Source organism: Argiope bruennichi, chromosome 5 (genome assembly GCF_947563725.1).
Source record: "Argiope bruennichi chromosome 5, qqArgBrue1.1, whole genome shotgun sequence".
Taxonomy (NCBI): Eukaryota; Metazoa; Arthropoda; class Arachnida; order Araneae; family Araneidae; genus Argiope; species Argiope bruennichi.
In genome coordinates this window covers 28062184-28206362 of record NC_079155.1, presented here as the reverse complement: position 1 = coordinate 28206362, position 144179 = coordinate 28062184, and positions in this window count along the sequence as shown.

Sequence of the window (144179 nt, the reverse complement as noted above, 5' to 3'; positions counted from 1 at the left end):
CAGATATCTCTCGATGGCTCTTAAAAAAAACCTACGTAATCCATCTGGGCGAGCGCCGTTAACGAACGAAGCACGTGCCACAGATATTCAATCACCGACACTTAGGGAAAGGGATAGGAATTTGGTAGTGAAAACCATGCGACTCGGGCAGACTTCGTTAAAGGAGGCATTCCCGGCCTGACCCTATTGACAGACTTATAAATAACTTGCCAGGAATTCATTTATGCATATTTCCTTTAGTTTATTTTAATGTAATGTGTAGTTTAGTCTACACCTGGATCCTTAAAGTTTGAAAATAGTGGGATGATATCTATTGTATCAAATTAACACCAATTTCCCCCCACCTCCCCTGTTTTATTAGTCGCAATCCTTCGCAAACTTAAATTGCGCCATGCATGTCCTCAACCGTCACCAAATGTCGCCAAAATTGACAGAAGCATAATCCTTCATTCTTGAATCCATTCATATCGTTCAATCCCTTTCTCTTGAATCTCTTAAGAATAAGCTCTAATAATGAAGTTGTTTTTTGCCAATGTATCCGAAGGTTGCTTTATTCCTTTTTCCGATGTATCATAATATAAAAAGTGTGAAAAGCAAAATTAATTTAATATCAAAAGTTATTTACCAGCAGAATTACTTTTCGATATAATCTAAGATAATTCTTACATTTATCATATCGGTGGGAAATTTTCATCTCCCCTTTATGGAAGACTTTGCCACCAATGATAAGAAATGGATCACAAATGGACTATCCTTTCAAACTTTCCATTTTCTGGAAGTTCTTTTAAGGAAAGAGTATGGATAAGGAAAGTCTAAACATTCATCCTGGAAAATCACAATTTTATCATGCCGGTCGGCCAGCTCGTTGTCCAGGATTTTAGCCTCCTCCTTTTCTTTCAAATCATGAGTTCAGCTTGCTGCGCAAGATATTCTGCTGTGAGAGACTTTCTTCTTTGTCCTCCTTCAATGAGAATAAGGTATAGATCTCGGTGAATTTCCTCTGTTATCTTAATTGAAGATCTGCCAAGAAGGTTAAATCTTCTTGACTAATGAGGAGTTTCGAAGGAATGTTAAAGCCCATCTCAAATCACTGCGGCAGCGTTTCTCGAAGATACAATAATCACTAATCTGAAGAAGAACCTAATCACAAATCTGAATTCTCACGATGGTTATGTCGAAAAGTAACCATGATTGTTCATAGGTTTTGATAATAGATTTTTGTTCGCTACTCTTGTCGTTTTATTTTGTTCATAGGAGCGTATCGTACATTATTCATTGGGAAAAATAACAGCTTCGTATTTTTCCCCTGGCTTACACCATTACTCTTCTTATTGCTTCAAAGTGTAAAAGAAAGCTAATATTGTAGTTTAGATTGACAAATCTGCCTAAACATTTATAAAACTTCTATTTTTTTCTAAAACATATTATAGTTTTTCAGCTTTGCCAAAAATAATGAATGGTAAAACTTCCTTTCAAATTGCATTCGAGTTCCAAAACTTCACAGCTGTCTAAAAGCCTGTAAGTAAAACAAAATGTCACCCACTTTCAGTATTTTTTTTTTGCCAATTTTTTTGAAACACAATTTCCTATCCGTCACCCTATTTTCTTTACAGTTTTCTTCGTTATTTTCTTACGCATGGAGGCACTCGTGACTATTGATTCACGATTTATAACCTCCACTTCTTTTGTTTCCGAAAACAATTTTCACCAAGTAGCTTCCAAAATGAACAGATTAAGGCGCCATTCATTTTGAAGACGCCATTTTGTAAGCAGACAGTTCTCCCCGGTCTGGTGATGGTACGTTTTCGAATCTTTGGCTGCACGCTGCTGGGAAGGTGGAAGTTATTTTGAAGTGAAAGCAATAACCATCAATGTTATGGAATCCTTTTTTTATTTTAGGGGAAGGCAGGACCGTGACCCAGGCTAAGCAATTTTCCGGAATTGCGTTTCGAGTTAATCTCACTTCTGCCGATTGTTTTGTAGAATGCTTAAATGTAGTTTATGGATGATTTTGGGGAACATTGCTATCAACAAATCACATTTTCTTCCTACTCTGAGAGCCCTATTAACTTTGATGACAAATTCCAGCGAACTGCTGTCTGCATGCGAGACTCTGCATTTTAGATTGGCATAGTTTCTACTAATAGTACTTTTGAATGCCGGAAGAGTTATCAAAACGATTTTTATTTCATTTTGAACAAGTGACTAATAACTTTGGCGATGAAATTATCTCATTTTGTCTGCAATAATTCTAAATGAATTCTCATCTATGTTTTATTTGGATATTTAGACGCATCATTTTTGAAATGGATAGAATTAAACTTTAAATTTTGAGATTATTCTGTAATTTCAAAATTCAGCTAAACTGTTTTTTTTTGTTTTTTTATTTTATGTCTGGATTATTTTCTTTTAAATTTCATTTCATGAAATGTGTATTTTACCGTTTTCTTCTTTCATTATCCAGTGAATGACCGAAAATTAGCTGTTCAATTCTAGACTTCTAGATTTTGATCATCCAATGTCTCAAGTGGTAATAAAATTTTATTTTCTGCAACAACTAGTTATAACAAACGCTTTTTTGAATCCATCAGCAAGATTTTCGTTTTTTCATGGACAACAGAAATTGGTTTCCGCATTTGCTGCCAAGATAGAAAGTCTAGTGAAGGAAAACTAAACTCAATAATATAATAGTAATGTTTCAGTTCTAGATTTTAATAGTAATAATCCAGTGCTTCAAATGACAATAAAATTTTACCTCCAACCTCTGCTGGCTATAACTAATGTTTCTTTTCTTTGAACCATCAGCAAAAGTTTCATTGAAAACAAAGATTCTTTTTCCATTTCTACAGCCAGTGAAAAAAGTCAATTAAAGGAAGCAAAGGTCTAATAATTTACCTGCAAGCTGATAATTAGATTTCACATTTCAATCAGTTTTCAATTTCTCACCTGATAAATGGCATTCTTTGAAACTCTGTGGTAGAATTTACTTTGCTATGATTGATTTTTTTTTCATTCTTATTGAATTTATAATAAACGTATGCAAACCAATGCTTATCCTGGTAGGTTTGTGAGAAACATATTTTCATTTTTTTCAAACAAAGTCCTTAATTCCTTTTGTTTGTTGCTATTAAAAATTATTTTTACAAAATGTTTCTCAACACAATAAAACAAAAATATTGGTCCATTAAGTATTCATTAAAATATGAATAAATATTCGTTGAAATATGATTAAATATTCGTTGAAATATGAATAAATATTCGTTGAAATATGAATAAATATTCGTTGAAATATGAATAAATATTCGTTGAAATATGAATAAATATTCGTTGAAATATGAATAAATATTCGTTGAAATGTAACTGAATATAAATATTATATTCGTTAAATTCTGAATAAATATTCGTTGAAATATGAGTATTTGTTTGAAATAAATAAATATATTTTAAATTATGAATAAATATTTGTTGAAATATGAATATTGGTTTGAAATAAATAAATATTTGTTGAAATAGGAATATTTTTTTGAAATAAATAAATATTTGTTGAAATAGGAATATTTCTTTGAAATAAATAAATATTTGTTGAAATAGGAATATTTCTTTGAAATAAATAAATATTTGTTGAAATAGGAATATTTCTTTGAAATAAATAAATATTTGTTAAAATAGGAATATTTCTTTGAAATAAATAAATATTCATTAACATATGAATAGCTATTTATTTAAGTATGAATTAATACTCATTAATGTATTATTAAATATTCGTTAAAATAGGAATTAATCTTTATTAAAATATTTGTTAGACATTTTTATTATGTAAATTCATTTAGTGGCTAAATTATTTGTTGTAGTTTAAATAAGAATTAAAACTTATTTAAAGTGAATGCAAAGCATTTAAAATTCGTTTTCATTATGTCATTTTTATTATTTCGCCAAAAAGGAAAATAGTTAAAAATTGAAATATTTACTTTTTTCTGGAAAAAATTATCGTCATTCATAATTGATTAGCGAAGAAAATATTTATTGGTAACTGATGAAGACCAACTTTCTCGTCACATTTCTTTTCAGTTTGCATTGAAAAATTCACGTTTTCGATGCAACTTAATGCTACATTGATACTAAAAGATAATTCACTTTTCAGTAGTTTAAACTTTCTTCCTTTCAAATGTAGTAACTTGCCTTTGAATATTATCCTACCAACTAGTCCGGTTTCCCATTAGTGACATATAACAAAAATCGATTTGTTGCAAATGTAGCAAACAGAATATCGTTTTACTGTCAGTTAATTTTATATGCATGTCAGAAAAACTAGTATAGTTAATCGATATTTTTTTTCATAAATAAATACATTTTGACAAACTATAAAAATATTCAGTCAATAAAGATGCAGATTGGAAACATTACTTTCAATACTGAAGAAAAAAATAAATATAATGGTTTTTACCTGATTGTTCTTTTTACATTTAAAGGAATTTAAATCATTATCTTTAGATGCCTGAAGTCAATAAAACTATAAGTTAATGAACATAAAAAAAAAACCTGTTCTTCAGAGATATATTGACATCATGTCAATAATCTAAAATTTGTATAGGTTTAATTAGAGAAGAAATTTTTATTTTTACCTGTCTGTCAAACCTGCCAGATACTTTCCCGTTTCCAATGTTACCACGTTACTCGTGATAAAGTGTACAAAAAAAAAAAAAAAAAAAAAAAAAAAAAAAAGATTTTTTTGAAATATTTTTGATTGTGCATATATTCATAAATAAATAAATAACAGTACATGTACATATTTGTACATAAATAAATGTACATTTCTTATTTAAGGTAACTATTAAATAATCATCTTAGACATCAGGTATGTAATGGAAATATTAATAAACTGAATAGGGAACTGAATTTAGTATAGAGAAATAGGGAATGTAAAATGTCGTAATAAATTAATAATTTTCGTAATAAATTTAATTAATTTTTAATGTCAGTTTTTTTGTGTGTCTAAAATGTATAAGCGAAGTCTTCTGAGACAATGATTAATGATTCATATCAAATTAATACTGTAGCCAAAATACATATTTTACATGAGGAATAGGAAAGTGAAATGAGTGCCGACAACGTGCAATTAGATGTTAAATAATGAAATCAGTTACTTGACTACATTAAGAATATTCATATAAACAATGAATAGAGAAGTGCAAAACTGCTATAGACACACGGGTTAAACGCCTATCACTATTGGTGTGGGGGACTCGGAATATAAAATTACTCATAAGAGATGTAACTGAAAGTCATATCACTGACTCTCTGATCCTCCCGAAGGCACACGGATAAAGAAAACTGAGTGAACGGACCGCTGCAACAGCTACACTGGCGGGAACTGTGGTAGAATCCTAAGGGCCATCACCGACCACGGTACAACCCTTCCCGAAGGAAGTATGCCCCGTCATCGATGCGAAGACCCCATCTTTTTGTGCACCCTCCAGGGTGGCGAGATCCAACCACCATACCGGAAGCATCTCATCCTCTTTTCGAGGTATCCCCCCGGGGTTTAGATGCAACTGAAATCATACAGAATTTGAATTCACTACTGAATAATTTAATCGCCGAAAGCGGCTTATATATTATTAAAAAACACATTGTTTTACCACTGCAATATACACCGTTTCAATTTCTAATAAATTTAATATAGAGAAAGTACAGTAATCGTCAAATAATCGAACTCAAAATTTTCATATATTTCCGCGTTTTAAACCTCCTTGAGTTTCAAAAACACATTTTTTTTAGAAAATATCCGTTTATCTGTGAAAAAGATATCTAAAAAATGCTTTGAGCTAGATGACTGGAATTTGGTATACGGTATTTACATCACATTTCTAGATGTTTAGCAAATTTTGAGTAAAATTTGTTCAGAGGAAGTCCGTCTGCTTGAATAAAAGTTAATACGATAATTTCAAAATGCAGAGAACTAGATAGATAAGATTCGGTACACATATTTAACATCTGTAGTGTAGATACTTATCAAAGTTTGAGACAAAAACAACAACGGGTTTACTTCTGGGGTCTATACTTTCCGAAACATGTTTCTGTCATAATTCAAAAACATTAAATATATCAATGTAAATATGGGATTTTGTGACTCCAAGTGCAGTTTTATGTCAAATATGTTTTATTCGCTTACTAGCCGCCTTTGGCGACCAGCTAGTTCGCCAATATTAATGTTCGTTTAAATTTTAATAATTAAATATTTTACGCATTTCCTACTTTAATAGATTCTTCATCAAAATATTTTAAAACTTCAAATTTTAATAGTCATATAATTCATTCACAATATTATAAAGGCCTTCAGTCATAACGTAATATGTATCTCTAATTTTCTGTTAGCTTCCGTAGAATTTATGTTTTAAACTAAAGTGGAAAGAATTAATCTGCAATTAATATAATAATATTTTTTACTGCAACAAAGCATTTTTTTTATAATATGATTACTGATAACAGTCACTGAGCCTTTGAACTTTATGGGCACTAAAGAATATATTTCTTAATTTGTGTAATATCTCAAGAATTTGTCAACACATTTTTTTTTCCGATTCATCATGAACAGATCAATTAATTAACAATGTTTAATTTTAAATGCATCAAATACTAAGAAAATAAAATGAATTGTTTAAAATAATCGGTCGAAAAAAGGTTTAAAAAAAAACTACTTAAAAAACCATGTACTTAAAATTGTAAACAAATACAAAAAAATATATAACTAACATAAATACAATTTAATTACAAAAGCATGCAACTAACCTAAAAATAATTTAAATCAAGAATCATCCGTTGATAATATTGTCAACAATCAGAACACAATGCGCATACGTGAATTTTCAACGCCAGTTACGGTAACGCAAATGCGTGAATTTTTTTACGCCAGTTGGGGTAACACTATGCAGATTGCACATTTTTAACTTCCTTTATTCTGTGTTATTTTAATTCAAAAGTACTTCAGAATGAATCTGAAAGATCCATTAATTAACAATGCATCATTATTAATTAATTATTTAATTTTAAATGCATCAAACAATAAGAAAATAAACAGAATCGTTTGAAATAATCGGCAGAAAAATGTTAACCCTAGCCTCATTACTGTTGGGGGGAAAAAACTGAAGCCTTATTCATTTGGCGGTGGGGAAAATGGAAGATTTTTTGGCGGGAAAGTTCGTTTTTAATTAATAATTAAAATTCTAATTAAAAATTCAATAAAAAGGACCTCAGGTGCACATTCCCGACCTCTAAGGTATACATGTACCAAATTTGGTAGCTGTAGGTGAAATGGCCTGGCCTGTAGAGCGCCAACACACACGCATACACACACACAAACATTGAGCTTTATATAAGTATTTATGAAATACTTGTTTAAAGCACAAATTCAATTTTTGGATATTATTAACGACATGCCAGGATAAATCGCCAAATAGCTCACCAAGGATGGCACAATAGATTCAGTAAAAATGCGAAATTCATGCCAAAAATTAATACTTGATGACTATTGTACAACATTATCATGCAAGGCGTGTTCTCTGGCATGAGAAGTTTATTAGTGAGTTTACGATAAAATTTTGGAGAAACTAATCCCTTTGGTTACCTACATGGAATCGTTGAATTAGGCTTCAATGATTCCTTACATTTCCTCGGCCAACGATATTACCTACAACTATATTATAATTAAATTGTTCTTTTGAAAAATTATTTGAATTTGTTCTGCAATATTGCATTTCAAAAAAAGAAACCATAATTTCATGGATATAAAGTAAATATGATTTTTGTTTGGGAAGTGACATAATATTAAAATTCTATTATTTTTAAATGTATTTGACATTTAGAAAACAGAAACGGTAAATACATTAAGCCTTAAAAGATTGTATCCTAACCTCATTTTGCTTAAAATTCCCCACAATATGCATATTATTTTTGTTATTAAGCCTTCCATTTCGGCCTTTCAACCGCTACTCTTCGATATAGTTTCTTCCTTTCCAGCTTTCACGTAACCCCGTATTATCTCGCATTCACCCGATGAACGGTGCTCTGAAAAATTTTTCAGAAGTTTCCGAAAGAATGCGCGTTCGGTCGGTAAACCCTGGCTTGCAATTTTTCCATCTCCTGACGCGGCAACTCTGCAGCTTTTGCTTACCTTCGCTTATTTTTAAACGCAATTTCCTATGCTGATCAAGCTGCTGGATAATATGGACTTGAAACTATTTGGAAAGTTTTGAGAACTCGGAATCAAATTCTGAACCGGAAGAAAACTCGGATATTAAATTCTACCACGCCCAAATTAAATTTTTAAAAGCTTGCCGTTTTCAGTGTTTGAAAAATAGCTTTCACGGTTGGGAGTGGACTAAAAGCATTAATTATCTTATAGTATATATCCGTTGTAAAAATTGGAAGCCTCGATTAATATTTAATTAGCTATTGTTAGTTCACCGAGAGTATTGGTCAGTACTAAATACTAGTTTAGATATAACTTCAGGTCAATCATTCCACAAAATGTCTGACAATAACCCTTAACTGGGGAGGTGCGTTGGAAGATACGTTTTTCTCTGAAATTACATGTTAAAATAAATAATATTATTGAAAAAACGTATTACTTTTTACTTTTTAAATCATATTTATTTTTACTGTATATGAAGGTATATAGAAAACAATGTAATTTAAAATTCAACAATTATATGAAAAATAAAAAAAATTGACAATGGGTAAAATTGGCCCTTTTTTTATCGGCTTGTGTGACTTTCATAGAACGGTTTTCTAGGGCATTTTAAACATACGGGTTAAGAGCAAGTATAAAAATAAACCTATAAAACTTCTGTATCTATATATCTCTTAATATATTAATATTTTTCATAAATTTTTCAAAATACATTATCACTAGAAAAATTAATTATGTTTTAACATACATATCAGAATCAGTTGGATGCGAACTTTTATCGAAAAACTCTTCTGTACAATTATCCTTATCACTAAAATCACTTTCTGTTTCATTTAAAAGTGTCTGGAACACTGCTTCATAATAGGATCAGTAAACTGGATGATATTTCGGGGCCCACGTTTTAGCGCCATCTGCTAAGCCTTGTTTATCATTGGTCCTCAACAGGGAGGTGCGGTCTTAGAGACCGCGCTTAAAGAAATAACTGAATTATTTTAAAAGGCATCCGCTGAAATCGGTTGAAAAAGTGCACGCGTATTGAAGTTCACAAAACAGGAAGCTACAGGGTCAATCCATTCAATTGAGCTAAAAATAGAATAGAGGTGACCCAAAATCCATCGCTAGCGGTCTCACAGACCGCACGTCCCCAGTTAAGGGTTAAAGCCGATTTATTTTAATTAAGTCATGTAAGTTTTGTTTAATGAATACATGAATTCATTCTAATGGAGTCCAGTTCCATGACATCATTGCGCTATTAAAAACTTAAATGTTCGGTCCATCTGGCTTCTAAATTTCGCAGTATTTTGACTTCACTTTTTTATTCATCTTATAAACTACACAGATACAACGCGCTTAATTATTAAATGAAACAAGGAAAACGATTTGAAATTCAGGACAACAATATAATATATTGTTGGAAATTAGGCAAAATAATAGTAATAATTTCAAAAATTGGCGAATATTTTATAAAAATCTGCGCAACTGTTTAGTTCTTATAATTAAGAAGACAGTTTTTTTAAATTTTGGAAACAATGTAAAACTTATTTTCGTGCAATAATATTTTTCGAATTTCAAATTTTTAATTAATTAAAATTCTAGTTATAATTTCTAAACAATATCTTCTGTGTGCGCATTTTTTCCATAGTATATATGTGCTTAAGTTGGCAGCTGTAGGCCAAATAGCCTGCTGTGTAGAAAATCAACACACACACATGCACACATCTTTATTATTAGCAGAGATTAGCCGCCTATTCCCATAGAAAATTGGTTATGCTTAGTTTCAATTAAATCTCTATTCAAAAGCTTTATATTCATTATTCCCTTCAAAGTACTCTTAAGTATCACGTTATGATTGACATTAAATCAGTCATATTTCATTAGCCTTATATCTGTTCCATTTATTGTATACATGAACTCTAATAATAGAATCTCATTCCGAGATATATAGTGCTGAAAATACATACTTAAGAATATGGATGATTCTTAATATATACTTAAAGAGTCAGAATCTCGTCATAAATTACATATTTATACCATAAAATATCAGAAAGATAATAAAAAAGATAAGTGCTAAAATTATTCTGTTAGCTGCTTATATTTCTGAAGTTTTTAGTTTCATTTAATTGTATTCACGTTTTCTTTCAAATCAACATAAGATAAATTTCAGTTATTGGTTGGAAATTTAAAAGTGCGAAAGCCAGATTTGACTGAACTGCATTTAACAAAGGGTGAAAATCATAAAATCTAATATAAAGCTCAATGTGTGTGTGTTTTTGTGTGTTGGTGCTCTACAGACCAGAGCGTTCGACCTACAGCTACCAAATTTGGCACGTGTATACCTTGGAGGCCGGGAGTATGCACCTCGGAGCGAGTTTTAATTTTTAATTAGTTTTAATCAATTAAAATTAAGCAAAATTTTGGGGGTTTTTTGTTATAACTTCTGAAAATACTACAGACAAAACTGATTTTTACATCATGTTGAAAATAAGAAAATAATCTTTCCAATGGGGCCATTGTTTTAACCGAGAAATTAAATTTCTATTTTTAATGAATTTTTAAAAAAATAATTTTAAATGTATTTTTTAACAACTTATTTCGCATAAAATAAAAATAACATTTCAATTGCACGAGCACTTTGCACGTTAATGGGGACGGGGGAGTGAATTAGCTTTTATCAAGATGTTGCCATCACATAGTTAAAAGCTCAAATTTAAAAAAAAAATCGATTAACTGCTACTGGAAATTAAATCAAGAAAGATGCAACATTCAGCATGTGTTTGTATGAAATATAATAAATATAAAATATGTTTTTCTAGAAAATAAATTCTAAAAAGATTTCTATGATCTTTTACAGTACTTACATTATTAATTCAATAAATCGGCTATATTTAAAACAAACATGGTTTAATATATGTCCTTTTGACCTTTAATAACCGAAGTATACGTGTGAAAATGGTCTGAATGAGATAAATAATTATATTTTATGTAACGTAAGTCAATAAATGCTCTAATAAATAATGGATGTTTAGCTTTTATATAGATTCTATGCTCTGGAAATCATATTAAACAAAATATTGTTGAGGCTCTAATATTTTAAATAAAAAGAATTGCCCTCCAATCAACTAAATCAGTCACTAAAAGTGACTGTTTTATGAAAATTTGAATACCACTATTCAATAAAAACTGGCGATTTATGATCACTTCATTGACCATCTCAACAATGATACTCCAATCAGGCATAAAATATATTCAACACAATAAAAAACAGTCATAATAAGTCAGATTTAACAGCAGAAGATAGAAACGTTCATTTATTTATTCAAAAGTTGAAGTGTCAAGAATATTTCGCATAATATAACTCCTTGAGATCAGAAGTCTGTATAAAATTTAGATTTCATTATTTTTAAAGTATACTTATAGACCGAAACAAAATAAAATATTGTTATTCACTTCATTCAAATCCTTTTGAAAGTAAACCTAAAAATCGAATTTTGACAAATGATTTTTTCATCACTTCATTAACAACTCGGTTTTCAAAACTCAGATTAAAAAAAAATGCTTGGCTTCAGTAAAAAAGTTTTATATTAATTGAAGTTCAATCATTTCCACTTTAATTTAAATTTGAAATTTTACGGGACTTGGCAGAAAATTAGAGATACATATTACATTATGGCTTAAGGCTTTTATTATAATATGAGTGAGTTATATGACTATCAAAATTTGAAGCTTTAAAATATTTTGATGAAGAAGCTATTAAAAGAGAAGTTACATAAACTATTTAATTGGAAATTTTAACTAGCATTAAGATTGATGAACTAGTTGGTCTCCAAAGGCGGCTAGTCGATTATAAAAAATAATTTTTTTGAAAAATAAAGTAACAATATTGCCTTAAAAAAGCAAAAATATAAAAATGAAAAAGATAAATGAGCAGCGTAAAATTTTAGCATCTTAAATTCAAAGACTGGGTGAAAGCGAAAGCTTGATGTAAAAGCGAAATAATGATGAAACACTAAAATTTAAGACACAAACAGAAGTAAAGAACTGCTAAATTCAAATATAAAAGCGAAGGATTTTAAAAACTGAAAAGCGTTGGGTAATTTTTCACCCACCAAGTTTATAAAGTTAGGGAAAACGAGGAATGGTGCTAGACCAGGCCAATTTACGTTGAACAAACCATGGTCAAAGGATAGACACGACCCCTCAGCGGGCCCCTCGAAATTTTTGCACAACACCAACAGAAAGATATTTGGTCCCGAAGAATTTAATCTGCATCGAGTCCCTTTCAGCTAAGGAATCAGGTTTCAAATCTGGAACCTTAAATTTTCATATCCGAAAACTTACCAACACATCACAGCGGCTTCTTAATTTTAATTTTATTAAAATTTATAATAATACCCTGTTTATATTAATAAAAATGTCTTCAAGTTTTATGAGATAAAAAAAATTCTTAATTAAATATGTAAGCTAACATTTTTCGGTAATCTTAAGAGTTGAATATTTTTGTTTCATAGGAAATAATTTCTAATGAAATGCAAATTGTGTAATTTAGCAGATATTCTATTTAATTTAATCAAACGTTAAGAATGCATATTCGAAAGCCCTTAAATATAGCGAAAACACATATAATTCGAAGCATGCAATTAATAGACGTATTTATTCACTATTTGTATTAGTGTCTTGCGAAACTGAAAGATATCTTAATTTAATTAATAACTCATCTTTCCAGTCTAAGAATTACTCTCGATAATCTTAGTTGTTTGAGATATATTAATTTTTTTCTTGAAAATCGCAAATGCGTAATTATGATAAATACGTACATTTAAAGCATGTAATCACTGCGTCGTATATTTATATTTTACGCATATTTAACTAATTGTATTAGATATCAGATAAGCATTCGAAATATATGCATCAATTTGTAATTAATCTGAATGGAAATATCATAATTTCAGAGGTAGTCTGCTTTTAAGTATGTTTAGGCTGAAAATTTAATTTTCTATTAATTAGCATCATTTGAATGTTTTACAGTACTGCTTTCTTAAGTACTTTATCTAATGGTCTAAGTAATGCACTTTGTAATCGTAATTGGGAAGATTATTAGGGAGATTTTAATAGTTCCTGATATTTATATATTATATTAGCTGATTTTCATGAGATTGCTTGGAATTAAAATACACTTTCATGTAGAATATTTTTAATGTAATAATCAGTTTTGTATGAAATATTATAATACAAAAAATATTCCTTTACCGTTTGAAAAGCTTTTTAATTAAAATGAGAATTGCAACTGGACCAAACGATTTTTAAAAACCGCCGATACTAATTTTTCCCATAAAAAATAGATATTTGTTCTTGATAAACATTATTCGAATGCTTTTTTGCATTTCTTGCAGTGATTTTCTTCAATTTTATTATTTTTGCAATTGCTTGGTTTGAATTCTTTTGAAGCCAATAAAGCTGATATATGTATGTATGTATATATAACAAAATAGAGATATAAAAAAGAAAACAATTGAACCAAACGATTTTTAAAATCCACCGATAGCTAATTTCATCCATAACAAATTGATATTTGTTCCAGATATACATTGTTACTAGGTGGCTTTTTAAAATTTCTTGAAGTTTTCTTCTGCAGTTGTGCTAATGTGTTTTTGCAGTTGTTCTTGGATTTGAATTCTTTTAAAACCAATAAAACTGCAAAAAATGTATAAAAATAACTGAATAGAGATATAAAAATTAGAGTTGTTGAAAATCTTATTATAACTTCCAAAAATGAAGTATTTATAAATGTCCTTATTTTAGAATTATCTGCATCTATTTAATTATTATTAAATTTTGAAAAAAATGATAAAAATTAAAGAAAATGCTATATTAAAAGAAAATTAGTATCATTGAAAAGATAATGTTTTTTTTAAATTTTAAGTTGACATAAGAATTTGGGACGATTTGCTCCCCATTTACTGGAAAAAAAATTTCAGCATTTTAGTTAATTTCTAATTAATTGATCAGTTAATTAAATTTGTTAATTAAACTTAACAGTTAATTGAAAATGATTTGAGCTGAAAGATTGATATTTGGTATGTGGTCTTTACACCGAATTTTTAGATTTCTGTCACATTTTGAACGAAATCCATTTTTAAGTAGTCTGTCTGTCCTGTCCAATATAAGTAAACATGATAATTACAAAACGAAATAGCTCGATGGATAAAATTTGGTACACAGATTTAGCATAACTTAAATATATTAATTTTGGTATGTAATTGTGTGACTACAGTTGCGTTGTGTTAAATTTTGGTTTCAATCACTTGGAAAAAATGAATCCAAAATACACATTTTAACCTTTTATTTAATAGCAAAGCCTAGAGGTTTCAATTTCATAGGTATATTGTGGTAAAACGAAAAAGAAAATTATAGTCATGTTTTCGATTTAGTATATAGAGAAACATATCTGTCAGATTTAAACTTTACTATCTCGAATTTTGAATTTCAAACAAGTACGTTTTTTGTTCTAACCGATTCAGTTGTAGTAGAAGCAAATATCCAACAAAAAAAAAAAAATTGGTTCTATTTTGGTGCCAGCGAAAAATATTTTTTCCCTATGCCTTATTTCTAAACCAATGACTTATTTATTTCAGATAGTAAACTTTCATTTTAAATTCAAAACAGCAAAAATTAGATTTTACCGCCAAAGCACTCCAAAACTCCGTTCTTCATAGAAATTCCAGACACTCTTAAAAACGCCTTACCTCCTCCACGCGGCGTTAATGGCAACTTAGGTCAATTTTGGTCCCCACAGTCTGCAAGCACTCAACACACTTCACACGACCTCCTAACGAAATGATCCTTGCCATTTTATCGAGTTTGCGTCGACTTTTAAAAGGATTTCACTATACCACGAATGAAAAAAAGAACTAAAATATAATGAAAATAAAAAGTCAGCATATATTTTGAAAAAGCGTTCGAAACCATTTTCATTAATTTTCCATCCTAGTTCAAAGTGACGTCGCAGTGAAGCCGCTCTCGCAGGCTGACAATAGGGCAGGAAAGCCATCTTCCGGGCCTTAACTAACGGATCGGAAATGACCTTCAATAACAGTCATTTCCGCCTTTTGACAATCGGCTCGTTTCGGATGGGATGAAGATTTCGACGCCTGCAATTTTAAAGGCGATTTAGAAATCCCCCGTTTAAGCTCCCTGCTTAACTTCTTATTCATAGATGCAGGCTCAGGTCCCCACGAACTCTCAATGGCTCTTTAGGTTATGTGAATTATGCATAAGACTCGAATACATCATTATACGAATAATTTTTTTTTCTTGTGCTTCAAATATTTCCTGAAACGAAATAAATATTTATATGAAGAAGCTCAATATTTATGATTGTCACATAATAGGATGAGGAAGACTGGTAGAGAAGGTTTTTAGTTTGGAGGACTGTTTATTCGAAATGTCTGGTCCTGCGGATAGTCCGCCTGGTATGTGGACTAGACCCACTTTAAATATAGCGTCCTCAACCAAAGTGGTATAAAATTCTAGGACTAAAGAATTGATTCCAAAGCAGTTTCACAAAGGATCCATCTTGTTTCTGCCCCTTGTTGCTTGTTAAATATAATGTCAAGTTTGTGAATAGTAGAAGAGTCGGTTCCATAAGACTGAAGTTTTGAAATCCTTTTCTGTAAAAGGTCCATCTCGTTTGTTATGCTGGTACAAATGCTATGTTGGATAAAAGTGGTTAACACATTCTTTTTCGCAGGATTATAGATTTAAAATCAGTTTCTTCAAAATGTTCACTTCATTTCTGGTACCTTTGCACATTAAACATTATTTCAAGGATAAATTGTTATCAGACTCTGAACCATGGGATTGGAAAATTTGAAAATTCGTTTCCAAAAGAACCGTAAGAGTGGAGATTTTCCAGTTCCATTTCCAAAAGAACCACAGGTTTAAAGATTTTACTGCTCCATTTCCAAAGGATCCATGGGATAAAAGATTTTACTGATCCATTTCCAAAAGAGCCATGGGATTAAAGATTTTCCAAATCCATTTCCAAAAGAGCCATGGGATTAAAGATTTTGCTGATCCATTTCCAAAAGAAACATGGGATTAAAGATTTTACTGATGCATTTCCAAAAGAGCCATGGGATTAAAGATTTTACTGCTCCATTTCCAAAAGAGCCATGGGATTAGAGATTTTACTGATCCATTTCCAAAAGAGCCATGGGATTAAAGATTTTACTGATCCATTTCCAAAAGAGCCACAGAATTAGAGACTTTACAGATCATGAGATATTGACTTCGTTTGACAGCCTGCTTTAAGGTAAATTTTCAACTGTTGGTCAAACTTATCGACTTTTTTTGCCTTATTAATAGACGAAATAAGAAGTGTTGGATCTGTTATAGTTCTCGTAATCCAATTGCGATTCTAAATTAGGAAGTTCCGTCTTTTTAAAAAGAAAAATTTAATGTATATTAAAAAAAAGGTGTGTAAATCTAAACAAATAAAATTACTCTAATAAAAACATTAGATTTACTACTTAAAGCAATATTAAGCAACAAAATTATCGTTAAACTAATATGCTTTAAAGATGGTGGAGGCTCTAATTTGCCCTTGGTAATACCATATCCTGTCATTAAAGTAAAGATAGTTGAAGAGCAAAAAGTAATGCATCTTCAGTGTTACCAAACATCTCGGTGTACCTGAAGTAGAAGTTTAACTTAACTCCAGTACTTAAAGTTAGATTGCCTTTCTTATGATCTCCCATTAAAAATTTGCTCACATTTGTGTTAAAATTGTTCCATCCGAGTTACAATGAACAATTCACTTACTAATAATTTTGAAAATTGCCTATGAAGAATGCAAACAGGCTTAATGTTTCGTAGATTCATATTCCTCAGCAGTATCATTCCATAACCCACTAGACCGCCAAATGGACAAATCTTGCCAGATGTGAAATCTTATATTTGGCACAATATGGCCAAGAATAGCTCCTGAGCCTGAAAATCAAATGGGCAAATCAGAAATAGCTTTCGCACATATAAAATGAAAATATCTTGCAATCTTAATAATACTCATAAATAAAAATCGCCTGTGAAAATAGAATCTTCAAAATTCAATTTAAATGCATGATTTAGTTTCCTGTCAAGTTAGTTTATCGAATAAAAAATAAACGAAACTTATACCTAAACAGTTCAAGTTTGGGAGTTTCGAATTGGAACAGAGTTCTTTTAAAAGAAATCAATCAAAAAAAAAGAAGAAGAAGAAGAAAAATGATGGAACGTTTGCTGAATTTGAAGATCAGAGTCACAATCAAAATCTTCTTCGTGCAACTGAATGAGCCGGCTTTCATTTTTGCGTCCATCAAATCTTAATCAAAGAGAAAGCTCCAGAATAGACTTGAATGGAAGAACCTTTTCATGTTTATTGCTTCTGGCCGGGGCAAAAAAGAAGGCCTTCCAGCCCAAGAGACCGATTAAATCCGGATTTGTGAAGGGCAGAATAAATCCTTGAATGGGATGGGATTTTTCAGACTTCGCTGAGATTTCTGATGGAATTTCCCTCTGGAGGATGTGAACAGCAGGCATTTGCTTTTAATTTCCAGAAGAGAAATAAATGCATTTTTATAGCTTTTTCGTCCATCAAGGCTTAACTTCCAATTATTGAGAAGACGATTTTCCAGCTTCTTTTATCGTTTCTAGAAGTGTTATCTTTCTCGCGTAGATACTTGTGGGATTTTAAAAGTTCTTTCAAATAATTCAGTTGATTTTGGGAAAGGAAAATATATGTGGTTTGAAATTTCTTGGAACCGCTATAAAATTTCGTAAAGGTGCTTATTTATTTTTTTTTCGTAAATTATGTACTCAGCAAAAAGATGTGTCCGGAATATTATTGATTTAGAAGCAAGATTAATAGAATATGATAATTGTTCCACAGAAAATAATGAATATGAAGACAACTTTAACTTTTGAGGATTGTTGTACATAAAAAAAGAACCTAGATGACTTTCTGTTTCATTATGTCTGTATGTTTAACCCTGTATTTATGGATTCGATAGCTGAAAGAAGTAAAAATGTTGAAAATTGAAAATTTATAAAGATGCGAAACTTTTAGGTTTCAATAAAAATTTGGACTAAATTCGTCTATGGAAAAACTGTTTGTTGTTCTATGCATGTTGGCAGTCACTGAAAAATTTAAAGAGCAAGGCAACTGTAAAAGACAATGCTGTTTTTTTCCCCACCAAAATTATAAATTATGCTAGATTTCAAATAGAATACGCTGGGATTTTTACACCAAAATTGCAAATCATACCAGAATTTAGATAGAATATGCTGGCTTTTTTTGCACTAAAATTATAAATCATGCCGAAATTTCGATAGAATATGCTTGTTTTTTGTAGGTTTTTTTGGCACCAAAATTGGTAAATCATGCCAGAATGTATACAGAATATCCCAGGGTTTCTTTCCACAAAATTTCTAAATCATGTCAGAATTTAAATAGAATATGTTGTCTTTTTTTTTCTTTTTGGTACTAAAATTGTAGATCATGCCAGATTTTAGATAGAATATGCTGTTCGTTTGTACCAAAATTGTAGATCATGTTAGATTTTAGATCTATGCAGTGCAGATACGCTGATTCAAAATGCTACTTGTGGATATATGCATAAAAAAAATAAACATGGGAACAATCCAGTTTAAAAATTGAAACTTTGTATTCTGTCATGTAGGTTTACTTGGAGACATTTTCATGTTATTTACTAAACAGATAAATTGTTTTATGGTCACGGCGTATTCATTCTAATCGTTCAGTAAACCATTAGTGATATCATTTCAATTATGTGAAAAAATACATTGGGGGATGCACAGATTTTTATTATGTTTTTTGAGTCAATAAAAGTATGCCTGGAAATATATAATTTTTATATATTTCTGCAGTTCTATTAGTCATGTTCAGTAGAATATTCTTGAAATAATAGCACTTTTTTAATAATAAAAAAAAGCTCTATTCTTTTGCATTCAAACCCTATCGAATTAGGAAACACAGCATTTATTACATAGAGTCAATTCAAAACAAACATTGATTATTAATGTACTCTTTGTTTAAGAGTATGAAAATCCTCCACGCTTTTACGCATGCGTTAATTTGCCTTATTTCAACAAAATGAAGATGAGATGGTTATAGAGAAGGAAATGTTTATTCCTTTCTTATCAATATAATGAATCATTCTATAGTTTTGAATTAGAGCAAGAATAGTTCAATTTAAAAATAAAATGAAACTTAACAAGGAAAAGCAGTAGCAAAATGAAAATCCAGGGATTCCAGTAAAATACTATTCTTACTCATTGTTCAAAATTGCTCAAAAACTAGTAAAATTACACAAAAGTGATAGGGACAATATTCTGAAACATACAATATCTACCTCGTACCATAAAATCGTCTAAAACAATGATTCAAGTACAAAATTTATTTTCTCAATCAGTTTTGGCCGTTGTGTAGTAATTTTATTTTGTTAAAATGTTGATATCGAGAATGTTTTATGATAATGATAAATAGAAAAGGCAGACGTGAAAAAAATTTAATTAAAAAAAATTTCAGCAATGCATCATTCTGTGCATTATTTAGGGTAATTTTTCAACTGAGAATATTTTTCGTACATGTTGAATTCAAAAATATTACGAATGGTTGTTTATATGACGATCAGTCACAATTTGAGAAGATTTCTTATTTAATATATGCCTAAAAATAATGAAATCGGTTACTTTTTATTTATAATTCATTATCCCAATAATATGAGATTTCAAACATCCTTTGCCTTTCAGCAGGCCATTCCGACTATTTCATGTTAGATGTGAGCAAAACTTGGGCATTTAAATATATGAATGTATATATGTGTTGATTTCTAATTAATATATTGTCTAAAAATAATTTCCGAGCCACTGGAACACCGACTTCACTTTACCTTTAACTTCTGCGTTGGTTATTATTTTGGCGGGCTTTTATTTTGACCATAGAACCAAAAAGCTATGTCGGCACATTCTTTTTTACAACTATATAAGTTCAGAATACTTTCTCACCATCCCGTTCCTACTTTCTACCTTCTTGCGTTGTTCTGTATTTCTCATGGCTTGGACAAAGAAATCTTGATAAAAATTGAAAATGTGTCTATTTCCTTAAACTTATGACGAATAAAAATCTTCAAAGAACTCAACGTCTGGTTCTTTAAATTGTTTTTTGTATGTATGTACCTAATAATAATGAACTCGACTACTTTGTATGTACAGTTGCATATCCTGATACGTTTCGAAATATGCAATGAAATATATCCAAGTAAAATGTATTCTTTCAGTATGTAAGTAAAAATTCATACAATTCTCCGTCTTGAATCCTACTCTTGGAACCATTGCTTACAGTCTATTTTATGACAAACGTGGACAATATTTATGTATCTAAATATGTAAACACCTCCAAATATTGTCCCGCGGAAATATACTGCGAGCGAACTCGAGATAAGTCTCTTTTTAAGTCGAACTTACGCTATGACGACTGGAGCTGTTTATCTTACTGAAAAGGGGGGTAGGGTAAGGGAGTTGAGCAGGCCGAAAACGAAGGAAATGGTTCTTTCTTCGCTGCTCTTGGAAAATGTTTGAATTTAATGAACCCAGTAAAACTCTTTTTCGCAAACTAAGTTTCGGTTGGATTTGCTTCAAATATTATTCTGCAAGTACTGAATGTTGAGAATTTTTTTTATCCTATTTACTTTTTTAACGTTCCACCTTCCATGTCTATTACAGTAAGAAAGTTTTTTCGGGAAATAAAATGAACGGAGAATTTTTTTTTTCTTTTATCTTTTTTACCCTACAACGGTGAAAGGTACCCGTTAAAACTTAGTAAAAGAATGCAACGAGGAATATTTAGTTTTTCTACATTGGTTGCACAATTATTTTGCGTATGCCCCTTGTAGAAAGAGTCGGGGAAAAAAAATTCGAATAATTCCCTTGGTACGAAATATTCTGGAAATCCCATATTTAAAAAGCTAAAAAATAAGTCTTTCCCATTTTCTTTTATTCTAAAGTTTCTTTTGCCCCTAATGGAGCTTTGAATGTATTTTTATGGCAGGTATTTTGATGCATTGGACCTTAAAAATTTTATGTGATGATTAGTTTTCAAAAAAAAAAAAAAGAAAAAGAAAGGTAGAAAATGTAAAAAGAGAGTCACCTGAGTATCTCATTCTTTTAATAAGCTGAATCCACGGTGCACAGTTAGAGATACGTTTTTATTTCAAATCATCAATCTAATTTTTTTTTTTAAGTATGGCACTAATTTTAGAATAAAAAATGAAAAAATAAAAACAGTGAATTTGAAAAAAAAGTTTTTCTATAAAATCAAACGAAGATATTCTGTAAATTCCAGAATTATAACAATTTGAGTTTCAAACTGTGATATAGTAGTTATATCAAACGTTTAGAAGTTTGAAATTCAAGAATATTTTAGTTTAAGAGATTTGATAAAGGAGATTATTATTTTGTTCTGTAGTAACTTTAAGACCACTTTGAGCCATGATTAACTGACTTAGACACCACTTGCCTCGATACCTAATTTATCAACTTATGGCAACTTGATACAAACATAAGGAAATAAGCATGAATGTAAAACATAGAGCCTCAATGCGTATTTCACAAATTTAAAAAATATATATTATTATTTCTTGTAAATAAGATATGCAGATATAGAGGAGATATACTGTAAAACTTTCAAAATTACAATTCAACACTCGAGATTCGCAAGTAGAAATTAGATACAAAATCCTATTCTACAATTGTATTTAAACTAGAGAAAAACCACGTATTTTTAGTGCTTAGCGCTTGAGGTTCGCAAGAAAAGATTACATTCACGCAATATATCTTGTTCGCTATTTGTATTTTAATCTGGAGGAAAACCATTCAGAATATTTTTAATGCTAAGTAAGATTAGATTCACATGATACAACAATGTAATCCAATTGTATTTTAAAGAAATATATCTTGTTCGCTATTTGTATCTTAATCTGGAGGAAAACCATTCAGAATATTTTTAATGCTAAGTAAGATTAGATTCACATGATACAACAATGTAATCCAATTGTATTTTAAAGATATATCCTTGTTCGCTAGTTGTATTTTAATCTAGTGGAAAACCACGCAGCATATTTCTAGTGCTCAGCACTTGAGATTCGTATGCAAGATTACATTCACGTGATTCAAAGAGTTTTCCAATTATATTTTAATCTAGGGAAAAGCTAAGCAGCATATTTCTATAATTTAAAATCACGGAACTCGTAAGAACCAGTTAAATTCATATGATACAAAGATGTTTGCCCGTTGTATTTTAATAAATTATTAAATGCTCGAAACTCTTAAGTAATGGATTCGTAAGAAATATATCTAATGCTAAAAACTTGAGATTCGTAAGCAAAATTGAGTTACGTGGTTAAACGATATTTTCCAATTATATTTTAACCTAGGAAAAAGCCAAACAGCATGTTTCTAATACTTAAATGCTCGAGATTCATAAGTAACAGCGAACTTCGTATGATAAAATGTTTGTCATTTCAATTTTAACTTATTGGGAAATCACACAACATATTTCGAGTACTTAATTGCTTGAGATTCGTAAATAACGGTTAGACTCACATAATATAACGATGTTCGCCAATTGTATTTTAAACTAGAAAAAACCCACGCAGCATATTTCTAATGATTAGTGGCTTAGTGCTTAATCTACGGTTAGTTTTCCATAATACGATCATGGTTGTATTTTAACTAGGAGAAAAAACTCAAAGCCTATTTATATTGACTTCTAATGAACTTCTGAAAGTCCGCATTATTTAGAGCTCCTCTCAAACACTTTTAGTATTTCGTGGACACTAATACTAAGCTGTTTTCGTTTAAACACTAAGTTGTTTCGTTTAAAAACACTAAGTTGTTTTCGTTTAAACGGTTTTAATAAGCTTAAAAATAACATTAAAAATTAAATTTTATTAAAGCACTTATTATGTACTCATACAAAACTTAATATTCGCTTTTCTATTATATTTATATTGTTTTCCTCTTTGGCTGTTTACAAAAAAAAATGTAAGGATCGTTTGGCAGTGTAAATGCATTAAATAATCATTTATTTATATGAAGTTAATCATTTTTGAAGCGCCTACAAGTAAGACAATTCTCTAAAAAAAGTATGCCTCAAAAACATCGTTAAATAGATTCTGTTATGAATGTTTAAAGTACCTTGCTAACAATCATAACATTTGAATTTAATTATAAATATCAATTAATCGAATTTTTCTTTAAGTTTTACGAAAATGAATTAAATATTTGATTTACAATCTGCATTGACTTTTTTTTCATTCAGTGTCAAAGAACTTCAAGATATTATTGACCATATCCTTTAAACTTCTTTTAGGGAAATTTCTCAAATATTTAAGCATTAAGTATTTAAATATTTGATTTTGAAATTGTATTGTTCCTTTTCTTGTCATCAACTTTAAATGTTAATTTCGATCACGATATTTTCAAGAAATATTGAAGCAGATTGATTTAAAAATTTGGCATTCAACTAATGATATTTTATTGAACTGTTACTGAAATTTCGTACGGAAATTGAAAAAGAAATATTATTTTTAAAAAAAGTGCAAATCAGCTCCATTATTATGGAATTAGATCCTAATGAAACATATAAGTTGTAAAAATGTTTAGCACCTTATATTTATACAAATGTATTGAAATATTTAAAAGAATTAATTAATTCATATTCTATTAGTTTATTAAAAAATTTATTTCAACAATTTAATTTCTGGTGAATGACTTGTTTATTCGACTTCAAATTCATATATAGGTATATTAAATAGATATTATTAAAATGATTTATTATAGAATTAAATAATTTAATTAGCTGTTACGTTAATTGTGTTTTGTTAGACATTTGTATGAGAAATCAAGATGTTCTTTGAAATTTAACATTTAGTTTCAACACATGTACTATTCCTATATTTCTCTGTTAAGATACTTACGATAATTCATTAACTGCAGGAATTGACAAGAAAGTTTTTTTTTATGTTCATTAAATATAACATTATATTGTAAAAATTAATTTTATGTAGCAGGAGTTGAATTCAAAGACTATCAGTTAAGTTTTTGATAAGTTAATAACCAGAAATTAATGCAGAGCAGAATTATTGCACGTTATATTTATGCAAATTTCATGAAGCTGAAAATTTAATTTATTCAAATTCTATTAGTGTGTTTCAAAATTCATTTCAACAATTTAATTTCTGGTCAATGATTTGATTATTCAGATGCAAATTAATATACAGGTATATTAATAGATATTATTATTAAATTTTTATTAGATTTTTGAACAGAGTTAATAATGGAATTTACTAATTTAACATTTAGTTTCAACATATGTACAATTCCTTTTTTTTTTGGTTAATTTTATCACGATAATTAATTTATTACAGGAATCAACAAAATAAATTTTTTATTTTCATAAAATATATCATTCTATTGCAAAAATTGATTGTTTGTAATATGACTTTAATTCAAATACTATGAGTTAAGTTTTGTTTTTGCCAAGTTAATAACCAGAAATTAAAGCAGAGCAGAGTTATTGCACGGCATATTTATGCAAATTTCATGAAGCTGAAAATTTAATTTATTCAAATTCTATTAGTGTATTTCAAAATTCATTTCAATAATTTAATTTCTGGTCAATGATTTGATTATTCAGATGCAAATTAATATACAGGTATATTAATAGATATTATTATTAAATTTTTATTAGATTTTTGAACAGAGTTTATAATGGAATTTACTAATTTAACATTTAGTTTCAACATATGTACAATTCCTTTTTTTTTTTTTGGTTAATTTTATCACGATAATTAATTTATTACAGGAATCAACAAAATAAATTTTTTATTTTCATAAAATATATCATTCTATTGCAAAAATTGATTGTTTGTAATATGACTTTAATTCAAATGCTATGAGTTAAGTTTTGTTTTTGCCAAGTTAATAACAAGAAATTAAAGCAGAGCAGAGTTATTGCACGGCATATTTATGCAAATTTCTTGAAATAGAAAATTTAATTAATTCATATTCTATTAGTGTATTACAAACTTTCATTTCAACGATTTAATTTCTGGGGAATGATTTCATTATTCAGCTTCAAATTTATATACAGGTATATTAATAGATATTATTAAATTTTTGAAAAGAGTTCATAATGAAATTTAATCATTTAATTAGCTGTTGCCTTAGTTGCTTTCTCTTAGATATTTGTATGAGAAATTATTATTCGTTGAAAGTTAACATTTAATTTCAACATATGTTGAATTCCTTTATTTTTCTGTTAATTTTATAACGATAATTAATTCAATACAGGAATTGAAAAGAGATTTTTTTTTTCATAAAAATGTTACTCTATTACAAAAATTAAATTATATAATGGGACTTGAATTCAAAAGTCTATGCATTTATTTTTATTATTTTTGCGAGGTTAATAACCAGAAATTAATTCAGAACATAGTTATTGAATATGTATGGTCTGTATAGAAAAGGAAGTATAGTAAATTATTCTAATAATTAATTATAACTGCGCAACTGGAATACATTGCTATGAAGCACGGACAGCATTGTTTGACATTCATATATCTCAGGACAATATCCTGGCATCGAAAACCGATTGCGGAATTGTATGAACATGTAATTACAGATACTAGATGCTTTGTTGTTAACTTAATGTAATTTGAATTCAATAATATTCCGATTTCAAGTGCACATAAATTTGTGGCTGTGCTTTTGGAATGAATTCTATGGTTGGATGAATGCCCAAAAAGTACGCCTGATTTTCTCGTAGCTATTTTAGCCACTGAGATCATAAGTGATTTATGGGCCATTTGTTCTAACATACAGCAATTTGGGGGTAAATGTTGCTAAAATATATAAATGTTGTATACTAATAAAGTTAACTAACACTATTATTTCAGCATATTTGAATTTGAGATATATTTTATTAATGTATTACGATAGATAGATATGTAATAGACTTTTTTACTTTTTCATACATGAATTATGCAAAGAAAAAGTAATATAATCGACAAAATATTCGAAATTTTATCGAATTTCCGTGTTTCATACCGCCTCGAATTCGAAAAGCACTTCTTGGAATTGCACTAATCCCTTTTTGAAAGCGATAATCAAAACTCCTTTGATTTAAATGAATGAAATGTGGTATTGGTTTTTTTTTTTTATTTCAATTTCTTGTAGTTTGGAAAAAAAAACTACGAAACTTTGTAGTTTTTTTAACGAAATCCATTAGAGGGAATACATGCGTTCAAATGTTCAAATACAAGTGAAAACGATAAAACTTAAACAGCTAGATGAATAAAATTTGGAATAAATGTAAAGATACGTTTGTACGTTCCGATAAATATAATTGATAGATAAACTGATACATAATTTCTAAAAATGTTATAATTTTAGTTTTAATCATTCGGAAGAAAGTCAAAAATATATACTCAGTTTTCATCACTATATTACGATGCACAAAGATCCTGCGAGACACTGAAAATAAAAATCTGTGCACTCATGGCGCTTACAGTCTTGCCTAAATTACACAATTTTATGTGGGGTAAGATGTGAGAGGGCATTACCTTTATGAGAACATTTTGGAGTTTGTTGTTCTTTTCACGCTGTTTTTTAAATTGCAATAATTCATCTTTACTTATTTTTCATAAGAAATTTTTTTTTAAATATTCACAATTGAAAATTTTTTTATGAGATATTTCTTATTTTCAACTGTCATAACATTTCAGTTTTCTTCTGATTAGATAAATATGAGTTGAATCTATAATCTAAATGGAAATTCTCTCTTGGGTTTTTATACAGCGTTTTGTGAAATGTCTGCTACATTATAGTCACTTTCTATTTATTGAAGTGAATAGGTTTCAGCCAAATATCGTATTAATGAGGTTTCAGTTTATTTAGAATTAAATGTATTTATTACAAACATCATTCGGTGGGTATGCGAAGCTAGAAATACAATAAGGGATAGTGACCTTTATTCACATTATAGTCACTTTCCATTTAGTGAAGTGAATAGGTTTCAGCCAAATATCGTATTAATGAGGTTTCAGTTTATTTAGAATTAAATGTATTTATTACAAACATCATTCGGTGGGTATGCGAAGCTAGAAATACAATAAGGGATAGTGACCTTTATTCACATTATAGTCACTTTCCATTTAGTGAAGTGAATAGGTTTCAGCCAAATATCGTATTAATGAGGTTTCAGTTTATTTAGAATTAAATGTATTTATTACAAACATCATTCGGTGGGTATGGGAAGCTAGAAATACAATAAGGGATAGTGACCTTTATTCCACAAGAAAGCACGAAACACAAGTAGTAAAACACAGTCGAAGCATACACAAAATAAAAACTGCACAAAACTCAAAATACGCAGTCAAGCAGCAAACCATTATTGATCAATCACAAAAGTAATCACGTAAGTTTTCTACAATTAATACTCCAAAGATAGAATTGATTATTCGTGTGAACTCTTACTATTTTATAGCTTAATTACTGGGTAAGTCATATTACTGACTCTCCGACCCGCCCGAAGGCACACGGATAAAGAAAACTGAATGACCGGACCGCCGCAATAGCAACACTGGCGGGAACCATGGGTGAGTCCTAAGGGCCATCACCGGTCATTTTACAACCCTTCCTGAAGGAAGTACGTCCCGTCATCGATGGGAGGAGCCAGATACCCCACCTTTTTGTGTATCCTCTAGGGTGGCTTAATTACCTGGTGCAGAGTTTTCTAGAAGAATCTGTGACTCTTTGCTCCTAAAAAGATGTAATAGCTCTAGTATTTTCTGGAACCCTCATTTCTCTTGACAAAGTAATCAATTTTCTGAAGTCGCTAAATAGGCGATTGATCTGACATTCATTTAGCATTCATTAAATATATATATACCTCTTCTCCTTGATATAGCACTTATTTCTCACAGAAATGATATTACAGATTCGCAACACTGTGTATCGCATTACAAATAAAATAATTCTATTACTAGCCTGTGTGTTTTTCAGATAATATAAACCCACATCGGATCCGATTGCAAGATTTATATGAAAGAAAACATTCATAAACAAAAGCTTTTGTTAAAAAATTTGCCTTTAATAATTGCTGCAGATAGTTAAAGTTACGAGACTGTAATGATAACTATCAGAAACAGATGCTACCATTTTGCGAAAAAAACAAAGAATGGTTTTAATAATTAAGTAGGCAAAGAACAGGAAATGTAGATGACTAGAAGCTTTATCTAGAAAGAGACTATCGTAAGTCGTTTCACCAAAAAGTCTTTTTTTTTTTTTTTTTTTTTTTTTTTGTACAAAACATCATTAATCTTTCCTTTTCTCATTTCTACAACGAAAATAAAAAAAATAATTATTAAATAATGAGGAGATAAAAAAAAAAGAAAAAAGAAGAAATGTTATCATAAGTTGTTCATCCGTCCTTACTTATTTTTATGAAAAATAAGTAATTAATCTTTTTCATCCTGCATTTGCACGGGTAGACACAAGAAAGATCGTTCTTTTAAATGTCGGTTGACGTGAGAAGTGAAATTTTTGGTTGATTCGTGCAGTTTGGGAAGAGAATAGAAGATTTTTTTTTTATCTCTAAGATATATAAATTTTTCATCAGAAGTTTTTCATATAATAGAAGTAGTAACCAATATATAACGAGTAATACCTAATAAAATACATTTTATAGCTAATTATTATAAATTAAAACTGAACGCTTAGTTAGAAAAATTATATAGCCGAACTAGTAAGAATTTTATAGACGAATGATTTAACCCTTTAAAGGGTCATTTTTTTCTAGTCATATTATGTTAAAATATTTTTAGGCTTAAAATTAGAATAAGAAAAGAGATTCATTTAGCTTATTAGATAAATTTAATTTGATGAATTAATTTGGTTAATTAATAATTAAGTAACAAATCAAGACACATCATTTTGTGTAAGATAAAGAACTGAAACATCTAAGTTTCTGACTTACCAAAAAAATTTGTCAGATCTTATGCCAACCTACATAATTTCATACAAAGATTGATAAATTTGGTAGGAAGCATATTTCCCACGGCCCTAGAAAGGGTTAGTGAAAATGAAAATATATATAATATAATATTTTTACATATTTGACTTTAATGAAATATCTTACTTATTTTATTTCATGAATTTGTATTATACTACTAGGATTAAACATTCAAATAACTTATTTTATTGTAAAAAAATTAGCACAAATAGAGCCTATATATTTGATATTTCAGTGAGCAAACTATGCACTTTCCTGCACTTTTGTGCAAATACATTCTGTATAATTATATTGTGCAACTATGCATTTTTGACATTATCCTTACCATATGAAATGCGGATTGGTAGTATCCATCTGCCGTATTCTCTAATGCCTTTTTCTCTTGTCGCTGCACTTTTTCAGAGCTTGAGAATCGTTGCCTCATAAGAAATTTTTTCATGCGATAACCAGGAGAAATATCTGGTTATAAAAAGACTTACGAAATGCAGTAATCATTCATTGATATGAATTACTTATTGATATTTCCCATTAGATAAATGATAACTTAAGGTGTATGTACACACTTCAAAATTCAAAAATTGTTCAAAATATCGAATATTTTTTTATTCCTTAATATGTTCTCTGATCCTTTAGCTTTCAAACGATACCAAGATGTTGTCAATATTCGAAATATTTCACGAGTTATAATTATTTTTCTTGAGGTGTTTTCATTAAAAACTCTAGTTACGGTGTTTTTAAAACTCATTTTATAAAGAATCATATTTTCCCACTATGTTGCTTCATTCAAACAATCATAACTCAACAAGAAATGAACCAAATACAGTTATTTATATATCAAAATAATCTGTATGAAATAGCGGATGTTTTGTGCCTCAATCAAAGTTATATTTATAGAAATAAATTTTTAATAGCTGTTTAAAAGATAAAATGACAGAAAAAATCTCGCTTTTCTATTCATCGTTGATGAAAAAATTAAAAAAACTATACATTTTTATAACTTGTTTGAGGCAGATAACGTGAAGAGTAATATTAGGCATCATTTCCATCTAGAATTGTGTGTTTGTACAAGATAGAATTTAAGATATCATGTTTCAAAAAATAGGCTAATTAGCTCATTAAATATTATTTAATTAATTAATAATTAATGTAATATGGTTTTTTCTCATTGAAATGAGTTTAAACATATATTAATAACCTACTCTGAAAAAACTGGATTTTTAAAGTTAAAATTAAAAAAATAATCTTCAAGTGTGTACGTACACCTTAAATAATGAATTTATATAAACTTAAACTGAGTTCTTTAAAATGTGGGGAATTTATACACTATAAAATGTCCTAAAATATATTTTTTTTATTAAAATATAAAAATCTGAATATTCGCATCTTATTGCGAGGTTAGATAAAAGAAAAAGACGAAAATCGTTCTCAATTTCTCAATGACATATAAAGAAAAAAAAATTGGAACACCGGTGCTTTTTTCCGTATTTGGCCATACCTATGTAGATGGCTGTTCGCATTTTTGACTGATTGCTTATTTGTTCTTCATTAAATGGCCGATCTTCATCACTTCAATTCCATTTCCTTATGAGTATTTAAACATCTGTTTAAGAAATCTCTGATCTTTCCGTGTATTTTTGTCGCCTTTGTTTTGTTGTTGTTGTAGTTGGAACTCGTATTCCTTACCACACCATTATTTAAAAGCAAGTGAGAAATCATGCGTTTTGCTGAAAGACTCCAAAACAGTTATTGCATGTGATTGAATCCAAATGTAAAGTTGGGTTGGAACGGATTCAAAACATCCTTTATGTGGCTATCTTTCATTACACGATGTCTGCTATCACACTCTCTTAGACTGCACTTTGGAGATCTGCCCAGCTGAAGGGAAGATGTTTAATATTATAAATAGGCCTAGCTTGTATGACATCATGAATGCTTATTTTGTAACTTCATGGTCACAATCATGTCTTTTAATCGTAAATGTAATCTTTCGTTTTATTGTTTCAGAATTTTGGCATTTAAACATATTTCCTCTAATTGCATTAATCAAAACTAATATGCAGAAATGGCGTAATTATAATACCATATCGTTTTTTGAATATTCTAGATATAAAATCGTGAATAATCAGTCTTGGATAATAAGTAATCATTATCCAGATTCTCAATTATTTCTGTATCTTTTAAGAAGAACAAATCCACAAGTAAAATCTTCCTAAGTAAAAGCCAAATAAAGAAATTTGGAAACTTCTTTATTTGGCTTATATGATTAAGTAACGACATTTTAATACCTTATGTAAGACATTTTAATACCTTATGTAAGACATTTTAATACCTTATGTAAGACATTTTAATACCTTATGTAAGACATTTTAATACCTTATGTAAGACATTTTAATACCTTATGTAAGACATTTTAATACCTTATGTAAGACATTTTAATACCTTATGTAAGACATTTTAATACCTTATGTAAGACATTTTAATACCTTATGTAAGACATTTTAATACCTTAAGTAATACCTTATGTAACATTTTAATACCTTATGTTATACCTTAAGTATGACATTTAATACCTTATGTTATACCTTAAGTATGACATTTAATACCTTATGTAACATTTTAATACCTTATGTCATACCTTAAGTATGACATTTAATACCTTATGTAAGTAAGTATTAAGTACCTTATGTATACATTTTAGTACCTTATGTAAGTTATTATGTAATATCTTATGCACAAAACTCAAAATAATTATGCACAAAACTCAATAATTTTAATACTTTATGTAAGTTTATGTAAAAATGTTTTTGCTATCACTTTATGTATACATTACTATTCGGTTGACGCAGTATAGCCGCACATGGCTTTTGCTCCAATAAACAACTAACAAATATAAATACATCTTTACTTATAATAAATCTGAATGTGTGTGTGTGTGTGTGTGTGTGTGTGTGTGTGTGTGTGTGTGTGTGTGTGTGTGTGTGTGTGTGTGTGTGTTGACGCTCTACAGACCTGACCGTTTGACCTAGAGCCATCAAATTTGGCACATGTATACATTGGAGATCGGAAATGTGCACTCGAAACGATTTGTTCAATTTTTAATTAGAATTTTAATTAATGAAAAATTTAGAGAAATTGCAATGTGTTTCCGATATAACTTCCGAAAGTATTTCAGCATAAAATTGATTTTTTCTTCATATTGAAGCTTTAAAAAAAAATTTATATAATGAAAAAGGTATACCTTGGAGAGATTTTTGTGAAAGTTTAATTGGAATTTTAATTAAAAGTTAAGCTGAAATTGACAATTTCCCGCGATAACTTCCGAAAGGATTACAGCACGAAACTGTTTTTTATTATTATTATCTTAAGTTCAAAAAATGATTTCATTGATGCCAATGTTTTAACCTATAAATTAAATTTCTTTTTTTAATATTTTTTTTAATTTTATAATCATATCTTCCAGCAATTTATATCTCACAAAATGAAAGTAAAATTTAACTCGCAGGGACACGTTAAGTGTGTATCAGTGCGTTACCGTCACGTTGGCAAAAACTCAGACTTAATGATTAAATTAACTCTTATTGCAATCTAAACCGAGGAAAGTGTGATGTTCAGTACTTATTTAAACAGAAGCATAATGCCATGGAATAAATACAAAATGTGATATTTTCCACATAATTCCACGGCAGCAGATTGCAAATTAGGGAAATATATTGTACAATGAACAAATTATCGTAAGACTTCTATAATAATATGAGAGTTATGCGATTATCAAAATTTGAAATTTAAATATATTTTGATGAAGACGATATTAGGAGAGAAAGGTACATAAATATTCAATTGAAAATTTTAGGAAGCGTAATTCCTGGTCTAACCAGCTGATCGCCAAAGGCGGTAAGTTATAAAGAAATTATAATTACATTCATCGAATTGAAGACTTCTTTTTATTCAATATTTTTTATGAAATTTAATTTGCCTATGAATTAATTTCGGAGCGGTTATATTTCATCTGTAAAAATCGCTTATTAAATTTAATAATAAATATTTTTTCTCAAGTCATTTTGGCTCTTGGAATCTATTTCGTAAAAGAAGTGTGGAGTTCGTCTTTAAGAAAATTCAATGCACCGTATATTAATCAGGACTCAATACAAATTCCTTTTCTAAAAAGTGGGTAGCAAAATTTTAAAATCTGGGTAGCTCTGCATTAAAGAATGTTTAACATATAAAAGGAATATTTACTTCTTTGTCTTTCTTATTTATAACGTCTTTATTTAAAGTAAATACCCAAAATAAATTGCTTTTCTTGGTATATAGTCGATATGACAATTCGACTCTGTATTCTAGGAAATGCAACAATTTCTGAAACTGGGTCATTCCAAGAACTATAAAATTGTCCAATATTCAATAATTTTATAAAAACCATTAGAAGGAGAATTTCTTGTACCTTCATTTATTTCGTTTCCCTCTTTCAAAATCTCTTTCAATTTCAGAGTTGTAGAATAAAACTTGGAAAAACAATTTCCTGATACTTTTGTCAACATTATCACGGAAGTCTGTTTCTTTTTCTATGCTTATAAACACACACATATATATTGTATCTTTAGCATTAATTCGTAGATGGTGCATTTCAAATATTTTGTGATTATGGGATTCTCATTTAAAATCTTTCTTGTTGCATTAGAAATTCACGAAATGTTTTTAATTCACTTGAATTAGCATTTCAAAATTTAGTTGCTGAAGACTCCTCCCATAAAATTTTCATAAAAATGCTACAAATCTGTAACATTGCATTTTTTTTCACTTCTTAGCTAGTCTCATAGTAAAAAAAAGAGAAAGTTACTGATATTTAAATACATGCTGCGTAGATGTGAGGTCAGTGACTTCCTGTCTTGGTGACAAAACTGAAGATTCTAGAAAATACAAGAATTATGGTAAAATATATATCAAGAGCCAAGTTCTAGAAATTCTTCTAGATTTTTCGGTACCCTGTAGAATAACTTATATAAAACGAGGAACCAAACAGGATGAGTCAATTTAATTAATTTTTTTTAGAATGATGATCGAGTTGCGAGCCCTACAATTGCAATCTGCGATACTTTGTGCTGCTATTGAAAAACGATTTTCTGTTTGAATATGTGTGGTTTCCTACAAGTGTTTTTTGTATTCAGCTGTATTGTGTACTTTCTTATGAAATAAAGTGCCATTAGTCATTATCGGATTTTTCACCACACACTGCCCGGATGAATTTTGTCTAACATTTCTAGAATGTGAGCAGCATCATATCATACAAGTATGGATGTCATTTACATGAAATGTCAGTAGATTATAAATTCCAGCGTTTCTTTTTTAATTTCTCGTATACAACGTAAAGAAAAGTGTTGTAATTTTCAAAAAAATTGAACTTCAGGTATTGGAGAATTTTCGTATTTCAGACTTCCCGCGTCAGAAAAACACTTTTTTGGTATTATATCTGTATATGAAAAAGATAACCCAAGAATGCTTTAAGCTAAACGTTTGAAATTTGGTATATAGAATTATGACCAAATTTGTAGATTTCTATTATATTTTGAATGAAATCCATTTACTTAAAGTCTGTTTCTCTGGTTAGTTGAGTACCAGTGAACTCGATAACTACAAAACACAAAGAGCTAGATAGATAAAATTTGGTAGACAGGTTTAGCATCTGAAATATAGATATCAAATTTTGAACAAAATCCATCAAATTTTTGACCAATTTTCATTCTCTACTGTAGCATGATTATAAGCGCAATTGCTTCGACACTGAAATTTTTTATGCTATGTTGTGACCACAACTGTAGTTTTATGTCAAATTTTGGTATCTTCATCAGATGAAAGAGCGTCTAAAACACATATTTTTCGCGATAGATTCAATAAAAAAAATGATAGTTTGAAGCTGAACACCTTTATTTCATAACTATCGTTCACCAATGCTATGCTTCCTTACCCAAGGTCTACAGTTTTATGCGAAATAAGAGGGGTGAGACCCTATTAGAGTGAATAAAGGGGTGAAAGTGTCATATAGAACTACTCTCGTAGGTATTCATTTCTTAACAAATAACTAAATGGTGGTTTTTATTATAGAAAATATTATTTGAAAAATATTATTTTCCACTTTTTATAACCCTATATATCTCATAACATAACCCTATTCCCTGTACTTTACGAATCAATAAAAATCTAACAATTTAAGAAATAGGACTGTGTGTTTTTATTTAATTCAAATCCTGTGTTAGCACATTGTTCTATCGTGTAACACATCATTTTTACTAATCCTAAGCTATCAACTGTCTAATTATTTTTTAATTGGGTAGCCAATATTTTACTGCATGAATGGTGCATGAAATTCAAATATTGCATTAATGTTGGAACACCCTTTATCTTAAATTATTCTCCTTTTTCTACCAAGAAAGGTTTCATTGAAAACAAATTTGCTCAAATCTGTGTGACAAAGGGAGAAATAACCATTACTCTTCAATAAAAATCTAAATCTTAGTTTTGCATAAATTATTTTCCTAATCATTCTATTCAAATTTAATACTCTACACTTTTCGCATTTAAGTTATAACTAATTTCAACATTCCTCTAACACACACAAGGGGCTGACGAGGCGAAATTATTCTTCTAAATGAGCCGAAACGGATGCCTTCCTTATATGCTGCAACTTTACAGCACCCCTCCCCCCTTTCTTCAAAGATTTCCGATACCGGAACAGCCCTCCTTTAGTTCGCAAATCCTCAGTGGTATCTGTTTCCCGTAATTATGAATTAATGAATAATATTAATTTGTACACTCGTTCAGAGGATGAAAGGACGCCTGGAATGATTAGGTCGGTAGGTTAAATTTGCCTATATTAGCATTTTCTTTTCTAATCCATCAATAAATGTGTATGAATACTTAAAAATGACTCTCGGGAGTTTAAGGTAAAGCGACAGTTCTGCATGTGGTGAACTGCTGCTTCAGGAACATGATTAGATCTCGAAAAATGTTTTATTCGAAATTTTATCAATAATCTTCATGGGAAAGAGTTAATATACGATGATTAAAATTGAAAGGGCACCTTTGTGTTACAGAATTTCTTTTTTTATCAAGAATGTAATGTTTAGTGTGATTATTAGAATTATGGAAGAATATATTAAAAGAAGGCGTTTTATTCCTTAAAGATTGAAATGGATTCGAACAGAGGAACGTCGTGTTTAGTATGATTATTTAAATTTTGAAAGAAAGCGTTTTATTTCTCGAAGACTACAGTGGATTAAATTTTCAAAGTAATTCCATTTAATATTACTGCAGCGAAATTAAAATTAATGCCAAAATTATTAACTTTTAAATGAATTGATGTTAATAGAATTTGAGTAGCTGTTCAGTAAAATATTTATCTTCGCTTTTGGTTTTAATCTTTGGTTTAATTTGGTTTGGTATCTTCGCTATTTATAAGAAAATTAATTTACTTTCAATATATATGGAAAGAAGAGTGTTAACTCTCGATGACTGAAATGCATTGGATAAATAAAATGAAGTTATTGAATATTTTGGTAGCATAATAATTAATATTATGTATATATTATTAAAATTAACTGAAGTTACCTGATTTTAATAAGGCATTAAAGAGACTTACATATCTTTTCAATTTATTCTAACTTTCTAAATGTCTATTAATAAGAAAATAAATATTTAAATTGCTCCTCAGTATGCTTTTTAAGTCTTTTTAAGTTGTATAAAGGATTTTGTGGGAAATGTTTTAATGTTTAATCTAAATTATTATATATTAACACGTACTATAAGATTTTTAAATAAAATCTTAAATTTAAATCTATTTATTTTATTGATAGTAAATCTTTCTAATCCTTTGAATAAAGGTGTTCTTTTTCCACGCTTGTATTTCAATTTTTTATATTTATAATAATGAAATTCTGTAATCGATTTTGCTTTTGTTTCTTGATGTGGTAAAATTCTAGAATTTTCTACAGCGGTGTGTTCATGATAACAAAATATTTTTTAGGAATTTTTTTTACTAATTAATACATTGATTTTGATTTAATTTTCATTCAGTACGCATCTAGTATTAAATTTGAAAAAAAATATTCAAAATTTAATAATTTAAAGTAATATAGTAACGAATAAAAAGAAGAAAATTATTCTTAATACAATGAAAATAATTTTAGGTACACTTTTATTTGCGAGATGACAAGCAGAAAATAATTTTTTCATCCGATATTAAAGGCTCAAGCAAAAATCGCAAATGTATGAAACATTTAATTAATATGATAAGGAAATAAGTAATGAAGAATGATAATGAAATATATGAAGGAATAATAAGGAATAAAGTTACAATGAGTATCAGAAAAAAATAAAGAATTAAAATATGAAATATATTTCTATCTGGACCTCCTATTTTTACCTATTAATTTTTTAATCTCCAGGTTTTTAATTTAAAAAATATTATTTTATACTTTTTCACGCTTTTATTACATTAACCCTTTCTCGGGCCATGAGAAATATGCTTCCCACCGAATTTATCAATCTTTGTATGAAATTATGTGGGTTGGCATAAGTTCTGAGAAATTTTTTTAGTAAGTCAGAAACTTAGATGCTTCAGTTCTTTATCTCAGACAAAATGATGTGTCTTGATTGGTTACTTAATTATTCATTAACCAAATTAATTAATTAATCAAATTAAATTTATCGAATAAGCTAAATGAATCGATTTTTTCATTCTAATTTCAAGCCTAAAAATATTTTAACATAATATGACTAGAAAAAAATGGCCCTTTAAAAGGGTTAATAAAAGAAAGATTTTTTTTCAAGTTTTTTATTTTATGAATTATTGATACACGAGTATTTTCAAAGAGAATATGAAATTTTAGTACAAATTTTTGAACATTTTAAAAGTACTGTGGAAAGAAAGAAAGCATAATTTTATAATTCCTTACAAACTATCAGAATGGTATGATATTGATATTCAGAAATATTATTGATTCTGAAATTATAAAGGGCTTAGGGCTAGAGTTTATATAAATGATGTTCTCCTATAATCAGCTTGAATATATATACATGTGGTGATGAGAGGTTTAAGCAATAGTTCAATAAATTTGAAACGCATTAACAATTCGTTACCTGCATAGAATATATAGATTATTTGGGTAATAACTCCTTTCCAGTACAACTAACTGTTTTGCAATGAATATTACTTCTGGTGCTTTTAATTGACATCTAAATATAGTTAACTATGCAATTTTCAAATAATTATTTGTTAGCTAAAATATAAATTTATTGTTAATTAAAAGTTTATTAAATAATTATTAGATAAATGTGCATGCTGAAGTATTTGCGGCATTTCGTTTATTGTGGTCCTGTTGCCATCTAGAGATAGTCAAGGGCAATATAAAAGCAACTGAGGCCATCTGTTAACTACTAAAAGCAATTTACGCTGGTAATACTAAATGACATTTCCGAACCTGAAGGGTGCAGCAATGGCTAACAAGAATTATTTCTCTGATCCATACAAGCAGTTCTCATTTCTATTTACCAAACTGATGTTAGCGATACTTATTTATCGTTATCTCTTTATTCATTTGCTATTTATTGCAATCGAAAACCCAATTCCGCCTTAGATTAATAGCAACAATTGCCATGCAATCGGATTTGATCTCCGAATTCTAATTAATATTGCAACTATTGCATGTATTATTACATTAACGCTACGATTCTAACTGTGTTTTCTTTTGTCTTTTTCAGGTAAGCAACACCCCAGTTCACTCTCTGCTGATTAATTCCTGTTTCATGGGATTCTCTTTCATTATCATCTTCTGGTGAGTGTCTATACTATGCATACATTCATTCACTCAGTGGGGTATATTTATTATAAAGAAGGCCAACAACTTCTATAATGCGGTGTTCCCCCTTGATCTTGATCTTTAACATAATCCATTTTCCACGTTGACCAGTCCTGGTTTGCGGGCTCTTTTCATAACAAACAATAGCAACCCTCTATCCTATTGTTTGTAGATCGCACCTGCTTCTGAATTGAATGAAGATGTGGGAAAAAAGGACAACAACAATGCACCTTGAGGTGGATATAAATACATATTGTAGTCTGGCGATTGATTCCTAAACCTAATATAACCAACTTCTCAAATTATGGGGAGCGAGTAGTTGATCTGCAGATCTCGAGGCGCGCTCTTTGTTCACCTGATTTACGTGATACTTGGTCACGCTTTGGTTCCCAAGTTAAGATGCTTGGAGGTAGCGATTAAAGTAGCAGGTGTCTTTTGTAGCAACTGATTTGGAAGTTGCTATCGTGCTCTTTTTTTTAACCGTTTTGGTGCCCATTTTTTGTTTGTTTTTACATTTTGAACTGATATGATGTAAGATGCGCTGTAATGCTCAGAAGCTATAGGAATAATCAAAATGTTTGAATATTTTTCACCTGTTTTCTCTCTGTTAATAAATGTGTTTTTCTTCAGAACACTGATTTATATCGCTTGAATATAAATAATTCGAGAAAGTTTACACTTTATAATTGAGATAAAATCTTCTTTTTTTATCGTCGGAATTTACTTGCATTCTTGGGTGCATAGGAAAGTATGTATCTGAACACCTCTTCATTGAGGTTTAACTTTTCAGTGGCAGGAATATTTCTTATAATTATGAAAATATTTAATGTATATTTTAAATTTCCTGCATAAAACAATAGAATATAATATATTGACCAACACTATTCTTGATTTAACAGTTATAAATCTTAAGTCATTAGTCAGTTATTTATTTATTTTTCAAAATTACAGAATTAAGTTGTTTTTTTTATGGTATTCATGCTTATTTGTTTTTTAAATTCAAAAAAATTATTTTTTAATTAATTGGAGAACTCTTAAAAAGTGATGAATGCAATATTAAAATTACGAAATATTTATACAGAAATTTTCAGATATAGTCATCAATTATTTTACTTTTGATATCCTTTACTCTAAAGGGAGAATCTGTTACTTATATATAAATCCTAATTGTTATCTTAAATTAGACCATATTAATTTCATTCTAAAGTGTTCTCTTATTTCCTGATTCAATTCCTGCTTTTTTATTTCATTACTTCAAACACACGCTTAATAAAATTGATGATCCAATCGTACATATGCCAGAAACATAGAGATAAAAATCCTTACCACCGGCACCTTTTTAAAAAGATACCTAAGATTCCCTTGCCTAAGCCGACACGTCCCTATTAGTCCCTATCCCGTCACGACAAAGAAATCCTGTTTAGAATCTTATAGTAAAATCACTGAAGGGAAAAAATTCTGTCACTTTGTTCTTAAATCGTGATGTAAACAGGTGTTATTTTATCATTGCTTCGCTCTTATACAAATTATGACTCCGTTGGTGAAATAAATCGATATTAACATTTCAAAAGTTTCTTCTTTTTGGCCACGCATCTGCAAAATTATGTTTACATATATATTATATAATGTTCTGTTATACAAATAAATTACAAATGCAAAAACAAAAAAATGCTTAAAACTATTAAGAAGGATGATACATTGAAAATATTTTCAATGTAAATAATTTTCCATGAATGAATTTTGAATATTCTAAATATACTCCTAATGTTTCAAAAATTAAAAACGAATTTTCTGCAATTCCGAAACTGAAATTCCATCCTACTGAAGAATTTTTATGATCTCTATTTAAACAAATTAATACTCCGGATATTTTTGAAATGACGAAAGCTTCTTTTTCTGCAAGGTTATAATGGAAATTAGATTATCTTTAAACTCTAGTTAATCGCATTGTTTGCAACCGGGTGGTTACATTGTTCATTAAATTATGTTTTCAATATTTTACAGAAGATGGGGAAAAGATTCTAATAATGTATTAGTAAATAACAATTCTATGCTACAAATATACTAATAATACATTGTGTTAATAATTTTTAAACATTCATCTTATATTTAAGGTATCCGCCTAGGTTAAAAACATGAATTTGAATGGAAATTCGCATTTTTATTTTTTTGCAATTTTAAAAAATATGTACAATTGTTTCTCATTAAGCTTTTCTTTTTTTTTCTCTATGTTAATAAGCCAAGTTATAGCAAAATATTGGCATGTAAGCATTTATTTATAAGCATGCTTATAAATAAGCTTACAATAAGCATTTAAAAATTTTAAATGTATTTTCTGAAGAACGAGTTTTTTCATAATTCTAGTGGACGAGTATCTCCTATCTCAGAAAATAATCGAGATATCTTAATGAAATTTAATATTGGTGCTTCTTATGTTATGTAGAATTTAATAAATGATGAATGATTTAGAAGTGAATTTATGATTGTTTAAAGTAAACATTGTTGGGAAAAATTTCATAGATAATTTCATATATCAAACACAAAAGTTTTCTTTTTGAATAAAATTCTCAGATAATCGTAAGTTACATTCTAAAGATATATTATATATATATATATAATGTTACAAAGGAAAAAAACTACACATCTTTCTCCAGAACAATTCTAGTTTTTGCAAACAAATGCAAAATATGCTTTTTTTTCAAAAGCCATATATATATTTAAATAAATCCAGTTTTATTCATTATTTTATCCTTATATTATTAAAAAAACAACATATAAACATTATTATTACTATTTTGAAAAATCCACTCTATAAGTAGGATACCTTAAATAATCGAATCCGAACAAACAATTTGCTACATAACTTCAAGAATATTAAATAAATAAAATTCCTGCAATTCAATCCCAAGAAAACGGTTTTCTATCACAGCAAATGCCATCACAGGATTAGACACCTTTATTGACTTTTGCCGACAGGAATGCCATTGAAGAAAAAAAAATTTCATTTGCGATATGTCTTTTGCTAATCCGTTGCGATCCGTTTAATCTAAGGCCGGAAAAAAAGGTCAATTATTTGGACACAGTCAAGTGTTTTCCTAGCGGATGAGTGGCCTGAGTTTGTAATGCATCGCAAATATAACTTCATATTTCCTCTGGTCGGTCGCTTTCGCCTTATCAATTAGTGAACTTCCTCGGGGAGGGTTGGGACGTTGATTGTCTCAAGTGGTTAAGTGGTGGCAACCACTTGAACTAAGTGACCTTTTAGATGCGAATAACGTGTTCGTTTGAAGAGGAGGGTGGATCCTCCTTTAATAGGTTCGCGGTTAGGCCTCTCATTTGTGGTTTTCGATTCAGTATTTTCAATTTGTGGAGGATGATTTTTTTTAACATTCTATGTATTGCCAATTCAAAGTGATTTAATATTGTCAGTGCAAAATGACTGTCGATCTATTATAAATATCACTATTTAACTCTCATTGGCAGTTTTCGATTGCTTTATTCTTATATAATTCTGTGAATGGTGACAATCTGTTTTAACAATCTGTGTGGGTTAGCAGATCAAAATAAAATGTTTAGTAAATATTAAATATTAGAATAAAATTTTATTAATTATCTATAATAATCCGAACTTTGAGTAAACCGCATGAATTAGTTTATAGCCTATAGAAATATTTTACATACATACATATTATATGCAAGATTATTGAATAATATTGAGTATGCATTGCATTAAAAAAAGTCAAACATCTGTCCAACTGAAGAAAGAATATATTCTCTTTAATACATTTGGTTCTAAATTTAATGCAAAACTATACACTTTTGCTTGTAAAATGACCAAATAATCACAATAAGTAATGTACTTAACTAATTTAGACAAAAGAAATTTAAAGTTTTTTTTGCCAATAATTAATTCTTTAACTTAACAAAATGCTGAAATTTACCAAAAATATCAAATGATTTTCAATAATATTCATGAATTAATATTTTAAGCATGATAAAGAATTAATTTACTTTATACAATAGTATGCAATATATTTTCGAATTTCGACAAGGACAGTTTAATTTAATGGACAAATATCCATCGCTATAGTGCTTCTCGGCAATTACCTAATGGCAAAAGCAAGCTACTCCCACCATGTTGTAGAATCTGAGGTAATTGAATGGCAGGTCAAAACACCTCTGAGGCGTATTGATCATTACTGGTCTCGATACAAGCCATCGCCATACAACCCTCGATACAACCATACCACCCGGTCCGTCATTAAAATAGGGGGGGGGGACTCAACACAACTTTCTTTACCCTTCCAGGAAAGCAGGAATCAACCACCATAACACAAGGCTCTAATCCCCATTTTTGGAATGCCTTTATGTTGGGGGGGGGGACTTAAATAGTACATAGTAGGCTAGTAATTTGATTATAAGTGTGTGAATGGTCATTTTCAGTAAAGATAGGAAACTTCCTGTTGGAGGTACGTCCCTTTACTGACACAACAGCTCAGAAGCGGGAAGTAAGACTGAACATGCCCCGGCTTAACGTCCCTTCATTGGCAAAATAGCTCGGAAGCGGGAAGTAAGACTAAACATGCCCGGGCTTAACGTCTCTTCATTGTACAACAGCTCGGAAACGGGAATAAAACTTAACATGCCGGGCTGAACGCTTCTTCATTGGCACACAACTTGGAATCGAGTGGTAAGACTTAAAACACCCGCTCCATTATTTATGCATTATTTGTTACATCAGTAGTGCCAGAACCAACTACTGAAAAGTTGTCTCATTCTCAAAGATGGAATCCTCACCCAAAGTGAAGAGGTACTATGGGAATTAAAACCCAGAACCAAAAACAAATTTTTGAACCACATAAAGTAAATAATGAAAATATTTGTCATAATATGCTATACATGCTTTACATGTTGTTACATTATTTATGCCTACGATTAGAATAATCTATCAAATTAGATTATCTCAATTTCTGCCATCTATATTGGAGAAGGGATGATTTAATTAGATTGACGGTGTGTCAATTTCAAACAGTCAAAATATTTAAGGCCATTCTCGGTCACGGTACAAAACCTCCTATAGGAGGTACATCCCTTCATTGGAGTTGAGGTAACTCGATACCACAACATTGTTACATCAGGAATGCCAGAACCAACTACTGAAAAGTTGTCTCATTCTCAAAGATGGAATCCTCACCCAAAGTGAAGAGGTACTATGGGAATTAAAACCCAGAACCAAAAACAAATTTTTGGACTACATAAAGTAAATAATGAAAATATTTGCCATAATATGCTATACATGTTTTACATGTTGCTGACTACAAATTATTGTTGCCCATTGCTAATTTATATTCCATCTCATGTGCCAGTTTCTTTTAATTCACAAGCAAGGTCCCATCTATAGTAGTTGCGTTTGTAGCGGTCCTTTGTTCTATTGCAAAAAGGGCTTGTTTCTATATGTCTGATCTAGCCTTCAAATTTGTCCTATGATTTTGAAATTTCCTTGTATAGCTTTACTAAACTTTTGGCGGATTGGGATGCGTGTTCAAATCACGTCCGGGTCCCAATTTGGCGGATTGGGATGTGCGAGGATATAACTGGGACCTTGTGGTTCACAGTCCAGTAACATGACCATGATACAAAAGCAATTGCTCGGGTAGCGTATATGTTAACTGGCTTATAAGCTATTCACCACAAACTGAATCAAATCGAGTATTTTATCTAATTTTGAGGTTTTTCCAGCATTGGAGCACGAAGTTGAATGTTTCTGTTCCCAAATTATACCTGCGCCATATTTCTACTATATGGCGACTAAAATTAATTTTCATTTAATTCTCCTCAATCGAGATGATTACTAACATATAATGAAATAAATGTCTATATGATTTGAGTCCACCAAATCAAGGATATGTCCAACCTCTGACATTTGCCAGGACAGCAAAATATTAATATGTCATAAATTTATGACAAACAAGACTAACATTATTTTCCAATGCTGTTTATCGGCCCACTCTAATATTGAGCATTAATTCCAAGTTCAGCAGAAGTCAAACAGTACCGGCAGTATGGAGCTAATACACCTCGATTTAATATGTGAATCAAGTGACAGTAAATAAACATTCAATGTCGAATGCATTCGATGAACTGAGGAATGTTCTGTATGCTTCAATTGGATTAGAATGCACATGCCAAAACACATCTGTATTTCTGGTCAATCGACTGAGATTTGTGTATTGCCTGTAATGAGTTGACACAACGACGTTATTTAAACTTCTGGATAATGGAATGGCTGCAATGAACGATTTTAATCTATTTTAAAGGTGTTTGTAGAACAGGTGAATTCCCATGTTTGATTATAGTTTATTTGTTTGAATATGAAATGTTCGTGAGTATTTGTGTATGTAAAGTAATTATTTATTAAGTCATTGCATTCGAAGGCGATGCTATTGGAAATTATTTTTTCGTTTATTACATAATTTTAAATAAAATTGTTGGGTTAGAGATCTGCATCTAAAAAGTAACTTTATTTGCTTTGACACATGGTTTTAATCGCTATCTCTTCTAATAATAAAGCTGTGTGTGTGTGTGTGTGTGTGTGTGTGTGTGTGTGTGTGTGTGTGTGTGTGTGTGTGTGTGTGTGTGTGTGTGTGTGTGTGTGTGTGTGTGTGTGTGTGTGTGTGTGTGTGTGTGTGTGTGTGTGTGTGTGTGTGTGTGTGTGTGTGTTCAAAAGAACATATCATTTGGACATACTGCAACGATGTTATTATGTTATAATTAATTAGTAAATATAATATAATGCCTTTTTAATATTTTGGAAAATTAGTGAAACATGCAAACATGCAATCTTCTGGTGTTGTGGACTGGAATGTGTGGCATAATGATTTGGTACTCTCCTGTTTGCACCCACGAGATGGTGTCTCACTCAAATAAATAATCTAGTGTTGAAACTACAAGTGATGCCTGTGCTTCTAGTTTGAGTATAGTCATCTTCCACCACCATATCTTTGTTCCATATGGCCTTTGACTGGGAGAAGATTAATTTCTTATTACCATTTGACCTATAACTACAATATTTGGCTCATATATATCTTGGAAGATGAAAATGTGCACCTCGAAGTGAATTTTTATTTGTTAAAACTTAAATTTAACATTTTCCCACGTGTTTGTGGTAAATTCTATGAGATGAAGAATAACGAGTTTGTAATCTAGAATAGACTTCCAAGATATAACATAAATTCTATCAAATAATTGCCGCCCATAAAATGTTGTATACCATCCTTAACTTGCATCCGCGTCCTTCAGATAAATACAGTTTCGTTGTCTTACCTGGTCGAAGTGGTCTAATAATAAGGTTAAGGATGGGCCGGTGTCCTGGCATAGGGGTAGCGCATCTTCCCCGTGATCTGGGCGTCCCGGGTTCGAATCCCGGTTCGGGCATGGTTTTTCTTCATCTGTATTCTATCTGTGAAGTGTGTAAAAAGGGTTGTACAAGCGAATGTGTGAGTTTCATCTTCATATGAGCTAAACGTCAGACTTCTACCCTCGGGTGCTCAGGGCTCTTTACCCTCAGAAGCTACTGCACCCCCTTTCTGTGGTAACGCGGACAAGACATCATCAAGGAGAGATCTAAGTTGAAAAACCGAATATACTTATATTCCGTTTGGATCCAAACATCCTTATGTGATATGAGAGTTAAGAGAGGGAGGTATCGTCCTCGTCATCTGACCGGTGTTCACAAATAAAGGGTCCTTCCCCAAATAATCCTACTGTGGTTTTCAGACTTGTCGTTACTATAACTAAACTAAATTCATCCGTCTTTTATCTAATTTTAGATTATTGTAATCAGCATTCTGATAAGCTTGTACTTATATGGAAATGCTTCCTATGGTAGTGAAATGCACTGTTTAGAATAGTAACTAATTGAATAGTAACTATGATGCAACTTATGACATTATTTATAGCCAAATAAACCACAAGATTCTTGCGTTCATATCTGGTGATTGGCAATCAGTCATTCTATGATAACCTATGAAGGGGGTTCGGATGGATGATTTGGTGTCCTCCTGTGAGGAATATAGGAAACAGAGTTAACGGAAGGTAACCGGTGCCACCACGTAAGGTAAAGTATGTGATCTGTCACTCTTTCCCCTTTTCTGAAAAATGGAAGAGTGAGGGACTAAAATGTGGTCAGTTGAATTTTGCATTCAATCGGGGTCATTTCGACGGCAAAAGAAATAATTTATATCGACCAATGTCGAGATCGGATGTGCAGAATAGGGTTAGGAGCTGACACCAACTAAAAATTTAGAGTAAATTCTGTAAAAGGAGAATTATACCAGCACTGGAGCTGGCATGGAAAATACAGGAAAAAAACTTTGGGCTGTGGTCACAATAAATATAAATTAATTTCACCAATAACATCAACCATCCATCTGCACCAAGTCTTGCATTTGTATATAAAACAATTTTTTATCTATATTTTAAATATACCAATCTATAGCCATTTGCAAACCGTACTATTAGTTTGATAAACTTGTGATTTCTGTTTGTATACTTAAATTATAAATTAATTATCAAATGCTTGTATCCAATATTTGTTATGCTTGTATGAGAAAGTAATTATCCGATACGTGTATCCAATATTTGTTATGCTTGTATGAGAAAGTAATTATCCATACTTGTATCCAATATTTGTTATGCTTGTATGAGAAAGTAATTATCCATACTTGTAGCCAATATTTGTGTACTTGTATGAGAAAGTAATTATCCAATACTTGTAGCCAATATCTGTGCACTTGTATGAGAAAGTAATTATCCAATATTTGTAGCCAATATCTGTGCACTTGTATGAGAAAGTAATTATCCAATACTTGTAGCCAATATCTGTGCACTTGTATGAGAAAGTAATTATCCAATACGTGTATCCAATATTTGTTATGCTTGTATGAGAAAGTAATTATCCGATACTTGTAGTCAATATTTGTTATGCGTGTATGCGAAAGTAATTATCCGATACTTGTAGTCAATATTTGTTATGCTTGTATGAGAAAGTAATTATCCGATACGTGTATCCAATATTTGTTATGCTTGTATGAGAAAGTAATTACCCGATACTTGTATCCAATATTTGTTATGCTTGTATGAGAAAGTAATTATCCGATACTTGTAGTCAATATTTGTTATGCTTGTATGAGAAAGTAATTACCCGATACTTGTATCCAATATTTGTTATGCTTGTATGAGAAAGTAATTATCCATACTTGTATCCAATATTTGTTATGCTTGTATGAGAAAGTAATTATCCATACTTGTAGCCAATATTTGTGTACTTGTATGAGAAAGTAATTATCCAATACTTGTAGCCAATATCTGTGCACTTGTATGAGAAAGTAATTATCCAATATTTGTAGCCAATATCTGTGCACTTGTATGAGAAAGTAATTATCCAATACTTGTAGCCAATATCTGTGCACTTGTATGAGAAAGTAATTATCCAATACGTGTATCCAATATTTGTTATGCTTGTATGAGAAAGTAATTATCCGATACTTGTAGTCAATATTTGTTATGCGTGTATGCGAAAGTAATTATCCGATACTTGTAGTCAATATTTGTTATGCGTGTATGAGAAAGTAATTATCCGATACGTGTATCCAATATTTGTTATGCTTGTATGAGAAAGTAATTACCCGATACTTGTATCCAATATTTCTTATGCTTGTATGAGAAAGTAATTATCCGATACTTGTAGTCAATATTTGTTATGCGTGTATGCGAAAGTAATTATCCGATACTTGTAGTCAATATTTGTTATGCTTGTATGAGAAAGTAATTATCCGATACGTGTATCCAATATTTGTTATGCTTGTATGAGAAAGTAATTACCCGATACTTGTATCCAATATTTGTTATGCTTGTATGAGAAAGTAATTATCCGATACTTGTAGTCAATATTTGTTATGCTTGTATGAGAAAGTAATTACCCGATACTTGTATCCAATATTTGTTATGCTTGTATGAGAAAGTAATTATCCGATACTTGTAGTCAATATTTGTTATGCGTGTATGCGAAAGTAATTATCCGATACTTGTAGTCAATATTTGTTATGCTTGTATGAGAAAGTAATTATCCGATACGTGTATCCAATATTTGTTATGCTTGTATGAGAAAGTAATTACCCGATACTTGTATCCAATATTTGTTATGCTTGTATGAGAAAGTAATTATCCGATACTTGTAGTCAATATTTGTTATGCTTGTATGAGAAAGTAATTATCCGATACCTGTATCCAATATTTGTTATGCTTGTATGAGAAAGTAATTACCCGATACTTGTATCCAATATTTGTTATGCTTGTATGAGAAAGTAATTATCCGATACTTGTAGTCAATATTTGTTATGCGTGTATGCGAAAGTAATTATCCGATACTTGTAGTCAATATTTGTTATGCTTGTATGAGAAAGTAATTATCCGATACGTGTATCCAATATTTGTTATGCTTGTATGAGAAAGTAATTACCCGATACTTGTATCCAATATTTGTTATGCTTGTATGAGAAAGTAATTATCCGATACTTGTAGTCAATATTTGTTATGCTTGTATGAGAAAGTAATTACCCGATACTTGTATCCAATATTTGTTATGCTTGTATGAGAAAGTAATTATCCATACTTGTATCCAATATTTGTTATGCTTGTATGAGAAAGTAATTATCCATACTTGTAGCCAATATTTGTGTACTTGTATGAGAAAGTAATTATCCAATACTTGTAGCCAATATCTGTGCACTTGTATGAGAAAGTAATTATCCAATATTTGTAGCCAATATCTGTGCACTTGTATGAGAAAGTAATTATCCAATACTTGTAGCCAATATCTGTGCACTTGTATGAGAAAGTAATTATCCAATACGTGTATCCAATATTTGTTATGCTTGTATGAGAAAGTAATTATCCGATACTTGTAGTCAATATTTGTTATGCGTGTATGCGAAAGTAATTATCCGATACTTGTAGTCAATATTTGTTATGCGTGTATGAGAAAGTAATTATCCGATACGTGTATCCAATATTTGTTATGCTTGTATGAGAAAGTAATTACCCGATACTTGTATCCAATATTTGTTATGCTTGTATGAGAAAGTAATTACCCGATACTTGTATCCAATATTTGTTATGCTTGTATGAGAAAGTAATTATCCGATACTTGTATCCAATATTTGCTATGCTTGTATGAGAAAGTAATTATCCGATACTTGTAATCTTATATTTATACATGTATGACAAATTAATTATCTGATACTTGTAATCATATATTTGTACTTGAATGAGAAAGTAATTATTCAAAACGTTAACATTATTATATCACACATTCTTGTAAAGTGCTTACTTACTAACAAATGATTTAACCGAACTGGACACATTGTCATGGGATCCACCTGCTTACCAGTTTCGCTTTCAGGGAAATATTTCTCAGGATTCCATGCGCCTTAATTGTTCTAGACTTGTTCTATACGTTAGAATGTTTTGATACCGGATATGGAAAGCTGCTAATCACTGAAACATGTCCAGCTAAAATTGGCTATCGGATTCCACGCTGGTTGCATTCCGCTTGCATTAAGAAAGTTCTTCTCTTCAGGAAGTTACTTAATGCCGTCTACTTAATCCTCTCTGGCACTGCTTAAATCGGGCGTAAATGTAATTTGTTGTGCCGTCCCGGCGCTAAGCTTTTTTCACCTGCTTTTAAACGCCCTCCTCTTCTCAGAGCCCAGCATTCCTGGGAGAATGTGACTCTTTTGATTAGATTTGTGCCCGGGTTTTGCTTGTCGTTCCATTCCGTGATTTCTTTTACTTCTTGTTTGTCTCCGCTTTCTCTCTGTCTCTCGGCAAGCAATCAACCAAAGGGAAATATTTCGACTGGAATGCTTGTTTTTGTTTGCTGGGCGGGCTTCGTAACCTTGTTTTTTGTCAAAGATTCAAAGCAAATAAACATTTGAACTATCTGGTATGAACAGTGCCTATTTGTCTTTTGATAGTCACTATTAGGGGGATATAACTCAATTGTATGCAATTTTGAATGATAAATGCATATTTGCCGATGAAATAATTTTATTTACTTACTTCCTTGTCTGAGTGATCGAAAATATAAAAGTACTTTGTTTTCAGCTAGTGTTTTCATATTTAATAATAACAGTTTAGTGAAATATTGAGTTTTCTTCCAATTTAAAAGAAGACAGGTACATATTTCCAAGACTGTATGAAGCACCAGGCGATGAATTCCTGTTTCAACAATTGTTTAATTAATACGTTGTGTAATTACTTACAATATTAATTAAAGATTTACAACTTCAAGACAAATCCTTTGTGCCAAATTTTATAGAAAAAAAGTTCTTTGAAAATCATACTACTCTATATTTGCTGGCCATGTAAAAAAAACCAGCAGTTTCTTCACCTTCTCATATTCGCAACATGCAAAGATAAAAATATTATAATTGTCGAAAATTACAATCTCAATATTTTGACGAATCTCAGTATTTTAACGAGGTTCCAGACCACCCTGAATCATAATAACACATTTTTGTAGAAATTTCTGTTTGTGAATATGGTGACACAAAAATATACTGCTGTTTCTTATGGCACTTGCCATGGACAAGCCCGCTGTTCAGACAGCCGATTTAAGCCTAAGGGGAAGTGCCTCTTGTTTTTATCGTAGAACCAAATTGGGCCAAGAGTACGTCTTGACTACTCACGCATCACTCATTCGCTTGCGCAACCCCTTTATACAGGAGGGCACACTCACACATCTCACAAATGGAACAGGAAGAACAACCATGCCCAAACCGGGACTCGAACCCGGGACGCCCAGATCACGGAGAACATGCGCTACCCCTATGCCAGGACGCCGGCCAAAAATATACTGAACTAAAGAAATGAAATTTAATACGATTTTAACAATAAATTTGCATATTTCTATAAAATTCTTGACAAAATTCGTTAAACTGATTACCCTTATGCTTGTGAACATAATGAACTGAAAAATGCCAACAGCTTTATGAATCAATATAGTTTGCTGATTTATCATCAGAATTGCATACATATATTAAATTTGAAACGAATATGTCAACACAGGAGTGGGACAATTTGTCGGTATGTATATTTGTATGCATATGCACTCGACACGACTTATGTAATTAGAATATGGTGTATAATTTTTTTGCTAAAATAATATAACTATACTAAATTTTGTATCCAATCGATGAATGAAACATGCCTATTATATACACTTAATTTTCGTCATTATATTGCAAAGCGTGCCAAGCGATGCAACTGTTTGTCAAGTCTTGCAAGGGCAACCACACATGCGGGCCATCATTACTTATGAGGGTTTGCTGCATTCTCCATATATTTTCAGTGCATACACAGAAGGATAGAGGAACAGAAAAAAAATCTTCTGGAATGTCTGAGTGAAGGCTGAAGGGATGATATTCCCTTTAATGCAAGCAAAAACAATGCTTTAGAGAACAGCCACGGGATAGAATTCATTACCTTTTCCCTTGAACTCATTAAGTCACTGATAGGTTTTTATATATTATTTAATCAAACGTAATGAAATAAAAGTAATGGAAAAAGTAAATATTAATGATGTTTGACTATTGTTATCAACTTCCAACTACGAAAATTGCATCTTATAAAAAGAGAGGAAGTGTGGACTTCCGGATGGAGGAGGTGATTTCAATTGATTGATTTCTTCATTTCTTATTTTAAAAGAATTCTGTTTGATCTATGCGATATATAACACTAAATCAAAAGTGTGTTCCTGTCCTTAATATATACTTGTAAATAGAATATATATAATATACGAAATGTCCAATGAAGTCCTTCTATCCCACTTTAACTTGGGAACGGCGATAGTTATGGTCACATACTTGATGTCTAGGTATAGTAAAGTGACCATGCGCTATGTACCGTGCAACTTGGCGTATTTTTAAACTATGATATAGCAACTCGCAGCATCAGAACCGAAGCAATTTTTGAACAACAAACGACAGATTTCATTGTAGCTGACGAAGAGCATTTCAAACACCGAAAATGAAGTATCTGCTGATAACTATTTGTTCTGTTTCATTTCTAACGCTTTTTTTAAGAGTGAGGAAAATAATGACCGAAGACCAAACGCGTTTTACGCATTTGTTCTTCGTATTAATGCAATTAAAACGTATTTATTTTTTTTCGTACTAAATGGAGGCACTATATAATTATGTAGATCTTTTCTGTATTTTGCACCGTTTTCGAGATCGAAACTCTGTTATTTGTCGCCAGATGGAGCTATAACTGATGAAGTAGTGCATGATAATTCAACAATACTTGGACACCAAGTATGTGACAACCATTGTCGCCATTCTCAAGTTAGAAGTTTAGTAAGTTGTAGTGGGCACCCAGTATTTTCCTTAAATCCGTTGTCATCAATTTAAAAAGAAAGAACTTCTCAATAATGCTATGTTTATAAGAATTATTGATAATTTAAATTCTCATCAAAAAATATAATTAAATAATCATTACTTAAATATATAAATATTATTTAATGGTCTGAAATCTTAGTGCAGATACAAAAATTAGCAAATACATAATATTTATTTTCGTATCATGCAATTATATTTTCGATTCGTAATAAATTAGTTTTCAATAAAGTATCATTTTACAGTTATAGCGGAGTTTATACATTGGAAAAACAATCCTGAAAGGAGATGCATATCGATCTAGAGTTACAAATTAATTAATTCAATTAATAATAAATCGCGAATCATTATACTACATAGCAAAATTAAAAATTGAAGGGGATCCAATGAAATTTCTCGATTCCTGTGTCGGATCAAAATTTAATACTTCGCTTACGTTGACGTATATGTATCTTGATTCCTAACCGGAATGTAGATACTTAATTATTCTAAAGTATCATTTAGCGAATGTTGCTACCTGGAATGATATGACGCGATACTTTTTATTTCGGTTATTGGATATAATGAAGGTTGCTATGGTTTCCATTAAATAATGATTTGATTAAGGACGCTATTTAATGAATAATATTCATTTAAACGCTCTTTTGAAGGTTACAAGGGCAAATTGTGCCGTTGAAATGATATTGATAATCCTGTTTAAAGATTGCTTTGTGTGATATTAAATTTTAAATATAGTAATCATTTAAGTTAGCATGTAAATTTTGATTCTTACATAAAAATAAAAGTTTATTTATTTTGGAAAAATATTAACCTTAGATATTAGTATATATTTCAATTTAATGGCAAAAGAATAAATATATTTATTCTCTTTTTATTTGATTGTGGGTTATTTATTGTAATAAAAAATGCATTAATTGTAATAATAAAATGTATTGCACTGATGAGTCAAATCATTTAAAATGTCAGGTAAAAATGAGGTGTACGGTATTGCGATTAAAATACCAAAAACGATTAGAATGGTTAGCTAGGATAAATTATATAAAATGTTTTGTCAATTATTTTTTAAAACGCCGTATTGACTTAAGTCAAGGTGAATTATTAAAATCAAAATTACTTTTATGCTGTGCTAAAATTTTGTCAAACATTTTAATGTAATTTTTATTCCTCAATTTTATTTTATTTAATCATATTATTGATACAAGAAAGTCGTAAATGCTGTCCAATATCTTTACAAGGCTTCAATTTCACAGAAATGTTCATTTAATTATGATTTCTAAGTATCTCCAGAGTCTTTCCAGAGCTTTACTCCTTCATCTAGGTTCATAGAATCACCGAAAGATCATGCATTTATTAAATCAAACTCCAAATACCGTAATTTTCCCGCCAGGTCTTTATTTTTTCCTCTTATCCCATTATATCAACGTAAAAAATACCTCGCATTTGCTCTGTTAAGTTCTAAATATCGCCTTCATCTACACTCGTAAAAACATCACATTTCTTATATTAAATTCTAAATACCGCCAATGACTCACCAAACTTTGTTTTTCAACCATCTTAATAAGATCTCAGATTTCTTACATTAAGTTTCAAATATGGCTAATGACTCATTAGAGCTTTATCCCTTCATCTGAACGGATTGAATTACCAAAAGATCGAACTGTTTTTATATTAAATTCTAAATATTGCCAGGAGTCCTCTAGAATTTTATTCCTTTGTCTGATTCTGACCGAGACCCCTCACATTTTTTACATTAGAATCCAAATACATCAAATCATATCTTTTGACAGAAGACTTAATATTCTTTACAATGAATTTCAAATACAGCCAATGACTCATTAGAGCTTCATCTGAAAGGATTGAATTAGAATTTATTATTCTATTCAAAAGGTTATAATATCTTGTATTTCTTACAATAAAATCCAAATATCCCTAATCAGAACCTTACACTTTCATTTAGCCTCAAAGTATCATCCTAAAAACTCACATTTCACTCTTTAAATTCTAAATATCGCCAATTATTCACCAGAACTTTATCCAATCGACGAAAGATCTCATATTTCTTACATCAAATTTAAAATACACTTAATCAGAACTTTATACCTTCATTTAGACTCAGAATATTACCATAAAAGCTCACATTTCTTACATTAAGTTCTAAATATTCAGAATTTTATTCCTCCATCTGACGCTATAGTATAACTGGAAAATCTCGTATTTCTTACTTTAAATTCCAAATGCCGCCTAACCAGAAATTTATATCTTTATTTAATCCAATAGTATATCGCCAAGATGCTTTATGGATTTATTTAATTTTTTTTCATTTAAATAAATGCTATTATACAGGTAACAATTCATATGCATGAAATATATCGCCAAACTGAAAAACTGAATATCCCGAGGTCAGATCTAAAACATTTCGCAAAAAATTAAGTGTGTTGAATTCTTCTAATATACATTTAATTAAATTCAAAATACCGCCAGTGACTCACCATAATCATTGAAGCTTCACAATTCAAAACCAAACATAGCTTAACATTGACAAACTAAAATTAATTTTCATGGGAAAAACGTCAAATTTTCCACTTCACTCGGATTTTATCTCAGCGTTCCATTCGACTTAATCCAACTCTCTGTATTTGATCCCCCCCCCCTCCATCTTTTTCCTAACCTAACTTTGCATAACAAACTCCGTCGATAAAACTTCGGCGTCGACCAGAGAAACAACAAAGCGAAAGTATATTGAGCTTTTCAAAGCGACCGTAACGCACGTGGGAAAAAAAAAATGCCGCATTCAAGTGTGGAAGAAGAAACTTGAAGAGGCTTTCTACTATGGCATTAAGTAGGATTTTCGTTCATTGCTTTTGCCTCAACGATTTCCGTAGAGAATAAAAATATCAAGGAAAATAAGCGAAAAAAGAAAAAAAAAAGGATTTACAAATTTCAACAAAAAAAAAAAAGCAATTTCTTTTCACATTTAGTCATTTATTTTGATCGCTAATTGTGAGTCTCTTTCTCCTGTGCCGATCAATTAGAGTAAACAATTAAGGACGATTAACGCTCGCAGTTTTACTGTAATAAACTTTTTCAGACTTGACGATACCTTGTGAAAGTGCGAGTGAATTCGCCGAAGAGGAAGTCTTAAGTGTTTAATCCCTTTGGGATTTATTCCGAATTGCAGTTACCGTTAAGTTGATTTTCGAACCCCCTTTTGCTCTTTAGTTATCGAGGTTTCAGATAGCTTGTTAAAGGAAAACTTGAGGCATGGAGTTTTTAGCTTGTTATGGGAGGTTTAAGATCATCTTCTCCAATCTTTGATACTCCAACACAGTTTTTCCTTTGAATTCTGCTCTTAAGATTTATTTCAAGATCTGGTGACGAAGGGATCTTCTAATAAAGGATTTGTAGGCATTAATGATTGATTATCCGAATTAGAGAGGTGGGATTTCGATGTGTCCCGCTTACTTTCTTCTCCTTTGAAATTTTATTCCTGGTTTCGATGATGTCATTTATTTTGTTTGAAATTAACTCAAATACTCTTTTTCTGCTGAGTATTTTACTGACACGTGTTTTAATATCGAATGCAAACACCATAATATTCTTAAAAAAAGATTTGCACCTCTTAAATATTTATTCCATGTATAGGCTGAATCAATTTATGTTATTTGGAATTAGTCGTGACATTTCTTTTATTAATGATATTTCACTGTTACTGATATATGAGTCAACTTTTAAAGTAAGTTGATTCTGTCGCTATCGTAAGAAAGAATATTTTAATATAGAATTAGGCCATAATTAAAGATGTGATTATTCAGAGACAAATTCTGGTATATTTCATTTATTCTCATGCCCTTTGAAATTTTATTCCCGGTTTTGATGATGTCAGTTATTTTGTTTTGAATTAACTCAAATACTTCTTTTTCTGCTGAGTATTTTACTGACATGTGTTTTAATATCGAATGTAAACACCATAATATTCTTGAAAAAGATTGGCAAACTTTGATTTAAACTGTCATCTTTTGAATATTTGTTTCTTGTATAGGCTGAATTAATTTGTTATTTGGAATTAGCCGTGACATTTCTTTTATTAATGATATTTCACTGTTACTGATATATGTGTCAACTTTTAAAGTAAGCTGATTCTGTCGCTATCGTAGGAAGGAATATTTTAATATAGAATTAGGCCATAGTTAAAGATTTGATTATTCAGAGACAAATTCTGGTATATTTCATTTATTTTCATGTCTTTTGAAATTTTATTCTAGGTTTTGATGATGTCAGTTATCTTGTTTGGAATTAACTCAAATACTTTTTTTTGTTAAATATTTTGCTGACTCGTGTTTTAATATCGAATGCAATCAGATCCTACTATTCATCATAATATTATTGAAAAAGATCTGCAATCTTTGATTTAAATTACCATCTTTTGTATATTTATTCCATGTATAGGCTGAGTCAATTTATATTATCTGGAAATAATCGTGGCATTTTTTTCTTTATGACATTTTACTGCCACTGATATGTGTGCCAACTTTTAAAGTAAGCTGACTCTATCGATTTCGTAAGAAGGGATATTTTTATATAGGATTAGGCCAGCATTAAATACGGTTTTATCCAAAGAGCAGACAAAGGTTTGGGTATGTTTCACTTACTTTCATGTCACTTGAAATTTTATTTCAGATTTCAATATTGTGCATTCATCTTACTTGGAATGAAGTCAAATTTTCTTTTTCTGTCAAGTATTTTGCTGGCAGTTGTTTCAATATTGAATGCAAATAGATCTTAAAGAGCGCCATAATCAACATGAAAAAGATTTGCACCCTTTGATTTAGATTATCATCCTTTTAATATTTATTCCACGTATAGCCGGAGTCAATTTAAGTTATTTGGAATTAATCGTGGCATTTTTTTTCATTATGATATTTCATTGTCACTGATATATGTGTCAACTTTTAAAGTAAGCTGACTATATCGCTTTTGTGAGATGGGATCTTTTAATGTAGCCTTAGGCCAGCATTAAAAGTGTGATTATCCAAAGACCAGAAAAGAGAATCTGGTATGTTTCCTTTATTTTCATGTCCTTGAAATTTTATTCCGGATTTCGATGATGTGAGCTATGTTATTTGGAATTAATTCAAATATTTATTTGTCTGTCGAATATTTTGCTGGCATGTGTTTCAACATCGAATGCAAACAGATCCTACTTTGTACTATAATAATCTTAAAATGGATTTGCAACCCTTTAAATATTGCCGCATTGAAAAGGAGCAGTCGACTCTCCATGGCCGAATGGTCATAGCAGTGGTCTCATAATCAAGAGATCGGAAGTTCGAATCCCGCTAGAGACAATGCGATTTACAGTTTGTGTAAATATTTAATTCCTTGATTTTATGTTTCACTTTATTTCATGTTCCAAAAGATACTGTGCATTTCTTTAGTTTACCAGACAAGTGTTCTGGACTTTTCTTACTGTCTCCAGAAAAGTATTCTGGGACTTTCTCTGCTAGTATAAAAGCAGATCTGTCAGTCACTGTGTTCTGAGTTCTGAGTTGAGTTAATAAATTGGTTTGGCTCTACTTCTTGTGTGTGTGTCATTGAGTTCCACACTAGAGTATCTACGTGACAATATTTATTCCGAGCATAGACAGAGTCGATTTATATTATTTGAAATTAATCGTGGCGTTTCTTTTTTTTTAATGATATTTCACTGTCACTGATATATGTGTCAACTTTTAGAGTCAGCTGACTCTATCGCTTTTGTAAGAACGGATCTTTTAATATAATATTAGGCCAATAACAAACAAACAACTATATATATTCAATAACAAACAAACAACTATATATATTCAATAACAAACAAACAACTATACATATTCAATAACAAACAAAATCTACATTATCCGCAAAATATTTGCAATACTTTCATTTAATCAGAATTTTTCAAAACATTATCCATAAAAATTATAATCTTTCATTTCTGATTTCATCTAAGAAATCAAAACTCATGTTCTGTAACTATGTTTGCATTCTGTGTCTTGACTCATGACTTTGATGAAGAGCGAATCAGAAAGGAAATGACTCTTTTTTAAGGCACAACTCATTTCCTCTTTATGCTTGCGTTCGCGAAAGCAATTTTTTTTCCTGTCTTATGAGCACGTCCTTAAAACATATGAACAAGGTTGTTAATCCTTTGGTTTCATGATGCTGATATCACGATGACTGTGCATCAGTGTGCTTAAAAGTCTTTTTCAATTAGAGAAATATTTTATTTTATTACATGAGAATTTGCTAATAAGTATTTTTAACTTTTGACAAAATTAATTAATTGTTGCTCTAGATATTTATATTTCAATAAAATCAGCAGTCAGTTTTGCAGTAATAATCCGAAAACACTGATTTAATTTCAGTTAACTTAAGAATTTCGAACAATTTGTTCCTACTTTTTTAGTTTTATTAAGAGTAAAGTAAACTTATAAACTTTTCAAAAAATTATGACCAGTAGCAGAAATATATTTCTGCCCTTCCTATGAGCCCTTCAGGTTATGTTACGTACCCATCAATTGGCCAGTAAATAATTACAACTATTACCAGTATTTTTTAGGTGTATTGATTGCCAATTCTTAATAATCTTCCAAAATTATCTAATAAATATTTAAAGTTTTAGTTAGAAGTTCTTTACTTTCTCAATAAATGAGTAAAGTAAATTTATAAACTGTTTCAAAATATTACGGCCAGTGTCAGAAATATATTTATGTCCTTCCTATCGTCCTTTCAGCTTATATTGTATTTCCATCAATTAGCCAGTACGTAATTACATCAAGTACCGGTATCTTTCTGCTATACTGATGCCAATACTTTATAATTTTTCAAAATTATCTAGTAAATATTGAAAGCTTTAATTAGAAGCTCTTTACTCATTTCAAAAAGTTATGGTCAGTTACAAAAATATATTTCTTTCTCATCCGGCCTTTCAGCTTATATTGCATGTCCATCAATTAGTTAGTACTTAATTGCATCAATTACCAGTATCTTTATGGTGTATTGATGACATTTCTTAATTTTTCCAAAAGTATCTAGAAATATTAAAATCGTTAATTAGAAACTTTTTACTCCTTTAATAAATGAGTAAAGTAAACTTATAAACTTTTTCAAAAAATTATGGCTAGTGTTGAAAATATATTTCTTTCCTTCCCATTGGATATTTCAATTTATATTGCATACAATTCAATTAGCCAGTATATAATTGTATCAATGACCAATATCTTTTTGGTGGATTGATGCCAATTCTTAATAATGTTTCTAAAATTATCTAGCAAATATAGAAATCTTTAATTAGAAGCTCTTTAGAACTCGCTAAATGAGTAATCAAAATTTATAAACTTTTTTAAAATGTCATGGCCTATGTCAGAACTATATTTCTGTTCTTCCAATCGGTCCATTCAGCTTACATTGCATGTCCATCAATTAGCCGGTACGTAATTATATCAAATACCAGTAGCCTTTTGTTATACTGATGTCAATTCTTAATAATTTTTTCAAAATTATCTAGAAATATTGAAAGCTTTAATGAAAAGCTCTTTACTCACTTACGAAATGATTAAAGTAAATTTATAAACATTTTCAAAAAAATTATGGCCAGTGTCTGCCCATTCGACATTTCAGTTTATATTGCATACTCATCAACTAGCCATACGAAACAATAAGCACGTAATATTTATCCTACAAAATCCATTTCAATAAATTAAATGTAACCCTGTAGTTTATCAAAAACGTTTGCATGTCCACAAATTATTTCACTTCGATTTTTATCTTTCAAAATGGTTATTTTTAATGTTTTTTTAAAATTATTTTGTAAATATTTGAAGTTTCAATTAAAAATCTTACTCATTAATCAAACGATTATTTTCTTTTTCAAAAAATTATGGATAACCTCAATAGCATATCTGTTGCCTTTCCTACATTTACAAAATTTATATATAAGAATTTTTAAAAATTATTTTGTAAATATTAGAAATGTCAATTAAAACTCTTACTTGTTTGCTAAATGTCTTATAATTTTTTTCCCAAAAGTATCTGCAGTATTAGTAGCTTATTTTCTGTCCTTCCTAAATTTATAAGATTTGTTTTTAAGAATTAAAAAAGTTATTTTGAAAATATTGGCAATTTCAATTAAAACTTTTACTTATTTACCAAGTGTTTTATAATATTTTTCCAAAAGTATGGCCGTCATCAATAGAATATCTTCTGCCTTTCCTATTGGACTTTCCAAATGATATTGCATCTCAACTAACTATCCATCTTGAAGTAACTTGGTAAAGTTTATGCCATAAAATCAAGTTAAATCAGTTCGAACTAATCCTGTAGTTTATAAAAGATGTCTGCATACCTAAATATTCTTTACCCAAGTTTTCATCTTTCGATCGTGATTATGAGCGGAAAATTCCAAACTTTCTTTCGTTCACGCAGAAAGCTCACGAAGATAAAGCGTGAATCTTTTCGATAAATTGCAAAGAAGTGCTGAAACCGCAGATTATACGAGCAACCACGTATCTCAGATACCTCGCAAGATACCATCAACTTCTAAGTACTCCAGCTAAAAACTCAAACAACCCATCCAAAACATTTTTAGCGCCCGCCTAAATTCATGGCCAACTTAAGCCTCATGTAAAACAAAGCCAAACTTGGGAGTAAACGAAAAAAATGAGTAAAGAGGGCCAAAATCATAAGAAAATAAAGACCAAAGATATAAAATATTTTTATAGTTTATAGCGCCTCGAATGAAGGGAAGGGAGAAAAGTCGGGCGCCTTCATTATCGAGAAAATGTATTCGCTATCATAAATAGTGAATTATTTAATAGTCCGGAAAATTCTGGAACTTTTTCGAGCGCTGGTAAATACCTTTATCATGCAAATACGCTAGAAAGCAGAGGGAGGCGGCGATTTAAAGAGGAAGTTTTTAAAAATTATTCTCCCAGAGTAGTTTGGACTCCTAAAATTGACGCCCTCTTATAAAATGGCAGAAGACTGGCGGAAAACCAGCACAGAACTATTAATGGAAAAAAGTGGAACAAAGGCAATGTGTTGGACCAGCGATAAATTCTTACAGATTATAGAAGGATTAAAAATTATAGACCTTCGGATAGAATTAACTGAAGGACTAAAAGTCTTCTGCTGGTTTTTTGTGAGATTAAAAATAGAAGTACTAAAAACTTAAAGCTTCATCTTAAGCGTAATTAATGATACTTGCCGAGCAATGACCGAACTCATATCATGTGGGAAAAAAAGTCCTTATGGAGTATTTGGAAGTACTTAAGTAATGAAATATGCGTATTTCTTGCTTAGTTTTAATTTTGTGTCATCATTACTTTTTTTTTCTCTGCTACGCCCCCTGGTATTTCCATTAATAGATAATAACATAGTATTTTGTGCAGTTTTAAATATGTGCTTTAAAAATTAACTTTTTAAAAAAATATTCTTTTTCAAAAAATAAAATAGTCTCATGTTTAAATGTTCTCTGATGTTTTGGAATTAAATTAAATTAGAATAGATTAAGAATTAGAATAGATTAAATTCTTAATCATAAATTAAGAATTGCCTATAGGGCATGATTTGTTCCATTTTTCAACTACTGATGTGTAAATTTACTATACATGGTTGTTAAAAATACGGTGAAAATAATTTCTATGATTAAATTTTATTTACTAAACAAATATTAAATTTTAATTTTCATTAATATTAATTAATACAATGGTATACGAAATTATTTAACTTTTTATTCAGATGTCGCTTTCTAGCTTGGTGATCTATATATTTAAAATAAATGGTAAAAGTAATGGAGCAGCTCTCCAGTCCTTACTATATTTCTGATATTACTAATTTTTATACCGTTTGAGAACTAATGGTGTCTAGATATGTCAACGATGGTCTCTTGCCGTCCAATCTCCCACCGTTGTTGAAACAAACCTCAAAACCTTCTCTGTACTTTCTGTATTAGGAAAGAAATCATGGCATATTGTTCATTAACTGTGTTGATTTCGGTCTTTTTATTTCATATGAAATTTAATGATCAATAGTTGTTTATTCTCACTAAGGCCCTTTTCTTTTTTCAAAAAATACCTATAATAATGTTTTGACAGCCTTAGGAGCTGCATCGAGTTTCCATTTTTTTAAGGAAACATCGTTTAAACTGGTGAAATCGGTTACCTGCGTTCGTTCATGGTCGTTTATTAGTACCTCCAAGAATTTCGGGAAAATAGTCTAAATGACTGTGAGAGAAAGGAAGTGCTCATATTACAGCCTTAAGAGTTCGGCCGATTTTTCATTTTATTGTGGAGACATCGGTGAAATGATTCGCCTATTTTCTTTCATAATCATTCATTAGTACTGGCAAGAATTTCAGGGAAACTATCTAAATGGCTATGAGAGTAAAGAATAGACTCCTACTACAGCCAAAGATTCTGAAGCTTTCAAGATGGCTGGTAACTAAATCAAAATGATATTCAGTCTTGTGGTTGCCAATAAAATTCTTGATAATAAGGACAAACGAAATCTGCGATTTTAATTCAGTCAGAGAATCCATGATAACGGATCGTTTATTAATTGCCTTTTTGGGTGACTATAACAAATCGTAGTTCAAAATTTTTGTGGTTGTCCACAAAGTTCATTATGGCAAAGACAAATGAGATCCAGGGTTTTAACTAATTCATAGGAAGGGCCGTTCATTAACTGTTTGATTATGAGATTTAAAAAATCCCAATTTAAATTTCTTGTAGCTGCCCGCAAAGTTCTTGATAGCAATGTCAAATGAGATCCATGGTTTTAATTCATTAAAAGAATCCATGATAATGAGTCATTTAATGAATTGATTTAGCGACCATAAAAAATCTCAATTCTAAATTCTTTTGGTTGTAAACAAAGTTCCTGTTAACAAAGAAAATAAAAACTGCGGTTTTGACTCATGCACAGAATCCAGGAAAATACGAACTCCCTGAGTGGACGACCGTAAAAAATAATTTCTAGTTTCAAGTTATTTCAATTGTCTTCTAAGCTTTTGATAGAAAATAAATAAGATCTGCTATTTTGATTCGTTCGTAGAACCCACAAAAATAGATCATTCATAATATTACTGATTTGGTAACCATAAAATTTCCCACTTTTTAGTTATTTTGGTTGTCCACATAATTCTTGATTTCAAAGATAAAGGATTTTCACGATTTTGACTCATTTCAAGAATCCATAAACATTTTAACTGTATGATATAAAGACCATAAAATATTCCAGTTGAAAGTTGTTTTTTCTACTTATAGGCGAGTTTTCTCTATGTTTGCGAAGTAAGAACTTTCATGGTCAAGAATTTTCTTGACACTTTTTAAAAAGTCGTTCTTTATATGCAACAACGGAGAGAGGATTTTAAATTGTCTGACTAAGGCTCTATCTTTCTTCTTCACAGTTTCTTTACGATCTTTCAAACTTTCTAGAAATGTAACCAAATAACATATATGTAACAGGAAGACGCTCATTAGAAAATTTTGTCCTTTTTTAATAAAATTAAAACATTCACAATAATTTATTCAATCCTTTCCCATCATCATTTACTACAACTCTAATTGTCGTTCTTATCAATGCATAAAATTAAAATTTCGACTATTTCTTTTTATGTAATTAACTTAGAAAAATTTTCGAAATGAAATTGATTTATTCAAGCATTTCCCATCATCATTTACTACAACTCTAATTCGAACAATTTCCACTCGATGTAATAACAACAATAATCCACTCCAACAAGAAAAAAAGGGGCATGACTCAGAATTATCTCTTCAAATGATTCTACATTATCTGATTTCGACGTTTTATTTTTCATCATATTCACAGTTTTTTACTATCGTTCAACATCTTTCTAAATATAACTAAGTAGTAGAATAGTACATAGTATGTTATATAACAGGAAAATGCCCATCAGAAAATTTTGTAAGTTTTCAATAAAATTAAAGATTGATATAAATTTATAATATGATATATGAAAAAAATTTCTGCATTACAATATAATAATTTAATCTTTATTTTATCGTTTTTACCAATGCATAAGATTATAACTTCGACAGTTTCTCTTTATGTAATTAACTTCGGAAAATTCACGAATTGAAATTGATTTATTCAAGCATTTCCCATCATCATTTATTACTACTCTAATTCCAACAATTTCCACTCGATTGAATAACAACAATAATATACTCAACCAAGAAAAAAAATGGCATAACTCAGAATTATGTCTTCAAATCCTCAATTAAAGTATTTTGTTCCGGCTTCATTTTTAAAACGGTACTCTAAAGAAGGAAAAAAGAAAACACAAGAACGTTACTAATTATTCCGGAATATGAAGCAATTATACTTATCCGGTATATTACTCAATTTAAATTGAAAAAAATCCAACATCCGAGTTAAAAAAAAAAAAACGGTGTTCCGAAGGCCTTTTAAGAGAGTAATTATTAGCTCAGAGACGCAGTTGTGTTGCAGAATAAGAGGTTTACCTCTTCTAGCGTCGTAAAGCGTGGGAAAAAAGTCAGCTGTACTTCATCTACCGAAGAATTTCCCTCTTTCAATCTACAAATGTATGGAGTGTTTATTTTTAGCCAAATCGATGGGGTGACGTGTCCATTTCTTTACCCTTTTCAGCCAGGAAGATTATCTCCTCCTAGATTGTCTTGATTTTTTTTTGTTTTTTTAGTTACTTTCAGCTCTGGAAATAATGAACAGTTTGATGGATTCTCACCGGATTGGTTCGATAAGTTTTCGTTAAGGGTTTAGCCGCTTCATTAAGCTCTGCTTGAATATTAGGGTGGAAAATCTTTCATTGGGTTAGAATAAGTTGGACCAAAATAATTCTGGTTAGACTTGAAGGCACTGCAAATTGAGATGAAATAAACGGGTTGAAGTTTTCCGAGTTCCGAAAAAAAGTTAACCACGCTGTCATTTTTAAATAACCAAACAATTCATAAATAAAATTACAGGTTTCAAATATTATTACAAAACTGTAATATTTTTTTTTTTTTTTTTTTTTTTGGCGGTGTTTGGTCTTATAGTTAGAAAGATAGATTGATAGATATCTGGAATGGATATCAAAATCGTCCTATCTTGGCGACGAATTTGGTGATTTGACGACGAATTTGGCCGCAATGACTAGAAATAAGCAAGTTCTCGAAAATACAAGAATTAAGGCGATATCTATGTTTAGTGGAGATCTAGGATTTTTTCTGAAATTTCTATACCCTATTATGAAATTCTGTAAAAATGTTAATATTCACAAGTTTGTAAATCGTCTCTATGAAGTTTTGAATGCGATGCGAGTTTTCGAGCATTGCTCTGAGCGCTTTTGAGCGTTCAGTTTTAATAACCATTTACTGTTTGTTTGCAATACTATTAAGTTCTGTAACTGATTATGCATTCTTTTGCTGTGTTTTTCTATTTATATTTTGAGTTTTGTTGTGAAATAAAGTGTCGTTATCCGTTATTGAGCTTGTTGGAATTCTCGCCAAATATTTGACGGAAAGATTTAATTTCCAATATTTGAAATATTTTTGGGAGATTTCTCCTATCAGTGTGCACTCTGGTCCAACCTCATAGCTAAAATGAGGCAAGAATTTTTAGTTTCACTATTTAATTCAGTACCATGTTCTGCAGAAATCTAATAAATATTTAAATCTATTGGCATTTTGAAAACTTCCTTTCTTTCAATTTTCACATTTAAAAATTGTTTATCTAAAGTTATACAGCAAAATAAATTCTCATAAATCTATTGAAACCACTAAATAAAAGAATAAAAAACTTATTACATGTAAAAAATAAACAGTGTGAAGTTGAAAACTTTTGACAAAAGTTTTATCAATAAAAGCAAAGTATAAGTAAATTTTTTTAAAAATTAGAAATGGAACCTCTAAAAATTCAAGGCATCTTCCAGCGTATATTTCAATGCACCTGCCGCACTTTACACCTGTTGCAATGTAACCGCAAACAGCATTGTGTGATTTGTTTACACGAATCTATCTGACATTATCAAGAAAATGCATTAGGTTTCAACGTCAAATGCAATTCAAATGTTTCATAATTTTATTTCCAATGCAATCAGTTGACTTGTCTTCAGAATCACGTAACAAAAGAAAATGTACGACGCGAATATCTCCCTTTTATTTGTTACACGCAATGGTGTGATATAAAATTTATTTTTCTGCTCGAAATTGCGCCAAATGATTTTAAAATTTCATTGTGTATGTCATTTGAGTCATGTTAACATGAACTGACAGCATTTCTCTACTTTTTCTTTTCAACTAGCTAATGTACCTAAATTTGTTGGTGTTTAATATACTTTTGTAGCATATTTTTAATGTAAATATTATTTTATAATTATATAATACTTATGTGGATGCAAGATCGGGCCATATAATCGTTTATAGTCGCCATTTGGAAGCAGTTCGCATGTTCAGATTGTTTATATGTTTGCCTAGAAAAAAATCTAAGCCAACTTTTTTTTTTTCTAAGTTAGATAATACAAATAAATGAGTTTAAATCAAATATTTTCAACTACAAATCAAAATCGTCGAATACGAGAACTAGGGCACACGAAAATGTTAAAGAATCATTCATAAGAAGATGCAATTAAAATGAATAAAACTAAAGGTTTAAAAGGTTTTTATGCGCTGAACGAAGTTTCCGAACTTCAAAAACATCGCCAATTTTCGACTCCAATTAATTTTCCTATTTTGAAGTACAGCCAACCACTCAAAATGCTTTATCATTATTGATAAATATAATTTAAAATAATAAGATAAAAAATAATGTGGCATTTTTTTGTTATAAGATGCGATTAATCAAAGTTGATTGGCATGACTAAATTAATTGCCAAAAACGGCGAATATTAATAAAATTATTTCAATATTTTTACTATTAAGTCGATTAATGTAAAAGAAGTAAATTTGATATTGATTTTTTAACATCTTGGATATACATATGTTTGTTCTTTAACATTTAACTCTTTGCTACCAAAAAATTCTAATTTTAGAAATTGATGATTTAGTATTTAATAATTGATGAAAACTTAATATTAGCAATTCATTCAATTTGAAATAATTTAGATTTATTTTCAATAATGGATGCATTTATATTTTCTTATTACTAGCAGAGATGCATAACTATATGAGGAGCGAACGAATCACATAGTGATCACGTAAGAATCGCAGCCTCATTGTTGGAGACTGGTGAGCGAAACGAGCTATTCATATTACAGCACAGATAAACTTTTTTTGTTAGAAGCGTTTTATAATTAAAATGAAAAAGAGAATTAAATCAGACGTTTATTTAAAATCAATCGTTTATTTAATTATCAATCAAATCAATTTTTCAACATTAATTATTAATATTTTATGAGTATTTTAAATTTTTTTCAAATGTCAAATTCAAAGAAAAATTTTAATGAATGATTTAGACAATTGAGTTGAAATATTACTTATTTATTAAATCATTAAGATAAGCAAATAAAAAAATGGCATGAGATTCTAACAACAGTGGTTTTTAAATATAATTAGATAAAATTTAGAATTCTTTTAAAAACGATAAAAAAGTTGTTAAAAATATTTTTAAAATAAAACAAGAAACGTATAAAAAAATAACGGTACAGTTGTTTAAAGTCTCATCTTTGCCTAGCAATTAAGTATCTGTAAAAAGGCTTATTTTAAAATCATCTGCATGCATTTATCCAATTATTAAATTTAGAAAAATTAATAAAAATTAAAGAGGAAAATGCCCGTAAACGAAAATAGCATCATTGAAAAGATAAAATATGGGATGTTAAAATTACATAAAATATTAATAAGACGGTAATTTGTTCGCTGAGAAATGGCAACAATTCGGTTAAGGAAAAGTAAAGTATTTTTTTTTTCCTTTAATTTCATTAATTGGCAAAATTTGCTTGCATTCTTTCCAGCTATTTTGGAGGAAATATGAAATATAAATTCATAAGCAAAATGATTTTATTTATATCAAATTGAGAACATTTCAAAAATTATTAATTCATACATGTTATTTTATAAACAAAATTGTTATTATTTAGATAATAATTCTAAGATATAATATAATTCTCTATAATTTTAAAAGTCATAAGCATTTTTGAAAAGATAACTGTTAATTTTATTAATAATAATAATTCTATTTGAGAAAAAGAGTGAAAAAAAGCAACATTTTAGCATAAATATTTCAACAATGCACAGTCAGTTGGAAATGAATATAATTCCAAATAACAGCTCTGTATTTTCATTTATTGCAACGATAAATATAAAACAGAGAAATGTTCTCTTTTAAACAAAATACACAACTCGGAAAATCAATTCACAAAACAGCAGCGAATCTTACTCAAGAATCTCGCATATTTATTCACTTAAAAATTCCCTAAATCCAATTTTTAAAGTCGACACTGAGTTGCGTTGTTTCTTCCTTCTCTCAGTTGTAATAATTAGATTTCGTCTGCGATCTCTCGCACCAAACTGAAGTGAAGACTGAAATAAAAAAAAAAATTCTAAATAAAGGTGATAAAAAAAATAGAATGTGTAGAGAATATAAAAAAAAAAATGGCGGGACTCTTCTGCCGCCAGCAAATATATGATGATACGGAAATAATCAAGTAAAATTCGGAAGTTGTTGAGGTAACTTACTTGCAGTTTTTCGTCAATGATATCGATGTTATTTTTTTCCTCCGGTATAAAATATCGTTTGCAAATAAACAGATGCTAGAATTTCAAAACGGAAAAGAATAGTAATGATTTAACGCTTTTAATGATTTGGAGATATAATGTGATATTTCCCTTTTTCGCTCCGATTTGCATTTGCCATAAAAGAAAAAAATTAATAATTGTAGTTTTTGAAATATCATTTTTATTTAGAAAAGAATCAGCAACATGGTTTAATATGTTTCTTTTGCAAGAAAGGAGGCAATTAATTATTTATCAATTGCTTTTTTTTTATTTTCTCGTATATGAAGTATGCAGAAATAAAGTATTTTAATCATCCATTTTGGTAAATCTCTTCTTTTCAGATATTTCCGAGTTCGAAAAACAAATTCTTTGAAAATATATTTGACTGTGGACACGACAATTTAAAAACACTTTGATCTATAATAATGACATTTTATATGTGGTTTTTATTCCAAATTTGTATAGTTCTATAAAATTTTGAACGAGCTCTATTCACAGGAAAACTGTCTGGCCGACTGTTAGTTTTAAACAAGATGACTACACAATGTAAAAAATCAAAGGAATAAAATGTATTACACAATTTAAATCTAAAATTTAAATGCGCAACATATTTTGATCCAAATCCGTCAAAAAATTAACTATCTGTCGATCTGTTCTTTTGTAAGCGAGAATACTCAAAAATACAACATACTAAATAAATGAAATTTGGTATATGATCTTGTTACTATAATTGTAATTCTGTCCAAAATTTCAATTTCTATTGATCGTAATATGAATGTTCAAAATGCATATTCGATTCTCTTTATTATACTATGAAACTCGTAACACATATGTTTGAAACTCTGAAAATAAAAATCTGAAAACTCATGGTGTTCAATGTATCAGCCAAGTTCGATAATTTTATACTAGAGAAAGGAGGGTATATCCTTTTTAGAGGAAAAGTTCTAAGGAGACTAATCCAGATAATTAATATTGCTTCTAGTTTTAGTTAACTTTCATTTTGCTTCTATCTTGTTTCTACTGGTGGAATTTTGTAACCGATTTTTTACTTGCCTTTTATTGTTTTAGATTTCTGAAATTCTTTATAATTGTATACGTTGAACGACAACACAATATTGTATTTCTTTCAGAATTGAATGCCAATAGAGCGGTCGATTTTCATTAAACATTTTATTTAATTTCTAACAGCTTTTCATCGTTAGATATTAAAGGAGACATCTAGAAGCGAGTTTTAGAAAAATTGACTAAAAAATTTCATTACAATTATGTTAATGAATTATAAAGCATATTAAAACTAAAAAAAAGTAAAGAATAAGTATTAAAATGCTTTTAAATCAACTTTTATGAATGTGCTGAAAGGTCTAAAAAAATTATGTCAAAAATATAAAGGTAAAAAAAAAAAATTCGTAAAGATATAAAATGCTGAAAACAGTACAATACAGAAATTAAATTACTGTGAACATCATAAAACGAAAATTTCAAAACCTTCATTAAAAAGTAAAATTTATTAAGAATTTAATTAAAAATCCAATTTCCATACAATACGTAGTGAATGTCTACCATAAATTATATATACCTCTTATAAATTATATATATCTATCATAAATCATAAAAATCATATCAGATATCTGTAAACTACAGGCTCCGTCGAGGTTGTGTGTGACGTAATTGCCGCACCGCTCATCATCCGGGTATGCTTCTAAAAAAAGCTATTATCTCTCCTTCTCTTCGGAACTCTCTCACGCACTGACTCGGTGAAGCCGTAGTAAAATTCAGACGTTTAATTTCTTTAGTTAAAATGTAAATAAAATTATTTTTCTAAAACGTCCAAATAATAAGAGTCGCAACAAAATACACACAACCCTAATTACGACACATATTTCTCCCACCACCACAACCTTTACGATGTTTATTTTGCCCGCCAAATTATCATTAAAATTATTTCCCACTATTTGGTAAATATGTATCCTAAAACATATATGTTTATTTTATGCATAGTTATTTAATAAAATAACTTTCTTTCACTATATTACTTTTTGCTTACTTACTTCGTTATATTAGAGATATGGTATTTAAAGATTATAAATAATTAATAATGTATAATTTTAGAAGAGTTTTCAAGAAGAAATTTTTGAATGAATTTATATTTAAATAAATCGAGATATTAATTTGTTTTAAAAACGCTTGATTCTGATCAATTCAGTTGTCCAAGAATACTATAACTCGAATATTTTTATACATTTGCAGAAGAAAATATTCTTATTACTGTTTATATTCATGAAATGAAAATATCGAGTGCAGAAATAATTACAAAAGTGAGTCTTCATTTTCCCCAAGCATCAGCTGGCTTAAAGCTGTTAAGTAACTATTAGGTTCATTTTTTTTGGTTTCATAGTATTATAGATGTCATCTATTGTCTAAAACAGCTGCGGTTAGTCCAATATCCAAGATAAGCCTTCTTGTATTTTTTCTGAAAATAATATGTTAGTAATATAAAATAATTTAACCTATTAATATATTCATTAATAAAATCATTCAAACACAAGCAATCAATTTCTTGCAACACCAACAGTCTCATTATACAATTTATATCTATAAATCAATTAATCATTATATTGTCAATTTAATAGATAATTGAAATGTGCAGTTATTTATGATTATATCTTACCTACTTGGTTATATTCCCATCTTTCAGACAGTTATAGTTGCAATATGTATATTAGTGATAACTATCAGTTTTCTCTTATCCAAACACTTACTACTGTCCATTCACCTTGGAGGGGCATGTTTTTTATATAATATAATTTCTTTGGATGGACTAATATTCTATTATATTCGATTTTATTACAATAATACTATTTTCTATTTACAGAATTATTTTTTTACTTTTTTACTTTCTCATGCGAAATATAGAAGAACTAATGATTATCTTCAAAAAATACGAACTCAAGAATTCGACGCATCTCCACGTTTGAGACCTCCTTGAGTTAAAAAAAACACACATTTTTGGCATTATGTCCGTGAGTACGATAATTGATGATCGTTTTGAGAACGATGGCTGAAGTTTGGTGTAAAAAAACGGCCATATTTAAATTTTTATATTAAAATTTGAACGAAATAATTTGAACAAGAAATCTATGGATTTCTGGCTAGATTTTCGAGTACAAGTGAACTCGAATAGCCAGCCAGACAATTTGAACAAGAAATCTATGGATTTCTGGCTAGATTTTCGAGTACAAGTGAACTCGAATAGCCAGCCAGACAATTTGAACAAGAAATCTATGTATTTCTGGCTAGATTTTCGAGTACAAGTGAACTCGAATAGCCAGCCAGACAATTTGAACAAGAAATCTATGGATTTCTGGCTAGATTTTCGAGTACAAGTGAACTCGAATAGCCAGCCAGACAATTTGAACAAGAAATCTATGGATTTCTGGCTAGATTTTCGAGTACAAGTGAACTCGAATAGCCAGCCAGACAATTTGAACAAGAAATCTATGGATTTCTGGCTAGATTTTCGAGTACAAGTGAACTCGAATAGCCAGCCAGACAATTTGAACAAGAAATCTATGGATTTCTGGCTAGATTTTTTCGAGTACAAGTGAACTCGAATAGCCAGCCAGACAATTTGAACAAGAAATCTATGGATTTCTGGCTAGATTTTCGAGTACAAGTGAACTCGAATAGCCAGCCAGACAATTTGAACAAGAAATCTATGTATTTCTGGCTAGATTTTCGTGTACAAGTGAACTCGAAAAGCCAGCCAGACAATTAACTACAAAACATATTGATAAGATAGTCAGATAAAATTTGGTACACTGGTTTAGCGTCTAAAATATAGATACTTATCAAATTTTGAAGTTAATTCGTGAAACGATTGACTATTTGTCAATCGTTTCACTAATTTCCTGCATGTGAATGCAATAACTCGAAAATACAATGAAATGCAATGTGATCTTGTGACTACAATTACAGTTTTGTTTCAAATTTTGGTATCAATCAGCCATCAAAAAAATGTCCAAAATATATATTTTCGAGATAGATTTTGTAAAAGTACTAGATTGAAGCAAAAGATCAATATTTCGTATCTATCTTTCACCAATATCCTGTAAGTAATACGCGGCCTTATCCAAGATCCACAATTTTATGCGACAGAAGGGAGAGAATGTTTCAGGGAGACCATCCAGCTGGTTTTCATACGATTTACGAGCCAAATTTCTATAATGATTATTTTTATCTGCATTTCTTATTTACATTTGTTTATTTGTGTTTTTTTCGGAAGATTGTGTTTGTTGACGTTTGTTTTAACCAGCATCTTATAAATACCATCTTCCACATACACAGTTTCATATTATTTGCAAATAGTGACAAGGCTACTTGAAAAGAAAACATATTGATTCCCTATTATCCTGAAAGAAAGAAATACAATAACTATTTCTTCATTTTATTCTTCAATTAAACTCAAATATATCAAATCCTAATAAAAAATATTTTAATTTCTGAGAATATTTCGAGAAAATATCAGATACTTAAAGCAATAATACGCTATAGCTAAGTCGATTCCAGCCTTACTGTTGTTATCGAATGAAAAAGCCTTTGAAAACATTAAAAAAAAATAATGACAGTATTCCAAATATTACCGTTGCCATTCTGGAAATAAAAAAGGAAACTTCAATCGCTTTTACTACCTGAAATATCCAATGAAAATTCCCATAAAACAAACGCGTTAACAAGATTTTGAAACAAACGCACAGAGATATATCCACATACAACGATTTTCTTTCCCCTTTTTACGGTACAATAACCCCCCTCCCCCTTCTTTCGCAAAGAACCAATGGTAACAACGGACCGTAAAACAGGATAGATTCTGAGACAATACTTTTTCAAATTTTATTTGTAAGTTTTTATTTGTTTATTGTGTGTGGGCGAAGGCCAAAAAGAGAGAGAGAAAAAAAATCCTGTCGATAAAAAAAAAAGTCTAATAAAACGACGCTCTACTGTCGACTGTAGTTATTGAAGCGCACAACCGTGCGGTTATTGAGAGCAAAGACAATAGTGTGTCGTCTTCGATGAGGCGCAGGTGAACAATTTATGGCTTATTGACATCGTGTGCGCAAACGCATTCGTCAGGCATCGGTGATCGTGAATTTGTTGCACGCGCTGCAATGAGAATTGATTATTGTGTTTTTGAAAAACAATAAATTGATTATAAAATTCGCAACAAAGTTATTTCCGGGTTGTTTTAACACTTAATTATTAGCAAAAAACATGGAACAATGTACAAGAAGTGTCAATGGATGGATTTGAAAAGAAAGTGATGCAGAGGCAGATTTAAGCTTTGTGCGCCTTTGGAACTTGCATATTATGAAAACCACCCCTTTTTTGATCAAATTTAATTTCAACATTTTAACACATTTTTAATTTAATTAACGTTTTTAATTCGTTATAAGTTGATTATTATTTCATTAATTTACTTAAAACGAATATTTTATTATTTACTAGCCGCCTTTGGCGACCAGCCGGTTCGCCAATCTTAATGTTCGTTTAAATTTTAATAATTAAATAGGTTGAACCGGAGTTTAACCCCCTTCTTCGCCAAGTTGAGATAACGCGGCAAAGCTGGCAATCTTTACTATGCACTATAATTGAACATCTGCTCCTTTGCTTTTGAACATTTCGCAAGGCCCTTGTTGGTGATTTTTAAAAATTGCACCAAGCAGGGGGTTAAAATCCAGTAGTACCATTAAATATTTTACGCAATTCCAAATTTAATAGATTCTTCAGCAAAATATTTTAAAACTTATAAAGGCGTGGTATGTATCGTGGTATGTATCTCTCTAATTTTCTGTTACCCCTCGTAGAAATTATGCTTTAAATTAAAGTGTAAATGATTAATCTGCAATTAATATAATAATATTTTTTACTGAAACAAAGCATTTTTTTTTAATAATATGATTACTGATAATAGAGTCACTGAGCGTTTGAACTTTATGGTCACTAAAGAATATCTTTCTTAACCTATGTAATATCTCAAGAATTTGTCAACAAAAATTTCTCAGATTCATCATGAAAAGATCGATTCATTAACAATGTTTCATTTTAAATGCATCAAACACTAAGAAAATAAAATGAATCGTTTAAAATAATCGGTCGGAAACAGGTTTAAAAAAACTACCTAAAAAATGATGTACTTAAAATTATAAGCATATACAAAAAAAATATATAATTAGCATAAATACAATTTAATTACAAAAGCATGCAATTAACCTAAAAATAATTTAAATCATTGAAAACAAGTTAAAAATACTACTTAAAAAACGATGCACTTAAAACTGTAAGCATATACAAAAAATATATAACTAACATAAATACAATTTACTTACAAAAGCATGCAACTAACCTAAAAATAATTTAAATCATCCGTTGGTTGTCATGGCAACAATCAGAACATAATGCGCATGCGTGAATTTTCTTCGCCGCTTACGGTAACGCAAATGCGTGAATTTTTCTACGCCAGTTGGGGTAACGCTATGCAGATTATACATTTTTAATTTCCTTTATTCTGTGTTATTTTAATTCAAAAGTACTTCAGAATGAATCTGAAACATGGATTAATTAACAATGTTTCATTTTAAATGCATAAAACATTAAGAAAATAAACAGAATCGTTTGAAATAATCCCCCGAAAAATGTTAACCCTAGCCTCATTACTGTTGGGAGAAAAAAAAACTAAAGCCTTACTCATTTGGCGGTGGGGAAAATGGAAGATTTTTTTTGGCGGGAAAGTTAGTTTTTAATTAATAATTAAAATTCTAATTAAAATTTCAAAAAGGGTCCTCAGGTGCACATTCCCGACTTCTAAGGTATACATGTACCAAATTTGATAGCTGTAATGTCAAATGACCTGGCTTGTAGAGCGCCAACACACACACACACACATTGAGCTTTATTATAAGTATAGATTATGATTACGTGGTATCCATATTTATTCTCTGTCATTTTTTACCATATGACACTATATATTAAATAATGCATTAAAATAAAGGAATGAAATGAACTGTTACCTGATTAATTACAATTGGCAATGTCCTGATTCTAATCTCGTGTTTTTTAACTCGTAAGATATGTTTTTTCGATTCAGGATTCATACATTCTTATATTTTCCGACTCTAATTTTTAGAATTTTTTATTTGTATTTTTTACGACTTTATTTAATTACTATGTTAATAACAATTTTTGAATTCTGGAAATACCGAACATGCCTAGTTTGAAATCCGCCATTCGTCTAATGCATTCTTCAAGATAATGTTATTACGAATTTGTAATAATGCTTACATGTACAGTTACTTCCACGGTAACGAAGATAATTCTACAGATAACTCTAATGCATTCTGAATAGATAATAGATCAAAGACTCTCCGCCATGACTACAAAATTTGACGACTTTTCTAGTCGCAATTTGACGATTAGGGGATAAATTTGGTGACAAAAATGTTCTAGAAACTGTGGGAATTATTGCGATATAATGATTAGAAGTGAAGATGCGATATCTTTCTAGAAGCTTCTGCTCTCTGTTACAGATAAACAATATTAGTTACATAGGTGGATTTAGTCATTTGAGAGTTACAGACAAATCGAGAGAAATTGTGCGAAGTCTCTCCTACGACTCATCTCTGAGTGCTTTGTGCTGCGATTGTTGTTTACTACCGATTTAGTGCTTATGTGCTGCTATTTACAGAAAGTGCCGTTTTTGTGTGCTTCTTGTGTTCTGGTATACGCTGTACTTTGTTTTCTATGTGCACGTGCAGAATAGAACGTCAATATTTAGTAAGAGCCGATTGGATTTATTACAGTATAATCCAAAGACGGAATTTGGATAACTTTTTCGTAATTCATGTGATGTCATAAAATCTTTAATGATTATATCTATTTTCTGAATTAGCACATTTTCAAAAATATCCAAATTTAAATACAATATGTCCACACTAATCGTCACGTTGCGTCTAATTTATATTGTGTTTGAGATACAATTTTTTTTTCAATTTAATTCAAGAAATATGTTTGATATCGTTTGAACCATTAAATGAACCACTGAAAAAAATTTCAAAATCTGTTTTTTTTTCGTGTTTTCTAAACTAGTCATTACTAAATCTATCATATTTGTTTACTAGTCTTATTTGTCATATTTACTAAAATATTCTTGATATATTGACAATTTAAACAAAACAAAATTCACTTTTCTGCGGATAAAATTTAATTATTTTAGGAGAAACAACAGCCACCACTTTCTTAAGGGGCCTTTTATCAGTGGATATTCGATAACGAAATTATTAAAATTATCTTAAATTAATTTAAATAAGGAAAACGAAAGCTATTTTTACTTTTTTTTCTACAATACATTTATTGATTTTTAAAATATAATTCTTCAAGTTATTTGTGCATGTTTTTCTGCTTGGAAGCTTATATTATTTCTAACAGCTTAGAAAGTAGATATTATACAATAACTAAAGTGAATTTCAATCATATGTTGATTTTCACCGTATTTCTTTTCTTGTCTTTATTGTTATTTATTGTCTGATTAATCTCCATCATTTTGTAACTCAAGAGAAAAAAAACAGTTAATTATTTGAACTGCCCTTTTTAACGATATTCTATACTTCAGTGTATTAATAATTCTCGAAAATTTAAATAACATAACGAATCAAAAACGATATTCTACATAACATAACGATATAACATATTCTACATAACATAACGATATTCTAAATTACATAACGATATATAACATAACGAATCTTTTTAACGATATTCTATAAAACGATCAAAACGAATCAAAAACGATATTCTATAAAACGATCAAAACGAATCAAAAACGATATTCTATAAAACGATCAAAACGAATCAAAAACGATATTCTATAAAACGATCAAAACGAATCAAAAACGATATTCTACATAACATAACGATATAACATATTCTACATAACATAATGATATTCTACTTTACATAACGATATATAACATTACGAATCTTTTTAACGATATTCTATACTTCAGTGTATTAATAATTATCGAAAATTTAAATAACACAACGAATCAAAAATACATAAAATAAATAAGAGACGTTCAACTTATCCTGATTAGTTTTTATAAAAAAATTTAAAAACATATTCAATGTTAAGTAAAGAAAAGAAATATTTAAATGTGAAAAAAAAGATAATGCCTCTTATCACAAATCGTTAATGACCGAAGTGAAGTGTTATAATTATCTTAAGCATTGCGATATATCGATAAATATTAAATAGAGCGTTTCAGCTTCCAAGAGTTTTATATAAAAAAAAATCCCATTACTAAGAGTTTTAAAAATTGATACTTTTTTTTTTTTTTTTGAGAAAACGATAAGTTTTTTTCTGATACAAAAATAATTCTTTTCGTAAAAGAACTTATTTATAATTACTTCACTCAATGAGTCATTATTAATTTAAATATTATGTTTCATTAATATTAAGACCTCTTTAACTTCATATTATATTGAAAAGAGAATTTATGAATTAATTAGTATTCACTTTTAAATTCTGTAGAAAAAATATTAAACGGACTTCCTCTTAACTTATTCCTTTTTGCGAATTTAAAAACTTCTGAGAAAATGCTTTTTGAATAACCACTCATATTGTGAAAAAGAGCATTTGCTTTTTCTTGGAATGAAGATATAATTCTTGGAAAGAATATGTGAAACGCGGAGGAATAATTTACTTCGGTCACTTTTAAATGCATTCTCGGAAGCCTTTCTCTGTATTCATATCAAAGAGAAATGCTTGATTTAAAATTTTTTGTAGATGCTAAATGATATTGATAGCGTATATTAATATATCTGTAGAATTTTTAATACAAGAAAAAGAATAGTTGCCTTTAACATTTTTTTAATTAATTTTATATATTTCATTATTAAATATTAAACTAAATTAGGTCCTTAATATTCATATTATTTACTTTTTGAATAGATATTTTGTTTTGAGTAATTATATTTTTTGGCTTTCGGCGATAAATATGCAAAATATTAAAATAAATTAGCGGAAGTGGTCACCCCAAAACTTTCTCGCATATTCTCTTATAAATATGCTATTTCATAGAACGCCTTTCATGGTATTCGCGTTGAATAGATAATAAATATTCACCTTTGGCTTGAATTTAGCATTTTTACTGAAACTATCGCATGATCCTTGGCAAATTTTTTTGGCGATTAATCCCTAACATGTAAAAAGTATCCAAAAACAAAATTTGGATTTCAGACGTGTTCTTCCCAATGGATTGAATAAAAAATTTGACATGAAACTATACTCATGGTCAAAAAATCATGCACAAAATTTGTTATATTTAAATTATTGGCTTTTGAGTTTATCTGTTTCTGAAAGTACAATCCGACAGACGGTCAACCCTTTGTTGTATTTCTCTCACCATTTGGCAGGTGTTAACACTATGTACCGAATTTTACTTATTTAACTCTCTTCGTTTTGTAGTTGTAGCGCTAACTTATATTCGAACAGCCGGACAGACAGATTTTCTCTGACGGAGTATACTCAATATTTGTTAGAAATCTAGAAATTTAGTTTGGCATCTGTATACCAAATTTCATTCATGTAGCCCAAAACTTTTTTCAGTTATCTTTATCATAGATAGACGGGCATTTCCCAAAAATGAGTTTTTCGAACCCAGGAAGGTCTAAAACGTAAAGATTCATCAAAATCTCGAATTGGAATTTTTTGCGATTATTAAACTTTCTCTATACTTCATATACGAGAAAGTAAAAAATCTTTCATTATTAAAAAAAATGCCATATTTCTTTTATGAATTGTAAAAAATATTAGCCAAATAAACATATAAACATTAGCACGGTATTAGGATTAGGACTAATTCTACGACTTTAGGACTAATCTTAATACGATAGGGCACATAGGGCTTCATTTAATAAAAGGAGCAAAATTCAATCTAAGAATTCAAGGTGAGTTAGTTTTACTTTTCTATTTATGAAATATACAATAAAATATTGCAATTGGTGAAGAATTCTACCAGTTCGAGTCGCTTAGGAAATATATATACAATTATGAATTCTTCAATGTAATGAAATCTTTGACTAAAAATAATGATAAAATCTTAGACATTAAAATAAGTAATATTCAACAATCAAAAAATAAAATTACAATTTAACGAATTAAAAATTTACATTTTAAATTGGCTTGAGTAAATGTCAGTTTGGCATATGTAAATATATATTCAAATGCTACGCACTTTGTTTATGAAATTGTTTATCTATTGTATGTACGCATGCCTTATCATTTCAAATTTTTCTTTTATTGTTGAAAGTTTAAGTAGAAGTATTCTGTTTATCTACGTAATTTACAAAACGAATATAAATGTGAAGTTACAATACTGTGAAGTTTAGAAGATGGATAAACTAACCAGTTACATTTTTAATAACACTTTTATGTCATAAGATTGGCCTCCATTAGAAAACTTCAAGAACTCAATGAATACAACACATGTAAGAATGAATACATGTGTTAACGAACAGTATATATTCATTAAGACGACTTTAATGTCTGGCAATTTAACGGAATAAAGATTATGAAATTATAAATAAACGATTTAACTGAAATTCAATCTAAGTAATATTCCCAGCGAAACAGCTGATCCCCAAAGGCGAATAGCTATTAATATCAATCGAAGTGTAAAATTTCATCAATATGAAATCAAAGCTGGTTTCCATTTTTCCGTAAACATCCGGTAGGCAGCTGTTTTGATAAGCCGCTGGCTTGTAAAAATATTTCATTATTTGAGGTTCTTCGCATATTTCTAGAACGCCTACTACCAATCAATTTTATTTTGTTATTATGATAAGAGATAAAAAAAAAAGAGAAGCTACGGTTGTTATTTATCACAGACATTTTTAGCTGAATATGTATTTCAGTTTATATAGGTTTAAAATGAATTGTTTTCTAATTTTTGTGTCTCACAATTTTTATTTTTACTAATTTTTTTTCCAAAATTTTTTTCACTTTCGTAATTAATCCATTTTATTTCTTCTAATTTTTATAATTTTATAATAGAAATATGTGTAAAGGATATGTTGATTGAAATAAAAAAACTTCGGGTTTAAATTCACTTTATTTTATTCTGCAAAAAAAAAATTCAGTTTTTTAAAAAATAAATGCGTTTTTTATTTTGCTTTTATGCTTTTCAAAGGTCAGCAAAATTAATAGTGCACATGGTTTCAAACCATTTACACAACAAACTAAACTCGTATATTTTCAAATAAAGAAATGTACCTGTGTATTATTAGTCGCATACCATTGGCGAACGATAATTACGAAAGGGCATATAAGTTTGCATTTTTTGGCGGATTTTCTTCATTTTCTGGCGATTAATTGCTGGAAATGCAGTTATTACATAAGCACCAGAAAACAGAATACATATTTGGATTTTTTTTCGCCAAATTGAAACCACGGTTTGCCACAAAATTGCGATTGTAGTTCTTGTACCAGATTTCATATTTTTAAGTCATTGCGTTTTTGAATTAACAAGGTAACATATTTCGGAGAGTATAGATCGATTGACAGTCACCGAATTTTATCCATCTAGCTCTCTTCGTTTTGTAATTATCGCGCTAACTTATATTCGAACATTCGGTTTTCCTCTGAATAGAAATTTACTCAAAATTCTACAAAAATCTGTAAATTTGGTTCAAAAAGAGTAAACCAAATTTCAACCATCTTGCACAAAGCGTTTTTGGGTTATCTTTGTCACAAAAGACAGATAGACATGTTTCAAAAATGTGCTTTTTGAACACAGGGAGGTCTAAAACGTGGAGGTTCGTTAGAAACTCGAATTCGAATTTTTTGACGATTACTATACTTTTTCTATATTATGTAGAAGACGAAAACGTCAAGGAGTGTAATACAGTTTTTAATAACTCCAGAAAAGAGAAACCATCATCGTATAATTTTGCTAGAAAACAGGTTATATCTATAAAATGCTTCATACATATAAGTTTTTGTTACTACAACATAATGCATTTTTAATATTTCATATCGATCTCTTTTTCTTCTCTTTTTTTTTTTTTTTTCGATTATGTAATTTGAGACAAAGAAGTATGTAATTTGATAGGATTATTGTTTCGGAGATAAAGATGAGCAATTGTCCTTTCTTTATCGCTGGGCATTTCAAGGTCGATGATCTCTCAGACGAAAGGAGCATTAAATCAATTTTTTTGATTTTTCTATTGAAATAAGCATTCGATTGTGAGATTTGAAGTTCCGTCTACATCTCCTTATCTAAGCTTTGGAATTGGTTACCTAGTTTATGCTGCAATCGAATTTAAAAATAAAAACTTCAAACAATGGTTCATCTTTTTTTTTTTTTTTTTTTTTTTTTTTACAAAACTTTTTTTTAAACTTTTAAAGGAATGAAAAGAGCATTATGAACATTCTTTGTTATAAATTCTTTTTTAAATATCACTTCTTATATCTAAAATCATAATTCGTTTTTTATAATGATGGGTTTACATTCAACCAGTTATAAGATTCCAGTAAGTCACGCATGCGCCGAGACAACAGATAATAGCAAGTTCTGGTTTCGACGAGACAAATACTTATTATTGTACAGTTTCTGCGCATGCGTGGTCTTACTGGATGGTTTGTAACTGCCTGAGTGTAAACCTACTTAATAAACTGTTGTTCTTTAAAGCGATAGTTTACCATCTGCTTTCTATGTAATTATGAAAACACGTTGGGACACTTTGACTTTTTTTTCAACTCTAGCAGGTGTATGGTTTTGGTTATTTAAAGTTTTTGCAGCTTTCATTTCCGATATCACTTATGATTTAGCATGTGCGCAGAGCAGGAGCATTTAAAAACTGTACAGGATGAAAAATTATCTTGCTATTATGGTGAAGATAATTGTCTTACAATGCTTAAAATCAATAGAAAATTAAATTAAGAAATCACGTCCGATGATTCATATCTTTAAAAAAAAACCAAGACTTTTTTTTTTATCAAGGATTAAATAAATCTGTTAGATAAACAAATGAAAAACTTTCATTACGTTTAGCGGATCTAATGATAATTCAGAAGAAGAAATACAATTTTAAAAGATCAATTTAAAGAACTGTCACTGTTACGATAACAATATCATCAGATATCTTATGTACACCGAGGAACATTTGAATCCTGTAGATTGATTTCCTCGGACTTTCGTTTATTATATAGTGTGATTTTGTTTTGACACAAGCTAAAATTAGAACGCCTTTCATGATATTTGTGTACAATAGTTACGAAATATTAACTTTTGGCCTGAATTTGGCATCTTAGTGAATCCATCGTGTCATCCTTGGCGAGGTTTTTGGCGACTAATCCCAGGCATGCAATTAATAATATCCAAAAATTGAATTTGTATTTTAGACGTGTTTTTCCTAACAGATTGAAGTAAAAATTTGGAACAAAACTACACTTATAGTCACAAAATCCTATACCAAATTTGATATATTTAAATCATTGAGGTTTTGAGTTATAGCGTTTTCATGTTTTTGAAAGTACAGAATGACAAGCGGTCAACCCCTTATTGAATTTGGCTCAAAATTTGATAGATTTTTACACTACTAATGTTTAATCCGTTTAACGATTTTTTTTTTCTATCTAGCTCTCTTCGTTTTGTAGTTGTAGTATCAATATATAATCGAACTGGCGGGCGGATAGAAGGACTCTGAATTGATTTTGCTGGAAATTTGACAGAAATCTATGAATTTGTTGTAAAGACCATATACGGAATTTTACCCGTCTGTTTCAAAGCGGTTTTGAATAATATTTGTTACAGACAGACAGATGGACATTTTCCCCAAAATATGTTTTTCAAACTCGAGAAAGTCTCTCGCCAAAATCTCGAGTTCAAATTTTTTTGGCAATTACTATCCTATTTCTATACTACACATACGAGAAGGTAACAATGTTAGAAAAGTTTGAACTTGGCTAATTTAGTAATTTTTCAAAAGTCGCCAAGTTCGCCAGTTTCATGGTTGTTCTTTGTTTAGGCAATCGTTCTGTTTGTTACCATCACATATATTCACGACCTAACTAATTATAATTCGCTCGAAATATTGGGTTTATATACACATCCAATATTCCATGGTACTCTCCTGTAATATTAGGTATATTCTAAGACCCAATAGGAGGGACAAATGAAAAATATGATTAAACAAATTCTTTCGCGAGTTCTTCTGAAACCCAATATGTGGTTCGACGGAATTTCACATTTATATCAATATTTAACCACGCTGAATTAGGCTTCTTGTTGGGCCGAAATATACCCCAAAATAATGATATTCGTAGTTATCGATGTCGACATGTTAAATATCACAATCCATAGACACTAGAAGCCAGGACTTTATTCCTGTCGTGCACCACACCCCTCTGGACACTAAGGAACCTTATCTTAAAGGCTCTTAAATAACAGTAATTATGCACGCTACGCCAACACGAGAAACTCGTTAAGAATTCCTGAATAAATGCACCAAGAACAGCCGAAGCAGTACTTACCGAGAAATCCCATCCCAGTTTATAGGCTAATGAATGGATGGGCATTCGTACAATTGAACACTGAGTGCAATTTCACAACATTTACGCAGAACAAATGCGCCATTATGGGTTGAGAGGGATTGAGAATCCACTGGAAAATCATTAATTTATTTACTGATTTCAGTTAGATGAAGCTTTCTGATAATATCAAATATGATAGTGACGTTTTCAGTTTCTTTCTTATTATCAATGGTTTATGGAGGATTTTAATATGATAATGTTTTTAGAATAGCAAATGCATGAAGCAAAAACCATCTTATTTAGAAAGAAATGTGGTAGTGTGAAAGAAATGAAAAATAAGATAGACTGTAATCCTAGACCTACCAAATCTGGTAGCTATAGCATTACATTCTATCTTATTTCTTGTGTAATAATGGTTTAATTAGAAATGTTTCTTCAAAATTATAATTAGATTCTTATTAAATTATTAATTAATCAAAATTTAATTTTTTTATCATGTGAGAGCATGTTGTTTTGGTTTGGCATTTTTGAAGTCTCAAAAAGCACGGGAAGAAAACTGGCGATTTATCGCTTTAAAGGCATCCATTCTTCGCCTTTAGGATTATTAGAAAATGATAAAAAACATCTGATGACTTATCGCCAACAAAAAAAGTTACAGCTTGGCACTAATTTCCGCCATGTACCCTATTCTCCTGTCTGGCCAATAAAGGGTAGGATCGTATGAAGTTATCGCCCGCCGAAGCTCAGAGAAGAAAATGGGAATGCGAAAGAGTAAGAAAATATATCGAAAGTTATATATATAAACTTTCAATTTTTCTAGCTGGCAAAGAAAGTTTTGGAAAAAGAACGATATTAGAAAAAAAAAAGCCATTGCTTTCTAAATATCGACGCATGCGTAATCGGATAACCACGTGAATTTTTAAAACCGGTTGAAATGGGATTTTCATGAGAAAAAAAAATTTAGAACTCGATTGTTTTTGAGATGGTCAAAAACCATCGCTTTTTTAAATGTTGGTGATTGTGTCGTGTGAGAAAATACTGTTGTTCTGTCGGATTGATACCACGTGACTTTAAAAAAATTATGTTCTCGCATGATAACTTGAAATCTTCGATAGCATATTTCAATTTTTTTTCGATGACTTTGAAGCAAAATATTCCCCTGAATATCCATCGTGTACGCAATATTGATTTGCAAAAAATTATCTTGTCACAAAATATCTTCTTGCTGATGCTGTGTGGAAATTCTGAGAGATAATGCTGACTCAGATTTCGGACTCGTTAACTACCCACATATAAAATTGACTCGGTCTGTCCGGAAACAACCTTCCCGCTGTATCGAGAGACATAAATTTAACTTAACTACACCAAGAATCTAACGTATGGGTTGAGAATGATGTAATGCTGTTGGAATACTAATGGATTTCAAACTTTGAAGATTGGACAGTCAACTCCAGAATCCTCTTCACTATCAAGCGAGTATTCAAAATTATCGGATTAGTTTCGAAGTAGTTCTCGCATACTATAAAAAGGATCGCTAATCAGGCTGAATTAAACTAAGCACTCTGTCAACACCTATATGTTTGCATAATTTCAGCCTGAGGACTGAATCATCCTCTGAAGACCGGCCATGTATGAATTGTACGATTAATATGTCATTAGTAGAAAATCAAAGCACTGGTGTGGTATGGAAATCATGAATTTACTTCCGTAAGCCGTGAATCCATGACCATTCCAAAGCGGATGAATAAACTCGCCTCTAAAGTGCCAACAATCTTTTGCCCTCCATTAATCGTTAAGCTTATTTACAGTACGGCTTTTTTCGTTGAACTCGGGACATTTCGCCAACCATTAAATTGCTTGGCATATAAATGCCATCCTGGGTAATGACAAAAGACAAATTTTCCAATCAGGAGTATTCAGTTTCTGCATAGTAAGGTTACAATTGAAATTTTGGCGATTGGCATATTTGACGACTTATCGCTTAGTAAAAAGTTTGCCATACAATGAATGCTTTGGCGGTTTCAGACAATCTGATGCTTATCATTTATTGACAAAGAAAAGCGTTTAATTGTTAAAAGATTAAACCTCACCACAGAGATACTAGATATTACTATTATGATATATACAATGCGTCGAACCTTGATTTAAAAGTTGGATCCAAATCATTGAAGCAAATGGTTCCCCAGTTAAATTGCCATTTGTTTCTGCTACAGGTATGATGAATGTTTGATTCAATTTGACTTAAGCAAACATTTGACACTTTGATTGGACCAGTTGATGGAGGGAAGGAATTGTAGTTCTTGTTGCCTCAAAGGGTTTTGCAATGTTCTAATCTCTTAATTCATAATGATGAGACAAAAAAACTTTATTAATCTGCGTCAGAATGACTCGAGATGTGTAGCCGAACATCAATACAAAATAATGGCTTGAAAACTTCTTTTGAATTGGATAAAAAAGACGGGCAACTGACTGAAAATCTTCTAAAATGAATGTTCGAAGCTTTACTTTGGAAGTTCGTGGATAAATGTGCTGTCATAGGATGCTACTATCTCGTGACTTTTAACAATGGGAGACCCACGAAGCATCGTATAGAACTGGCTTAGTGGGAAGTTAACAAATTGAAGCCTAACCAAGTTACACGTTAGGCCATGAGTGTCTTACCATTCCCCTCCCTCCTCCCCAAACCTTCACGATGAAAGGTTGATATATAAAATCCCGTTCCCAGGGCTCGTTGCCTTTACGGATATGATCGTAAATCTGCCTTCTATCTCATTGTAGAACCACTCTGGTCTGTCAGGAGCTTTCCGCAAACTGTCGATAAAATGAACAAACATCAAAGCGCCCCGGTAAACCATAAATGAAGGGAAAAAGGACAAAATGCGCCGGACTCAAAGTGCTCGCGGGCCACGGGAACGGGATTTTATTGAGGAGAATTTCACTTCCTTGACTGGAAAAGTAGTGATGTGGGATTCAGTTGCTTCCAATCTAATGATGGAATATATATTCTATAGAAAAGATTGGACAGTGAGCAATGAACATGGTTGATGTTTCAAGCATATTTTCACTCTCAATTTTTGCATGTGTTGTCGCGATGATGATCATTCAATTAAACCTGAAAGCCTAAGCAGATTGATGGTATCTCCTCCTTGGTTACATAGTTTGTTCCATTACAACCATCATGTACTTAAAAATAGAATATTTTTATAACTAGCATAATGGAATAATCTGCTCATAACGTCCTTAACACCAACATAGGTTTAAAATTCTGGGACCTGTACCAAAATGGACCTTCTACAGCTTGAAGGCGGAAAAATAATTTAACTAAAATAAATAATTAACACATTATATAACTGTTTAGTGTCTTTAATAATATAACACTTTGCAAGAACTCATACATCAAAAGAAAGAAACCTGTAATCCACAAGGTTTCCCGTCAGCATTAAACTGTCTATTTCGTGACTTCTATAATACAGACGTCTGAAGAAACTAATGAATACCGAAACCAGAAAAATCCTATGTTCGTAATGTTACCCTTAATACACTTGTGTTTTTTTCATCATATCCCATACAAATAAACAGTCCTATTGTATCACTGAATTGAATAGAAGGCTAGTGTTTCTCTGTATGGTATTGAGGCTGAAACAAAATATATTATTCTTCACGTTAATATTGGTTTGTTAGAATATGAAATCCTCCCCAGGGAAACGCAGAGAGTGGATTTATTGATATAATATTTGTATGCTATTTGCATTGAAATGGAATTTTATTTGTTTTAGAATCATAGAAAAATCTAAACGATATTACTTTGTTTCTTATTCCGGAATCGCATGGACTTTTCAGACTGCTTTATTGTTCGGAAGTTTTAAATATCAGATGTTTACTTTCCTCTTGTCTTTAGAAGAAATAAGATTCAGTGGAGAAAAGGATGTTGAATATAGATTAAAATATTTCATGTATCTTTAATTGTTTTTGAATTTTTTGTTCAGAAATATTTTCGAATATTTTTATTCTGAAAAGATATGTCTGTTCTATTTCTTACTGGCGATTATTCAATCAAATAAAATTATTTAACTTATTTATATAATTTATGTATCTAATATATTTATATTACAAATATATAAATTCATTCAAATTGTATTCGACTAATTAATATCTAAACAAAAAAAAAATTCTGATTTTTCATCTAGCTCTAATTCTAGTTTTTCGACTATTATTCATGGTAAATAAAAGATTTTCAACACGCTAATATTTTAAACAAAACTTAACTCTTTGATGACAAAAACAGGCCGAGTTATATAGTTTTTAGCATCACTACTTTAGACGATTATAATGGATTCTTCAAAAAGGATTCGTCAGCCATGTTGGAGACTTTCTCGGAACAACTACTGATTGGCCTAAAATGCTAAAATTGAATGCTTCATGACACGACTAATTTTAGTCTCAAAAAAATGGAGTCTTTTTCGTTAAAAAAACTTATGGGACAAGAATATTGTGCTAAATATGACTCATAAAATCTGGGTAAAGCTTAAAAATTTAGAATTTGTAATTTTTTATTATATACTAGCCGCCTTTGGCGACCAGCCGGTGCGCCAATCTTAATGTTCGTTTAAATTTTAATAATTAAATATTTTACGCAATTCCTACTTTAATACATTTTTCATCAAAATATTTTAAAACTTCAAATATTGATAGTCATATAATTCACTCATAATATTATAAAGGCCTTTAGTCATAACGTAATATATATCTTTCTAATTTTCTGTTAGCTCCCGTAGAATTTATGCTTTAAATTAAAGTGGAAAGAATTAATCTGCAATTAATATAATAATATTTTTTACTGAAACAAAACATTTTTTTTATAATATAATTACTGATAACAGAGTCACTGAGAGTTTAAACTTTATGGGTCCTAAAGAATATATTTCTTAATTTATAAAATATCTCAAGAATTTGTCAACAAAATTTGCTCAGATTCATCATGAACAGATCGATTCATTAACAATGTTTCATTTTAAATGCATTAAACACTAAGAAAATAAAATGAATCGTTTAAAATAATCGGTCGAAAACCGGTTTAAAAAAACCACTTAAAAAACGGTGTACTTAAAATTATAAGCATGTACAAAAAAATATATAACTAACATAAATACAATTTAATTACAAAAGCATGCAATTAACCTAAAAATAATTTAAATCATCCGTTGGTTGTCATGGCAACAATCAGAACATAATGCGCATGCGTGAATTTTCTTCGCCACTTACGGTAACGCAAATGCGTGAATTTTTCTACGCCAGTTGGGGTAACGCTATGCAGATTATACATTTTTAATTTCCTTTATTCTGTGTTATTTTAACTCAAAAGTACTTCAGAATGAATCTGAAAGACCGATTCATTAGCAATGTTTAATTTTAAATGCATAAAACATTAAGAAAATAAACAGAATGGTTTGAAATAATCGGCCGAAAAATGTTAACCCTAGCCTCATTAGATTGGGGGAAAAAACTGAAGCCTTACTCATTTGGCGGTGGGGAAAATGGAAGATTTTTTTGGCGGGAAAGTTAGTTTTTTATTAATAATTAAAATTCTGATTAATAATTCAAAAAAAGGGGCCCCAGGTGCACATTCCCGACCTCCAAGGTATACATGTACCAAATTTGGTAGCTGTAGGCCAAACGGTCTGGCATGTAGAGAGCCAACACACACACACACACCCATTGAGCTTTGTATAAGTATAGATTTATTGATTAAAGTAATAAAATTATACTTTTATCATTTAAACATTTTAATTATACCTGAATCTTTAACGCCTTACTGGAACGCGATTGAAGAAGACTGGCTATACAAAGAAGCATTACCAAATTAATCTTAAGATTAATTTGGTAATGCTTCTCTTCTTTCTTTCGTAATTTTCTAATACATATGTTCTTAACAATACTTTGACGGATCTTTTAAGTAGAATATGATTACTAAAATCGTAAATAGAATTTATTTTACTTTGCCAGTACATCGAAGATTATTATATAACCATCACAAAATAGTCAAAAATTATATTTGTTTAAATTTGATGAAATATTTTTGACTAAATTAGATATTTGATATTTTGCTGTCAAAAATACTTATTATTGTATCAAAACCAGCAATTCTGTCCTCATATTTCTTGTTTACTTAAACATTAAAGTCGTTCTGTGTTTAACTGTATCATATAGTATAGTATGTCGTGTAAAAACCAGCTATGCATTTCATATTTCTATGAATTGACCTATTGCATCTAAGATTTAAGGTCTTCTATTGTCCTTATAGATTTATGGTCTTTTAAGTGACACATAGCGTCACAAATTTCACATAAATCTGTAAACTTCTAGTTAATCTCTTAGGCCAATCGTTTTGTATAAGACTGTAGATTTTTTTTCCATTTAACTTGTTGTACCACACTTCTTGTATAGATTTATGGGCTTCTCCATAGTGCCACAACTTTCGTATAGATCAATGAACTATCACAAATTCCGCATAGATCTATTAATTTCGATTGATTTACTATGCCATATATTTCTTATAGATTTATAGACTTCTTCCATTTGATCTACCGCGTCACAAATTTCATGTAGATATGAGGACACCTTCCATTTAACTTATTCCTTTACAAATTTCACATAGATCTACGGACTTCTTCTAATTATGTATTGTTTTAAAAATTTCATATAGATCAGTAGATTTCTTCCATATGATTTATTGCTTCTTGAATTTCGTATAGATCTATGAACTTTTCCCAATTGATCTTTTGAGCCAGAAATTTTCTATACGTCTATGGATTCATTCCATTTTATCTATAGTATCACAAATTTAGTACAAATCTAGAGTTTTAGCAATAAATCAATTAGCAAATAAGTTTAGCAATAATAGAGTTTAGCAAATCAGATAACTAATTTCTTTCCAATTCAGGTAATACATCCGTTTAAAAAATTAAGTCCAATGTAAATTTTTCGTAATGAAGTTATTCTAAATTGATATACCTTTCATTTACTCATTCTAATTTGATATACCTTTCATTTACTCATTCTAATTTGATATACCTTTCGTTTACTCATTCTAATTTGATATACCTTTCGTTTACTCATTCTAATTTGATATACCTTTCGTTTACTCATTCTAATTTGATATACCTTTCGTTTACTCATTCTAATTTGATATACCTTTCATTTACTCATTCTAATTTGATATACCTTTCGTTTACTCATTCTAATTTGATATACCTTTCGTTTACTCATTCTAAATTGATATACCTTTCGTTTACTCATTCTAAATTGATATACCTTTCATTTACTCATTCTAATTTGATATACCTTTCGTTTACTCATTCTAATTTGATATACCTTTCGTTTACTCATTCTAATTTGATATACCTTTCATTTACTCATTCTAATTTGATATACCTACCTGCTTATATGTATTCAGATGGCCTATCAGACAGACTTCCAATTGATGAATTTTGTGAAAATTTTGATGCTAATTCTATTCTATGCTAGATTAATAGATCTATACTAAATTCTTGATATCAAGGTCAAAAACAAAACGAAATTTTTCTGTCTCATTTCGTTTTTGAGATATCGTATCCATTTGGACCGTTAGTTTCAACGGAGAGAAATAAAATAAAACTAAAATTTTTTCCGAACTTAAGCTTTAAAAAAAAGAGTATTCATCAAACCTTCGTCGAGATCAGTCTTGTTTTTGGAACTCCTATATTAATTTTTTTTAAAAAGAAGAAAGAAATGAAGTTTTAATCTGAATCTCATATGAATAATTTTCATATTTCTTGTCAACTAATTAGCATACTAAGGAATAAGCAGAATATTCGTCTAATTGTATCTTTTGGAACAGTATAAACCAGATCGTTCGGCTTACAACTACCATATTTGGCATAAATATACTTTGAAGGATGGGAATGTGCGCAGTGAAATATTTTTTTATCATTTAGAATTTTAATAATTAAAAATCATGCAAAATTTCGTACTATAAATTCAATAAATATTATGGTAAAAATATTTGTTCTTTAACACTGTTTGATTTCTTATTAAAATACCAAAAATTATCCTTCTAATGATACGAATTTAATTTGTTTACAATTTTTTTTTATTATAATGTCGTTATCGTAAATAATGTTTAAATGCATAATTGTCATTACTTTTCTTCCAGTTTCGAAATTTGTTATACATTTAAATAAATTAATGGAAATTAATGAATTTTAAAACATTTAGGCAACCATAAACACACTCAAAATTTATGTAAATGTAAAAGAAAAAATGCATAGCGTATTGTCTAAAGATATACTGAGAAAATATTTAATTTTAACGAAAATAACAAAAAATTACAAAATATTTTTTAAGTGTTAAAGCAATTATTCCTCATAAATTAATATTAATGTGCTTTCTTATTTTTTAAACTGAAATTTGATTGGTTATTTGTTTGTTTATAAATAATATATTAAAATATTGTTTGAATTAATATGCATGAAAATATTTTTTCTACATTTTATTATTATACTTTCTTTATATTTCAAAATTAATTTGACTATATTATTTGTTATATTATAAATATTGTATTAAAATATAGTTTGTATACATTAATAATAATTGTTTCGGTTTTTTTCCACTAGATTTTATGAAAAATAAATCTTTAACTGATGCAAACGATAAACACATTCATTTTAATCATTAATTTGAAACAATTTCGGATAAAAGAACCTGATATTGATTATTTTTCAAGGAAATCATTAATTTTCAAACTTTGAAAATCTGTTGTTTCTTTTGCAGTAGAATACCTTTTACAAATACCGTTTTTTTTATAACTAATTTTGTTTCTTAAAAAGTGACAAATTAAGTTTCAAGGCTAGTTTTTTTTTTTTTTCCTTCATAAATTTTAAATATGTACTTATTGGAAGAGTTTTCGTTTTTATTTCTGAAGGAATGATAAGAATAAAAAAAGCAGTTAAAAAGTTTAAAATAAAAAAAGCAGTTTTCATAAATTAATATCTAATACTATTTATCATTTTCCATCGTCAAATTTTCATGAAAATTTAAAGAAAGTATTTTTTTAGATTAGTATATCTAGAAGAGTTTTCTAATTAGCAATAATTTTATAATTCATATTGAATGATATTTATTTTTCTAGAATTACGTATTGTTATCGAAATCACTCTGGTAGTATGCAATGCAAGAAGTCCAGCAATCATGAAAACGGATTTATTCCACAAGATAAACTTAAATTCTGATATCAAAACGCAGCAAGAAGTTAACAACAATCGTTATATAAATAATTTCAACGGCACAACAGCGATCAGCATATTCCAAATAGAAAATCAATACTTATACAAGCTTCTTCGCTTATACTGCTTGCGGACAGAGTGTAGAATTTTCTAGAAGAATCTCCGAATCTCTTACAAATCTTATATTTTTCTAGAATTGTCATTTTTGTCGCTTAATAGGATCTTTGAAGTGACATCCATTTAAAATATATGCAAATTTCATTCCCTTACTACGAGACTAACTAACAACACAAGGAAACAACAGTAGAGATTTATAAAAGTATATATATGGTTTGAGTGGGATTGTGATTCTAGCGGCGTTATTCAACGCATTGGAACTTATAAATTTCTACGGTAAATGATTGAATGTATCATATTGAAAAGTGGGTGGCGGAGAGTCTTCGAGGGAAACAGAAAGCATAAATCAAATAACGTTTCGCTTTGGATTACTGTGGTCAAAATAAGCGCAAAGTAATTAAATTTTTATCTGCAAAAAGTGTTCCTGGGACTGACTTTTGCAGTCATAGGCATATGGGATTGAGTATTTATGATTTAGTGTGGTTTTACCATGCTGAAATGTTACTGAAATTGAATTTACAATTGATTGTGTATGGATTTGAATATTTGTGATGCAATGTAATTTTCTAATGACGTAGTGTTACTAAAACTCCACAGAATTAGTAATGTGTACGGAATTTACCATCGAATTTGTATGGGATTCAGTGTATATGACGTAGTGCCGTTTTCCGATGATGCTGTGTTGTTAAAACTCAGCGGAACTGACATTTGAATGTGTGTTGGTTTGAGTTTTTATAATATAATGCAATTTTACGATGGTCTGATTGTATGGTTACTGAAACTGACAATCATTATTGAGTGTGTATGGGATTAAGTGTATATAGCGTGGTGTAATTTTCCTTTGGGGTAATGTTGCTGAAACTCCATAGAAGTGACATTTATAGTTGAATATGTATGATATTGAGTGTATATGACATAGATATGCTTTCCGATGTTGTAATGTTACTGGAACTAACACTTACAATTAAATGTACATGGAGCTGAATGTACCTGACGTAATATAGTTTTCCTATGGTATAATATTACTGAAACTCGGTGAAACTGACATTAATATTCGAGTGCGTATGGAATTGAGAATTCATGACATAGTGTAAATTTTCAATGGTGCAATATTGTCACGTAGATACTTTAGTATAGAACTCAAAGACACACACAAGTAGAGCTAAACCAATTTATTAACTCAACTCTGAACTGAGAACCAAGTGACTGACAAATCTTCTGTTTTTATATAAGCAGGGAAAGTTCCAGAATACTTTTCTGGAGACAGTAAGAAAAGTCCAGAACACTTGTCTGGTAAACTAAAGAAATGTCCAGAATTTTCTGGAATAAGAAATAAAGGGAAACATAAAATCAAAGAATTAGATATTTACACAAACTCTACATCGCATTGTTGCTAGCGAGATTCGTACTCGCGATCTCTTGATTATAAGTCCAGAGCTATGAAAATTTTGTCATGGAGAGTCGACTTCTTACTTTTCAATGAGGCATTATTATGAGTTGGTTTTTACATTTTAATTTATATGGTATTGAGTATATATGGCCTAATGCAGTTTATGAAGTGTAGTGATTTTAAGCAGAGACATATGAGTCTAACTAATATGTCATATAAATAATAATCGCAATTAGTCAGCATAAAGCTGAGACTTTACCATTAAGCTATGCGATCCTCAAGGCACCATAGATTTTTGGCTTGCAAATTTCTCATCGAATTTCGTCATTCTAATTTGTAATATTTATTGATTATCGTGGTTACAGACAGACATGATCCTCAAGGCACCATAGACTTTCGGCTTGTAAATTTCTTATCGAATTTCATCATTCTAATTTGTAATATTTATTGATTATCATGGTTACAGACAGACATGATCCTCAAGGCACCATAGACTTTCGGCTTGTAAATTTCTTATCGAATTTCATCATTCTAATTTGTAATATTTATTGATTATCATGGTTACAGACAGACATGATCCTCAAGGCACCATAGACTTTCGGCTTGTAAATTTCTTATCGAATTTCATCATTCTAATTTGTAATATTTATTGATTATCATGGTTACAGACAGACATGATCCTCAAGGCACCATAGACTTTCGGCTTGCAAATTTCTTATCGAATTTCATCATTCTTATTTGTAATATTTATTGATTATCATGGTTACAGACAGACATGATCCTCAAGGCACCATAGACTTTCGGCTTGTAAATTTCTTATCGAATTTCATCATTCTAATTTGTAATATTTATTGATTATCATGGTTACAGACAGACATGATCCTCAAGGCACCATAGACTTTCGGCTTGCAAATTTCTTATCGAATTTCATCATTCTAGTTTGTAATATTTATTGATTATCGTGGTTACAGACAGACATGATCCTCAAGGCACCATAGACTTTCGGCTTGTAAATTTCTTATCGAATTTCATCATTCTAATTTGTAATATTTATTGATTATCATGGTTACAGACAGACATGATCCTCAAGGCACCATAGACTTTCGGCTTGTAAATTTCTTATCGAATTTCATCATTCTTATTTGTAATATTTATTGATTATCATGGTTACAGACAGACATGATCCTCAAGGCACCATAGACTTTCGGCTTGCAAATTTCTTATCGAATTTCATCATTCTAATTTGTAATATTTATTGATTATCGTGGTTACAGACAGACATGATCCTCAAGGCACCATAGACTTTCGGCTTGCAAATTTCTTATCGAATTTCATCATTCTTATTTGTAATATTTATTGATTATCATGGTTACAGACAGACATGATCCTCAAGGCACCATAGACTTTCGGCTTGTAAATTTCTTATCGAATTTCATCATTCTAATTTGTAATATTTATTGATTATCATGGTTACAGACAGACATGATCCTCAAGGCACCCTAGACTTTCGGCTTGTAAATTTCTTATCGAATTTCATCATTCTAATTTGTAATATTTATTGATTATCATGGTTACAGACAGACATGATCCTCAAGGCACCATAGACTTTCGGCTTGCAAATTTCTTATCGAATTTCATCATTTTTATTTGAAATATTTATTGATTATCATGGTTACAGACAGACATGATCCTCAAGGCACCATAGACTTTCGGCTTGTAAATTTCTTATCGAATTTCATCATTCTAATTTGTAATATTTATTGATTATCATGGTTACAGACAGACATGATCCTCAAGGCACCATAGACTTTCGGCTTGCAAATTTCTTATCGAATTTCATCATTCTAGTTTGTAATATTTATTGATTATCGTGGTTACAGACAGACATGATCCTCAAGGCACCATAGACTTTCGGCTTGTAAATTTCTTATCAAATTTCATCATTCTAATTTGTAATATTTATTGATTATCATGGTTACAGACAGACATGATCCTCAAGGCACCATAGACTTTCGGCTTGTAAATTTCTTATCGAATTTCATCATTCTTATTTGTAATATTTATTGATTATCATGGTTACAGACAGACATGATCCTCAAGGCACCATAGACTTTCGGCTTGCAAATTTCTTATCGAATTTCATCATTCTAATTTGTAATATTTATTGATTATCGTGGTTACAGACAGACATGATCCTCAAGGCACCATAGACTTTCGGCTTGCAAATTTCTTATCGAATTTCATCATTCTTATTTGTAATATTTATTGATTATCATGGTTACAGACAGACATGATCCTCAAGGCACCATAGACTTTCGGCTTGTAAATTTCTTATCGAATTTCATCATTCTAATTTGTAATATTTATTGATTATCATGGTTACAGACAGACATGATCCTCAAGGCACCATAGACTTTCGGCTTGCAAATTTCTTATCGAATTTCATCATTCTAATTTGTAATATTTATTGATTATCGTGGTTACAGTCAGACATGATCCTCAAGGCACCATAGACTTTCGGCTTGTAAATTTCTTATCGAATTTCATCATTCTAATTTGTAATATTTATTGATTATCATGGTTACAGACAGACATGATCCTCAAGGCACCATAGACTTTCGGCTTGCAAATTTCTTATCGAATTTCATCATTCTAATTTGTAATATTTATTGATTATCGTGGTTACAGTCAGACATGATCCTCAAGGCACCATAGACTTTCGGCTTGTAAATTTCTTATCGAATTTCATCATTCTAATTTGTAATATTTATTGATTATCATGGTTACAGACAGACATGATCCTCAAGGCACCATAGACTTTCGGCTTGCAAATTTCTTATCGAATTTCATCATTCTAATTTGTAATATTTATTGATTATCATGGTTACAGACAGACATGATCCTCAAGGCACCATAGACTTTCGGCTTGTAAATTTCTTATCGAATTTCATCATTCTTATTTGTAATATTTATTGATTATCATGGTTACAGACAGACATGATCCTCAAGGCACCATAGACTTTCGGCTTGCAAATTTCTTATCGAATTTCATCATTCTAATTTGTAATATTTATTGATTATCGTGGTTACAGACAGACATGATCCTCAAGGCACCATAGACTTTCGGCTTGCAAATTTCTTATCGAATTTCATCATTCTTATTTGTAATATTTATTGATTATCATGGTTACAGACAGACATGATCCTCAAGGCACCATAGACTTTCGGCTTGTAAATTTCTTATCGAATTTCATCATTCTAATTTGTAATATTTATTGATTATCATGGTTACAGACAGACATGATCCTCAAGGCACCATAGACTTTCGGCTTGCAAATTTCTTATCGAATTTCATCATTCTAATTTGTAATATTTATTGATTATCGTGGTTACAGACAGACATGATCCTCAAGGCACCATAGACTTTCGGCTTGTAAATTTCTTATCGAATTTCATCATTCTAATTTGTAATATTTATTGATTATCATGGTTACAGACAGACATGATCCTCAAGGCACCATAGACTTTCGGCTTGTAAATTTCTTATCGAATTTCATCATTCTTATTTGTAATATTTATTGATTATCATGGTTACAGACAGACATGATCCTCAAGGCACCATAGACTTTCGGCTTGTAAATTTCTTATCGAATTTCATCATTCTAATTTGTAATATTTATTGATTATCATGGTTACAGACAGACATGATCCTCAAGGCACCATAGACTTTCGGCTTGTAAATTTCTTATCGAATTTCATCATTCTAATTTGTAATATTTATTGATTATCATGGTTACAGACAGACATGATCCTCAAGGCACCATAGACTTTCGGCTTGCAAATTTCTTACCGAATTTCATCATTCTAATTTGTAATATTTATTGATTATCATGGTTACAGACAGACATGATCCTCAAGGCACCATAGACTTTCGGCTTGTAAATTTCTTATCGAATTTCATCATTCTAATTTGTAATATTTATTGATTATCGTGGTTACAGACAGACATGATCCTCAAGGCACCATAGACTTTTGGCTTGTAAATTTCTTATCGAATTTCGTCATTCTAATTTGCAATATTTATTGATTATCGTGTTCCCAGACAGACATGATCCTCAAGGCACCATAGATTTTTGACTTGCAAATTTCTTATCGAATTTCGTCATTCTAATTTGTAATATTTATTGATTATCGTGGTCACACACAGACATAAATAGTTGCGAAAATATTTTTGGATTCATTGAAATATGTAACATAAAGATTCAGCAAAATCTCACCAAAAATGTTTTAAGGGTATTTTTTTGTCCTTGCACAAGAAAAAAGAAACGAGCTTAATTCGAAACTAAATCACGTTTAGATGCCAACTTTCCCGAATTCTAACTCTACTCTGCATTCAAAACTCTTTTAATTATTGCTCTTTGTTTCAAAATATATCTCTTTTAAGTTCAACTCTTCATTCTCCCAACCACTTTTTGACTCCGCGCGGTTTCCTGCAAAACTCCATCTATCATAAATAAAATAATAACATCTCTTATCCAACTTGGAAGCGATGACAAGCTCGAATTCACCAAACTGCGCTGTATACTACCGCAGGGGCGAGAAAAATAAATAACAGCCTCTGCAATTTCCACTAAACCCAGGCAAAATGCCAGGTCGATAGGGCTTCAAAGTAGTCCCGCTCTTTGCTTAAACGCTTCAGTTAACCCTTAGAGTTGTTTCTATTGCGATGAAAAGTGTGGAAGCTTGTTGTCTAACGATTTATAGCGCCAAGATCACCAGACCGCAACTCGGACGGACTTGGCTGAAAGGCGACTTATTGGCGGATTAGGTGTTAGTTTTTAATTATCGACTGTCTGTTGTGTGACACGCTTTGGGATTCGTGTATGTTATACTTTGTTGGTTGAATTCTTTTAAGAAAAAAAAATCTTTGTTATACAGTGCGGGGATTATTGGTTTAATGAGAGTATCAAAATCCGGACAAATATTTCTAGTACATCTGATCCAAATTATGGATTCATTATGATTTTATAATCCAAATTAGACAAGTAATTATTTCCTAAGTAACTTCTAAAAATAAATCACTAAATTAATGAAAAAAATAGATTTTCTTTTATGTCACCCTATTAGAACAAATGACTCACACATAGTCGCATCATCTTCGCGGTATTATTCGCATTCGGAATATCGAACAGCATCGTAGAGATAATGCTCATTATCGTGTGTTAATAGAGACATCTATAGTCACAGAAGATGATGACGAAAGCTGATCATTTTCTCATAAAAGACAGACTTATTCCGGCATATTGATTTGGTTTTTTTTTATATTAAAGTTCCTTTTTCATCATTTTGGGTCGGATTTCATCATTTTGAACCACAGTCTGATAACGAGGGCGACATTCGAGTCAGCATCTCCCTATCAAACTTCCGAACCATATCAAATGGGGGAATTTTAACCGCGACGTTTGACCATCAGATCCGTTTATTTAGCGTTTCTTTGATGGAAAATTTGAAATTTGACCACTAGGCCATTGCTGTCCTGGTTTATTAATTCAAACTGAAAGAAAGGAATTTCTACTTAAGATTCATCAGTCGCTAAAATTTTGCTACAAAAGAGACATCGCGACAACTATGAAATGCAAGTTCTCGAAGAGCTTTAACACCCGGTGACCCAGTGGCTTCGAGATTGAAAGGCTCTTATTCGAAACCTGATTCTATTCAATATTCATCGAACATGCGAGTCTAGTGCATGCGAAATCTGATGTCATCAACCAAACATCCCCCCGCTAGAGTTTTATTTAAATTAAAATGAAAATAATTAAATTTCGTCTTAAAGCAAAAATACGCAATTAAAAAGGGACACAATTTAAAAATTTATCATCTTTGCTTACTTTTGATATTAACTATGATTTTTAGCATAACATTTTCAAAAAAAATTTATTGGCAGCTTTACCTACTTGTTAAAAACTTAATCCATAGTTTTTACAATCTATAATGTTAGTTCCAATGATGGAATCTTTTATAAGAAAAAATAGCAAAATTATTCAAATATGATATCAGACACACAATAGTTTATTGTATGATTATGAAAATTATTTGTGAAAAATGTTTATGCTTGGATTTTTTTAATAAAAATTTGAAAAGAAATATATAAATTTGTTGGCATTTGTTATGCAGAGATACATATCACTTGAAATTACTTTTAAAACATTATTTTCTAAAATTCTATATCATATTTCGTTCGAAAAATTCCACGAAATAATGATTCTTACCATATGAAAAGAAACATATTCGTCTTGGAATTTATAGAAGCAAATCGGGAGAGATGGAGCATTAAAATCCAGTTTACTCTGTTCATTTTATTCCGTATAACTAATATATTAGAAAAGGGGTAATGTTTGTAATTAAGCTTCACAAACAATCTTGTTAAATGGAATGGAATATTCCACCTAGAGCACTGATGCAAGGATATTCGTTAATTGGAATGAAATTTTATCAAGCGTAAGTTTTTAATTCAATTCGCGAAAATCAAATCGTTCAATTAATGACTTTAACTGGATTAAAATCTACCGTGTTCTTGTGTTAACACGAGTTTTAATGATCGTATAAGCTAATGTTTATAGGTTATTTAAAATTGGGCAGGCGTTTATAGAACTGACTAATTCATCTGCATTGATTACAAAACAGATAATATAGTTAAACAGAAAATATACTACCCTAATAAACTAATTATTAACAAATCATAATAGTTATTATTTAATGGTAAACAATGCTAATTTGTGCTAACTCAGTGTATTGAAATTACATGTCATTTCTCTGCGTAAAACGCTTGATATCTAAATTTGTATGTAAGTTAAAATTGCAATTGATTTAAAAGAAAAATCACTTGGTACTCGGATCCTCTTTCCATTTTTGTATAAATTGAAGTTATTAGAATTAACCCCTTACCTGCCAAGGATAACTTGCGAGATTCGGTCCCCAGTGCCAAGTATATATACGTATATAGTTGCAAGCGAGACGTATATATACGCCAGGGGCAGTTAACACATTGATTTAGGGAGATGTATATATATGCCCGCGGCAGGCAAGGGGTTCAAGTCCAAAGCATTTACTGTTCTTTCCGATAATCCCAGATTGTTACTTTTAGATTATTTACTCCACAGATAGATAACATGGAACAAGATGAGTGTATTTTATTAGGTCGCCACTTATGTTCCATTAGATATGTTTCAATTCATTTTTATGCTTATAATTATTATTTTTAATTGTATCTTTGTTGTTTTTATAACTACTTCAATTTTGCAGCCTATTCGTTGATGTTACATCGACTAAATCTTTTTATATAGGTTTACTGCATTTTTGATTGAAATGCTATCTTTTCTTTTATCTTTCATCTAATTCCTATTTTGATGAAATCAATATTCCTTGGCGCATGCGCAAAAGCTAAAAGGGTTTCCATAGCTGAAAATAGACAGTAATTAAGAATTTAAATAAATTCAGTCGTCAAGGGATAGATATTTGATGAATATTTATTATTAATAATACTTAGGTATTTAATTTTTTAAAACGCAAATATTTTTTCGAGTTACAAATTTAAAATAATTATTATGATTTAGAATAAAATGAGCATTGAATGCAGTAAAGAATATAATAAAATGAAATTTCACTAAACAAATCATCTTCCATTTTCTATTACTTAAAAATTCAAAGAGTTAAGAAACAATCTAGCAGAAATACTGTTGACCAATATATTATATATGCTTTAATCCTTTACATAATTATATATTTTATATTCGTTCGAAAACATTATGGCTTTAATTCATTATAATAGCCTACATAATTCAAAAACTCTTTTCAATAAAACTATAAAAGTTAATATTTAAACCACTTTAATATAAAGATTCTTTATATAATATTCGAACCATTTTTCAGTAAAAGCATTTTCAATATAAAATAAATCATTTCTTGTTAGTTCTGGAAAAGTGAAATGCTTTCGCCTTTCCATTACATAAAAAGCTTAAACACTTTGAGTTTTTTTTTTTAACTTTCTCAATAAAAATAGACGAATTTGGGAAGGGTTAAGGAATTAAATACAGCTTCAGACTTTGAAAAAAAATGTATAAAAAATGGCAGACGATAAATGCTTTCAGTTCGTTATAAACGGCTCCAAAACGTACTAACAGAGCCATAACAATAAATCCTGAAACACCTGGACACTATCAGAATGTATCAATACTTCTAACTTTTTTTCGGCAGATGTAGGAGGTGGAATGCTTCGGGCAAGGGAAAAAAGGACAATAAAAATAAGAATGTAAAAAAATAGGGACTCTCGACAGCATTTTTCTATTCTATGCTTTCTCTCTACCCTATCACGTAACCTATGTGGGGTGAAAATGAAAAAGAAAGTACGGTCAGGTGGTAATAAAACCGAAAGAAGACGTATTTGTGAAAGAATAATAATAAAAAAAAGTGAGAAATGTCACCCGTTCAACCCCAGGGAGTGAAAAGTGAGTGATAGGGTGGTCTTTTTATTTTTATTAGTTGAACGGCCTGTTGATCAAACGATATTTCAAAAAACTTCGAAAACACTATATTTCTGTCTAGAAAGAGACAGAAATGGTTACTAAAGGTAGTAATAGATTATTTCATATTCATTTATTTGAATTTTTTTTTCTTGTAAATTTATTATACTTTTTCATTTTATATAAAAGTAAAACGAACTTGTGAAAAAACCAAATTATTAAAAAGCGATGTGTATTGCATGAAATGATGATAAGCACTTTGAAATAAATTTTTCGTATAATTACTTTTTGTGCTTCTGGCAACAACAAAAAATTTAGCAGCATTTTTAGAAACAATTATTGTAATAAATTTGCGTCATCTGGCAATCTTTTGAATTAAATTTTGAATTTACGCTTTATTTTTGACAACAGTAAAAAGAATTAGTAATCTTTTTAGAGTAATCTTTTTTTTGTACCAACAAAAAATTTTCTCTTGCCTAAACGTTTACAGAATTTAGCTTATCTGAGTAATCAAAGAACATTTTCAGGAAAAAGAAATTGCAGTAAAAATATTTTGGTAAACTGTAGAAATCTTTACAGTGCTCAAATGTGAATTTTTCTTAGATTTTTTAAATTTATTACACATTTACATGTAATTATCCTTTTAATACAGTTAACTATGCTGCACAACTTTTTTTTGTTTCCGATTTGATTTTCTTCTTTAAAGTTTTTCGTCACATATTTTATTGCAGTAAGCGATAAATTAAGTAATTTAAGTATTTTTCGAATGTATATACCTCTCCTATAATTTAAAAAAAAAACACTTTTAAAATACAGTTTCTCACGACTACAAATCATTTTAAAATAATAAATGGAGCACAGAACAGTAAACAAACAAAGGTTAAAACCAAATGATTGTAAAAATGTCACTAAATAAAAAAATTAAAAAACTGATAGACAATAACTTTAGTTATGAATTTATCCGAACTTCTTTCAATGTACGCGCGCCTTTAGTGACACTTTTTATTGCTGCCTTCTTGTAGTTTCGTTCTTATAAAATAAAATGGAATCTCCCCCAGAAATATGGAAACACTCACGTGGAGATTATATGAAATAATTATGAACTTCATATTCAAAGTCGATTCCAGGCTACAGCACCTTTTAGCGGTAGTATTATAATACACATTTGAGATAAATTTCCATGTAATAAGAGGCTGAAAACTGACAGTTCAACAAATGAATTTGGAAATTTATGTAAATTTGCATCTTAACACTTTGTTTAAACTGAGTTGAGTAAATATTTTTGGAGAAAATTATTTTATTTCTACAATATGAATAATTTTATGTTCCATATTTATTTTTTTCACTATTTAAAAATATAAGAGTTGATTTATTCCGTTGTTTTAGGTTTTTCCATTTCTTTACTCGGTTTTTTTCCACAAATTGTGGTTTTTCTAATTATATGAATGGCTAAAAAAAGTTATGAATATTTACTTTCATTATCCAAACACGGAGCTTTGCACATTCTAATACATTGTTCGAGAATCATTTCATGCTTTAATTAGATTATTTTGCTTATAAAAGAGTTTGGAGGTTAAAAGAAATTCTTCTTGAGTCAAGTGAATGATGTTGATTGCTTCTTCTAAAATTATGCGTTAGAATTTCTCCATCTGTTTTATGAGCAGCAAAAAAAATTATATCAAAACCCCCAAGGAATTAAAAAAAAGTCTAGAGAGAGAGAGGGAGAGAAAGACAAATTTCAGTCTTCTCATATTTGTTCTCAAGAGATTAATAGAAAGGGGTCAAAACAAAGCAATGAAAAAGGTTTTTGCTTAATTAAAAATTTTAATTTTTTATGTCGGTGTCCGGAGCTACTTTAGAGATTAAAAGATGCAGTAGGCAGTTTTCTCTGAAAGGCAGAAAATGGGATTTTTTTTTAAATTATTATTATTTTTACTTTTCGAAAATTTATTCGTCTCTCTTAATATCGAAAGAACAGGGCTTTTTCCAATTAGTACGCTTTCTGTGATGTAAGTCAACTTACCAATTAACGCAGACGATAAAAATAAAGCTTTTGTTTTTGCAACTGTAATTACTGTTTACAGCTAAAGTTGAAGTAAAACTTAAACTTTCATTAAGAATCAAGCAAAATAAAAAAATAAAGAAACAATGCTTATTGAAACTGTGTTTATTCTTTAGAATAAATAAATAAATATTGAAAAGAATATTTTAAAAGGAAAATATTTTATTAGTGATATGTGCGTATTATGGAAATAATTAGATTTCTCTACAAACTTAATTGTGCGGAATATTTTAAATTGAGAATAAAATTAAACAAGCATTTGCTCGCAGAGGACATAAATATTTTCTAATGACGTAATAAATAATTAAAATCTAATTTTCTTCCAAATGTTTAGATATTAGTTGTATTTTATCAGAACTAATGCTTATTAGGTAATTGGAATTTAAACGGAAAACATTTATTTCTAATTGCTTTCATAAATTATAAATATAGTAAGAATTTTGCCAAAATAACAACAAAAATTGTTTTTCCTTATCTATAATAAAGATAACAAATGATTCTTTGAAGTAATTCATTTACTCAAATTGTGAAGATTTAATATTCTTTAATGGGAAAAATGATTTATTGTTTACTAGCGGATTTAAGTCGATTCAATTAATAAAAAGCTAAGTATTGTATGCTATAAATAAATATTCTGATTTCAAAAAGAAAAATCATGTAAAAGCAAACAAACCGTACTGAAATGTATCCTTCATAATTAAATGGCAGCTTAAAAAAATAAATATTCTTTCATAATGAAGAATATTTCTACGGAAATGAAATAAATATTCCATGTTAGAAATATGAAAGTATAAATCTTTAACACCGATTATTCTGTGAAATCAAAGATTTCACATTTAATAAATTGATAAACTTTGAAAAGATGTTTTGAATTGAATTTCCATAATATAGAAAGACAAAGTTTCATTTTCCACTTTGTAAATGATCACAATGTTTCACATTACATGGTTAAAGATATTAAAACATGTTTTTAAAGAAAAAAAAATTAAATCAAACATGAAAATAATTGTGAAGCTATTTAAATGTATTAAATTTAAGTATTTCGCATCAAAGAATTAGAAATTTATAATGAAATACTTTCTAAACATGCAATTATCGTATATTATTAAAACGTTTCACATATCGATACTAGAATAAATCTACTTATCACTTTTTTTCTCGCTTAAAACAATTGCTGGAGGTTGTATATCAGATTTTAAATTTCCATTTGGAGAAAGTGAATGTTTTGAATTGTAAATATTAATGCGTCTCTGGAATAACAAAAGTCTTCTCAACAAGGTTGAATTCCTGCAAGATATTTCTTTCAGAAGAAATGAATTTCTTGCTAGGAAAATAATAAACGCAATTCCATTCCATTATCCGCAGCTTCGAAAATAATTTGCATCTTACCCAAAGGGAATTACTATTGTTAGAATATTTGAACTTTCGTGTTTCCTTAAATATATTAATTGGACTTGCTTTTAGAAATGGTTCTGTAATGACATAAATAATAATGTATTTCAATAAAATGTTCCAGTAGTCTGATACTTAAACTTGATTTTAGACAAAAGTATATGAATATTTTAGAAGGTTTGTTTTATTAGCTAATGCTGTGATAAATAGCATAAAGTGACCAATATATTAGGTATACCCTACAATAAGCGGAATTTCCTCTAGCTTCCTTGACCACCAGCATGGATTCTACGTATCGCTGAAACCGTTAAAACGGAATACTAGACGTGACACTCTTATTTCCTCAAACTGGCATTTTATCCTTCACATTTGTTATCATTTCTATATTATAGAAAAGAAACATCTATTGTCAAACCGTTTAAAATTTTCACCTCATCGATTATCTAATACCAATATGATTTAAATAAACAAAAACTAGAGATTTTATTCTGTTTTTCAATTAAATCTAATGAGTTTTTGTAGATTGTTGAAAAAGTTTGTTGTAAAATTTATTTTATAAAGCGTAGATATGCTTTGTTATCATCCTTAGTTGTATCCTGTAGTTATTTGTCACATTGTACTTCTTCTGTTACAGTACTCAATGCTTGTCAAGCATCCCAGATATTCTGACATTCAAAAGGAATTTCCACTGTTTATTTCAGTTTTTGTTATTTTTTTTCAGCGAGAGGGATTTATTACCATTCATTAAAGATTTGAGGCACAGTTTTGCAAATTCCAGTGAAAAATAGAACCCTCCTTTCCAGTCCGTTTTGCTGAATTCTAAGCAACTCCAATGTATGTTTTCTTCTGACAATGGCAAAGCATTTTAAGAGTGAAACTACTCTAAAATGTCAACAAGACAAAGTTTGGGATAGTGGTGTTCTTAATATTGTTACGGTCAAATTTCAGAATCCAAAAATCAAGATTCTGGTGAAGTGGGTATACGTTGTAATAGGTCAACAAGATACTATAACAAATAATGACGCTTTATTCAACACGAACACGTAGATGATAAAATATAGCCGAAGCATTCACAAAAACAGCACTTACACTAAACAAAAGTACACAAGCAATAAATCAATGGTAAACAACCGTAGCAGTTCAAATTCTCAGGGAGAATCCCGTAGAAGACAGACTTCACTCAACTATTCACACCTCTCAAACGTCTGCTACTCGCCACTGATTATATAGTTGAGCTGAATTCGACTTCTAACACAATACGGAACTACATGCTGATTGGCTATTCAGTACACGACTGATTGCATCAAAAAAATGTGTTTTAATAAATATCTCAAGTAGAAATATTAATCACTAGTTGTTTCATGTGACGACAATTGGAACATTTTCCCATCCTGATTTTATTTATTTTATAAAATAAATTGAAGTATTTTGTTTTCGATATTTCTAAGACATCTATACGTATCTTGCTGCCCGTGATCACGCCAGTATCTGTTCTCGCTCGCCCATTATTCTATCAAAAATTATTTTAAAGAAATCTAAATTGATATAATAACCATTCGGTAGTTTAGTAATTACTTTACGAAATTTTAAGAAACTTTCATGATAGCAATGGATAAATAGAATCATTTTTTGAGCAATTTTTCAGCATGTTCCCATGGCAACCCTATTTACATTGTAATACTTCATGCATCGTTTTACCATTTTAAAGCAAGTGAAACATAACAATATAAGTAATATTGTTTGAGTTGCTTACTCATTTTAATGATCATGTAGTATTTGACATAGCTGGTTTCATTATCATAGCTATAAAAGTAACACTTGTTTGTAACTTTCCCCGAAATAAATTTCGCTCCGTGAAGTATAATTCTTCCTTCCAATCTGCAATTTAATCCACGATACTTAAAAGTACCTTCGAAACTGTTGTTGTTCGAACATGCTCTTAAACGACAGCAGTTAAATGAAACACCCTCAATTTAAAATGCTAATTTGAGGTTTCGTGTTTCGTCCAAGTGGGGTGTCTGTCAAGCAATGCTAAAAAGCGAAAACCCACTGCACTGAATTTATATCCGAAGAGTCCTGTTGTTCGAAGCAACGCCCACACCCCTGTGCAATTAAAATGATTCAGGATTCCCTAATTAGTTCACTTGCTAAGAAAACGATGCCAAATTGAGGAGTACCAAGAAATATTCCTGGGAGTAAATTAAAAGGTGAATTGCTCGATCTTTTAAAAGCAGACGACTTCTGTTAAGAGACATGAATTGAATTTTAACTCTCACGTGTGATGTGTTCTTTTAACTCAAGAAGAGATTTAGAAAAGTTGTTCTAATTTAGTCAGTTCTCCCCCACCCCATGCACTTGTCAATAGGCCTAGAAGTAATAAAATTTCGATTTTTCAAAATCTACCTTTCATTTTGTGCCACTTCTTTATTAAAGAAACCCACACACACATTTAACACCTTCGCCTGTATGTGGCGTGCAACACGCACGTCGAATTTATGAATTTTCGGCTTTAAATCTGCAATTAAATGAAATTCAGTAATTTAAAATGTAAGAATCCCTTAAAAACACTTCAATGTTTTTAAAGTCCTTTATATTATTATTATCAGAGGGCCGCGGTGGCCTGGTGGTAAGGTCTCGACTTCGGAACCGGAGGGTTTTAGTTTCGAGACCCGATTCCACCGAAGAACCGTCGTGTAAGGGGGTCTGTTGCACGTTAAATCCGTCCTGACCAAACGTCCTCCCGTTAGTGTGGTGTGGTGTAGAGAGGAGGGTGCCAGCTCAGGTGTCGTCTTCGTCATCTGACCGCGGTTCAAAATTACGAGGTCCGTCCCAAAATAGCCCAAATGTTGCTTCAAACGGGACGTTAATATAACTAACTAACTAATTATTATTATGAGAACTAAAATATCATTAAATGCCCCAAAAAGGATGTTTCATCTTTCCATTAGTCCCATTTTAAAGCAACATTAGAACTATTATGTGACGTATCTCGTAATTTTGAACCACGGTCAGATGACGAGGATGACACTTCAGTTGTCATTAACCTTTCCAAATTTCCACACCATACCAGCTGGAGAACGTTTGGCCTCTACGGATTTAACGTGCACTAGAGAAAGCTTACACAATTCTTCGAGAAATCGGGGCTCGAGCCTGTAACCCTCCGGTTTCGAAGCCGAGAGCTTACTACCAGGCCACCGCAGCTCCAAATAAATTCTTAAGTCAAGGGGTTAATTTATCATTGATGCTTTTATCTGGCATGTACTTACGTTTAATCATGTAAAAAGTATATTTTACTGAGACATTCCTTTTATTAATGAATTTTCGCTTCTTCCTTAAGCTATGTGTAGAAAAAGGATCTTATAAAATTCTTGAAAGACGAGTGAATAAAATATACGTGGGTAAACAATAAAATTCGTGCTCCTATATTTTACCGTCTCCTCCTAATTTTAATAGATTAAAATTTATAAATATTCTTATTATTAAAACCCCTGGCATCACAACTGTTTCGGCATTTTATTCGCATTTTTAAAACATTAATACTTAAACAAATGCATAATTAAATTTTTAGAAGCCTAATTTTACTTTTTTACTTTTGGAATGTCAAATTTCGTTGTGTTTTTCATCGCTTCGTTATTTATGAATCTATTATCTTTAATGTTTATTCTATATTAAACATGTCTTTTAAAATTATTAATTGTTCTTTTTTTTTCTTTTGCAGGTAAGTCTTCAATATGGAAAATATATGAGATTATTTACCTTGGATGTTCCGGTATGTTTTTATAATAATGAACATTTAGATATGAAATTTATATGAATTACTTTATATTGAAACTTCTTTCTTATTTCATTTCTTTTCGTTTTTAAAAAAATTTAAATAATGAATAATACAGTAAGTGAATTGTTATTTATAAAAACTTAAATAACAAGAAATTTGTAAAAATTGATCAAATGCATAATTGTTAGTTAAGAAAAATTGATAATTGAAAAATGATATAAAGCTGAAAGTTGAATTTGTTAATCCAACTTGTTTTATCTGTATCGAACAATTAGATGCAAATCATGTGTTATGAAACACGTTATTGTTTCAATTGGATCACTATTCGTAATTTATTAAACTTATTTTGATTAACAATAATATTAACTGTAGTAATATTAAATGTCTGTATTAACAATAATATTTTTTTTATGCAAGCAATTATTTTTGTTTTTCAGCAGACGATAGATAATAAAATGCATTTTTAAAATGAATAATATTTTCTCTTCTTCCAACATATCATTATAAATTTCTGAATTTCCTTGTTATTATTAATTTTTTTAATTCGCAAGTTAATTAAACAAAAAATTCTTCTAAAAATCTAACTTTGAAAACCTTAACTCGGAAAATTAATTATAACCGAAAACTTTTTTGAAGCAATATTAAATAGTTAAAGAAGAGGTCAGAATATTATAACTGATAATATTATAATTATATTTTCCTTCTCTGCATTGATATATGAGAATTAATTATCTTTTTGATAAGTAAGAAAATATTTTGAAGAAAATAAGTTTACTAAATGTAAATAGATTGATATAAAAGCTATAGTTTGAGTTCGTATATGAATTATGTATTACATTCTAGAATATGGAACATTATCATCACAATTTTAATAAGATTATCTCAGAGAAGAGTAATGGGTTTTAATAACTTCATAAATAATGCAGAAATGTCTTAAAACGCTGTCTGAAAATTTATTATAAAGTTATATAAGTTGAATAATAATATATAAAATCATTATATCTGTGTTATAGTGTGTTTCAAACTAGTATATAGGGAAATGGGTTATTTTTTAAAGGAAGAAATTATACGAATTTATTACTTTCCTTCAGCTGATTCACTGTGTTATATATTCACATTCGCTGTGTTTGATTTTAATTACAATAATTCTTTCATACATAATTTTATATTTATTATGTCAACAAAGTATTTTTAAACTTCAAACGAAGACATAGATTTAAGTAACGTTTTTACTTCGTTACATTTCTTTTTCTGTTTTTTATATGAAAGAACATTCGTAACGGAGTTGACGAAAATCGCGTAAAATTCTGAATTATAATTTGAATTGCTCTGAAATATAGTTGCAGGTTGTCTTACGCATTGCTATAACTTCATTCGCAGCTGACTTCTAACTGTTGCGGCTAGCAGCATTTCAGCAGAATACAAATTTGATTATAAACGGATAAATTTTAACAAATATAGTACTTACAACATACTGGATTCGATTTACAGTACAGTTAATATCTTAAAGGAATGCATTTGTAGATTTCAAAAAACAATTAAAAGAAATTAATTTATAAAGTAAAAATTGATCGCAATATTGCAAAAAAATATAAAAGTATGAAACAGAATTTTCTTTTATTGGCTTTTAATAATGACAGAAAAATATACGATTCAGTGTTTGATGAAACTATAAAAACGGTTTCAACTTAATTGTAACAATGAAAAATTATGTTGCGAATTTTGTATAAAAATAAATATTTAATTTCATCAAAATTACGATGAAAAAAATTGATCATAAATAATATTGACATCATTAAAATAATATATATTTTTTTCATTTTAAAACGATATAAAAAATATTTTTGTACAATAATATATAGGAATAATATAAAGAATTCAAAATCTGGAGGAATTTTTAATTAAATGAACTTTTTTAAAGTCATTCAGAAGTGCATATTTCCACCTTCCAGATAATATATTTACCAAATTTAGTTGCTGTATGAAAAATACTTATCCTATAGAACGCAAATACACATATTTTTCTTTATTAATAGAAAAATAGAATGCTATATAAATAATACGAATAAATTTCATAAAAGGATACTCATTCCATCTTTCTGCATTTGATAACAATAAACAAATGACCTAAAAATTCGTTTTCATATTTAGTAAAGTAAAGTTAATGTTATCAGCTTAAATATTAAATTTTATGGAACCAGTTATGAGTTTGAAAAATTCAGATGCCATAAAATCACAAGATTATGTTTGCGATTTCTGCCTGCCAATTAATTCCTTCATTTCGAAATATCACATTTAATTTCAAAGCAGTGCATCCAAAAATAGCATGAACTAGATACATTTCACAAACCAGTAATACTCGATAAAGTTAAAATAGTTAAAGGAGAATGTTTGAAGTATTAGTTATTGACTATTGAAGCAAACTGCACGTCTAAGTATCAAGTTTGCAATCGAATTTCAATTTATCTCGCTTTACGGTGTTTTAATGTTATAAATATTTGCATATCAAATTCGACTTGATACAAATAATTAATATTCCGCCGTGTTTGAATATGTTAGCAAGTCGACTTTATGATAAATATTATATAAGTGTGTATTCAATTCAGAAATAGTTTGTATGTTTAAAACATTCTGTTCATTTGCTATAGCTCTTATTTGCAATGATCATATGTGTCTGTCTGTCTGTATGTACGTGCGTGCGTGTACAAACTCTACTTTTAGCGTAATGTTGTTGTAGTATACCGAAGGCCATTAAATAAATACCTAATCTGTTATTATAAGTTTAAAGTTAAAAAGAAACTATGATTATTTATCATAACAATTTATTAAATTCCTTGTTTGATCTAGTTAGTATATAGAATAAAATATATTATCATGAAATTTTCAGCTTACAAATTGGTGGCTTATTAATAAAGGGTGTCCCAAAATTAACGCAAGACTTGAATTTGCCACCATTCGTGCAGTAAAGTGTTGGCAACCCTATTAAAAAAAACCATAGTTTAGGGTTAGTAAAAATGGTACGTGATAGAACAACGTGTTAACACAAAATTTGAATTAAATAGAAAATAAAACAGTTTTTTTCTTTAAATTGTTATATTTTTATTAAATTGTAAAGTATACAAGATAGGTTTATATATGGAATAACACATAGAATAAGTGGACTCCATGGCTTTGCTGGCACATACGCACTTTTTTTGTCGAAATTTTCCATGATCATTTTACATAAATACATGGCATTTCGTTGATGATGCAGCGTTGAATTTCCACCATCAATGCACACATATTTGTGGACTTTTACTTCAAATAATCACATAAAAAGAAATCCAATGGTGTTAAATCATACGATCTAGGGGGCCAGTTTTCAAATTTTCGAACTGTGGCTGTCAGACTTTCATTGTTTTTGAAATATTATTCAACAATAAAAATACGTTATTCTATCGTATTTCATTATTATTCTAACTATTTTTTCAAACTCTCTACTATCAGCTGTCAAATGTTTTTTTAATTAGATATTTTTAAAAACCAACGCTTTACTGCACGAATGATGGCAAATTCAAATCTTGCTTTAATTTTGACATTCCCTTTAGAAATCTAATAAAGCTCTAATTTTAAGAACTGATTTTATTAAATTTACTCATTTCCCTTTTACATTCAGTAAATATATTAAACTGTCATTTTCCGCAGCTGAAAAGAATTTAAAAAAAAATTCTCTTATGATTATTTTATCCTTTAAACAAAATTAAACAACTGACTACGGTTAACATCTGCTTACTCAATAAAACCCGAACATTAAGCCAATCCCATTTTCTTATTCACGGAGCCAATCAATATTACGCTCCCTCGTATCAGCAGCACGTGCGGCTGTTACCCCATATTATTCTGGATTCCAGCTGTCGCTTGTTACACATGATCCCGATCTTTTACCTACTTGACATGTTACAGCTACGCACCGTCTTAGCAAACAGAGCGATGACTCACTGTTTTTAAGGCCAAACGATTCGCAGATTTAGCCGTTTTCTTGCCAGTATTGTTCCATTCCTGTAATTACCGTTTTCTGGAGTGGCAATAGTTCGTCAGCTTCGATCATCATCAATCATGTCTGTCGAACACGAAGCAAGCACAGTTGAAGGAATGATTGATTTCCGAATGCTTCTAATTTTCTTTCGTATCATTCATCATTAAAATGAGGAATTTTATACAAAATGATTAGTATTTATAATGATTATAGCATGTCAGTACCAGATGAGTTGTTAATTCTGTACGAATGTTTAAATTACTTCGAAGTAATTGGTACTTTTTGCAAATTATTAAAATTGATTTTTTTTTTCCCTCGGCGAAAATCTACCTTGATGAAAATTGGAAGGTCTTTCATCGGAGAAAAAAAAATTATATAATTTTGAAAATTTTGCCATTTTATTTTGAATTCTAATTAAATCTTCTAATTAAATATATTAATATATAAGTAACAAAAAAAAAGAAAAATATGTTGGATGTTCAGAGAATGAGATATTATTACTAAGTAAAAAGAGTAAAACAAAAATTATCGTTAAAATGAAAAGGAATGAATAGAAATTAAGGGTAAACGACATTGTAACGGGAGCAATATCTTAGCGAGCTGCTTGCTAAAGAAATTTAACCGTGCTGAGAAATTGAGACACATTAGTCTACTAACTTGAGATTTTTTCCGTATATTAAGTAGTATGATTACTAATTATTGCCATTTAATAGTTAATTTGTATCATTTGTCATTATTTCAACGCTGAATAATATTATAGTATTCTTTAGGGAAGAAAGAAGAAAGTCTTAACATATTAGTCTATTAACTATTCAGTTATAAGTCTATAAACTAGCAGCACATTAGTCTATTAACTTCGGATTTTCTAAATATATTAAACATTGCGATTACTAATTATTGTCATTTAATAGTTATAATTTTTTTTATTTTATCATCATTATTTTAAAGCTGAATGATATTACAGTATTCTGCAGGAAAAAAAAGCACCAAGTCTAATAATATATTAGTCTATTAACTTCAGATTTTCTCCATATATTAAAGACTACAATTACTAATTATTGCCATTTAATGGTTAATTTTGTATTTTATTGCCATTATTTCAACGATGAATAATATTATAGCATTCTTTAAAGAAAGAAAAAACGCAAATATTTTGCAAATCCAAAAAGATTTAAATATGCCACTATAATCATGTATTCACTATTCTACTGTCAACTTGTTTAAGCAGATGCTTGTTTCAAAATTATGATATTTTGATATTTCCTTTTTTTAAAAAAATCGTTTGAAAAACTTTATTCTTTGTTTTCCTTGTAACTGTATGATCTTCTCAATAGTAATTTATATTAGTAAAAGTTATAATTTATAAATAGTTTTTACGCAATAGAAACCTGAACACTTAAATAGATTGACTTTTTTAAGAAGACAAAATTTATACTATGAAATACAAGAAAGATTTTAGTGAATTTTCATAATTAATTAGATTGTTGAATTTTTTAATAATTTAAACTAGTTTTCTGGAAAAAAATATTTAATCTTTAATATTACCCTCCACCCCCACCCCCTTGTTGAAAAAAAATATTTAAAATGTTTTAAGTCATTTTTTTATTTTTCTCCAATTTTATTCTCGCAAAACTTAATTAGATTTTGTATCATTATTTAAACAATGTTATTAACCAATAAGAAAATTTAGTTTTTAGCAAAATCGTTTGATTCAGTCTGTAATTTTTTCAAATGCTACAAAATTTAGAAGTCATTTGATACAACTGATATCTCTATTTTTACTAAATAAAGTTACAAACAGTAAATAAATAAAAATATTTTTACATTCAAAGATTATATAAGCAATAAAATCATATAAAATACTATCTTTATGTTTAAAAAATAGTTTATAAAGTGTAAATTGACTTTCGTCGAATGTTAACACTGATTATATTTTAATATTCTAGCATATGATGCTGCTTACACTATAGAGACATCAACAGAGAGCTTTAATATTAGATAAATAGTGACTTTAGTTATAAGTAGTTCAAAATTTTTTTCACAAATATCGATGACTAAGATAAATGTTTATAAAGATTTTACAAGGAGTTACATAATTAGTTGCTGTATTAATTAGTTAATTTTTATTAATAACAGACTTGGAAATATTTTTATTTCACTGCGATTATATCAACTAATAAGGCAATTACCCTTTTAAGTCTTGCGCTATTATATTCAAATATAAAAACATTTCGTCTGATTAAGCATTTTGTCAAAAGAAAAGAATGCGTTTTTAAATCACTCTTAAAAATAATAAAATAGCAGCGAAACACATAATTTGATATCAAAAATCAGTTTTCAGTGTGAGAGAAATATAATTATACTTTTCACTTCGATTTTTTTTCTCATGAAAGAATATTTTTCAAACGCTTTAGAATCTTACTAATTATTTCCATTTCATAATTATACTGCATTTGATTATCATTAATTTGGTACTTAAATCGAGAATTCAAGTTTTTTTTTCTTTGAAATAATATTTCACTTAAATTTTGCTTTGCTGTATTTCTAACCAGATTATTTGATTATTTTTTTCGTTCATTGTAGAAATTATAAAAATCTTTTTATTGTTGCGATAAAAGTTGTCAAATTTTATCGCTTAATGATATTAAGTTTTCTTCACTTAAAATCCAGACTGTCATTTATTATTTCCAACTGCATTTTAAACTCTCTCTTCTTTATTATTCTGATTTTCTTGAAAGTTTAAAATTGTATAACTTCACACAAATTAATTTCCCGTAATGCAATTTCCCAAATGAAAATAATGCAGGCAAATCATATGATAAATTGATTTCCACTTATCGTGAATAAATAGAAACGTTGAAAATATCTAAAATAGTTGGAAAAGCATAACATTAAAATGAATGAATTTTCTGTAATATATTCGCAACACCATCTATTCTATTATATTTCATATAACAGATGAAGTCTATTATATGAAACTTCTAAAATTATATGATGTCTATTATATGAAACTTCTGAAATTATATGAAGTCTATTATATGAAACTTCTGAAATTATATGAAGTCTATTATATGAAACTTCTGAATTTATATGAAGTCTATTATATGAATATGAAGACTTCATCTATTATATTTCATATAATAGACGAAAAAGATTTTTTATTGATTTATTTTCTAAAACTAGCCGCCTTTGGCGACCACCTAATTCTTCTAGATTATTGATTTTCTCGGTTGTTAAACTTAAAATAAGGAATGCATTTTTTTTTTAATTTCACCTTGTTATATAACTAAAAACCACAATTGACTTAGTCTATGGTACAAATTAAAAATTGTATTTACTATAAAATAAAAATAAGTGAAAATTCATATTAAAATTGCCTTAAAAAATTGCTTTGTTTGGGTATCAACTCCGAGCACTGACAAAAGTAAGGCATTATAAATATTGTTACGGCATGCGTGTAAACTTAAATAAAAAAAAATTATTCACATTAGAGAAAAAAAAATTATATTGAAATAGTATTGGTATCATTAAATAAAGGAATCCCATGACTTTTAAGATAATATAAAGTTTATATTTGTGGGAAAAAAGTTTATATAAAGATATAAATATCAATTTCCATAGTCAAAACAAAGCGAAGAATGTAAGCCTATTTTCGCGCTCAATCAAACTTTTTGATTGACGCCTATTTCTGTCATCTTGATTTCTTTTACAGTTTCTTTAATCTGACTAAATGGAAGTTTCGATAACACGGCAAGATCTCTCCAAACTTTTTTAATAATATTTTGCATCTTCATTAAATAGTTAAGCGAGACATTAAATTAAATACAGTTGTAAAAATGGACAGTAAAGTAATCTGAAATATTTGACTGCTTATATTTGATTGTAATCATTCGACAATAATTAATAAGAACAATTTTTGTGCTACTTATGTCATTATTTTATATATAAAAATAAAATAAAGTTTATGTTTTATAAAAATAGACATTCAGTTTTTTAAAATTTATTTTTGGTAGGGAGTTTCGTCTCTTTTTCAGCTTATGATAGGTCTGCTCCCCCGATTAAATTTAACTCGGTGTTTCTCTACTTTATAGAGATTTGATATATTTGTTTTAAAAGATTGGATTAGGAAAACAAAGGAAGGAAATTTATATGGTATTTCAATATATTCATATATGTATCAAGATGACATCTATGGATTAGAAATGTATATTTTTGTAATAATTTGCAAATTTTAGCTCATAGTTTTATATTTGAATAAAATTGCGGAACTTCAAGAATTTTATATTAAAGTTTTATAAAATTTTAAAAAAAAGATTGTATGGTTTATTGTAGGGTTTAAAATAACTTTGATATATTTCATTTTATAAAAACATAAAGGATTTTGGCTCATCTTTTTGTATTTCAAGAAATTAAATTCCAAAATCTTACTTAGTATCTTAATATCGATTAAGCAAATCGGTATTATATCATTTAAAATTCACTAATTTTTTAAATGGCCATTTGTGCTTAACTCTATTATTACCTCATTAATTAAAGCCAAGGTTAAAAGTATATAAGCTGAAACCAAATATAAAACTAAACCGCAACAACAACAAACTGGCTACTCCGACCGCCTGCAAGCACACGGAAAAATCTGGATTTCCAGACCACTGCAACACTGGCAGGAACTGTGTTTGAATCCTAAAGGCCGTCATAGTACTTCACTTCCTTTAAGAAGTACACCCCGTCATCGATGGGAGGAACCATATCCCCACTTTTTCGTGTACTCACCAAGGTGGCGAGAACCACCCACGGTACTTCACTTCCTTTAAGAAGTACACCCCGTCATCGAAGGGAGGAACCATATCCCCACTTTTTCGTGTACTCACCAAGGTGGCGAGAACCACCCACCATGCTGGAAGCTTCTTATCCTCAATTACGAGGTGTCCCCCGCGGGACAAATATAAAACTAAAAATAAAATTAAAGAAATTAATTAGAAAATTTACATTGCAACAATTGGATAGAACTAAAATATTAATTATTTTGCTTTTGGCAAATTAATAGTCAAAACTTGAAATTGTATTTTCATATCATAAAAAAAAAAACTACTCCAATTAGAGTAGATATTGAAGAAAAAAATTAAGATAATTTTAATGAACCTCTAAAAGCAATGGAGCAAAACTGAGAGCCCGTTTAATCTTATAATTAAGATATTTTTTCCCAATAAGATTTCATTGACTTCTCAGGATCAGACACAATTAGGCAATTACCGTTTCATAATGAGGTATCGGTTTTCAATAATTGTAAGGAGGCTGTTTGTTTAGATTAGTTAGTCTTCTTTTCTGAGATTTGTTCCGTTATAATAACTTAATCGATAACCTCCTTCAGCTGATTCTAAGATTATTGGATGATTAATATAAAAAAAAGTAAAATTAATTCCCATATTTTAAATGCTATTATTAACTTGTAACTTAAAAATCACAGTTTTTGTTTAATGTCGGATATCGTCTCAGTATTTTCCAATCGACTAATTATTATTCATCATTAAGAAAGAATGGAGAATTCTTAAGAGAATATTGTAATAGTAAATTTAATAATGATTTTTCACGGACCAATGTTCAATAATCAGTAAACTCAACCATTAAAAGAATAGTGAGAGCAGTTATTTTTTTTATCCAATTAGTATACTATTTTTAAAACAATCATCTACATTCATAACTCCTATCGCAGTTCATTCCGCTCATTGAATGGGAAAATACTGCGCACATAGCTTTGGGCTGAAAGTTTGTGACTTAGAAAGAAATAAAAACATTATTTTTTAGAAATTATTTAAGCGTAAATGTAAATATTAATCTAATTTAATCTAAAATTCACATATTTTTTATATTGTAAAGCACATTGTCAAAATAATGAAAAGTATTAAATGAATTGAAGAAAACAAAGTTTATATGATTTGAAACAAAATATCTGGTTCGCGACTATCCGGCTTAGTTTCGTAATCGTAATTAAATGATGACGCCAAACCAACATTGGCGAGGCATTGAAATCGGACGTCTGCAGCGATCCTCCAACGTGTCGTGTGTAAAATCCAAGTTGTGACAGGAAAAGAGCAGCCTTCTGCTCCTTGTTCATTGTTTCTCCGTGTGTAAGGGACCTCATTTACTGACGCTGCTCCTGATTATATTTGTGTAATCATTTTGTGTCAAATTTCTTAAGAACTAGATCTATGATTTACATTAATGTTTTGCTTATATTTCCTGCATTTAAATTAGGTATTACAGAATTTATGTTGAAATGTGAACTATTTATACCCTTTAACTTACCTTTTCTTTAATAAATTCTTGAAGCGTGCGGTGCAGTATATTAACATGTATAAACTACCTGTACAGAGCCTTCTATTTTAACTCGTTACGTTACCGACGCGGCTGCCTTCACATTCTACGTGGCTTGCGATAAATGGATGACTTAGTTCTCAATAAGAAGTGAAAAAATACGTATTGTGAGTGAGTTTTGGTATGAAAACTCTGTATTCTGGTATTGGTAGGCAAAAAAATGAGATCACAGAATCCAGCCTATCCGGCTTTTTTGTTACCCGGCCTGCTCTTCCGCCACGTTAAGCCGAATACTCGGGAGTGTAATGTATGTAAAAAATGACCACGAATGCGAATTTTCATTTTATTGTTTTGTTACCAATATATATGTTTATATCCAACTAAAATAGAATTTTAAAATGTATTGTTCCATAATATGAATGTTTGATAGGTCTAATAAAAGTCGATTTTAATGACTTTTCTTAAAACTATGTTTTAATGAGATTGAATACTCGGGAGTGTAATGTATGTAAAAAATGACACGAATGCGAATTTTCATTTTATTGTTTTGTCACCAATATATATGTTTATATCCAACTAAAATAGAATTTTAAAATGTATTGTTCCATAATATGAATGTTTGATAGGTCTAATAAAAGTCGATTTTAATGACTTTTCTTAAAACTATGTTCTAATGAGATTGAAATATCATTAAATGCTCAGTTGTCTTAATTTTTGATGAAATGAAATAAGATAGATAATATAAATTTAAGTTATAAATATTTTTAAAAATTGCTATGCATTTTTTGTTTCAAGGGGTTTTTTTTAGATAGTTAAATGTCAATTTTAGTTCAGAAACACATATTCTATAAAAATTTCGTATGTATTCATAAAAATATTTATAAAAAAATTAACATTTCATTGGAATTATAAAGTTATACACAGTTTTGATCGAGATAAATTTATATATGGCTGTAAGGAAAAATGAATAGAAAAAAATTTAAATTAAATCGCATGGAATATTTAGAATTTTTAAAAAATATATATATATATTTAAAATCTTTTTAAAAAATAATATATTTAAAATCTTTTTAAAAAATAATATATTTAAAATATTTTTAAAAAATAATATATTTAAAATATTTTTAAAAAATAATATATTTAAAATATTTTTAAAAAATAATATATTTAAAATCTTTTTCAAAAATAATATATTTAGTTTTAATGGATGTTTAGGGATATTTGACATTTATAATTTAATACATATGCTTAAATAATTTCATAACCCTTTGCAAATAATTCACTAAAATGCCGGCGACTATCAACCCTCGTAAAATCAAATTGCACCCTTCAGTTAAAATTAAAAATTAAATTGCCTGTTAAACTTTGAATTTTTTTTAAAAAAAATTATACATATTTTAAATTTAAAAAAAATATTATATTTCATATTAAAGGGTTTTTAGATTTGACATATTTATAATTTAATACATATGCTTAAATAATTTCTTAAATCTAAGTAAATAATTTACAAAAATGTCGGAGTTCTTCATCCCCGTAAAACCATATTGCATTCTTCCGTCAAAAATTTTTTTTAAAAAAAATTATACATATTTTAATTTATTAAAAAAAATTTTTTTTTCAAAGTTTTTTAAAGATATTTGACATATTTATAATATAATATCTATGCTTAAATAATTTCATAAACTTTAATAAATAATTCACAAAAATGCCGGTTTTCATCGTCCCCTTAGATCACATTTCACCCTTTCATCATTTTTCTCTATCATTTCTGAACCGGCTATTCTAAGAGGTTTCTGAAAAGGATTTTCATTTCACCAGACAATTCACAGTGTCAGATGCCACAGACTTACTTAAAAAGCGACTCTCTGAAACGCATTGTCTGCTGCCGTGATAAACGATTCGAAGGGGTTAAATTAATTTTGTCTGTCGGGAGTGGCTGTCTAATTGATAGCGAAAGTCCAAAAATCGATCGGCGGAGCCCTCTTTTAGAATGGACGGTGATGGAAAATTAGTGGATCTCTGCCGATAAAGAAAAACAATTGTCTTCTACATAATTAGGAAATACAAAGCAGCAACAGTAGAATACGACAAAGAATCGTCTGCAGTTCTACGCGTCTCCACAGCTGTCTGCTACTGCGGAATGTTTCCACGTCTCTTTTCTGAGCTTGTGGTTTTATCATTTAGAAGCCTACAAAAACTTAGTTGTGAAATGATGAAATTATCTAATTATGCTTAAAAGTTATTGAACGAAAAAAATTAATCAAATTTACAGAAAACATATTTTGGCTTTTAGCTATAGCGTTTTCTATTATTGAAAATTCATTGAGATAAAGAAATTATGTCTATACAATTTTAATGTATATGCGGAATAAAATTATTTTGAATGTGCATTAATTTATCAAATTCGTCTAAAAATAGTGATGTTCAACTCTTTATAACTCGATCAGTTTCACTCATTGAAAGGTGAAATATCTTTATTTAAGTTATTAATACGTCAAGAATATTTTATTAACCCTTTAAAAGGCCATTTTTTTCTAGTCATGGCATATTAAAATATTTTTGTGATTGTGATTGACTTAACCCTTTCTAGGGTCGTGGGAAATATGCTTCCCACCAAATTTATCAATCTTTGTATGAAATTATGTAGGTTGGCATAAGATCTGACAATTTTTTTTAGTAAGTCAGAAACTTAGATGCTTCAGTTCTTTATCTCACACAAAATGATATGTATTGATTTGTTACTTAATTAATAATTAACCAAATTAATTAATTAATCAAATTAAATTTATCTAATAAGCTAAATGAATCCCTTTTCTTATTCTAATTTCAAACCTAAAAATATTTTAACATAATATGACTAGAAAAAAATGGCCCTTTAAAGGGTTAAGAAAAGTGACTCATTTATCTTATTAGATAAATTTCTGTTGATTAATTAATTAATTTGGGGAGTTAATGATTAAGTAACAAGTCAGGACACACCATTTTGTTTGAAATAATGAACTGAAGCATCTGTCTTATTGAAAAATTTGTCAGAACATATGCCAATCCTCGTAAGTTCGTACAAAGATTGATGAATTTGATGTAAAACTTACTTCCCAAAAAAGTGGTAGTATAATTTTTACGACTAGAAGACAGTATAATTATTTACTTCCATTCGAGCCTTTTTCTTATTGTAACCACATCCACAAACTGACTACTCTGACACTCCGGAAGGCACACGGAAAAACGTGAATGACCGGACCGCCGCAACAGCAATACTGCCGGAAACTGTGGTTGAGTCGAAAGAGCCATCATCGGCTTCGGTACAATCCTTCTCTAAAGAAGTACGAACCGTCATCGATAGGAGGAACCAGACCACCACCTTTCCGTGTACTCACGTGGGTGGCGAGAACCAACCACTATGCCGGAAGCTTCCCGTCCTCAATTACGAAGTGCCCCCCGTGGGATATTTCTTATTGTAAATTATTATAAATATATGCCTATTTTTAGCAAATTTAGAAATTATCTATTGAGTCACTATTAGAATGGAGAAATTGTATATAATCAAATAAACTCTGGCAATGTTGAGGTTAGACGGATTTTTCGACCTAATTAATAACTTTACTTTCATCATATTTTTTTTTTTAAATTTTTGACAGAATGTTCAATTAATCAGTAAAGCATGAAAAACTTTAAAATTTTTTTTTTTTTTTTACTATGAAACATGTTTAACAAATATCCATCCATTGATACTGAACCGCATTGAGTCCATGTGTTTTTTAATTAAATCATTAGAAAAGTTCTTTTTTGAATTAATCTCCACCATGGCTAGAAAGAATAAACTTAACTTAACAACCAACAGAATCACTCAGAGATGTTACCAGTCGAAACACATTAAAAAAAAAAAAAAAAAAAACAGCCCATTCTATCCAAGATTAACATCTCTTATTTCATTGTACCGGTCTCAAATTGGTATAACGACTGGCGTTCGAACTCACGCAATTGGGAAGTTCTTGGTAAACGTTAAAATAACACATTTTCTGGAAGAAAAAAAAAAGGGGGGGGGGGAGAAAGAAAAAAAAAACAATAAGCGAATAAAAAAAGCGCAAAGTTCCGATCATTTGAGGAGAATGTCCCGATTACGAGTAGCAATAAAAACGCGAAATTGCATTTCTGAGTTGATTTCTCGAAGATATCGCCTCCCTCTCTCTCGATAACATGCATTTTCCCCAGCAAATTGCCGAGAACATGTCTATAAATTTCGCTCTCTCCACCCCCAACCCCACCCCGTCAAAAATCTCTCCCCTCCCCACCTCTCTCACGCTCTACACATATATATCCCTTAAAAATAATAAACTCGGAACAACTTCTCGTGTCCCCGCGAGACTTCGCGTGAGTTATTTGGCGCGAACCAGTTCATTCATCTTGCGATAGTTTTACCAAGGATATATATCCATCCATCGCCAAAATCGAAATTACAGTTTCTATCCAGGAAAAATCCATGAATATTTAAATTCAATATCTAAACTTTTGGCGAAGAGGGCAGCGAACAACTCAACCCTGCCGTTGACCGTGCAACGGGAGAGGGTTGGTGGTGGATGGATTTATAAGGGTGACTGGTGGGTTGACATTGTAAAAAGAGAAATATCTAAAATCATTTGAATATGAAATATGGTGGTTTTATGCAGGCAGGAAAAGTCATTACTTTAACGCGATGTCGTTGGGTTGGATAGTGTTTGTCTTCGCCATATCTCGTGTTGTTTCGATGACAAGGCTCATGACTAACATTAAAATAAATTATCATCAAGATGAAGAGACTGGGTTACATTAACGATAAGGGGGTGGTTTTAATGCATTTGTGCTAGCGTTGTTATCATTTGAATATGATTAATCACAATATATCGTGTCTGTCTTAGGGAATCGCGTAACAAACTTGCATGTCTTGCTTGCCTCTATGGGCTGAGCGTGTTAAATGAACTTCGGTCAGAAATTGCATAGAAACATCATTTATTATGAGTTATTATGATATCATGTTAAAACGCCATTCGAACAACAGAAAGAAAGTGTCTGAGTTTTGCAAAAAATATCCAAAATATAATTAACTTGCGGCAATTTCTCCTGCCAAATTTATGCATTCTTCTTCATAGGTTTGTTAAATGTTTCTAGAATTCTTTAAAAATGTTTCAAGATTATTAGTAAAAGAAACAAATTGTTATTCAAATGTAACATTGTAAATAAATATTAAAAAGAAACAAATATAGTCTGAATCTAAAAATCATTAAAATTACTTTCTGCGAGAAAAAAAATATCGTTTGCATATTTCACAACTGTAACAAAAAAGAATAATTTTTGATTCTAAATGTGAAATACTGCATATTTTTTGTATATTTTTTACATGCATTAAACAATATTTTTATTGCAAGGAAAAAAAGGGCTGATTTGTTTGAATAAAAAGTAAACTTAAAAAAAAAATGCAAAATAAACATGAATGAAATTTGTCTGCAGCAGCTCGTCATCATCATCATTTTTACTGACATGCACGAATAAGAAATAATCGTTTGCATAATTAGATTATTGCTGACAGAAAAATTATATTTTGGCACCTGTCTTTCTCCGCATACAAATTGTAATATTAAAATTTAAGCTTTAAAGTGTGTATTCATGGGTCAGCAGTTAAATTTTCTTTTTTTTTCTTTTTTTTACAATAAAGGGTATAAGTAATCCGTAATGTAAACTGCAAGTGAAGCTCTGTCTGTATACAGGACCAACTATCATATTTACCATTTAACGTTAGTTCCAATTCTTCAAATAATGATTTGTGAGATTTCTAATTTATCTAACTAATTGTTGAAAGAAAATGCGGAATATGCAAAAAAAAACCTCCAGTGCCAGTGGAATTACAAAATATATACATAAAAAATAAAAGCTATAAATAGTGAATGGTAAAAACATTATAAAGCTTATTAGATATTTTTGTGTAGTCAATCTAAAAACATTTTAGCTAAAAATCATGCAACTATTAAAAGTATGCAAAAGATTCAAAAACTAAATATATTTAAGCTCCAATGCATTAAAAACGAAATAAAATTTTAAAAGTTGAAAATAATCAATCGTAAAAACAAACAAAAAAAACTTCGAAAACCCAATGTATGTAATTTTTAAGAAACGCGTTAGAAATTTGAAAATTGTAGAGGTTTGATTTCAAAAACATTAAACGATGTATTAAAAATATCGTTTGTTCGTTTATATAAAAGTTTTTCAGAGGATTTATTTGAAATTTATAAAATGTACGTAATGAAAATGTGTCTAAAATAATTAAAATTGATAAACGGGTTCTCAAACAAGCTATTGATAGAAAACATTCTAGCTAGCATAAAATTTTTACTATGCTAGCGTGAATAAACTTTTGAAGCTAAATACGCCATCATAATCAATCAGATTTCACCTCAATCTAATCATACTGCTAATAATTTTTCTGTCTCTTGTCGTATGGCATCATCGCAAGTAGGCTAATTAGATTTTTATTTTTTACCATGAGACCAATTGAGCTCATCATTAACATATGCAAGTTGCACGCATATTGTCAGTTTACAAGAACTTAATTACTGTTTTCAGAAAAATTTAATGAACAATATGAAAACTTATTATTTATTGAAGTTTGACAATTAAATAAATATGCATAAATTCTTCTGAATGCAACAAACACACAAATAGTTTTTTTTTTCTGAAAAGAGAAGACAAAAAATACGTTAAGACAAAAATATGAATCATACAAGTATGAGACAAAATTTGTTATACTTAAGATTGATTAATGCTTCTTTTGAATAGTAATTCTCGAATATTTTTTAATATCACCAGCAATTTTTATATAAATTTGTTCATTTTGGTGTTCAAATAATTGCATTTATTTTACTTCTTGGCGCTTATGTTTGGCGCAGTTCATGATTTTATGAAGTTCATTTTTTTTTTCAAGCTTGTGTTACGTTATTTTTCACGCATGTATCACTGACCATATGATTATGGAAATGCTAATAATAAGTAAGTTTAGTTTGAAATTGTTTGTTAATTTTGCATTTCGAAATATATTTTATAGATAATTACAGATATACTCAGAATAATTGTATAGAATATTTCTTATTAAATTAAAAATTATTTAAACTTTATTTTTAAATGTTAAAATGATTCACTTTTATTAATAGTATATATATATATATATATATATATATAATATGAAGCAGTTTCATGGCCGAAGAGAGAAAGAAGACTCTGAATTTTTAAATTTCGCTTTTATTTCATCCCGGAAGAGATAGTTTAAGTACAAGCAAGAAGCGACGAGGTACGTCAATCTACAGCACAACACAAGAGCGAAAGAGATATTTTCCCGATGATTATATACCATGAGATTCTGATAGGGATTTCTTTACACGTGTCGATTTAGGTAAGGAAAATATAGGTATCTTTTAAAATAATTCTCTTAGATTGACAGATTTTTTATCCTTTCACTCGGAGTGTGGGAACTTGCTAATTTCAGTAGTTTTACAGAGCTCGTGTTGAATTAATTAAACAAAAAAAAATGTAGTGTTGGGTCAGGAAATAAAACAGCATTTTAGAATGAAGTTAATATCGGTTAAATTAAGATAAAACTTTGGAAATTAATTAGGATTTAATTTAGATTTTAAAATATCATTACATATTTTAAATTACGTATGTGTGTGTGTAATGATATCTCTTAACATAATTTAAATTATAATTAAATTTCAAATTGTCATCTTAATTTAACCCATATTAACTTCATTTCAAAATGTTCTTTTATTTCCTGATCCAATTCCCACTTTTTTATTTAATTAATTCTACATGCACTCTATAAAAATACTTACTTCTGAATTTTCTCACGCTCCAAGTGAAGGGATAAAAAATTTTAATGCTTGCAACATTCTATTAAAGGTACCTAAAATTCCTTTGCCTAAATCGACACATGGCAAAGAAATCCATGTAAAAATCTCATAGTAGAATGATCGAAGGAAAAAATTTGTTTTTTTTTTGAACTTGTATCGCGATGTGAACGGACATCAATTTCATCGTCGGTTCTTGTACATAATATGCTTCTCGGGTGAAATAAATCGAAATTAAAAATTCGAAAGTGTTTTCTATTCGGCCACGCAACTGCTAATATATATATATATATATATATATATATATATATATATATATATATATAATGTTTATCTTCGTTCAAACTAATAATGATTTGCTATTTTTCTAAATTTAATTTAACATACTGGTATTCTAAAACGTCTAAAATAACTTTACCGATTAAGACATATTCGTGTTCTGCGTTATGGCGGCAAATACTTTTATCTGTATCCAGTTCTCAGCAATTTTTATCTTTTCTCCGACATTTTTCCTAGATTAATTTCTCTAACACGAATTTCTAAATCAACATCCCAACAGAGAGCGAAGATCTCTTTCTACAGCACCGTCCAAAGACATCATCGTCCTGCAAAGCGGAAACCATCCCTTCTGTCCTTGTCACGCCTCCTTGATGGACGACGTCACGCTGATAAGACTCGCTTTTGCCTCTAATGATCCCTGTCCCCCATCCCTGCTCTTCAACATCTTCTTCATCCTCTTTCGATGCGGTTTTATTGACGCGAAAGGCATGTAAACGAACGTGGAGATAAGCATCGAAGATGGTACAGACCAGAGCCCGATCCTAATGAAGTTCCAGGGAGGTTCACTAGGGGAGGTAGACCCTCCCGACATCGTCTGGTTTTATTCCAAAATGGTGTGATAGTTTTGTAATGGGATTTTATTGTATGATAAGAAGATACGTCGGTGGGGGAATGTCTTGTTGGGAAGATGTACCGTTCGAAAATTAATGCATTTTTTATGGCCTTAGTTGAAGACATGTTTACGTTCCAACGACGGTAGTTAGGAGAACTATTAGCAAAAGTAATAATCTACGAAGAAATGACAATTTGCTACTGAATGTTCTTTTTTTTTTTTTCCTTTTTCCTCCCAATGATTTGAGTGTTTTTCGATTGATTGAGAGTTGAAAAAATGCGAGGAATTGATTTTTATTCTCTCTCCGTTCGTTACGACTCTGACAGTGACTGATGAGGCGTTCGCATATGAGGCAATTCAAGCATCCAGTCATGCGTGTCTCCGTCATTGGCAGAAATAATGTTTTTCAAATGATTCAAGGTTGCATTAAAAACTTTGATAAACTTTATTCGTAACTGCATTGTCATCCATTGGATGTATTAATCATCGCTTTAGAAAATGAGATATCTCTCCATGTTTGCTCTTTCAAAGTGTGTGTGTATATTCCCGTGGAACATTGTATCTGCGCTGATACAGAAAATACAAATGTATGGTTACCGTATTTTCTCTATTAAATGGTATGGTATGAAATGATGGCTTTATTTTAAATTAGATGCATGTTTCTTTTTTGATTATTTCTGAATTTACTTAAATTTATAGATTTTTTTTAATTACTTGGAATTCCAGCAAATTTCAGAATATTAAAATTCAACATGAATGTAATATATTATTTTATTCATATTCAAAAAAAGATAATTTCGTTATGAAAACGTATTAGAATTTTATATGAACTCCAAATTTTTTCTTAGAATTAACTTTTCTCTGAATTAACCGCCCTTGGGGACTAGTTGGTTCGATGGAAATATGTTTCTTTAATATGAATTAAATTTCATGTATATCACTTGTAAAATATAACTGTCCATATAATATATCTTCTAATTGCACATTTAATTTCGCTGGGCTTTAATTTCTCTATTTTATTCCTCGTATAAACTCCATAGTTATTTTAGTTTAATAATATTAACGTCCCGTTTTTTAAAACAAAATTAAAGCTATTTCAAGACGAATCTCGAAATTATGAACTGTGGTTAGATGATGGTGGCGACGCCTGAGCGGAACTCATCTAAATTATCTTATAAAACATATAAGAAAATATGAACAAAGTAATTGCAAGCATACATATCTTACACATATATGCACAGTCAAGTATTAAAATGAATTTAAAGCATTTTTTTTTCGTTCCATTGCATTAAATAAGATTTTACAACGTTCTTTTTTCCGTCTTAAATTATTTTATTAAATGCACTAATAATAAGAAGAAATGTTTAACAGTTGCGCTTCTTATATATATTTACAAAATTACGTACTAAAAATAAATTTATGCACATTTTCCCTGACAAAGTTTAAAACTTTGTTATGTAATCTCCAGATTTTATTATGTACCTTGAATTAATTAATTTAATGCCATAAAAGATAAGAGAAAATTAATATTCATATACTCATCTCATAAATATAAGGGTAATTTGGTACTGAAAATTTTGGAGCTGAACTATTTCAGTACAATAAAATTTTCTTAAATGTGTTATGACTATATTTCTACATTTCTTTTAGTTCAATTAATTACTTTAGTGTATTCTGTTTTCAATAAAAAAAATAATAATAAATTACTGAAAACAGTTTTCGAAGCAAATATCACTCAAGAATACCGAAGTTCTATTGAATTAGAAAAATAATATCTAAAAATAAAAATGACACGCTGCCAATCGTGAAATCGGATCAACAAAACTATTGACAAAAATTATCTAAACATAATTCGTTGGCGACCTCTACAGCAACTCCAGCGGCACAATAAAGATTATTATAGTAGATTATAAGCGTCATAGTATTAAAGAAGTTAGTATTGCGTTGAACAGATATTTTCGTCCGTCTCTGTTGTATCGGACCATCTATCAGTATAAAAACCATTAAGCAATCTAATTCATGAGTTAATGATTTCACAGAAATACAAAAATAACTAATAAAACACGCAAAGATTGCAGACATTTCCTGTATTGCGCATTTTCTGAAAACGCGCTCAAGCTTAAAAAAAAATGACCCTACGCCACAAAACACGGCTTTCGCAAACAAATGCTTGCGCAAACCTGCTTGTTACCTCTTCATTGGAAAGCTCATGAGCAGGTATTACGGATTTAATGCGAAAGAAGTAATGCCATTCCACCATATCTAATACCTATACTTGGAACGGCGCAGATAGCTGTAAACACATCCAGTGTAGCCGATGTGTATTCAGAAGGTGTGTATTTGTCCAAGACAGATTGAAAGACGCGTCAGTTCGGTGTGTTTACATACTCTTGATTGATTCCGAAATGCGGGTACGACACGTTTCGCGCTCGCATGTTACACCGAATTCGAGTATGGCACGATCCCAAGTCATGTGTGACTGAACACTTGGAATAGCCGTTATTAGTCTTCAAATGATGACTATTTGATTCCGTTTTGAGATGTAGGGATATTGCTTCGGCGGTTTAATGTTAGATGATTACCAATGTTGGACAATAATTCCAAGCGATGGCTTATTTAAATAATTTGCGATCTTTGGGCGATATGGAAATACATATGGGGCCTCATTTTTAATATGCTGGTGAATTTAGTTACACATTTCAACATTGCAGTGATTCTCATGACTTGACTTCTGGAAAATTGCTTCAGTTCTTCTCATGGTCCTTGGAACCTAAAGTCACTCTTCGTTCAAAAGTTTATATAAGTTTAAAATTTTCTTTGTCCGTGTTATCTTGCGAACAGAATAACTAGAGTAATTTTGTTTGGATATTAACTCGCTTGGAATATGTTGTTAGAAATGTAAAAATCTTGAACGAGTTCGTAAATGACCCATCTGACTCAAAGGGGGTGGAAATGGTGGTGGGTTGAAATTTTCATTTCGCTATAACTTTTTTAATATTGAAAATAGAAAAATAAATCCAATTAGAAAAATAAGCGCCTCATTAGGACGAACAAGTTTTGTATTAAAACATTTTCCTAACTGCAATATCTTAGAAATTAGGGACTGAAAAGTGATTTTCAAGCCATAATTTTGATCTTTTCTAACATCAACAATTTTGTTGCCAGATAGTATCTTAGATGTTAAGCAATTTATCTTTGCCTCCCAAATTGGCGATAGGATTTTTTTTTATTTAATCAACACATTAATGGCTTATTTTGAGCTAGTTCTTTTTATTTTGGTAATTTCATGAAAATCTGTTTTTCAATTTATTAAGATTCATGTACATGTTGTATCTATGTTTGCATGCAGCTATATATTAAACAGATGCGAGTGTTTTAAATACATTGGAAACGCGTTAAACAAGCAAAATTCGTTCTCGAACCTTATTCGTAATGCGAAACAATCGTTAAACTAAATATTTTTTCTCATAAAAGTTCATGAAAATAAGGCAAAGCGTTCCATTTCTGAAAAATGCTCAAACTAATTTAGGATAAGGTAAATTATTATTTTTAACTTGAACTTTTTTACTTTATCGTATACTGTAATGTCATGATCTAGACTGATCAAATAACGAAGCAGAATTTCCAGACAGTTCTTTATTTTACAGCCCTATATATACAAAAAATAACTTGTTCTAATCTTGGTTAAATAAATAGTTATTTACACCTATTGTAGGAGACACAACAGTCGAAGTCGAAAGTTTATTTTGAAACTCAGTTCTCCATCAATACGGAGAAGCAACACTATAGGGAACTAACAGGTTGTTAGTCAACACGACTACTCCAGGGGTAGTTCTAGGACTCCGAACTTGTGGGCGTAGTCCAACAGTTTGTCTGCAATTCGTTTCTTCTCTTCTCTCTAAAGAAAAATCTCCTCACTTTATTTCGGCAACAATCTCCGCCTCTTAATTAACATTGGTCATTTTAGCTCTCTTTCGGCCAATCGGGGTTGAGTTATATGCTCCCTCATCGGCGCCAGTAAGTCGTAGGAAGGTCCTTTTAGTGATGCACCTTTCATCACTGACTATTCTGGAACACGGAGTTATCATAGCCCTTTCACAATGAGAAACATTTAGCATCCAGATGTTTGGACACCCCTTTCTCTTTGAAGGTACCATCAATATCTCTTGGACGAGGAATTCCCACATGTGGTCTATCACTATTTGCTAATGAACAGATACGAGACCACCCAGGTGAAAAGATCCACCATTTGGCTATCTCGAGGAGTTTAGCTATTAACAGCGACGACAAAACTGACTGTGAATGTCTCATCAGTACTGGGACACGGGGAATGTTACAATACGAATATAATTTATCTCGAATATAATTTAACACGATAATTATAAAACAAAGAGAGCTTACATGTACATTGTATAGTGAGAGCTTACATTGAGTTAACATCTATAGAATAGACACCTGTCAAATTTTGAGCCAAATCCAACCACGAATTGACTGTCTGTCGATCTGTACTTTCAGAAATAAGTAAACGCGATAATTCAAAAGCGCAATGAGTTAAATATATCAAATTTGATATATGAATATGCGACTGTAATTGTAGTTCTATGTTAAATTTTAAATTTAATCGTTAGGGAAAACATATGCATCTTAAGAGACCACTAACACTGGTTCTTAGTGGGTCTTGTGTACGTTAAATCAATCGGGGCCATATGTCCTCCCGCTGGTGTGGTATGGAATTTCGGAGAGGTAGGTACCAGCTCATATGCTGTCCTCGTCATCTGACAGTGGCTCAAAATTAAGAGGTCCTTTCCCAAATAGCCCTAGTGTTGCTTTAAAACAGGACGTTAATATATCTAAACTAAACCCGCTGGTTCCTTTTGGTAGTATAACCTTATGTCTAGCTTTTTCCAATATTAGTTATTGTTTAAAGTGGATTGCTCGCATATTTTGCATGAATTATGTAAATATTTGTAAAAAATTTTTTAAAAAAAACTCCTTTCGGTTTTGAGTTATTTCTGGACTTATACCTTTTTGGGAAGTGAAACAATGAAATAAACAAATAACTATTATCTAACCTAAAATACAGAAGAAAAAAAAAGACTTAAACATATTTCTACCACTATTTGAGCCTCATTACCATTCAGCCTCAATGTTTCTATACGACTCCATCCCTGGAGCAAAGCAAAAATTATTTGCCCATTTTTTTCTTCCGCCTTTCATACCGCTCCCACAAAAGAAACATATAAAAAAGAGGCTACTATTCGATCGAGAGGACACCCCCTTCTTCGAAATACGAGATGTCAGTCTTCATCTCAAGTTTTAGCACTTTTCTTTCGACTTCCAAAAGATCTTTGAATTCCGCCATCCGCATTGTTTTATATCTTCCATTTCCAGTATCCATTGCATCCGATGCTTGGGGCGCTATTTTTCACTTCGTTTTCGAACTTGTCTTCTTCGCCTTGTCCCCTCCAACCCCAACCCCTCCTTCTTCTTTTATGTGGTCGATGTTTTGTTTTTTGGCAGTCCCATCCCTTTCACCTGCCATCGCTTCGCCTTTGAATTCTTATGTCTTGATAAAAAAGACGCCAGCGTTAGGGAAAAAATACTGATGCATCCAATACATGTTCGAGTTCTGTTATTTATTACGTTTCGAAATCTAAAATTATCTTTACAAATTTCTAATAGCTATATATGCCATTTGAAGGAAAAGTTTTTTAAGCTTTAAAAGGTTAACCTATATAATATGTATATATAATATAAAGTAATTTCCAAATATTTATCTTAATTTAATCCATATTAACTCTATTCTAAAATGTTCTCTTATTTTTTTTATCCAATTCCACCTTTTTTATTTAAATAATTCTACAAACACTGTAAAACTGCTGAAATCGGCATTTTCACACGCTCCGAGTGAAGGAATAAAAACCTTAATGTTTGCAATATTCTTTTAAAAGTTTCCTAATTTTCTTTACTAAATCGAAACTTGTCAAAGAATCTTTATCAGAATCTCACAGTATAAAATCATTTGGGAAAATTATTTCTTTCTCTTTCGCTCTTGTGTCGTGCTGTAGATTGACGTACCTCGTCGCTTCTTTCTTGTATATAAATTATGCCTAACGGGATGGAATAAAACGAAGGTTTTTTTTTTTCTTTTTTTTTTTAAATTTTTAAAAGTGTCTTCTCTTGATTTAATTACAAAACTGCATACAAGTATGCGTTTCCATTATATTTATATAATGCAATGGTATTTTAAAATCCAATTTAAATCCTAATTAATATCCTAATTTTTATCTTAATTTAGACCATATTAACATTCTAAAACGTTCTCTTATTTCCTGATCCATTTCCACTTTTTTTTTACTTAATTAATATAATACGAGCTCTGTAAAACTACTGCAATCAGCAGGTTCTCACGCACCGAGTGAAGGGATAAGAATCCTTAATGTTTGCAACATTCTTTTAAAGATATCTATATTTCCCTTTTCTAAGTCTACACTTGTCAAAGAAATCCCTACCAAAATCTCATAGTAAAATAATCGAAGGGAAAAATTTCTCGCTCTTCTGCTCTTGTATCGCTTGTGAGCGGGCGTCAGTTTCATCATCGCTTTTTGTACATAAATGATGCCTCCGGGATGGAATAAAATGAAGTTTTGCACATTTCAAAAGTGTCTTCTCTTTGGCCACGCAACTGCTAATATATATATAATTAACAGTGGCGAATTTTGAAATTCTATTTATTCCATCGCGGGAATCATATTATATACAAAGAATAAGTGGTAAGAAATAAGTCAGTCTACATCGAGACACAAGAGCAAAAGAACAAAAGAAATCGAAATTTTTCCCTTCGGGATTTTATACTATGAGATTCTGATAGCTATTTATCTGCCACGTGTAGATTTAGGATAGGAAAATTATAAGTATCTTTAAAAGAAGGTGGTAAACAAAAGATTTTTATTCCTTCACTCGGAGCGTGAGAGGCTGCTGAATTCCTCAGTTTTTCTGAGTACTTGTTAAGTTAATTAAATAAAATGGGAAAAGGATTAGGAAATAAGAGAACATTTTAGAATGAAGTTAGTATGGGTTAAATTAAGATAAAAATTAGGAAATTATTTAAGATTTAAATCAGATTAAGATATATCATTTTGTAATATATATAATGTCTGAATTTACATGCCCATTGCTAAGCTCAGAAACCATAAAAGGAATAAAAGTCGTATCGAATTACGCTCAATTAGACATTTAGATTAAAACATGTTTTCCCTCAAAACTTTTGTAATTAATGCGCCCTTTCTGCTATGCCCAAATTTTTATTTCATTATTTAAAACTTTCTGTAATTTCAACAAACTTTGGAACAAGTTTGCAATACAATTCATTCAAAAACTCTTTGATTTCGAACGAAATTTAATTGCTCAGATCAGAAACTTATAATGTGCTTATTTCCTCCTCCGAAAAGAGTATGAATTCATTTTTAGAACCAATTTTCGGTATTAACATACATATAGATCTGATTGCAAAAGACAGGAAATAGACTACTGATTTCGTAATTTTCAGTAATATCGCATCCTTAAAGTAAGCTTCTAAGAAAAACACATTTTCAGACAGAGTACTCAATTTATTCCGAAACTCGTAAAAGACTGAATCGAAAATGCAAATTAAGACAAAAATATTTCGTCTGAGCCGATGATCAGGTTGATGCATCTAAAAGAATGAAAAGCTTTACGGAAGATATTTGCATATCATAGTAGTGGAGAAAACAAAATGGGACTACTGCAATCGGTAAATTCGTAGAACTTTCCACCCATGAAGGTTATGTAAAAACAACACGTCATCATGGACCATTGTTGCATTCGTTGGAGAAGGTCACTCATTTTTTTGTGTGTTAATTATACGATGTGTGTGTTTATTTATGCTATAAAAATAATTGTAGATTATTTTTCTACCTTGGATAATAACGGTTATTTCTAATCGGAAATGAATCATGTTTCTCAAAACATTTCAAATCTCTCATAAAATGATTAATTCATTCCGTGGAATTTATGTTTCATAAATGGGCAAACGATAAAGCAATTCATTTATTATTGAAAATTCCAGTTGTTTTGAAAAAGACTCCTAAATTGACCTATTTTTATAACATTCTATATAAAAAAAATTAATTTAAGGCAACATTTTGTTTTAACATAATTAATGAAAAGGTGGCAATCGAATTCCTTACATAATCATAAACTTGTCATGATAAAGAATTAAAAAAAGCAAATAACATTAGCAATGTCAGAAAAAATAGATGGAATAAATTATTTATCAGTTTTTTTAAATAAAAACCTGTAGCAAACGACTAGAAACAACTTTGTTTATTTTTTTCAATTTTTGTGCTTATCAAGTTTCGCCAACAAAATACATTATTAATAAAATGAAAATTAATAAAATTCAGGGTGCTGTTTATGCGCTAAAATCTTGAAAATTATTATTTAAGTAAAATTTCAAAATTAGAATAAAAATAGCGTAAGGCATCAATAATAATATTCTAGGTAAGACGTAATTAAAATAAGCATAATAAATTATATTTTAATTTCTAATTAATAAAAAGCATCTTCTTGGTTTATTTTTCTATTTCATTATCATATTGTTTTCTGGCTTTTCAGAGATTTTAATTTTAACCGCCAAATATTTGTTTTAAAAAGCTTTTTATCACTTTAACTTTCTTAATATATTTTAAGTTTTATTATATATCCAAATTTATTATTATTTGTTTGATGGAATTTTGCAATTTTTCTAAAAAAAATTTGTTAATGATGTTTAACATATAGAATAAAAATTAAAAGATTAATTAGTAAAAAATTTTATTATTGTGTTTGTTATTGGCCGACGACAACAAACAGATACAAAAATTCTCTATTATAAATTTTAAAGTTTATTAGAAACTACAATTTCAAGAACTTGAAAGTTTTATAAAAGACTGTAAAAAAAGAATCTTTTTTGGATCTAATACCTAAAATATACTTTACGTTTGTTTTAGTTTAAGAATCATATAGAAATTGGGATTTTTTTTTTCAATTAAATACTGTACATACCTGAAAAAAAAATAAAAATTTGTTACGCTTGCATCCCATTCTGAAACAACAGTATAGTTATAAGAGGACAAACATCGAAGTTTTGAGTAGTGTTCAGTTGACGTGGACGACATCTGAAATTTCCCCTCCTTCACCAACTATCGACACTTCGTTAAGACCTTTGACCCTTCCACCCCCCTTTCTCAGACTTTGTGGTTCATCAAAATTCCACTTTTGAATTCTATCTTCTTTGGAATGTGACAACATACTGTTAAGTCATCCTACGCTTTCGTAGAGTCACCTAAATCTGTTATTCTCAGGCCGTCATCAAAATTTTAAAACGAAATAAATTGCTATTTTCAAACATTTTTAAACAGCGATTCATAACGAAAAATTCAAGTGTCAATATTGCTTCAAGCATTAAATTTTGGAATTCTTTCAGATCTTTCAAAATGTATCATTTATTAAAACTACTAATGACATTTCGAGCTCACAATTTTACAAATTTAAAACTCATCATAGTGAGATTAAGGTTGAAACATCGCAGTGCAAGATTAATTCTTTCACAGTCAGCAGAAAACTCTTTGACAATCTAATCCAACGTTTACATTAAATGAATTTTAAAAAATGATTACAAACTCGTAATCAGCCATTGAAAGACGACAAATTGAACACTGTAAACAAATTAATGTTTTATTCTTTTTCCGTTCGCGTCAGACAAGATCAGATCAACGCCATCTCCTTTCGTCTTAAATAATTTTTAAAGCATAATACAATCGAAGCTACAGCACAGATGCTTTTATGATTTAAAATAATTACGTTATTTATGCCATAGCCCCAGTATATCCTTAGAAATTCGTAATGTGTATGTTTCTGTAAACTTTTATTTCTGATTCAATTAGATTAGAAATATTTCAATGAGAATTTTTAACTGATAGTATTCACTGTGATGAAGTTTATTTATTACATTATTCATTGTCATGAGCGGGAGACGCTTTTGTAAGAAGAAACGAAATTCAAAATTTATAAAAATATTGAGATAATAATTATGCAAATATTATACTTTAAGTACATATGATATCAGTTATTAGGCATTGAGCATTTAAATGGAACATTTGCTTTATTTTTCTTAGCATTAATGCTCATTCATGCATGAACATATTGTGCTGCCATCTGTTGTCTTTATCGGAAAGTTAAAAATTAGTATTTAATAATAAATCACTATAATACCACCGCCCATCTAAAAATATTTTGAAAGATGTTATTTACATAATAACTATTGTTTTTTTAAAGGATTAGTTAGTTTGGTTTTCATATTATCAAAAGCGTGTTTTATCGCAATTGGCCTTCATGTACAGTTTTCTTTGATCCTAATATTATCAATAAAAGTGGAAGTGTCTAGAAATGAATTGGTTTAGAGGAGTGGTAAAGTATATCCAAAATTATTACTTCCCGAATTTCATATACATCATAAAGTCATTATGAACATGTGCTTGGTTTGGTTTAGTTATATTAACGTCCCGTTTCAAGCAACACTAGGGCTATTTTGGGACGGACCTCGTAATTTTGAACCGTGGTCACCAAGCACACACGGGAATGAATAGTGGCGAAATCTAGGCATCTAATATAAAAGCTTGATGATTTTGACATAATTTCCAAGTAAGCCCGTGGTACTGAAAATAAACAAGTATTCATAAAACATTAAAATGTGGTTGCGAATTCTGTTGTCAAACTTGCTCGAAAATTGGTGCGTTTTGGTAATGAATATCTCCTTGCATTCGAGCTGGTTGATATACGTTTTCCTCCGAATGAACATAAATATGGACAAATTCCCTCTGAAAGCCCTCTAGTAATATAAATTATTTCCATATGTTGGAGCTAGGTCAACAGGTATTTTAAGCTTGCTTTCAGCAACAGGTGTCATTTTTCTTTCTTATCATTATTTAATGATATGGCTAAAAGTGTTGTAGCAAATAAGAATATTCCCCCCCCCCCGTTCTACCATAAAGATTTATCTGTACATATATGAGCTTAAATAACTTTCGAGTTTTGTCGGTGATCTTGATCTTAGCCATTATCTGAAAACTTGTCACCTGCAGCATAATTGTTTGATAACTTGAAATCAAAAATGTCCAAAAAATGTAGTTTTGAATGAAAAAAAAACATGTGTTCCACAATTTTAATTATGTATGAGGCAAGTAAACGCATGCTGTAACGTACTCAAAAGCTAATTTTTTCTTAAGGTCAAAAATACACAATAAAAATATCTTCTGAGAAGGCAAAAAACTTTTTCCCACACCACATTTTTTGTCATTAAACTGTGAATACAAAATGGTGTGTGTGTGTGCGTGCGCGCGCTAAATTAACTACAATTTACTTTCCCACGGTTGGATAATGTTTGTTAATGGGGATGAGGTTGGAAATACAAATATTAATCGGTATTAACTACAGTGTCCTCAGATACATAAACAAAATTTCTGCAAATGGATTTCGGCCAAAATTTGATAAAAATCTATAAACTTAGTGTAAAGATTAAATTGTTAATGTCATTAATTTAAAGACCAAATTATTAATGTTATAAATGTGTCTGCAATGTACAATTATTAATATTAGGTCCAAAGATCAAATTATTTGTGTCATGTATTTAGCTGAAAACTTTTTTTTTGTTGTTTATAAACAGGTAGTCAGACTCAAGTTCTAATTTCTGATTCGAAAACTTCTCAAGAAAGGGGATTTGTCAAAATCACTTTTCAATGATTATATTCTTTGTATATTTCACATGTTAAAAAAGAAAGAAAGAAACATATCTTTTGGTACTCCAAATCTTTGTCTTTGAATCAAGTTCTAATAATGATTCAGATTTGTGACCTACCATGCGTGGACAAAAGCAGGCACGGCAAAAAACATCGTCCAGTTCCCGTAAGCACGCACCCGTGACCATGAGACAGTAACTTACTGCGGTTATTCAACCGGTGAAGTTATTTTTCCGCAAGAAAGGCACGAAGTTTACAATGTTCTAACGCAACGTCTGTCCACTCGCTGTTTCACAAAGAGAAAGCAACTTTCACCCTATTCTTTCGTAGCTGTCCGAGCAGGACATCCATCCGTTGCTGCACGCAATGCGATTGTTGCTGGTGTGGTCATGCTATCTGAACGCAATTTAAGTCTAAATCTGTTGTGAGTGAGCCATTTATTCAAATAGAAACAGCAAATTAAGGTAATTAGTTTTTGAAAAGATGGTTCTTCTGGGGAAAAATGTTTTTCTCCAGCTTCAAGATTGCATTGTTAATTTAATGATATACAGTAAGGAGAATTGCATTACTTTTTATTACTTTCTCGTATATACAGTATACAGTAATCATCAAAAACATTCGAACTTGAGATTTTTTTCGAATTTCTACGTTTTGCATCTCCTTGAGTCCGAAAAACACTTTTGGAAAATACCCGTCCGTCTCTGATAAAGAAAAGTTAAAAACGATTTGAGATACACTGTTAAAATTTTGTATATGGTCTTTACACCAAATTTGCAGATTTCTATCAAAAGCCAAAATGAGCGATTTGAGCCAAAATTAACTACGGGTTGACTGT